General features: G+C 42.3%; 2 protein-coding genes across 8 annotated transcripts; both read left to right on the top strand.

Moving 5' to 3' along the window:
• Positions 1-21,256: 21,256 nt before the first annotated feature.
• On the top strand, positions 21,257-85,289 carry SLC22A16 (solute carrier family 22 member 16). 7 transcript variants are annotated; one of them, XM_088795513.1, is made up of 10 exons: positions 21,260-22,232; positions 31,394-31,514; positions 39,783-39,848; positions 59,967-60,446; positions 66,336-66,453; positions 70,832-71,363; positions 74,524-74,651; positions 77,017-77,126; positions 78,239-78,338; positions 84,910-85,289. In XM_088795513.1, the coding sequence occupies exons 3-10, from the start codon at positions 39,823-39,825 to the stop codon at positions 85,036-85,038; spliced, it is 1,623 nt and encodes a 540-aa protein (XP_088651639.1). In that variant the 5' UTR covers positions 21,260-22,232; positions 31,394-31,514; positions 39,783-39,822; the 3' UTR covers positions 85,039-85,289. The 7 variants fall into 7 exon arrangements, with proteins under 7 accessions (XP_074189544.2, XP_088651639.1, XP_019590615.3 ...); XM_019735056.3 differs by lacking the exon at positions 31,394-31,514 and having other exon boundaries at positions 39,783-39,892; XM_088795512.1 differs by lacking the exon at positions 31,394-31,514.
• A 4,984-nt stretch (positions 85,290-90,273) lies between these two features.
• Positions 90,274-117,255, top strand: DDO (D-aspartate oxidase). Its single transcript, XM_019734929.3, has 5 exons — positions 90,274-90,431; positions 92,238-92,413; positions 96,279-96,387; positions 99,604-99,780; positions 115,378-117,255. The coding sequence occupies exons 2-5, from the start codon at positions 92,242-92,244 to the stop codon at positions 115,943-115,945; spliced, it is 1,026 nt and encodes a 341-aa protein (XP_019590488.3). The 5' UTR covers positions 90,274-90,431; positions 92,238-92,241; the 3' UTR covers positions 115,946-117,255.
• The last annotated feature ends 18,674 nt before the right edge of the window (positions 117,256-135,929 follow it).

The following is a 135,929-nucleotide window of genomic DNA, read 5'->3' on the forward strand; positions in this document are numbered from 1 at the left end:
CTTTAAAGGCCCTGAGAGCCTGAGGTGAACCCCAAATGCCAGTTTATTGGTTCACTGCCGTGGTTCTCAAGAGGGTTCTGCAGACCAGTCAAAGGAAGCAGCGTGTCAGGCTGGGAGTGGAGGGGAATCTGGGGATCTGCTTCATCCTCAGGGGTCTCCACTTTTCCCATTTACCAGGTGAGTTCCTATCAAACTTCTGTTTGAATAAAGGGTTCCTCAGGTTTAAGAAGGAAATGTTTTGTAGGTTTCGACTGTTTTGTTCAGATTTACAATTTCTGAGAGAGGATGTGTTGACTTCCTCACTCCATCCTGCCACAAGTGAATGTACCATTTGGTTCTTTTTTATAGTTTCTACCTCTCTATTGAGACTTCATATATTGAGTCATTGTTATTATACTTTCCATTAATTCTTTCAACATATTTATAACAGCTGCTTTGAAGTCTCCTGAATCTAACTGCTGAGCGCATGAAGTCAATGAGCTCTGCTGTCACTCAAATCTGAACCTCACACCTGAGGGTTCCATCAGCACGTTCACTCCCTGGGGTCAAAACTTCATGAAAAATCATGTCATTGCAAGTACTTTTAAAATTCACCATTAGAAATCCCTGCCCAAGGATAGAAACCTCTCAGGTTACAGACTGGCTCATCAGCTCCCACTCACCTCTGGGGTTGCATCAGCTAAGGAGACGGCTCTAGGGTGAAAAAGAAGTATGAACCATGGTTGCGTAGCCCGGCTCGGTGGTCAGGGCCTTCTGGAAGGATTGCAATGACAGGTATCACCAAGGAGGAGAGAAAGTGTCCAGCAGCTGGCACACCCTTCGCTTGCAAGTGACCCGTGAGAGAGGGCATAGTGAGCAGACACAGAACCCAGGAAACTGGAAGACCAGAAGATTCTCTAGCTTTAAGATCAAGAAGCTAATGACTATGATCCTTTTCTACCCAACACTTCTGACACCAAACGTGTGAGTTTTCCAGACAACGCAATTCTCCAATTCTCTGTAGACACCAACCAGGTGTCTTACAATTTAATTCAATTCTGACACTAATCACCTGGAGTTAGACCCAGTGTAAGGGCTCAGTCCCATGAGACTGCCTCCACTTCAGAGTCAGTTATATGTCCAGGTCTCTTATATTTCTGACTGACTGACTATTAATCAGGGATTCCCATGACCCCCTCAGGTTTGATAATTTGCTAGAACAGCTCACAGAGCTCAAGAAAAACAGTTTACGTACAGGGTGGCCAGTTGGCTCAGTTGGTTACAGCTCAGTGCTCATAACACCAACGATGCCGGTTCCGTTATCACATGGGCCAGTGAGCTGCGCCCTCCACAACTACTGAAACCAACTAGATTGAAAACAACAACTCCACAACTACAACAACTGAGCTGCATATGAGGTGTGATTAAAAAACAAACAGTGAATATTTAAATTTAAAAAATTTATTACAATAAAAGATACATTGCCATTAATCCCCCTAAAAATACTCCCCCTCACTGCAAACACACTTATCCCATCATTCTTACCACTTTCTGAAGCAGTTCTGAAAGTCCTCTTTCGTGAGTGTCTTTAGTTGTGCTGTTGTGGCTGCCTTGGTGTCCTGAATCATTCTGACTTTGGGGAAGAGCCGGGAGTCACACGGTGCCAGATCCGGTGCATAAGGTGGATGAGGACACACCTTAATGTTTTTATTTGACAGAAATTGCTGTACCAGAAGCGATGTGTGACACGGAGCCTTTCTGTTGTGATCAACAAATATGGTGAATGCTACTGTCAAGTTCCATTCAATGGAAATGCAGAGATCTTCAATACAGAAAATGGCGCATCAAACTTTAGTAACAGTGTGTGACAAGTTTCAACTTGTTTGGTGCAGTCAGGTGTGAGCTACAAATAAGAGAAGGTGTGTTTTAAAGTGTGCCATAAATCATCCTCCATCATGACAATGCTCCGTGTCACACATCACTCTGGTACAGCAATTTCTGTCAAAAACATTAGTGTGTCCTCATCCACCTTATTCACTGGATCTGGCACTGTGCAACTTCTGGCTCTTCTCCGAAGTCACAATGATTCAGGACATCGAGGCAGCCACAACAGCACAACTAAAGACACTCACAAAACAGGACTTCCAGAATTGCTTCAGAAAGTGGCAAGAACAGAGGGATAAATGTGTTTGCAGTGAGGGGGAGTATTTTGAGGGGGATTAATGGCAACGTTTCTTACTGTAATAATTTTTTTTTATTTAAACATTCATTGCATTATTTGATCACACCTCGTATGATGGGGGTTGGGGGACACAGGGCTTCCATGCCCTTTCTGAGCACATCACCCTTCCAGCACTTTGATGTTTTTCCCATCCTAGACTCTCTCCAAACCCTGTCATTCAGTTTTTATGGAGGCTCCATTACATAGGCATGACTAATTAAATCATCAGCTGTTGGGGATTAACTCTATCTCCAGCCCCTCTCTACTTCTAGAGGTTGGGGGAATGGGCTGAAATCATGTCTTGACCTTTCTGGAACCTAGCCATCTAGGGGACCCTCTTACACTCCGGAGACTCCAAGGGCCTTAGAAGCTCTTGTGTCAGGAACTGGGGACCAAGACCGAATATAACAAAAGATGCTCCTAGTACCCCTATCATGCAGAAATTTACAAGAGTTTTAGGAGCTTTTGCCAGGAACTGGAAAGGAATACCAAATATGTATTTTTAAAAATTATATCACAATATTATACTGATACATTCATCTTGCAGCCGGATGCCCTGGGAGACTGTCTGGGTTGGAAACACTCCACTCCCCGCCAAGTTCCAGTCCCCTGACTGTGCTCACGTCTGCCTTGTCTCTCTCTGCCTTCGCTTCTCCTTTCATGGCTGACCCACTCCTGGTGACATCGGACAGCTTTATTTAGACATTGAATATATTCCATCTGGTGACAGCAGAAGCTTTTGGGTCTGGTAGCTACTTGTGAATATGTCCTCCTTGATCCATTAGCAGTTTAACCACATAGAGTAATATTATTTCTCACATTTCCAGTCCCCAAAGGAGCTCACTTGAGCCTCCAGGGACATGACAACCTTTCCTGCTGCATGGTGAGCCCTGGGGAGCGTGACAGAGCTTTGGGTGAGGCGGATCTGGGTCCCAGCAGCTCCGAGCCAGCTGTGTGTGTGCTTTTGGGTGAGCTATTTCTCTCTCAAAGCCTAGTGTACTAAACTGTGAAACGTGGGCCTTAATCCTTACTTTATAGAGCTCATACAATGACAAAGGTACAGATAGCATCTGGCTAAGGTGTTACTGAGAAACATTATTGTCTTTTCTTGTCTCTTCATGGCGGTGGCCGTATTTCCCATGTAACTCATCTAATGTCTAGATCAGTGCCTGGTTCCCAGTTGCTGCTCAGCAAATATTTGGTAGAGGGCTGCTGCTCTATTCTGCATTTTGTTGTCGGTGGTGGTGGTGGTGGTGATTTTCACACCAAGCTCAGTGCAGTCTTAGCGTTCTGAGGAGGTGCCCAAGGGTCCAGGTGGGTCAGGACAGATAAGTGTTGATAAGGGTAGAAAGTAAAGGAGAGAGCAGTTGGGCTCCAGTAGGAAGGCATCCCGTGATTGGAAGTTTAAAAATAACTGCCTTATACTTTGAATAGCTTAGAAGAGGAATTTAATTTTATGGATGGCACAAATGTCTATATCTTCATTCTCCCAAATATTAGCCACTAACATTAAATAAAAATTCAATTCAGTTCCTCAGTTTCACTAAACATATTTCAAGTACTCAACAGCTACATGTAACCTACTAGTGGCTACCACTCTGGACAATATAGATATGAACATTTCTATCATTGCAGAAAATTCTGTGAGATTGCACTGGCCTATATTTTATATTACTTAAATCATAGGACTTAATTGATAGTGGCTGTGTACTCTGTGTTGTAATATGTTTCTAGGCTTAAAGGATAAGTTGAGTTGCCCATCGATGTAAGTTTGGGTCCTGCTATTAAATTGCCATGTAGTCTGTTGGACTGGCTTCAGGTTCCCTCATCTGAACCTCAGAGGTCTGGGCCACATTAGAGGTTTCCATCTGTTTTATCACCAAGGGTCCCTTTCATTGTTCCTTTGTTCCCTTGGACCCACACCCATGTTTAAAATAAACTGTTTTATTAGGTAATAATTGGCTTACCCTCCCACTTTTGTGAACCAGTGCTATTTATAACTACCAACAAAAACCTCTGATCAGCATAAGATTACCAGAATTCTTATTTTGAGTCAAAATAATTCCAGCCCCAAACTTAGAAATGAGACATTGTGGTTCACTTAGCCTTGTCTCCGGTAATTGTACAATTTTCATGTGATGCTTTAGAAATATTAAAAATAACATATTAATTGCCCCTCCCTATCTCTGTTATTACTTTCTCTCACCCTTAGGGTTAAAGGGCCCAACTCAGGAGTCTCCTGATTATATGATCATTTTAGATTTCTTTGATTTTTTAGAGGAACTCCAGATCGGAGTAGGTGATAATCCCAAAAGTTCAATTTGGGAATTTAGAAAACCATCCAAAGGAAGCCGCATGATCAAATGCATGAATCAAACTGAAAATCTGGAAGAGATTTTTCAGGGTAGAAAACATGATGTGTAGTGTGACTGCATTTTACAAGTATATATTGGGTAAGACTTCTGGGTTTGGCAGAGTGAAGAGGTTAGCAAATTCTCACCACCCAAAATAAAATATAAAACTGGGAAATCATGTAAAAAACAACAGCTTTATGGCTTTGGAAATCAACCAAAGGGAAACAACAAATTGAGAAGCATTTAGTCACAAAAAGCTGCTAAAATATTATATAAAGATGATGAGAGTCTGTGGCCTTCACGTCTGGAGCTTCTCCCTCCCCTGTGCCCCCAGCACATTTAGCCTGGCAGTTTTACCAGAGTAATACTCGCTTTGAAAACCAGTAGCTTCACTGTCAGAGGGGGTGGATTTGATTTGGACTGGAAGGTGAAAACCCACACCCAGCAGTGTTGTCAGTAAAAGCAGCAAACTCAGTAGAAATTGAAAAGGAAAACTCACAGCTCTGCTTGCCTGAGATTGCAGTCCTGGTTGGAGTGAGCAGCTGACCAGTCAGAAGTTTAATGGGGAAATCCTGGAAATGACAGAGCTATAGAAAGCCTGCATAAGCTCTCCACACATCCTGATTGACAGGAGACTATGCACGTGTATGGGGAGAGCCAAGAAAGCCTAGAAGGAAGTAAAAGTGAGGCAGACTTGAAAACTGACTGAACTTTGAATGCATTCTTCAACCCACGCACAGATCCATCAGCAGAAGATGGATCCCATAAGCTTAAGGTGTTTGAGCACAGCCTCTGCCCAATCACTGACTAAACACTGGGACAACCGTTAAGGGGGCAGGCTAAAAATTAAACATTAGAATTAAAAACAAACAAAACTAAGCAGAGGCCTTAGTGGTCACACACTGCGGGAGACACAGATTCTGCAGATTAAGTCCAGGCAAGTGAAGAACAACCAATAATAACCACCTCAGGAAAAGACATCAGAGGCCAGAGTTGCTCCAGTATATTATCTAAAATGTTAAGTTTCCAATAAAAATTATGAGACATGCAAAGAATGTAAAATCTAAATCATACTTCAAAAAAAAGTGTGACCCACACTCAAGGAAAGAAGCAAACAATGGAAACTGATTCTGAGTGGGCCCAGAAATTAGATTTATCAGACCAATGTTTTAAAGCAGGAATTATAAATATGTTCAAAGAACTAAAGGGAATCATGCTTAAGAATTAAAGGACAACATAATGACAATGATTTGACAAAGAATCTCAACGAAGAAATAGACATTATTAAAAAAAAACAATGAAAATTTTGAGTTGCAATATATAATAATGGAAATTTTTAAATCTAGAGGAGGTCACGGAAGAATCAGTGAATTTGAATACAGATCATTAGAAATTATTCAGTCTGAAAAACAGAGGAAAAAGAGTAAAGAAAAATAAACAGAGCCTGAGAGCCTGCTCGGATAACATCAAGCCTACCAACATACATGTAATCAGAGTCCCAGAGGCTAAAAGAGAAAGTAGCAGAAAAATACTTAATGACATAATGGCTGAAAATTTCTCAAATTTGATGAAAACATTGATCTACAGACCCAGAAGCTCGACAAACCACAAGTAGAATAAATAAAAAGAGATCCACACCTTAGACCCAAGACAGTCAAATTATTAGAAGCCAAAGACAAGAGAAAAATCTTGAAATCATTGAGAGAAAATGAGTCATTGCGTTACAAGGGAAAATATGATTAATGGTCAACTTGTCAGAAACCATGGATGCCAAAAGACAATAGAATGCTATATTCTAATTGTTGAACGAAAAAAGAAAAACTCAACCAAGAATTCTATATCAATTTAATAATTAAAGTGAAATAAAGATATTCCCAGATAATCATTGAAAGAATTTGTTGCTAGCTGACCAGCTTTATAAAAAATACTAAAAGAAGGTCTTCAGGCTGAAAGGAAGTGACACCAGATGGTGACTTGAATCCAAAGGAGAAATGAGGAACACAGGGAATGGTAAATATGTGGGTAAATATAAAGGATTTGTAAATAAATTTCTTCTTTTATTTTTTTTAAACAGACATAATATTCTGCAAAGCTATAATTATAACACTATTTTTAAGGTTGTAACACATATATGTATAATATATAAACAATAGTAGCATAAGGAAGGGGTGGAATGGGATTACATTGGAACAAAGTTGCTATATTTTACCAGAATTAAGTCAGTATTAACTTGAACTAGATTGTTACCAGGTGAAATGTATATTTTAATCCTGACAGCAATCATTAATAAAATACATTTTAAAAATCATCAATAAAGATGTTACATTTAAAATATTTGTTTATAACAAAAGAAGACAGTAAAAGAGCAACACAAGAACAAAAATAAAATCTGCAACATATAGGAATTAAACAGCAAAACGGTAGACAATCCAATCCTATCAATAACATTAGATTCAAATTATATAAATTATGTTACTAATCATCCATGGAAAAGGTATAAATTCTCACACTGGATATAAAACAAGATCCAATAATATGTTGCCCATAAAAGACACTTTAGATTCAAAGGTGAAAATAGGTGAACTGTAAAAGAATGGGAAAATATTTACCATGTGAACAGTAACCATGAAAAAGCTGTAATGGCTGTGTTAATATCAGACAAATAGACTTTAAAACAAGAAATATACTGGAGAAAAAATGAGATATTTCTTAATGATAAAAATGTCAATAAATCAGGAAGATATAATAATTATAAGTGTATACACACCTAACAACCGAACCCCCAAAAAACATGAAGCAAAAATTGGCAGAATTGCAAGAAGAAATTGACAAATCCACAACTATAGTTGGAGATTCCAATACCCAACCTTTGATAATTGATAGACTAACTGGACAGAAAATGAAGGGTAGAGAAGACTTAAATATTCCAACAGTAGCAGAATACACATTCTTTTTAAGTGCACATGAAACATTCTCCAGGATAGATCATGTGCTAGGTCATAAAACAAATCTAAATAAATTTAAAATGATTGAAGTTATTCAAAATATGTTCACCGACCACAATGGAGTTAAAATAGAGATCATCAACAGAAAGAAACTTGAGAAAATCTCCAAATATTTGGAAGTTAAACAATGTACTTCTAAATAACCCATTGACCAAAGAAGAAATAAAAAAGGAAATTTAAAAACATTATGAATCTAAAACAGTATATCAATTATGAGATGCAGCTAAAACAGTGGTTGGGGGGAATTCATAACATTGAATACCTATATTAAAAAAGAAAAAACTATTACAAGTCAATTACCTCAACAGTCACCTTAAGAAATTAGAAAAAGAAAAACAATAAAAACTTAAGTAAGCAGAAGATAGGAAATAATGAAAATCAGCATAGAAATCAATAAAATAAAAAGCAAAAACACAGTACAAAAATCAATTCAATTAAACCAAAAATATATACTTTGACAGACTTTTTAAAAAGATAAACCCTTGTGAAACATACAGGGAATATAATCAATAATGTTGCAAAAACTATGTATGGTGTCAGATGGGCACTAGACTTACTGGGGAGAATCACTTCATACATTATATAAATGCCTAACCACTGCCCTGTACACCTGAAAATTATATAAAATAATATTAAATGCCAACTATAATTAATACACAGGGTGCTAAAAAAATGTATACATAGTTTAAGAAAGGAAAAAACTGTATTAAGATTGTAATACTCAAAATATTCTGATAACAAAAGACAGATGCAAGTCAGTGTATACATTTTTTTGGCACCATATATATATATATAGTCATGGAATGTAAAGTAAAGCATAGGGAATATAGTCAATGGTATTATAGACAATACTTATGTATGGTGTCAGATGGGTAATAGACTTGTTGGGGGTTATCACTTTGTGAAGTGTGTAAATGTCTAGTCATTATGTTGTTTTGTACACCTGAAAGTAAAACAAAAACAAAAATATCCTGAAGAAATTAAAAAAAAAAAAAGATAAATCTTTAGCTAGACTGAACACAAAAAGAAAGAGAAAAGATACAAATTATCAAAATCAACAGTGAAAGAGAGCACAGCACTACCAATCTGATAGACATTAAAAGGATATTGTGGGAATATCATAAAAGACACAAATGACCAAAACTGACTCAAAAAGAAATAGAAATTCTATATAAATCAATGCCAAGTAAAGTAATGGAACTTGCAGTTAAAAACTTTCAATAACATAAACTGTATGACTAAATGGTTTTTCATTGGTAAGTTCTACTAACATTTAATGAAAAAATAATACCAATTCTACACATTCTTTTCCAGAATGCAGAAGAGGAGGAAACATGTGAGCCAGTGGTTCTCTTGAATTTCACAGACTACTTAAACAAGCTGTTCTGGTTATCTGTTTCTGTGTAACAAATCACCCCCAAACTTAATAGTTTAAAGCAACAAAAGTCATTTATTTTCCCGACAGATCTGCAGTTTGGGCTGGGCTTGGTGGGATTCATCTTTGCTCCATGTGTTATCAGTGTGGCAGCTCACCTGGGGCACTGGGACCCACTTCTAAAAGGGCTCACCCAGTGACTGGCAAGTTGGTGCCGGCTGTCAGTTAGGAGCTCATCCAGTGCTGCTGGCCTGGGGGCACTTACTTCCTCTCTATACAGCCCTCATGGCTGATTGGGCTTCCTAACAGCATGGCAATTGGGTTCCAAGACACCTAGGAGGAAGATGCGAGACTTCCTATGACCGCCTTTCAGAAGTTTTAGACTGTCATGTCCACCACATTTTATTAGTCAAGTAAGTCACGAAGGCCAGCCCAGATTCAAGAGGAGTCAAATTAGATGTAACTCTCAATGGGAGACGTGCCAAAGGATTTGTGTCCGTCTTTAATCTACTACACATACAAACAAACTCACAAACAAACAAAATGGAGGACTAACAGTGTTGCTTTATTTTATACTGATAAATAGGACTGTGAAAAAGTCCCAAAATATTATCATCTATTACATTATCCCATCTGTTTCTTTAAAGTAAGTACCTTTTTTTTTTTTTTTACCAAAAATGTAGAAAGAGCATAGTCCCAGAACACATGGCAGTTCTTTAAATGGAACAAATTTAGCTTAATGAAAAACTCACTGTGCTGTACTTGTCTTTCTCATTTCAGCCCAGGTAGAAAACTAGGTCATGGAAAGGGCATCCAGAAGGGCTTCAGAAAAGCGCCAGGCGTAAGGCAGTTTGTGGTTCAGAGCAGAAGTTCACGCCGCCCCCTCAGCCTGGTTTGCAGCTAGACTACCCACGAACTCCATGTCCTGCTGGCTCTAGAGACTCACTGCCCTACTCAATTCCCAGTCCCCAGGGAACTGCCCGTGGGCTCAGAGGCAGAGGATCTGCCTGATGCTGACTGGGGTTTCCCTTGGGGTGGCCATGATGGGGCTTCTTTTTCTGGCAGTATCAGGCTCTCAGGCCCCAGCTCGGACTTCTTCCAACGTGGCTTTTGCTCTGTGGGCTGCACTATTTTGACTCTGCAGGTCCGGACAAGGCAGTAAAACAACTGGCCAGAGGCCATGGGAAGCCCGCCCGAGACCACTGCTACCACCCCATGTGAGCATATCAGAATCCCTGGGGGAGGATTTTCAGGGCCAGCCCCCACCTTCCTTGAAATTCTGGCACCTCTTAGGTAGGTACTGTGGATCCTCCAGGTCCCCTGATGGAAATGCTTTGCTAGATCAACAAGGGACCTTTTCTTGGTCCTCTGAGACCAAGGATAAGGAGACCTCTAAGCCAAGCCAATGCTGTGTTTGCAAGCCTTGCCCACCACAACCAGGGAAGGGCACAGGACCTGGCATCAGTGAGACAGTTCTTAAAAGAATGACCGAGGTTGACCTGTAGAAGAGAATTACCTGCTCACCATCACTTCCTCAGGTGGTTGAGGACTGATTTCTCAAGTGTCTCTGACCTACACAGAGAAGCATGTCAGGGGTGGGAGCAGGAAGAGTCCACGCCAGGGAGACTCATACCTTCTGTGACCTCCTTTCTTCAAGGCCTCAGTACCTCAGAGAGGCGGAGTCCTCCACTTTCACTTCACAAAAGTCAAAGGGGGACATTTCTGAAATGCTTGATGCAGAGGGAGGAGCCAGAGTGTACTGTTCACCCTACTCCTTTTAGGTAAATAGTTACCTCCTAGAGAAGTGACCTCAAAATGGACTTCGTTAATTGAAGGTATTATTGGAATAAAAGGGCAAACTAGAACCCAGAGTCACCGTCTGTTCATATATCTTGGAAAGATGACTTGTTTTTAATGACAGGTGAGGTGATGAGGTGAGAGCACATCCCTTCAGGCGATACCTCTGATATGGGTCATGAGGGAGTGGGGTTGGGGGCACCCTCCCTGTCTACTGATGTATCTATGAAGCAGGTCAGCCAGTACAAACTGGCACTGAGCCCTCTGTTTGCAATTAGCACAAAGAGCCAATTCACCAGCCCACAAAGCTCATCCTCCATAATAGTCCTAATTAGAAACACTACACATAAGGAGGGGAAACAATTTACACAGTCTCCAGCATGAGCTCATGGCAATAGAGTTGTTTGTTTTTCAACCCTCAGGCTATAGACACACACGTCTCTAACAATAATGCATATGTATTTCAAAGACTGATATTTTCAGACACTCTAGAAAAACGTGGTGGCAGCAATATGTTGTGGCAAAACAGCCTGGGGGGGGCAGGGGGGGGAGTCTCTCCCCGCCTTGCATTTTATTTACTTCCTCCGCTGTCCCCTTGGTGAATTGTTAGGGTTTTGTTAGTAGCTTAATATTTCAAAAAACAATTTGCAACCTGCTTGTCTTTTCTCCTCTCACCTAACCTTGAAATGCACACATCTTTCCATCTGCTTTTTGTCCTTTTCCACTGGACAGCCCCTGAGGATGTTCATTGCCCTTGCTTCACGGAGCAGAAATCAGCACGCGTTTCTGTTTACAGCGATGCCGCCTGGAGAACAGTCAAGTCAGCGTCTTTCGCACGTTAACCTTGATGGTACTTCACCGTTGCTAGGGGAGCCGGAGAGAAAAGACAAAGAGCATAAACCACCGCAGCTACTGATATTTTGCCATCAACACTCCTCTCTCTCTCTCTCCTCATTTGGCCCAGGGTGTGTGTGTTTGTCTGTTTGTTTGTTTTTCCTCTCTACAGTCGCTCAGTTTGTTGCAGTGGAGGGGAATTCTCCGTCCAGGCTGTGGAAGATTCATGGCGATGTCATCTGACTGTCATTTTCAGTACCTTCCTCTCCCTACGCCTCTCCTTTCTTCTGCCTGCTGCTCCCATCCCTGCCCACTCACAGTAGCTGGTGGACAAGTAGATGGTCTGTGTGTCCATGTTGCCTGGGTTTGAATCTTGGCTGTAGTTGTGTGATCTTGGGTTGCTTCCTTAACCTCTCTGAGCCTGTTTCCTTCTCTGTAAGATGGGGGACATGCCGGTCCATCCTCGTGGCATTGTTTTCAGCATTAAATGAGATATCACATGTGAAGAGCCTAGTACAGAGTAAGCAGTTAATACACAACATATATCTTGTCATCAATATTTTCGCGGCTTTCTAGATGTTCTGGGCGACTGGTCCTCAGTGAAACTGTGATCATGGAGGATAGCAGCGTGTCCATAGTACACGTAGTAGATGTTCAATAAACTCCATACGAGTACCATTTTGAATTTGCCCCCCAAACTGTGCTGAATATAATGAATTGTTGATGGTTTAGAAAGCACCTCAGGACCTCCATGCGCTTTGGAGTTGCTGTTTTAAGGAGAACTGGTTAGCATTTTACTGCCCTCGTGAAGAGGTGAAGACTAATTAATGGACAGAATGCAATTACAGCCCAGCTGTCTCCTGCTCCCTCCTTCTGGCCCAAATTGAGGCCTTTTTCTAATGGATTGAGATGAAACTCCCTGGAGGCCCCACCTCACCCTATAGGGCAGATGGGGGTTATTAAGAAACACCCATTAAAGTTGCCTTCAAAAACAATGTTTGCAACAGTTCTTCAATTGGATACAAAGTATGTTTTGCCACGAGGCTCTTCCTGATGACCCAATTTCATTTTCCCACTCTTGTTATCTATGTGAAAATTCTCCACTTTGCTTAGTTCAGCTCTCTCTGAAAATGTACACGTTCATAAAAGAAGTTAAAATAATTACCACTGTATGTTCAGAGGGGTGTTATTTTGACTGCTTTCTTGACATGAAATTTCTTTCTATGTTTCCCAGGTGGACTCAGCCCTGGCCTCGCCACCTCCTCTGCTTTGGGAGCCTGGCTCAGCTTTGGCCACCGATGAACTAACTGCAGAGGTGCAGCAAAGAGGTTCAGCGGGGCGCCTGAGTGACTCAGACCATTGCCCGAGCTCTGAACCGAGCAGCAATCGCAAGTAGCTCCAAACACGAACACTGCACTCACAGCACAAAGACAAGTTCCGTTCCTTTGTGCTGCCCAGAGCCGTTGCCAGCTCTTAGGTCACGTTGCCCGGAACTGTGTGATCCTGCCATGAAAGGCTCTATTGTGATGACCAGTCAACAAGGCAAAGCAAAGGTTCCCTGTGCATCAGAACCTGGGTTTTACGTGCTGAGAAGTGTGTGCTTAGCATTGTGTTAAAGTAAATGGGGCGGTGGCAGTTCCTTTATAAGGACCTCAAACAAAGAAAAATAGATACTTATCTGCTCAGTGATCCAAATTAGAGGCTTTTTAAATGACCTGAGAAATGGGCTTATTGCTTTCATTGTTTCCTTCCTTCTTCCTCCTCCTTCTCTTTGACACTTGTCCTCCTCTCCAAAAACTTCCTCTCATAGTCACCCCAGGTTTCTTTTGGGAAGTCTTGCCCCGCTGTGTAGATGAACAAACAAATCAGACTATTACAAGTGCTCTGAAAACTTGAATAAAAAGACTTGGAAAAGTTTCTGATATAGAATTCCGGCTGGGGATTGGAGTGGTTCTTGTGGTTATATGATGTAGTCAGCTGAATGCATATTGATGATACAGCGTCATTAAGAGCTGACTGGTTAACACTTAAGTGCATTGTCTTTCACAGGTGGGTATCTGCAAACAAAATCAAGATTTCAGTCCTGCCTCAGTGCACCAGTGAACCTGTCTGGTCCACATGTCCTTGTCTATAAAATGATGTGTTGGCTCAGATCATCTTCACACTCCCTTTGGAATCTTTGGGGGTAAGAGCTCAATTTCAGTTCTGCTATCTGTCTCTTCCTGGTTCTGAAATGCCATAATATCCTCCAATTATTCTAGGAGACTGACTTGGTAGGAGACGTGTAGAGGGAATGGAAGCCTCTATATTATCAATGCAGAAACTGAGGGAAGGGCCCAATACCATTAAAAACATAAAACATAGCAACTGTGAAATAAGGAAGATGGTGAGACACCAAAAACAACTGCCTCTGTTTTACTCTTTGACATATGAGTCTTGATTTGAAGTTCCCCAGATTCTTTCTTTTCTCCCGGGAGCTCACTTCTTTCAAAACAACTTCCATCTGAAGTCAGGAGACCTGGCCCAGTTCAGGGTCTGCCACAAACTCATCCCTCTCTCACCTCAGTTTCTTTATTGGCAAATGGGAGGTATGGACTTAGATGATTTCTGAAGCCTATCTAAGAGCTAACATTCATGATTCCAGGAATTATAGAAAATACACACTAAAACCATCGTTCTGAATCAAGTAAAAGACCAGACCAAATATTTGAACCAATGATTTTCAGACCATACTCAGTGCACGATAGTGATTCCTGAGAGAGTTGAAACATGAGGCGAGTCCTATGCTTGTCTCCAGCTTACTGCCTGGAGAGAATTTCCAGGCCAATCACTGGGAAGAGGAATATGGGTGGAGCCCAGCAGTATCCCTGAATAGAGAAGGTGGAGCTGGGATCCCAGGGAGACCAATGAAGCTAGAATTCAGAGAACAGAACACTGGAGAGAGGAGAGCAGCTCAGAGAGAAAACTCTGGAGTTCTACAAAGTGTCCCTTTTGAGTCTTCAGCTGAGAACTGATCAGCACGTGCATGTGAGGAAAGAACCACCCAACAAAGATGAGAGGGAATAATCCCTAGAGTTCACACAGGATAGGGAACAGTCTCCATTTCCACCAGCCAGAGTTGAAAACCTTACAATTCATGGAGCATTGAGTACAGTACTCAGAAGGGTTTTGTGTCAGTGATGGGGCCTAATTAGCCTTAGACTAACTAATAAAGTTTAAAAGCAAGTCTTGAAAAGATCAAACTATTTCCAAGTAACATAACTGTGTCCCAGAACAATATTCAAGAATATTTGAAAAATAAAAGAATATCCAGCATTCAACGAGGTGAAATTCAAAGAAGAGAAACATGAAGAAAATTATACCAAGGCACATCATAATCAAATTGCTCAAAATGAGTGATAAAGAGAGAATCTTAAAAGTAGTAAGAGAAAAAGAGTTATGGTGTGAAGAAAGGAACAAATATAAGGATGATAGTAGAGTTTTTATCAGAAGCAAAGCAAGTGACAAGACAGAGGAACAATAATCTTTGCAGTTCTGAAAGAAAAATATTGTCAACTTAGAATTCTATACCCAGCAAAAAGATCTTTCAAAAATCAATGCAAAAGACTTTTTCAGACATACGAAAAATGAAAGAATTTATCCCCAGTAGCCCTGTACTATGTTAAATTTTAAAGAAAGTCCTTCAGGCAGAAAGAAATGATATCAGATAAAATTCTGCCTCTGTACAAAGGAATGAAGAGCTCTGGAACTTTATTTACTTTACACATGTAACAAGCTATTTAGTATACTCCTTCTGTTGCCCTGGACTTGGCTACTAGTACCCAAGAGTAAAGACAGACAAGTTCTCAATACCTGAGCCAACATCCGTAGGAGTCAGAGAACCAAGAATTCCAAAGAGGAGAGAGATATGGCCATTATCACCAACCACCATCTTCTACCTAACAAGACCAGGAAGGAGAGAGAGAAGTCAATCTAAGAGTCATTGGAGTGTAGTAGTGGAGTTTCCTGGGTGGAAAGGAAATGGGGATAGCTGTACTTTCTCTCTAGTGTGGAGGTTATAAGAAAATCATCCACGAAGATTGAGGTGTAAATTAGTTCTCCAGTTGGACATTTGATTACAAAAAAGATTTGCCGGTTTACCAGTACATCATTAGGAGCTGAGAGAAGACTCTCGGAGAAAGAAAAGAAGGCAGAAAGAAGGGTTGCAAGAGGCAGTCTGAATGCACCCAGTTTGTCAAGGCCAGGGAATGAGTTCCCTATGGTTCAAGTGCATGTTACTTAGAAACTAGTTGGGTTTGTTCCATCCCCATCCCAAGACAGTTCTCCCCTACTCTCCAGGGAGCTTGAGCTCAAAGAGTCTGGAGAGTATACAACCAGTGATGGGAGCTGAGGGGCATGGAAGGGTTGAACCTGGATTTGTATATCCCTGCCCTGCGAGTCCTTCTAAAGAACTCACAGGTATCCCCCCAGAGGAGGCCAACATTTGGATGCCTGCCTCCCAGAGGGCATCAGCAGTCAGTGCAGGTTTTCCAGAGAAACAGCAGCCCCCACCAGGCCACAGCAATGGTCTACTGGTATAAGACCCTTTGCCCCTCTCTGTCCTACGTCTTAGCCCAACATTCTGGAGGAACCAACCCTAGAATGCAAAAGAAAAGGCAGGGGATGTCCTGGAAACAGATCTCTAATTAGTCAGGGTCCAGGTCCAAGTTGGCATTGCATGGGGCGGGAGAGGGGAAGAAGTGAGAATAGAATGGTGAACTCCCAGCACACCTGGTTCTTGGGCTGGTCCCTTTTCTTTGCAACTGTTCTTTAGTGTGTGGCTTGTTTGCCTAGAAGGAAAACAGGAGCGAGTGACCTGGTCCAGCTTTGAGTAAAGGCCTTCAGTGCCTTGTGTCTCTTTTCAGCCCAGGGGTGGTTTCTGGGTCCAAGCTCAGCATCCTACCTGGCTCTCCTGAGAAAAGCCCCTGGCAACAAGTCAGCAGCAGCTGAGTTTCACCCCGGTTGAAGGCTTTACACTTGATCATTTCCTTTTAGCGCTACAACTTATACATGTTCTTAGTAGAATAAATTAGAACAAATAGGTAAGCGAATGGGTAAATAAATACCTCCCATAATCTCACGACCAAAGAGCCACTGTTAATAACACTTTTGTGTATTTCCTCTCAGACTGGGTGAGCGTATGAAATATTACACATACACAACGAATTAATACTGTGCACAGATATTATGGGACATTTATATTGGTCACAATTTTCTGTTCTCTTAAGTAAGATGCAATGATCGCCCTTGCAACATAAATCTTTGTGTATATTCTTTATAATTTCCTTTGAATAGATTTCAAAAAAGGAAGGTGTACCAGGAAGGTTGTTTTTAATGACTATCAACTGAATTTCTATGACCGAGAAGGACCTCAGAGAAGGCTAAAGAAGCTATTTCTGTCCTTTGCCTCCTTCTGCTTACCTGTTTAACCCACCCCTTCCACCATTTCCCTTTTTCTCCTCATTCCCTCTTTAATTCCTTCATCTTTTGCCCCTTCTGCCATTTTAACTCTGGACTTTTCCCTTCCTGTGCTCAAATCCCATTCTCTTCTCAACTTTCTCTCCGTTGCACAGCCTGTCTTCCTTTGTGGTGGCTCCCTGATCAGGGGCCATGTGGTAACAACATGGCTGCAGTGGCCTCAGCTTCGCACCCTCTCAGATTTGCCTACCACAGGAAAGAGGGGGTGTCTTTTCTAGTGTCTCCCACAATTCCCTAATAACTCTCCAATTGGATTGATTTAGGTCACATGCTCATCTCCGAACCTATGAGTTTGGCTAGAGAATGCGATGTTTTGGTTGGCCACATCTGGACCACTTGCTGGAGCCCCGGAGTTGGGGGTTAAGCCTCACCTCGCCCACAGGAACCAAAAGTGGGGGAGAGGAGGAACATTAAGGAAAAATCGTGCCCTTTTCTAGGCACAGTGGAATATCCTGGAAACATCTATCTCATGGAAACAGTGAAATGTTCCTGTATATAGCAGGGGAAAATATTACAAAATATATGAAGATTTTGCTTTTAAATGTAATAAGTGTCAGAGTCACACCTAAAGAGTGACTGAAAAGAATATTAAATAAAAATATGAGATAAAAATAAGTGGGCACAAATCTGAAGGGCACACATTGACTTATCTAATACTATAGTTTTTTTCTTAAAAAAAAAAAAATCCCTCACATGTCTTGAAAACACAAAAAACAATTTTAAATGAAGGACAACCTAGTCTTTTTCACCTAAATTTCCAGTGTTAAAAATAATTTCACTATTAATAAGAAATTTTTCAGTGCCAGGTCCTGAGCTAAGCTCTTTACATATTATTATGTTAAACCCTTATGACAACTCTGCAAAGTAATTTAATAATCCCATTTTACAGATGAGGAAACTGAGGCTAAGGGAGGTCAAATAACTTTCCCAGAGTGACACAATTAGTAGCTCCCACCAAGTAATGCAAGCCCAGGTTATATATACCAGAATAACTTCCTTTGCTAAGAAAAATTAAGTTCCCTAAATTTGTGTTTGGTTGAATTTCTGAGGGCTTTTAATGCTCAAAATACTTTTATACCTTCAGAAGCTGCAGCTTCAGGCTGCTTTTGAACATCTCAATGACCACAGGGATGGAAATAGTACTAAATGGAGAAGGGGTCCAAAAGAAAATTTCAGATATTGTATATACAAGAAGATATACTACTTGGGTTTTTAAAAAAATGAATTAAAGATGCCACACCTAGGTTTCACAAAAGAATCTTGCCTTTTGGTGTGGCTGAATTAGTGAGGGGTGTGTGGGGGTCTTCTTAAAAGAATTCTGATGCCATCTCCTGGTAAGGTCAAGGACTTGGAAGTGAAATGCACAAGAAAGAAGCACCCATCAGAGCACTGTACATTCTGTCCTCTTTGTGCCTATGATTATTTCTGCATGCGGAAGTTGCCTTTTAATTTTTGCATCATGTCTTTATCTCTGTTTGACTTCCTGGAACTCTCATGCACAAGATTTCAGGTTTGAAGTGATAGTTTTTGTTACCATCTGATCTGCCACCAGAGAGCCGCTTTTCTGTTACAGAAATTCAGAGCAAGAAAGTTGATGCTTCCCCTGGCAGCTGAATCACCAACAGAAGGTCTGAATTCTCAAAAGGTGATGGTTCTACTCCAAGCTGGTGAATTCCATGAGCAAACAAAGCTCTGTTTGTAACCCTGTCAGATAAGAATAATCTCGGGTGTGTTTTCTGTTTGGTGCAGGAAATAAGAGGTGGGTGATTCCACTTTGTGGAATTTGGCAATCTTCTCTTCAGTCAGTATCTCTTATTTTGTTACTCATATTTTAACAGAAAGAAAAGAGATCTTTTAGAAAACTATGAAACCCATATTTTGAAAGGGGAAAGGTAAGCAAGGAAGCGTGAGATGTGTCTAGAGGACAGACATTTCCACTTTTGGGCCAGAACAAAGTGTATGTGGTGGTCAGGAGACGCTCAGCACCACCAGTTCAGGGAAAGTGGTGAAGGTTCAGCTGAGGAATTTAGGTTTTATTCTCAAAGTAGTGGGAGATACTGAGGGTTTGTGACGAGATGGATCAGGACTGTGTTTTAGGGAGAACAATGTATTAACAATGTGTGAAATGGAATGGAAAATAGAGGGAGTAGAGGGCAACCTGAGAGAGGTCCACTGTAGTCTTCCAGGTTGAAGAAGGGAGGCAAGAGAGTGTCAGAATGGAAAAGACGGCACAGCGTGGAGCAGGGCAGTGGCGCTACTGTAGAGATAAAAGGTACAGGATCAGAAAGGATTGGAAGGCAAAGATGGTCCAAGATTTCCCCACTGGGTGAGTGGGAGGATAATGGTGCCAGGCAGAGATATGGGGAGAACATAAGGGGAATCAGGAGTTTAAAGGAAGAGACCATGAGTCCCCATTTGGACATACTGAGTTTGAGGTGTCAACGGGACATGTAGGTGGGGATCAGAAGACAACTGGAAATGTGTGCCCAGGATGCAGAAGCTTAAGCTTCTAGCTGAGCTCTTAGGCCAGGCTTTAGCTGAGACGAGTTGTCTGCATTGAGGAGTTGGTTGGAGCTGCAACATGGATGAGAATATGGGAGGTTTCCCAGGAGGCAATCAAGACCAAGGGGAATTGGGAAGCTCCTGGAAGGGTTCTAACTTAGGGAACAGGGGGAGAAGGAATTAGAGAAATAGTCTCACTGAAAGAGAACTGCGGTCTGGGAAGCTGAAAGAAGAGTTTTAAGAAGGGGGTGGTCAGCAGTGTCCAGTTTGGTAAAGGGGTGGGGGAGGTGGAGGACGGAAGCTGGTGATCTCTGAGAGAACAGGGCGGTCATGGGGGTGGAAGCCAACTTATAAAGCATTGAAAAGTAAAGGACGTAATTAATGTCACTAAATTGTACATGTAAAAATGGTTAAAATGGCAAATTTTGTCATCTTTTGCCACAAGAAAGTGAGAGAAGAATGTAAACTTTTCTCCATGCTTGGCATACATAACACATTGTCTTGAAAAATAAGTGGAGAAAAAAAGTAAGGGGTGAGTCATAAATGGAGGTAACAAATACAGATGACTCTCAGGAAATGTTTGATAGCTGAGAGGAGGAACAAAAAAGGATGAATGGCACAGCTTGAAAGGGTAACATGATATGAGTAGAATTTATTTTCCTTTCCATGAGGCAACTTGAGCATATTCTACATTGAGTGTGAGGATCCAGAGGGAGGGAGAGAATGAAGATGGGGGGGAGGGTGAGTTGAATGGTGGTGCCCAAAAAGATATGTCCAGGTCCTAACCCCAGGGAACTGTGGACATGATCTTATTTGGAAGGAGGATGTTTGCATATGTGATTAAAGGACCTTGAGATGAGATCATCTGGATTATCCCGTGGGCCCTAATTCCGATGACAAGACAGGAGAGCAGGCATGCAGAGAACAGGAGAAGGCCACGTGAAGAGACAAAGGCAGGCATGGGAGTGATGTAGCCACACAGCAAGGAATGCCTGATGTCACCAGAAGCTGGAAGGGGTCAGGAGGGATTCTTCTCTAAAACCCCTGGAGGGAGCAGGGCCCTGCCCACACCTTGATTTCAGACGTCTGCCCTCCAGAACCATGACAGGAGACATTTCCGTTGTTTTGAGCCACCATGTTTATGTTTGTTATAACAGCCTAGGAAATTATAATGGAGGTGGGGTCATGGGGAGGGGGCAGGGTATTTGGCCATAGTTTGAGGTCCTGAAACAGATCTGGGGCTGTGTCTCTGGCAACTTGGTGTTTGATGCCCAGTCCAGGGCCAGTGCAGCCAGGTACTCAGTTGTTAGTTTAGAAACTCTGGGATCAAATAAACAGAACAGGATTTGACTCACAGAAATAATTTCCCTTTATCTTCCTTTCTCTTTTCCACTCAGTTTTAGAAAATCAACAAAGATTTCAGTGTTGATGTCTTCGCTTTTCACCTCCCATCTCTGAAACTGTGCCAATGGAGCCACATGGTCCCCAGGGGCTTCTAGGGGAAATCGTCCCTGGGAACTTACACCTTGTGCTCATCCACACAAGCCAAGTGACAAAGGGCCCTGTGACCGAGCTGGGCAGCAGGTGGCAAAGGGTAGAGGCCCGGAGGTGGGTCTTTCCCTCATAACTGCTGTGCACATTAGTTACTGATTTAGACCATCCCAATCCTTCCGAAGTCCGGTGGCAGAGAGGACCGCAAGGAGGAATGGGTGCTCCACAACCAGCGAGAGACAACTCCCTTTAGTCAACTCTCCTTTGTGGTTGAGTGAGCTATATATTCGCTGCCTAGCACACTGACCCACCGGGGTGGAAAAGCATTTCCCAGGGAGAATCTAGAAGACGGGGGGAAGCTCATAAAATGCCTGAGAACAGCGGAGAGTGTGCCACGTGACGTAGCATCCACATCCCAGACTCCTGTGCACACAGTGGATGCCCAATAACCTCTTTTGCTTTTACATCTATACAAGAAACTTTACTCTTTTTAACTTAACCCGTATTGCACTCTACTTCCCACATGGAGCGTTTCATCATTGTAAAACTACCAAAGTAATTACAAAAATTTTAAAAGCATGATTTATTGAAGAGCTTCTGGCTAAGATCTTTGAATCTGTGCCCCTGAGGCTTCCAGGGCAGGACTCCAGCGGGGTGGTGTAAGACTTGCTGTCCTGACATGGGTGGCAGTTGCTAGAACAGGGACTGCTTCATTTCACTGACAGAGCGAAGCATGCTGTCAGCGGGCAGCGATTGCCGTGGGACAAGGCACAACCCAATCTGACTCAGAAACATCCTGTCCTAGCCACTGGCCACTCTCTCCCCCTTCAGTGTTCTCCAGGAGAAAGACCAGGGCAGCCCTCTTGAAGAGGAATTAAGTTGCAGTGAAGCTAAAGTCTTCTGAACATGCAGCTGCCCTAAAACTGCCCCAAATACTGTCTGCTACAAAGCAGAATTCAGTATCCAGAAGGGCGTCTTGGACGCCACCCAAGAGCTTTAGTTTTCCAGAAGCCTAAAGGATTCCCAGCATATCTGTAGGGTGAGTGTGAGAGCCGGATTCCAAAGGATTATATTGCCCGTGGATGCTTTAGCACCCCGCTTCACAAGAATGTAACAGAAATAAAAGGTTGTTCAGCGGGAGAAGATGTATCTAAGAGGTAAGCCTTTCTTAAATCCCACTAATGTACAACCTCAGTCCACAACTGGATTCAATTACTGCGTGGAAAGAAAGGCATTTTCTCCTAGAGCCGCTCTGTTTCCGTGCCTGGCTGTGAGCGGGGTCAGCCATGACAAAGACGAGCCTGTGCGTTGTTTTTGGTTGTTTTTCTTTTCAAGCTCTTCCACTGGTACTGCCAGGCCCCAAGCTGTTTGGATCTGTTCTCTGGGCTCTAGTTTACTTGTTTTGGCTTTTGGCCGCTTTGTCCAGCGTTGATGATAGAAGAGCAGGCTGGTGTCCTGCGTGACCAGCAGACCTGATGGGCTACACAGCATGACTCAGTGGCTGCCCTGCGCCTGGGTGCCCCTTAAGGGCAGGGTTTGTGAGCAAGGTCACCTCCTTCTCAGGAGGACATGTGGAGAGACTGTGGGCGACTTGGGAGGGGCCCAGCATAAAGGGGTTTGGCTGTCACTGTTCTCACGTAGTAATAATAATACCTAACATATACAGTGCTTATTCTGCGCTATGGGCTACCGTGTCCTAAGAGCTTTACGTGTATGAACTCTCTCCATCCTTCATCTAATCCTCTGAAGTGGGTGCTATCACTACCCCCAATTTACGGTGGGGAATGAGGCACAGAGAGGTGACGTAATTTTCCCAAGGTCACACAGTTAGTAAGCGGCTCAGAGCCCAGGCCCTTGGTCACTACTTTGTCAAAGAGTAGGTTGCAGCAACTTTGAAACCATGATTGGCATTTATTGAGCCACTAAACGTATTTACAGTAGCTTTCATTTATTATTTTCCTTAACATCTCTGAAAGACACACTTGTGTTGTTATAGACGACTATGTGTTTTAAACCACAAGATTGGGGAGACCCTTTTGGTTCAACCTGCCTTGGGGCAGACAAGAAAGGACTACTATGGAAAGCCGGGGGGGCTTTCATAAGAGACCCTGCGCCCCAGGAGGCCAAGAACCGACTGACGCAAGTGTCTGGTCAGCAGCTCAGGCTTCCTGCGCGAGCGTGGCTCTTTCCATAGTAATTGTTTCTTGTCACTCCAATTCCCTGTTAATAATTCTTTAACTTTCCTTGTACAAATTGCTGTGTAATTTGTGTCTCATGTTTAAACTCTAACTAATAATTCACCATGTTTTTTAGGTCATCATTCAAAATAAAAATGGAGCCTCTTTTCTATGGAAAACGTCTAAGAATCATGGAAGAAACAAAAACAAAAACATAAAAAAACTTTCACTATACATTTATTAATTGATACTAATACTTAAATAATAAATTTGCTAATAAATTAGAAAGCTCTATGTCCTCTTTCAGGCCTGAGCTCTATAGCGGCATGACTGTTATTTAGTTTGTAACTCTTGTTCATGATTGAGTGTGTGCTCGACATTTATCAGGATGACATTCATTTAAACAGTTTGATGAAGTCCCACGATCCACATGTGGCCTCTGTTCACACATCTTTCAATTATCGTCAATCAGAGCAATGTAATATTCCATTTTTTTCCCCACATGCGACAGTTTGCTTAGCTAGTTCCTAATTATTGGATACTTGGGTTGACTCCTGCTTTTCTGTATTACAAAAAGCACAGCTTAAAATATCTCTGCTCAAGTTGCATCAACCTCACCTAATTTTTCCTCTGTCTATCCCTTTCTCCCTTCTCTTAACAGCTGGGCTCACACATCTTCCCACAGGTAGAGAAGAGATTATAGGAAAAGGGATGGGAAATACAGGGGGAATGTCTGCCCAAGATGGAGGATGCAGGTTTTTCCCGAAGCGAAGGCTTCAGGGAGCAGCAGATCCTACCCAGGAACCCCCCCTGCCAGGAACAGAACCAGTTTCAGGGGCGGGGCCAAGAATTGGTTGGAGTTGGTGAACTCAGAGGTGGGAAGGAAGTCATTCCAGAGACCAAGCTGTCTTTTCTTGAGTCTCTCCTATTGTAACTTGTGACTAATCCTTAGTCACACTGAGCACATGGAAACTGCACAAAATATATCCTAGGAAAACATTTTAGTACTCAAGAATAGCCTCAAAAGCAGGCAATGCTTGAAGTAATTGAGAGTGGGAAGCACATTGTGATTACTGCTCTCTGACATTTTAAACCGCCAGTAACTCAATTGTTTCCTGAATTCCCAGAGTCAGGAACACGAAAAACCTTCTTTGTCACTCCACTAAGTGAATGTTAACATCATACTTAAAACATTTTTTTTCACAAAGACAGTGTTCCTGGTATGATGCCCAGAAAGGAGCTTAAGCATAGCACCCTTCCTACTGTTCATTTTCTGTTCATATTTAATGTTGATCTGAAGAGTCTTTTTTTGCTCTCATTCTTAAAAGTAGTTTTGTTGCACATGCAATTCTCAGTTATTTTATCACTTTGAAGATGTTATCCTGCAGTTTTCTGGTTTCTGTTGCTGTAAAAGGTGTCTGCTGACAACTTAACTGATTCTTTGTAGGTGATCTGCCTTCTTTTCTGCTTGTTCCCTGTAAGTTCTTTTTGAGTTTAGCATGTGGCCATTTTACAACAATGTGTCTGAGTGTAGATTTAAAAACCTTTATCCTGCGTGGTATATATTATGTTTCCTGTATCTGGACCTTCTCATTCATTATCTCTTTGAATATTGCCTTCTCACCCATGCTCTCTAGTCTTTTCTGGGACTCCTATGATCAGACTATTAATCCTTCCCGTTCTTTCCTCCAGGTCTTAACCCCCTTTTCAGATTTCTATCTTCCTGTCTCTCTGTGCTGTATTCTGGGTAATTTCTTCAGGCACACAAGTCAACTGATGCTCTTGTCAGCTGTGTCTTATTTACTGGCCATTGAGTTCTTATTTTCAACAATTATATTTTTCATTTATAAACATTTTACTTGGCTCTTTTTCAAATCTGCTTGGTCATATTTCATAGATTCTTGGTAGTTGCACACATGGATGATTCTATCTTGGATTTCTTTAATGATTTCATATACAATATTTAAAATTTTGCATTTGATAATGCCAGTGCCGAAGTCCTGGGAATATAAATGTATTGTTGTTTCTGCTTCCTCTTACATATGGGAGCTTAGTTTCTTGCTGCTTGGTGCTCTTTGATTCTGAACTCATTTTGCTCAATCTGTGGGAATCCTAAGGACCTAAACTGGAGCTGTTTACTCCAAAGAGGTTTGCATGTGCTTCCTCCAGGACCCCGAGGGCTGGTTTAGACCCCTTTAAAGGTCAGGGTTTACAGTGGGAGACTTAGTTTGGCTTTTGCACCTTGCAATGGACCCAAGGTTTAGTGTTTGAGTTTGTCCTGTTCTTACCACCTCCTGCTTGCATTTCAGCTCACAGCTCATTTCTTTGGGCTCTGGAGGGTTCTTTTGTTATCTGCGAGCCCAGCAGTACACATGAAAAACCATGTTGTATTCAGGATCTAACGGAATTGTGGCAGGAAGGCCTTCTGAGGATCGGCTCTGCCATAATGCTGGGAATGGATCTCATGTGTTCGTAATATTCAGGCCATATGGACACAGCAGCCAGATAGACACGAGACATAGACTGTGCTTCAAAATGTTAAAATTACAATAAAGACATAGGAAATAATTAGAGGGCATCTCAAAGCTCTCTTTCTCCCTTCATATATATGTATATATATGTACATATGCATATATGTACATGTATCTTTATGTATAATAAAAAAGCTAGAGAAGGGTGAAGAGCATACACCCGAAGTAAGTATAAGATTTCCTCTGAGGGACTGAAGCTAGTATTCAGGGTGGAGTAAACAGCATTAACAAAGGCACCAAGAGGGAATAAGTAAGGTCTTATCTTTGAGTCTCTGTTTATAAAACAGAGCTTGCCTCACTGTTATTTTATCCCTCTGACTTCATAATTATAAGACTTAGCTAGTAATTTTTCATATGAATATACCTTTGAAAGTCCCCTATAATTTCCTTATTTATAAGATGGGTGTTCATTAGAGTCTTCCTGGTCTTATCAGGGGGCTTTTATATGTGGACAATGGATAAATGGACCAGGGCACTGAGTCTCCTTAATGATTTTATAGTTAAAGGTGCTGAAATCAAACAATATCTCAAAGAGATGAATCGTGTTTTCTACTTCTGCGTGCAAAGTTAGTGTTTTTTTCCTTTCAATATCCACGCATTGAGGGGGGTTTTGAGAGGACTTGTTTCTGTTTTTTAACACTAAAATCCCCTTTGATGTATATACACCTTCTCCTTGGTATAGCAAAGTCTGTCTGGCTCAGCCTCCATCTGGGTCTGTGGCGCTGTACTGAACTTGTAGTTTTCACTAGTCTTAAAAACAAAACGATCCGAAACAGGGCCTCCTTCTGGGTTGGAAATTAGTAGTAGAAAATCTGGGCTCTGCACAAAAACCACATTTGAAAGAGTATGTCTTTTCTTTTACTGGCTTTTGCTCTAAAAAGCAAAGGCTGAAAAACAGCTGTTAGCTGTTTATACAGTATTTTTTATTTAAGTGTTAGACAATAGCTGTTTTCTTCTCCACTTAGAATGGCACATTTTTTTTCTCAGACCATTTAAATCCTCTCTCCGTGTGGCCTGAAGTACTGGTATGCACCTCCTCCCTTTCCCTGGGTTTCTGGAGGAGATTAAGGGGTTTGTTTTGTTTTCTTTCTTTCTCTTTTTCTTCAGTTTCTGTTTTTCTATCTTGAAGTCAGACTTTGGTTTCCCAGAATAGATGGCTGAGTGTGGTACCAGGTCAGAAACTCAGCAGGTCACCTTTTGGGCCAACTCAACACAGGTACTCACACAAGACACTCTAGAGGAAGTTTCTCTGGATGCAAAGTGTCCAGAGGTTTGTGGCTAGATCACATGATCAGAATTAGATATGGACTTAGTTATTGTCATCTATTCTTGAGCCCTGAACACTGATGGTTGGTTTCCTCTATTTGGAATTCAGAAGATGATTCTTGCCCATCCCTGCTTCCTTGGACATGCTCTAAGGACACCATCCTTCATCATCACCATCATCATGGTCCAGAGCAAAGCAAGATCAGCGGACTCATGCAAGACTTATAGATGAGTAAAAAACACTCTCTAACCTGCAAAAGGACCCAGCCAAAACGTTTTCTTGCACTCTCATCTCATGTGGTACCATCGCAATTCTTATTAAATAAGACAATGGTAACAACACTAAGTTGCATGTTATTTTAGGTTTTCCTGGGATTTTATTTGCCTATAACCTGCTTCCTTTTAATCAATGTAGCTTCTTTCAGGTCATCAACTTGTATTGATTTATATGTGGAGGAATAGTCTAGCTTATGACTTCTAGAAAAGGCAGTGTCTGGTACCTTGCTAAGAATAGACTGTTGCTGGGTATATCTCCCTGAGATATAAGACATTTAAATCTTGCATAATGAACACTGAGCCCCATTCATTTATACATTCACACCATGGGCCAAGCTACCCCTAATCAGTTTCTAGAACCTGGGAATTCTTACACGGTGATATCAGAGAAGCATGGCCGACGTGTCGAAATAAAGATGCATCTGGATGAAAGACAATCTTTGTACCCTCCAATGATACCTCCAATCCCCTAATCACCCCCTAGAGGTACTCCTCAATCTTATTTTTTGTCACACATGATTAAACAAATTTTGCTTTTATTTAATAAGGTACAACACATTACGATTTTTTTCCACATTATGATTTTTTTCCTTTTAGAATAATTGGCACAAATTCGATGATTAGAAAAACAGTTCCCATGTGTGTAACTCAAAATACTAAGTTTGTATATTATTTCAAAAACAGGTTTTGTAGTAAAATAATATCTCCCTTTGGGAGATCCAAGTTTTGGCATATTACAGGTTTTGAGAAGTCCTGTAGTCAAGAAACACTGTGGCACTCCTACTTTTCACTGGACATTGCACACCCGCTGGGGAAATCTGTCTTGAAGTTCGTATGTTCAGGATCCTTGCGTTCTGCTCGGCAGCCCAGGACTAGGAACCACTTGGGATCCTGGTCTCAGCCGTGCTCTCCTACTGCTGCCAGCTCTCCACGGTCTTCCCCAACTTGCTTGTATGTGGCAGGGCTTAAATCAGCAGCCAGTGCCCAATAATAGGGCCAGTCAGACTCTCACTGACTTCCTCAGAGCCTTGAACTAAGAGGGGAGAAGTGCTAATGGTTGAAAAAGAAAAAGAATTGGCCTGCATGGTTGTCCTCACCTGCCCTCTTGCCTACGGGGGGGAGGGTTGCATCTCTTTTGTGGTACATCTGCTTCCATTATGAATAACTGTGGGGTTCATCTGCCACCCCATTCTAGGAAGTGGACCAGTGTGGGTAGGCAGAACCATAAGTGGTGTGAAGAAAAGGGAGGCAGAACCATAGCTCCTCTTACAGAAACGGGTAGGCATTCCCTAAGTTTAGGGGCAAGGGCCTCTACCCTCAGCCACGTAAAGGCTGGCACAGAATGTAAAGTCTAAGTGGAAATAGGCATGACAACCACAAAGAAACACATGTGACTTTGCAAAGGGGGAAAAGCAGACAGTGACTTGGACCACTGACAGTACCACACCACAGAGGCGCCTGCTTCCTGCGTGTGGAAGCATCCATCTCAGCCAGAGATCAGAAACTTTTGTAAAATACTGTGCCAAGGTTCTGCCCACCCTCTCTGGGTGTCCAGGTGCAGGATAAGTGGCACAGAGGGACAAGAATGAGGTGGATGGAACAAGCACGTTCTGGCCAATTCTTCTTTTGAGCAGGGCTGGGTGTGACTTCTCAAAGGAAGGTGATTTCCATTTGTCAATGAAATCTGTCTGGGAATGTATCACTTTTGCCAATAATGGCATAGGTTGCATGTGGTATTGGGCAACAGATTTATTTGGTTACATTCATGCCCACATCCACTCTACTTGCATACTTTTTACAAGGAGAAAATAAAAAGCTAGAAACTGGTTGCATAACAATCATTAGTTTCACAGGTGAGTAAGTTATGCAGAACAGTGCTTTCAGCTATTTTGTTACCAAGGAGCAAGATGAGGCTGATAAAATGTTTATAGGCTAGTAAATTTTTCTACTAATTTGCAAGGCTATATAATAAAATCCATGAACTTGATGGCCTACAGGAAACATAACAAGAACTAGGAATATATAGTAATTTGGAGCAAAAGTCCTCTTACGCCCTCCAGGAAATGACTCCCAGAAAAAGAGATGAATCACAGTATTTTAAACAGAGAAGAATGATGCTAAGTTTGTACTTAACCAGTTATAGCCTGAGAAAAGATGCTTCAGAAGGAAATTTCCTGCTTTCAATTATTCTTGCTTTAAAGAATAAAATTAATTCAAGTATGTAAAACCAATGTTTAAATGAAAACAATTACTGGAGCACAGTGTGTTCTGTTGTGTAATAGTTACTTTTAGGATTGGCAACGGTTTTTCACTGTATACACAGTCACATTGTGCCCTCTTGTGGCAGAAATAGTACAAAAATGTAGAAGATGCCCTGCCGTATTTATACAGCCTTTGACCAGCTTCATTTTGGGAAAGTTTGTTCAAGGGAAAAGATGATTTGCCGAAGGTGGTTGGCAAAAAGCGTTGTTGCTGAGGCCCCTTAGCACGTGCATATCAGGGTGGGGCTATCCTTACACAAGGGGAGCAGCAGTTGAAAGGATTCTTGCCGTTTTTACAGAGGCAAAGAAAAATCCATGATAGAAAGCTGGCAATTTAATTTTCTGGTTAATGTTAAAATTTGCTCATTTTTAGCATGTCAGTTCTCCACATCTATAAATAGCAGCAATTGCTATCATTTAGTGAGCGTGTCAGGCAGTTTATACATATTATTTTATTTTATCTCAAAACTGTGAGGTTATGTAGGGGAACCACGGCTCAGAGACATTAATCAACTATTTGAGTTTGCTCAACTAGTAAATGGCAGAGCTGGGATTTGAATTAATCTTCCCCTGATTCCATAAGCCTGTGCAATTGCCATCGTGCCAAGCTTGAGTACTTAATACACGTGAGACACTGCTACTGGGCATCCTGGGGTTTCCAAAGTGCAAGATATTCTTCAGGGACTTATAGCCTAAATATAGAAATAAAAACGTACATTGATATTCCACAGTGAAAAGCTGAAAACCTTTCCTCTAATATCAGGAACAAGACAAGGATGCCCAGTCTTGCCACTTTTATTCAGCATAGTATTGGAAGTCAGGCCATTAGTCAAGAAAAAGAAATAAAAGGTATTCAAATTGGAAAGGAAGAAGTAGAACTGTCACTATTTGCCGATGACATATTATATATAGAAACCCCTAAAGACTCCACCCCAAAACTGTTAGAACTAATAAGTAAATTCACTAAAAGTTGCAGGATTGTTGATGAAAGAATGTCTAGCATGTAGAAAAGTTTTATGAAAGTTTATTTGAGCCAACAATTTGAAGACATACCTGGAAACAAGATCTCAACGGATTGAGAAAGTGGTCTGGAGAAAGGCAGTGTGGCAGCTTATGTTACACATTAGAATCAAAGGAGAAGATATAAGGTGGGTTACATGAAATCCAAGTTGGAGGACTTGTACTGTCTGATTTCAAGAATTATTATAAAGTTCCAGTAATTAAGACAGTGTGAATTGGCATAAGGTAGACATATAGAGCAACTGTACAGAAAGTTCAGAAATAGATTTACATATGTATTAAATTGTCTTTTGTCTTCTCACAAAAATCCTAAGGCAACTGTCTTTTGATACCACCATACAATTCAGCATACAAGGATGTACAACTATTAGGTATGTACAACTATTTTTTAAATGGACAAAGAAGGGTATGTATGGTTGTGTTCATTTTCCCCCTCTCGATGCAGAAAAGCTATATACTTTCTTCAGTTATTCTATGATTTTGGCCTTGAATAGGGGTAAGACCTGTGGCTTGCTTGTAACCAATAGAATATGGCAAAATGGTGGGATGTACATGGTTGTGTGTGATTACATGCTTGTATGACTAAAGATTTTATCATCCACTTTGCTGAGGTTTTCTTTCTCTCTAGTTTTGAGCAAGCAAGTGGTCATGCTGGGGAACCCCACATGGTAAGGAACTGTGTGGCATCTAGGACCCGAGGGTAGCCTCTGGTCAATAGCCAGCAAGTTATTGAGGCTGTCAGTCCTATAATTGCAAGAAACTAAATTCTGCCAATAACTTTCCCCAGTCAAGACTTCAATGAGCCCACAGCCGGGCTGACATCTTGACTGAAGCCTTGTGAGACCCTAGGCAGAAGTCAACCTACCCACACCTGGACTTCTGACCACAGAAATTGTGAGATAACAAGTGTAAGTTGTTTTCAGCCACTAAGTTGGTGAAAATATCGTTACTCAGCAGTAGATAACTAGTATAGTTACCTTTTAGAAGTTTTATAATTTTAACTCTTATGTTTGTCTTTCATCCATATCAATTTTTATAGACAGTGTGAAGTAAGTGTTGATTGTCTTTCTTTATCCTTCCTTCCTCCCTCCCTCCCTTGCTCGCTCCCTCGCTCGCTCCTTACCTCTCTCCCTCTCTCTTTCCTCTCCCCGCCCTCTCCTCTCCTTCTGTACCTCCTCCTCTTCTCCTTCCTCCTTCTCTGTCTTCTTTGCATATCGACTATCCAACTATTCCAGCACCAGTTGTTGAAAATATTATCCTTTGCCCATTAAATTGCCTTAGGATCTTTGTCAAAAGATGATTTGACTTTGTCAAAAGACAGTTGCCTTAGGATCTTTGTGAGAAGACAAAAGACAATTTAATACATATGTAAATCTGTTTCTGAACTTTCTGTTCAGTTGCTCTATATGTCTACCTTATGCGAATGCACACTGTCTTAATTACTGGAACTTTATAATAATTCTTGAAATCAGACAGTACAAGTCCTCCAACTTTGTCTTTTTTCCTTTTTGGCTATTCTAGGTGCTTTGTATTTCTATATAAATTTTAGAATGCTGGCCCGTCACAATGCAAGAGCACCCCCTTTTTTCCCTTGTTGTCTCAGGCTAAAATCACAGCCTCTGCCTTTAGCTTCCTCAGCCCTCAGTCACTTGTCCCCTGTGTCTCATAATTTCAGGGGATGCATATGGAGCTCTCTGCGAAGTTTCCTGAAAGCTCCTCTTTCTAGATTTGCAGAAGCAGCTCTGTGGGGACAGAGCCAGGAATGCAATTTCCAGGCTCTCGGCCTCACGGGGGAAGGTGCTGGCTCAGGTAGTAAATGGCTATCAACTGTGATTGGATGGCCATCAGCTGTGGCTAGTTGGCCATCAGCTATAACCAGTGAGCCATTGGCCACTAATATAACTGCTGTGGCTAGGCTAGCAGCAAAAATGGGGGCTAGCAAGAAGATGGTGGCTGAGCTAGCAACAGCGGATTGCAGTTAGCAGGGCGGATTGCAGTTAGCAAGTGGGGTTGGTTGGTTGACAGAGAAGTGGACGGAAGGTTGCAGATCGTGTGGATCCTGTTTCCTGTGTCTGCAACCCAGCTGCCAGCGAGAATATAGTGGTATGACTCCCCTGTCTATGACTCCCCATGTATGGTTCCTTTTTGGCCTCACCATATCCTGCGTTCTTACGTGGGGAGTGGGAGCTGAGACCCCACCTGACACCCAGCATGACAAACTCTCACCAAGGAAATCCTTCCACAAGCCCGCTTGAGTGGGTTCCAGGTGGAATGTCACTGGACTGTCTCGTGTCTTTAGTGTTGGTTGTATTCTTGGCCACCTGTGTTGAATGTCTTTGTCTTTGTTCATCTCATAACTTGCTTTGTGTCTAATATTTATCGTCTCTTGGCATCTCACTCAAAACTTCCATTTTGTTATACATTTAAATTTAGATAAATTAAAACATTTAAATAATTTCATCTCGCATGTTTAGTTGTTTTTAGGGGGAGGGTTATCCAGAGGATCAAGTCTGCAATAATACCAGAAAGAGATGTCTACAATTATTTTCTACCCCATAATGCTACTATTTTCTTCTGGTTACCACTATAGTATGGAATGTACAAATTGTTTCTCTGCAGTGCAATTGCACCACAGAACACAGATAGAACTTTCCTATTTGGAGGGGCAGGAGAAATAGAGCAAGACTTTGCCTTTTGAATATACTTGGAAGAAGAGAAGTGCTCAGAACCTGAAATTTTCCAAGCCCTTTTCAATTCTGAAACCAGCTCTTGTGAGCGCTACACCCACCGCCCAGCTGGGGAGTGTTATGTAACAGCATGGAAGTGGGAGCTGAGCAAACCTAATCACGTGCTGGTTCGGAGGCAGTTTCCTACACAATGACTATACGAAAAAAACAAAAAACAAAACAAAACCCCAGGTGAGCAGTTGTTAAGCACACAATTAATTATATACCCACAGAGCTGGACTGAAAGCATGTAGACAGGCAATAAGCATGGTGTGCACAGTTTCTCAGGATGAATAATATGGCTCTAAAGGAAATAAAGGATCTCCCATGCTTTTTTTTTTTTTAAAGGAAAAGGCCAATATTATGCTCAAATATCTTTACAGCTTCAGACACATTTTTATTAAAAGAAACTAATACATAAGCAATGTAGTGTATATACATTATGTACCTTGGTCTTGGCCAATACTTTTTAAAATAAGCATGTAGCACAAACCCAAGGGAAAAATTTTTGAACTAGTAACTTACTTGAGTTTAAAAAAACCTGCTAGTGGGCCTTGAACCACCACTTCTCCTCCCATTTTTGTCTAAGATCTTCCAAATAATCTAGCTTTATATTACTCAATTTTGATGTAATCTGAAGTTTAAAAAAAGCAAGAAAAGTGTGTATAGGCTGCTTTCATGAGTGTGTGCATATGTGCATACACACAGGAAAAATTTCTTCATGGAAACAACAAAAAACTTAACGATGGCTACCTCTGAGGAGTATACAAGGTCTAACCATTAAGTTCGCGAACTTATCCTAGAAAAAGTGCTACCTACCTCATTGCTGAATATCACTATGGTCACCTTCGAAGTACTCCCCTTAGGAAGCTATGCACTGACGCCAGCGCCTAGTCTACCCTTCAAAGCAATTTTGGAACTCTTTTTCTGGGATGGTCATCAGAGCTGTCATCATATTGTGTTTCCCCAAAAATAAGACCTAGGCGGACAATGAGCTCTAATGCGTCTTTTGGAGCAAAAGTTAATATAAGACCCGGTCTTATTTTACTAAAATATAAGACTGGGTATAATATAATATAATATAATATAATATAATATAATATAATATAATATATAATATAATATAAATACTGGGTCTAATTTTACTATAAGACCGGGTATAATATAACATAACATAACATAACATAACATAACATAACATAATATAATACTGGGTCTCATATTAATTTTTGTTCCAAAAGACGCATTAGAGCTGATTGTCCAGCTAGGTCTTATTTTTGGAGAAACACAGTATTACCCTTGATGTCCTGAATGTCATAAAAATATCTTCCTTTCAATATTTCCTTTATCTCAGGTAAAGAAGGAAGTCATTGGGGGCCAGATCTGGTGAGTAGGGAGGGTGTTCCAATACAGTTACTTATTTACTGGATAAAAACTCCCTCACAGACAGTGCTATGTGAACTGGGGCATTGTTGTGATGCATGAGCCATGAATTGGCGAAAAGTTCACATCATTTCTGTCTAACTTTTCCACGCAGCCTTTTCAGCACTTCCAAACAGTAAACTTGGTCAACTGTTTGTCTCGTTGGTACAAATTCATAATGAATAATCCCTCTGATATCAAAAAAGCTTAGCAACATCATTGCAACAAGTTCGCGAACTTAATTGTCTGACCTCATATGTGGGGTCACAGGAAACTCATTTTATTAACTAGCCTTTCATGCTGTTTGAACTTTTGTTTGTGTATGTATGTTACTATATACTAATATCATAATGGCCAACCATCAAGGGGCAAACTTGGCAAGAATAGCCTGGATTAAAAAGAAAAGTAGGGAAGGTAATGTGAAGCCAATGCATCCCCTCTCCCCTGCCAATGGCCATTGATCTCCCTGCTTTAAATGTTGGCTATAATTTCACAGAGTCTGGAAATTAAATATCTAAACTTTCTCCATAAAAAGTATAATGCACATTTTTTGACTACCTATTATGGCCAAGATACTGTACTGTGCAGTTTACATAGGGTCTCAGTTGAACCTTAAACAACCCTAAGAAGTAGAATTTCTGTTCTCATATGAACCACAGGACCTTGCTCAAGGTCACTTAGCTGGTTAAATGGCCACAAGGAGGCTTGAGCGTGGTGCCAAATCCTGTCCGTCCACTGTATCACACATCAGAGCACTAGGTGAAAATCACCTATCAAGGCCATGGACCTCACCCCTCCTTGGGTTATTTGTGAGAGACTAGTGGCCTTTTCAGGGCTGGTGTCAGGCACTCAACGTAAGTCTAGGTACTGCAGTTATAAGGGCATCCATTCTTATATGAAAGTTTGATGCTGCAAGGGAGACCACAGGAAACACAAAGGCTGATATTTGTGTTTATCACACGCCCGTCTTCTGCTGGACCATCCCAGCAGCTTTGTGCGTGCTGTTTGGGCTGAAGTCTGGGGCTCCCTGCTTTAGCATTCTGGTGCCCTCTCTGGACAAATTCATCTTCTGATGCTTAAACATTTTCAGAAAAACAAATGCTGAAAATAATAATTAAAATAGTAGACTTAGAAATGTAGTTATGCTAAAGGTAGCATTTCTATCAATGGAGAATAAAATGGATCAGTAAGGACATGGGGTTGGGACAATTGCCTGTCATTTGGAAGAATGTATCCTTACCTTACTCTTCACACCAATAAAAAGTCCGGATGAAGTTCTGTATGTAAAACAGACACAACCCCAACAATTAACCTTAAAGGGCTAGAAGAAAACATGCATATGTGTGTGTATGTGTGTGTGTGTGTGTGTGTCTGTGCACACACATATACATGCTCATGATAAAAGTTCTGCAGCGCCCAAGAAGTAAAAAATAATGTCCCCTTCTTCACCTACCCTCCATGTTCTATTCCCCAGGAGATACCAACTTATCAGTTTCTTGCGTATACTACTAGAGATAGTCTCTATATATTTAAGCATACATGTATTTCTTTTATTAAAAGATATTTCAATTATTCAGTTTTTCACAATATGTCTTGAACAGCTATTTAGTACATAATGTTTTACCTACTCATTATTGTATAGATGCACCATAATTTATTTCACTACCTTCTTTAATTGCTATTTTCATGTAGCAATAATGCTTTAAGATCTTCCCATTCCTCCCATAAGGATCTGCCTTATTTCCCTCTGTTGCGTTTACTCTCCTATAGGAATGTAAGACAACTTATTTGTCCATTGACAGGCTGTTTCCAATTTTTCTCTAGTACAGACAGTAAAATTTCTAGGGCATGTTGTCTTGTGAGAGTTTCTTTAGGGTAGCAGTTCTCATGTTTTCAAAGGATCACTCTGGCTGTTGTGTTGAGAATAGACCTGGGGTTAGGGAGCAAGAACAAAAGCAGGGAGACTGGTTGGGGAGAGGCATTGTCATTGTGGAGTGTTAAGTGGCTTGGACCCGATAGTGGTGGCAAGAGTGGTGGTGACAAGTGGTTGGAATGGGGTGCATTTTGCAGGTAAAGGTAACATGATTTGCTGATGCTTAGACATAACATGTGAGAGGAAAAGAAGAGTCAAAGAAGATTCCAAAGTGTGGGGCCTGAACAACGAAGAGATTGAAGGTGCTGTTCACTAAGATATAGGGCACTGCAGGTGAGCAGCTTTGGGGAGAAGATCAACATCACAAAATATGTTTGGGAAATGTTAGGGATAAGTGCTCATCAGACTTCCCAGTGGAGGTGTCAAGGAATTGGAGTTGAGGGAAAACCTCAGGGCTGGAGATCCAGATTTGGGATACATGGATATAAGGACGGCATTCATAAGGGTGATATTTAAAACTAGAAGACCTGTGTGACAGTGAGTGCGGAGTGAGAAGAGGTTCACAGACTCTTAGAGCATTCCAACATTTAGAAATTGCGAAGAGGAAATAGATCCAGTAAAGGACACTGAGAAGGGATTGCCATAGAGACAGGAGGAATCCAGGGGAGTGTGGAGGCCTGGCGTCCAGTTTGATAAATGCTGCTGACTTATAATTGACGTAGGAATTGACAATGTGGGGCTCATTGATCTGGGCAAAAGCCTGACTGGAGTGGGGTCGAGAGGGAATGGGAGGAGAAGAATTGGAGCTGGATGATAACTCTTTTCAGGAGTTTTGCTTTAAAAGGGAGCAGGAAAAAAAGGGACAGTAGCTTTAAGGGATGTGTAATCAAGTGAGGATGCTAAGATCAAGATATCATGACATTATTGTATGCAGATGAGAGATCCCAAGTAGAGAGGGGAATGTGGGGGTGGGGGTGGGGGTGGGGAGGAGAGGAGGTAACTGTATGATTGATGTCCTTGAACTGGCAGAGGAGATGGGACACAGCTCACAAGTTGCAGGGCTGGCATGAGTTAGTGGAACAAAGAGTTTGCCCTTCACAGCAGTGGGAAAGCAGAGAATGCACGTAGGCATAAAGGAGTGGCTAGATGTGATGCTGGGAGTGTGCGAAAATTCTCTACTAATTATTCGCTACACTGTTCCAGGTGCAGTAAGAGGTAAGGGTCAACTGAAACTCTGGTTGGTTGAAAGTAGTCATGCAAGGGGTGAGTGCGAAGTTTTGCTTATGATGGAGGACAGCTGGTCAACACTGTGCCATAAAAGACAAGTGAATTTGCATGTAAAGACCATCATGACTACTCGCAGGCAGGCTGGTAAGCCGTCTTAGAAAACCAAAGAAGTTTAAGGCCAGCTGAGCAAGGGGGTGGGGTGGTGTGGAGCCTTTACTGAGCAATTCAGTTACCTTTTGTGGCACTGCATTCATTCAACAGACATTGGCTGAGAGCCAGCACCATTCTAGGAAGTCGAGATGTGGTGGTGCATGAGATCCTTTATGGAGGATCTCTATGGAGATACTTCTCTGTAATAATAAGTCTCAATCTTGTAACTGAAGTAATTGGGGGAAGGGAATATTCTTGAGTATTGGTGAGAGATGGTAGAGGGGAAGGAAGTTTGTGAGAACTGATGAATGAATTTGTAGGGGGTGATGGGAGGTGTAAATTTTACAACTTGGAACAAACACAAACATTCCTCCTTCAGCTTAACTCTTTTTTACCTAAGTTATGCAGAGTTAGGTCCTACATGCTCTGTTACCAACTGACTTTGTGGTCTTCAACAAATCCCTCAATTTATGTGCGAAGTGCGGCCTGGATACGGCCTTCTCCAGAGCCCCACCACATGGCGCCATAATTCTGTCACAGAACTGATTTTTCCGTTATGAACGGTAACTGGGGAAGTTGTTTTGTCAAATTGTTGTAAAGAAGATCCATCCCAAATATGAACTGTTTTTGTAAGCCTCTGAAGTCATCCTGCCCCTTTCTTTTTGATGGTTCCAGGTAAATCCAAAAAGGCCATCGCGGAATAAACTGCAATTGGAAAAGATGCTAAAACTTAGTGTGCTTTGCTTCCTCTGCTGTTTCGCGGGCAGTAATGAAACCATAAATCCTAGCAGGATTCCATTTCAAATCATACTCTGCAATTATTGTTTTGGCTCCTTTCTTTCATTATTCCAAAGAGAACCGCACTAAGTTCACACACTTTCAACATGACCATTCATTTCCCCATGCTGCAAAAAGTTGTTTTCCCAGGCACATTCATGTTTCAAAGTTATATTACTGAACGCCTGTTGCCCGTTATGATTTCTGTTTGCTTCTTTCAAATGCCTTTTCCTTCATGGATTTGAAGTAAATGCAATTTTTAGTCAATTAAACTTCTCCCCACCTTTTTTTCATCTTTACACAGATTGACTCCTACTTTATTCCACTGGAAACAAAGCAGTATTAAGCAATGATAAATTCTAAACAACCACATCAAAGCAGCCATGCAACATTTCCCATTAAGGGCTAATTACTAAATACTTGGTAAAGACAATAATACTCTTTTTGTTTTATTGTACTGATCTTACAAATGTTTTTATGCTCTCTCATATCCTGTCTGGTTTAATTATATTTATTCCACTGTGAACACTTGAGTGATTCTAAGTTCCTTCTGTTATTGGAGGGAACTAACTGCAGTATGACCGCATGAATCATTCTGTATTTTGCAAGTTGGGATAAATTCTCAAGTGCTTTTTTTCATGAGCTGAGGTCCTATTCTGGAAGCTTATTATCAGTTTTCCATTCACCTTTTATGACTTAGTATTCTATGTTGCAAATAACTCAAAGTTGCTTAACCAACAAAGAGAAATATTGGCCTTTCTAACAGAAAAGTCCAGAGATAGTGGGCTTCAGATAAGGTTTGATCCAGCAAACAATGTCATGGAGGAGAAAAGAATTATAGAGAGTGTTAGAACATTCAGTAATAAATTTTTAGGTTAGTTTTTGAGATTTTGTGATTTTTTTTTTTTTGTATTTGTCAGCTTCTTGAAATTTGTAATACATTATGATTTTTTTCTTACTCTAAATAATGTTGTATTTATAATTTTTTTTATCCTCTAAAGTGTTTCCTGCAAATTGTATAAACTTCAAGCATCACAAAACATGGATATGTTCCTGCTGAAGAGAGGGTGAGACAGTTACTCCCAGAAGAAAATATTTTATGAAAATGAAGGTAAAGGGACATCTAATGACAAAAACAAGATATGACCACTAAAGTTTTAAACCTTTTTTGAACTTTCTTAGCTTTCAATTCTGCCTAGATGAGTCTGATAAATGTTTTTATTGGTAATGAAGCTGTTTAAAGGTGGGGACTATATGTTAAACTTCTCTGGTTGTGCCCCCAACGATCAGCAAAGTAATTTGTATGTAAAAACATATCGATTTTTCTAATGCTTCTTTCCAGTGCTGTGAGTCCAAAATGATTGTACTCTCTTTTTATATGACCGTACACAAAAGTTTCATGGAGGAGTCTACGTTCCATGGAGGAGTTAAATCATAAACTCAAGGGACCCTATATAGAAATACCATTACAACAACAGCAAAAGCACGTTTAGACAACAAAACAATGAACTAAGCCTTGGCTACTGTTCTACTTATTTCAAATAATTATCTATTGGCTATGTGTCTGGTATTTGTTGAATTAGAACTTTAACTAAAGGGACACAGAAACCAAATATATATTTCTCCTAATACCACAGTACCTTTTGTTTTTTGATCTGTACACAGACACAAACATGCTAAAAAGTGTTGCAATATTGGGGTGGGGGGAATGCTCCGAAAGCCTGAATTACCCAAGTTCACGTAACTTGCTGGGGTGGCCTCTGATTCCTTCACTTCTTTTTGAAGATTCTTTCCAATGTGTTGATGACTTTTTCATCTCTTTGAAGATATTACTGCTTTTGTGACTTCAGGAGCGTCTGGGCACTGCAGTTTTCATATTTAAAAAAGGTGAATCTTCCAGATTTTGGGGCATAGGCACTTGTGGGAGATCAACATTAATGTAGTTTTTCTCCAGTAATCAATGCAAGACATAGTATGTAGAGAGACAACCATTTACATCATGCAAATTGGGAAAGACTTGGAAACTGTCCCATCCAAAATACCTCTCTACCAGTCTGCTCAAAGACCTGAAAGAAATCCCACTACTGTGTATCTCTTAAGTGAAATGCAAATGTTTCCAGGAGAGGTACTCCCACACTCTCAGCAACCATTAGTAACTCCTGAAAAAATGAATTTATTACATTCCTACTTCCAGGTCAGTCTCCAAGAACAAGCTCCTACAGGACTGGGACTAAGGATGATGAATTTTGATAAAAAGGAAACACCTGAGGTTCCGTTTTATTATCTGTAAAATTAGTGGGCTGGACCAATGTGTCCACAGATTTCCTTCCTTCAGAGCTCTGCTCTGGCGAAAATGTTTTTCACATACCTTAGCTCACTTGGTAAACTTGGGATTGGTGGGAGAGGCAGGGGGCATTGTTTTTCTTACTTGTCAGATGAGGAAACTGAGGTTCAAAGAGTTGAGGCTCTTACCCAAGGTCACCAGCCAAGGAACCTGTTTAGCATGATCACTTAACTCCAAGTTCAGTGACCTTTCCACTACAACATACTCATTCCTTTACCTATTGAGCACTTAGTACAGGCTATAGTGCTAGGGATGCAAAATCAACAAGATGAAGCTCCAGCCCTCTGGGGGCTGGCAACAATTGAAGATGAGTACTTAGAGAGCTGCAAGGTCAGTTAGTTATTGGAGACAGAGGTGGAGGCAAGAAAACAGAGAGTTGGGAGTGGGAAACGGCAAACTTCACGGGAGAGGCACATCATTGAGGCTAAACTAGGAAGGATGAGTAGATATTTGGTTTAATGAAAGGGAAGCCAGTGTTCTCAAAAGAAAAGACTTCATCCTAAAAGCGGGACACTTCGGGTGCTGTGACAGTTATCTGCAACAGATTGGCAAAAACTTCTGGGCAGAAGGATCTTTTGGATAACATTATTTGTCTGCTTTATTAAGGTCTGCACCAGACTTTTGGGGGTCATAGGCTCCTAACTGGTGGCTACGCCACCCCCGTGTGGTCTTTATTCAAGGGGTTATGAAATAACCCCTTGTGAAAGAAGATGGAAAGTGGCAGATAAGTAACAGGCTATGCTGTAACTTCTTCAGTTGTTTTATAGTCTTACTTCCCATATTATGGAGTAGGGGACTGGAATTCCTCTTGAAGTTTTCAGAAGACTCAGTAACATACCCAAGTCACAGAGGTAAACGACAAGGCAAATTTTCATCGTTGCTTAAAACCCCATCATGGCTACTGCCTGGGCCAGTTGCTGTGAGTGAGGGCTCCATGGGACAGGGACAGGTTCCTTCCATGTGGTTTCAGTGTATCTCATTCCGGAACCTTCCTCTTAGCATCTTAACCCTATAAGAAATACACTTTTGAAGCAGGACTGGAAAATTTCTCTTTCCTTCTTTAGGCTTGCTCCTCATTTTTTGACTACTTTGGTCAGTATTGCTGTGACATGCAGCTGCTTCCGAGGGGTCAGAGGGAGACTTCGCCTCACTCACAGACTTTTCAATACACACACACACACACACACACACACTCCTACCTTGCACCTCTCTCCCAAAGTGGGAGAAATCCATCTTTTGCTACACTCTTTGCATTTCTAACACAGATCTGTTATAACACTCAAGGTTCCTAGCCAAAGTTTTTATTTATTTCATGCTCTCAAAAGAGACCTCACAGTTATTGCAAATCTTTTGTATATTCTGCAAATCCCGTTTGTTGTTTTTCTTTTATGGTAAGAGGGAAAAACATTTCATTCACTAGAATCTTAACATATTGCATTTGTTTATGAACCAATCCTTTTAAAGCTGCTCCCGGTAGAGCCCTGGGTGGGTGTGCAAGGGAAATGCACCAGAGAAAGACTGTGCCGTCTAGAATGAGAGAAACTTGCATTGTTCCCGGAAGAGAGTGGAAAGGGAGGGAGAAGATGAAAAGAGGGAGGAAAGAGGAGACCCCAGTAGCCAGGCCACCAGCCTCTGAATCACCCAGGCTTGTAAACCTCCTCACATCTACATATCCTCCCCAGGCAGCCAGTTGCCAAAGGCGGCCATTCTTCCTTCTTTGCCATTTGAATGGGAATCCCCTTCAATCTGTTTGTACTATCATCTCTTTAACCTGGAACGTGAACACTGAGCTCCAAATATATCTGTCTCCTAGCTGACCTTCCTACCACAAACTTCTCCCTGCTCCTCCACTTTCTGTCACACCTCCATTAGCAGGCCAGTGTTTCTAAAACATACTTCGTTGGCCACATATGACAAAGCCCTCTACGCTCCCCACTGCTCATAACTAAAGCTCAACAGTCTTAGCCTAGAATTCAAGGTTCCATCCATTGTGACCCTGACTTATCCTTCTGGCCTAGCTTCACAGCTTTTATTAAAGCATTTACCTTGGGCCAGGCACGCTGTTGTTAAACGCTTATAAATGTTATTTATTTATTAGAATTCCTTTCCAGGAAACATGTGTGTCCCCTACTTCCTGTCGGACTGCCCTCAATGAGAGCTGAACATGTGATGCAGGCCAGCCAATCAGAGCATTCCCAACCCTGGCCACTCACCAGCCGGTCAGAGCATTCTACTCTCCCCCCTTTACCCTGAGCTTTCTCAAATTTGACTTGTAGGTGTGGGAGAGTGTGGGTTTCTCTCTCCTTCTGGGGTTGAAATCTACACAAAGAAGCAGAGCAGGGTAGAGAGAAGAAGAGCTGGAGAATGAGAGAGAAAGGGAAACCTGATGACATTGTCCCCCCGGATCCCACCATGCATGTAGATAGCTCTACCGCTGGACTTTTCCCATAGTGAGTCAAAAGAGTCTCTTTCTTAGCTTGTTTGAGTTAGGTTTGCCGTTATTTGCAGCTGAAATGATGACTAGAGCACTTAATGTGGCTTAGCTCCTCACAACTGCCCTGGGAGGCAGAGCTGTTTCTTTCAACCATTTTGATGGGAGTGACACCAGCGAGATGGGACTTGCCTGAGGTCTCCCAGTGTTTTAGTGGCAGATAGAATTTACAACCAGGTGGTCCGACTGCAGAGTGTGCATTCTTAACAGTGGATTCCAAAGCTGTTAGGAAAATGTACCCAGTATTTTCTGTATGCCAGGCACGAATCAGAGGGCAACACACGCCTGCTCTCCTGTCATCTGCTGCTGTGCCCTACATCCTGGCCTCACACAGGCCCTGGCTAGATCACACAGGCCCCACATCTAGATCTTTACGCAGGCTATTTTCTGTACTTGTCTACATCCCCACCCCACCGCTGTCTGGCAATATTTACTTATCCTTCAAATCTTGGATCCAATGTCAAATCCCCCTGGAAGCCTTCAAGGTTACAGCCTTCCCTCCCCCCACCAAAGCAATTCTTCTTTTGAGTTTTAAGGACTTTGCAACTGGAACACTGGGCCAGTTGGGTGTCTTTGAGGGCACTAGCACAACAACTTATAGGCATGTTTTAGGGAGGTTGGGGGGATTGGTGGTTTGAAGTCACCAGATTTCCACTCCAGTCATTTCACTGATAACTCTGCCAAACACCACACATTTTTGTGACTTAATTCTGAAAGCCAGGGAGCCATGGAAAGATTTCTCTGAAGGGGTGACCTATTTACATGGGCATTTTAAAGAGGTTACTCTGGTAACGTGAGGCATGAGCAGATGAAATTGTGCAGTAGAGAGTTGAGAATAAGGGTCCAGAGCTCATGAGGGAGGGGTGGGCTGGAGGGGCCTGTAGGTGGGTGATGAGAACCGAAAGCATTGTGGTTGACTGCCCACATTCATGTAATTTTACTATTCCAGGAGACTCTTGTCAAGGAAGAGAAAAATTACAAATACTTTATTGTTCATTTCAGGAACTTCCAAGTGCATTTAAATGAACATCAAACTCTTCACCTTCAGTAGAACGCATGTTTACTCCCCAGCCTTGCTTCAAAATCCTCGCCTTTCTGTATTCTCCAATCCTAAACGCATATCAGTTTCCTTTTCCAACCCCAGTCAAGCTCTCCATGGAAAGCCCTGCCTCCAAGACCTCCTCTGCCTTTGCTCTCACCTCTCTGAGCACTACTGTTAACTAAGCTTTTTGTGGTAATAATTTTGCAATATATGCATATATTAAATCATAACTTTGAATACCTTAAACTTACACAATGTTATATGTCAATTATATCTTAGTAAAGCAGTAAAATAAAAGGTACAGGAAAAGTTTCAGCCTTGGATGATTTGTTTGTTTTATTGTTGTGGCTGTTTTATTGGGGGTGGGGGGAGGAGGGAAACGTATTCTTTTCTTTCTTTTTTTTAATTAAAGTATAGTTGGGGGACATATTCTTAAGTTGAAAAATAAACAGAAAATCAAAGTGGAAAAAAAAAAGTTTCAGGTGAGGAACTAGCACGTGTAAAGTGCAGGTACTGGGGTGTGTTTGCTGTGTTAGAAGATGAGCAAGGAGGCCAGTGAGGCCAGAGCGGAGTAGTGGTTGAGAAAGAGATAGGAGTCAGACAAGCTGCCAGAGCCATGTAAGGACTTTGGATTTTATTGTAAGACCATAGGAAGCTGCTGAGCAAGGGAGTGCCTTGATCTGAATTAAGTTTTTAAGGAGCACTTGCCTGCTGTGTGGGGCACAGGAGGAAGCAAGGAGACCCGTTAGTTAGGAGGATGTTACATAATCCAGGCAAAGGATGATGGTTGGGACAAGAAGTTTAGCAGTGGTGAGGGGGGTGGGGGATGGAGAGAAGTGTTCAGAATCAGACTCTCTTATAAAGACAGAGCAACCAGAATTTGCTGATGGAAAAGGATGTGGAGTGTGAGAACAGGAGAGGAGTGAAAGAAGACACCAAGGGTTTGGCCTAAGCATCTGAGTAAAAGTGGTGCCCTGTACTGACATGGGAAGTGCTGGAGAGGAGTGGGGTTAAAGGTAGCTGTGGTACGTTTGAAGTGGCGTTTTGACAGCTTATGGAGGCACGGAGAAGGTAGTGATATTAGCAAGTCTGGAGAGCTGGGGCGAGGTCAGCTTGGACATATAAATCTGGGAGTCATTAATGTACCCTCATGTCCCCTTACCGTCAGTTTTGTTTTCTGGGTTTCAGTTACCTGTGGTCAACCACGGTCCGAAAATATTAAATAAGCAATTCGTAAGTTTTAAAGTGCACGCAGTTCTGAGTAGCGTGATGAAATCTCATGCCATCCCACTGGGGCGTGAATCATCTCTTTGTGTGGCATATCCATGCGGTGTTTGCTATCTGCCCATTAGCCACTTAGCAGCCGTCTTGGTTATTAGATCAACTGCAGCAATACTGCAGTGCTTGCGTTCACATAGCCCCTATTTTACTTAATAGTGGTCCCAAAGCCGTTCACATAACTTTTATTACAGTATGTTGTTATAATTGTTCTATTTTATTATTAGTTATTGTTGTTAATCTCTTACTGTGCCTAATTTAGAAATTAAGCTTCACCATAGGCATGCACATAATTTTCTGAGTGATGGGTGATTGAAGAATCTTTTATTATCCTATTTGGTCTTAGTCCTAGGTTCCTGACACAAGAATCTCTAAGACTCTTGGAATTTCCGGAGTGATGAGTGACGTTTTGGTACGCTAATGGGACGACTGGTAGGTGGGGGTCCCTAGGTAGCTTCAGAATGGGTGCTGCGTTTAGAAAAAGACCAAGTGATGATTAGAGGGCTGGAAGTTTCAGCCCTACTCCCTGATCTCTGGGGATAGGAGAAGGTCTGGAGATTGAGTTAATTGTCAATGGCCAGTGATTTGACTAACCATGCCTATGTAAGAGAACCTTCATAAAAACCCCTACGCTATGAGGTTGAGCAAGCTTCTGGGTTGGTGAACATCACTGTGCTGGGAAGGAGATGTGCCTGGAGCGGGCATGGAAGGTCTGTGCTCCTCCTCCCCATACCTTGCCCTATGTACCTCTTCATCTTACTGTTCATCTATATCCTTTATAATATCCTTTATAATAAACTGGTAAATGTGAATAAAGTGTTTTCCTTAGTTCCGTGAGTTGTTCTGGTAAATTACTGAAACTGAGGAGAGGGTTGTGGGAACCCCTGATTTTAGCCGGTTGATCAGAAGTGTGGGAGGTCCGGGACTTGTGATTGGCATCTGAAGTAGGGGACAGACTGCGACTGAGCCCTTGTGGGATGCGATGCAAACTCCAGGTAGTTAGTGTCAGAACAGAATTAACTTGTAGGTCTTCTATCTGGTGTTTGGCGAGTTGGAGGATTGGTTGTTGGTGTGAGGAAAACCCCCACACATTCGGTGTCAGAAGTTTTCTGTGGGAAGAAACAGTTCATAGTACCTTCTATTCCTAGCTTGTTGAGTCTTTTTATTATGAAAGGATGTTGGGTTTTTGTCAAATGCTTTTTCTGCATCTACTGAGATGATCATATGGTCTTTTTTAGTTTGTTGATATGGTGAATTACATTGATTGATCTTCAGATGTTAAAACACTTTTGCTTTCTTGGGATAAACCTCACTTGGTCATGATGTATTGTCCTTTATTATATAAAGATGCATTCAATTTGCTAACATTTTGAGAATTTTTGCATCTATGTTCATGAAGTATATCAGTCTGTAGTTTTTTTTGTCTTTGCCTGATTTTGGTCTCCATGTAATGCTGGCTCGTAGAATGAGTTAATAGCTATTCCCTACTCTTCAATTTTCCTAAAGTATTTGCACAAAATCAGTATTATTTCTTCCTTAAATGTTTGGGCCTGGGATTTTCTTTGTGGGAAGATTTTAAACTACACTTTCAATTTCTTTAATAGATATAGAGCTATTCTGGTTATCTATTTTTTTCTTTAGTGGGTGTTCGTAGTTTGTATTTTTCAAGGAATTTGTCCATTTTATCTATGTTGTGGCATTTCTACCTGGTGTAATTAGAATAGCAGATGAAAGTTCAGTTTTCTCCCTATCTTTTCCAGGGAACTCTCCCTTTGGTGCTTTGAAGCAACACAGGGTCTTGACTGGTCCCCTGTGGCTCCCACCTTTCCTTCTAGGGTCAGCTCTTGGCAAAACTATTGCTTCTTGCTCCCCCTACTTCCTAGCATTTCCCACCTTAAGTCCCTCTAGTTAGCAGGAATCTACTTAATTAAAAAAATCCACTCCAAATTGTTTATTACTTATGGATTAATCAGTCTAGGCGTAATTTGCATTTCAAAAGAAAAGGTCTAGAGAGCATTATTCGGTGCAAAAATAAGTAAATCTTGAATGGTGTTCTTTTAGGTTCTGTGACAGTAGGTGAGGGAAGTACTTTGGGAGATGGGCTTTCCTCTCCTTTTCAAATCCTATGCAAGTACAAGTTTGTTTTCACAATTCTGCTTAACTCTCGGCCCAGGGAGTCCCCTTTGCCCTTTGGTTAATGTAAAATCTTGAACACACCTCTGCAAAATGCTGCCACTTCTCAGGGTCATCAGAATCCATTCTCTATGCTGTCTTGTAGACCCGTGTCCTGGCGGTCTAACTGTTGGACTTCTCTGAGAAAGTGAGTATTTGTGCTCAAGAGTGGAGTCCAGAAATGTACGTATAAAACCAAGTACTGCGGTAGACTAAAGCGTGACATTTCGAGAGCCATGGTTATAAGGTGTGCCATTCTGAAGATCCTAGGTTCTTGTTGCCCCTAGACCGAACCCGAGCCTCTCCGTATTCTCGCCTTGGGCTGTCGGGCGAACCTTTCCAGAGGCACCACGCGGACGGTGAGTGTCAAGGGTCAGATGGCGGGCTCGCTCACGGACCACTGTGCGCTGGGGAAGAGGCCAGAGGCTGCTCAGCCAGCGGTGGGGGGTCATGGTGGGGGTTTGGGGGGTGGGGGGAGGGGCTGAAGAACAGAGGGAGGAACAAAGTCTGGCCCCACGAGCATCCCGAGCACGTCAGAGAGGGACAACAGAAGGCCGGGTCGGCCCCCAGGGGGCGTGGGCAGGGAGGTTCCCCGAGGCTGCTGCACCCTTGGTGCTGGGCGGGGCTGGGTGCCGACAGCCCCCGGCACTGAGAGAGTTTGGCGCATCCGGCTTCCGAGCGCAGTGCACGACCGCACCATGGGGTCGGGCAATTTGGAGCTGATTTTTGACCGCGTGGGGCACTTTGGCAGGTAGGGAGTTGGAATTGGAGGTGGGGAGGAAGGACGGCCTAGGGGGGAGCGGGAGCCGCGTGGCTGGAGGCGCCGGTGGGGTCTGTTTCTTTCCGTTGCAATGGGGTTCTCGCGCTGCGCTCGCGATCTGAAAACATCTCCACCCCATGTGTCCCAGGGAAGTTGGGAGACCCGTGTCCAGACTCCTGACTCTGAGCTGGGCTAGTCCTCTCACACTCTGGCAGCGGGACCTCCCCGTAGCCTGCAGAGGGGCACTGGAGCTTGCTTCGGGAATGGTGGGTGCGGGCCCGCCTGGCGCTCTTGCTGCGGGACTGGTGGGGTCTGCAGCACGCCTTGGGTGGGAGCCGGAGTCCGGAGGCCCCGCCGGAGAGGTCAGGTCACGGGAATAGAGGAGTGCCTGTTACTGGCCGCGCGTTTCTCTAATCCGCCAAACCCCCTCCTTTTACTTCTGCAGAAGATTCCTCCCCAGCCCCGCCGCCCCCTGGGGTCTCTCTCAGCTCCTGGCAGGTGTTGCCCCAGGAACAACCGTTAGTCAGAGTTTATTGCCATGTATAGAAACCAGTATGTGCCAGGTACACTGTGCCAGGTGGTTGGTTACACACAGTGTTTCATTTGATGCCCAGTGGGGATCTTGCAAAGGGGTTTTAATCTTTATTTTGATGATTGTGAAACTGAGGCCGGTAGGGCCAAAGACCCACAATTACCTAATGGTGGGACCTAGGTTTAACCTTTGTACACTAGGCATTCTCTTTTCATTTGTTAAATTAATAACAGAATTTTAAAAATTCATTCATTCATTCATTCATTCATTCATTCATTCATTCATGGAGAAAGGCTTCTCTGTATCATCCTAGCTGTTTCGGAGAGGAAGCTGGGTGAGGGGCCATACAGCATGCTGATCAGAGGTTTGGCGCTAAGTCTGAAGCATGGCCTGCCACTTACCTCCAACTAATTCTGGGAATGCTGTGTCTCACTTTCCTATCCACAAAATGGGAGTCATAATAATACCTGCCTTACCTCCTTCTCCCAGGTCTGTAGTGCAGAAATGATGTGGTGCTGCTCTTCAAGGTGGCAAGTTGCACAGATTTTGGTTATGATTCCCAGTGTTTGCAAAAAGGAAGCTGCTGGAGCAGGTGGAGGAGGAGCAGGAGGCTCCAGCTCTCCCCTGTTTCCTCCTAATACCTGCGTGAGTGGATGCTGAGTTTTGCCTCGCTCGGTCATAAACTCTCCGTACATCTTCTCTTCTTTAATCTTCACTGCAGCCCCGTGAGACTGGTAGCATCACTCTCATTTTATACACGAGAAAATTGGGGCTTGTGCCTGAATCACAAACCTAGTAATAGCCAAGCAGAATTGGATGTCATTGGATGTCCATTGGCCTCCACGGGTCATGCTCTTTGCCATGATGCTCTCCTGAGCCCAGTTAGGTACCCACCCCGGGACTCGGCCAGGCCTTTATATATGATCTCATGTTTTCCTTCTGGAAGCAGGACGATAAAAGATCAGCTCTGGGGTTGGATGTCTGAATTCCAATCCTGGCTCTACCACGTCGTGACTATATGGTCTTGAGCATTTTAACTACCACTTCTTCATCTGTACAATGGGGGTAAGAATAGTGCTACAAGTATTTATTATAAGCAGTCCACATGCAGCCTCTCATTTCATCCTCACAGTAACCCTACGAGGATGGTATTAATACCATCCTTTCCCCATGTATTTTGCGATTAACTAAGGTTAATAGCAGTGTTTGGCTAAGGTGCTATAACAAAAATTTGAGATCCCTCAGTTGGAAGTTTGCTCCTCTCCAGTCACTGTCCAGGGCAGGTTCTGTTCCCTGGGGTCATCTGGGGATCCAAGTGGGTGAGGCAGCTCTGCCATCCACCCATGGGGCTCCCTCTCTGCCTGGGGCAGCTGCTCCCATTGTCCTCACCCACATGGTCAAATGTCGCTCACCATGGTGAAAGAAGGGGAGAATGGATTTTGTGAGACAGCTCTTAGCCAGCCCCAAGAATTATTCAGTAAGTTCTTAATAAATCATGGCTATTGTTGTCACCTGAGTCTCCATCTTGGTGGGAAGGGTTGATTGTGAAAGCAGCTAGAAGGAAGGAAAGGGGTAACAAGCCAAAGTTTGCAGCAGAAGGTTTAAAAACAGTGTGACTATAACACAGTACCCCATATTTCCTCTGGTATTTGCTCTGATTGGTCTCTTTATTGTTTAGAAAGTGAGGTTATTGTACATTATAAGTCTTTTCTTAAGGAAACCTAGTGAACATGTTAAGTAGAGATCCCTAATTGTCTCTCATTTCTCATTAGTCATTTCTAGGGTGAGAAAGCACTATCCTAATCACCTTTAAAAGAGGAAAGCAGGACACCTAAGAAGAGTTAAAAAGGAGTTCCAGGACTTGTCTTGAAACCATATTGAAGTTTCATAGACTTCACGGCTTCAGCCGCATGTGAGAGGGACCTGAGGAAACAGATTCAGGCACCTGTGTTGGGGGTTCTAAGAACATGGATCCCTTCGTTGTCCCAGCATAAGGGAAGAGATGGTTTAAAATGTCAGATTTGGACTGTAGATCTTGTGGTTGACTTATATTTATGGATATAGGTAGTGTTTTTCTTTAATTTATGAGTTTTTTTGGCTCTTCTTGTTTAACTTCACTTTATGAACATGAACATAGCCGATACTTATATGCAGCTACAATGTGCCACAGTGTTTTACAAATATTAAGTCTTTCCATTCCCGCAACAACCCATTTTTCAGGTGAGGAAACTGAGGCACAGCTAGGTTAAGGATCTTGCCCACGGTCCCAGATGGTAAATAGTAGAATCAAGATTCAAACCTTGGCAGTCTGGCTTTGGAGTCCATGCTCTTAGCCACAGTGGGGTACCACCAGTTCTTTATACAGAATGATATAAGTCTAAGACCGGAAGTAATTTCCTTTAACCCGTCACCCAGATTTCACGGGTCCATTTCCAGGGGGTCCTGGTCATTTTTCTTTTCTTTGCACCTGGGTTTTCTGCCTGTTGTGTTTGTATGATTCTTTTTCCATTTATGTGTCTCTCCAGCTGAGGGCACAGTGCTGTGTTGGATCTGTAAGTCTATTGTGCCAGAGGGGCCTTAGGTTTGGCACATGGATGATACCTGATGGACAAGAGTCTTTGTGAGGGAGAGAGTGATATGCTAGAATGCTAGACACCTAGGGAAGTAAGGTTTTGTTGTTTCAAGAAGTTATCGTTGCAAAAGCGAAAGAGAAGTTTAAATTGCAAGAATGCTCAGGATCATTCCAGAACATGGAAAAACATTTATGTGAACTAGCATGGCTTTTGGGGACTGCTAGGTGGTTTATTATTTCTGGAGTGTAGAGTGTGAGGGTGCGAGGTAAGCTTACAATCACCCCCAAGAGTATTTTTGAATGTCATACTAAGGGTATTAGGAAGATCACTATGCAGAACGGAAGGTGCATTGGAGGGGCAGGAGTTGGGGCAAGGAGACCAGAGGAAACTCAGGTGGGAGATAATGAGGGTCCGGACCAAGGCAGGAGGGGTGGGAACAGGGGGGACCGGGCCGTTTTAACAGGTGGAATACACGGGGCCTCTTGCCCTAAGGCATGAAGAAGTGGGAGGGACCATGGGAGCACCCCACACCATGCCCTGTGCCCCTATGTCTGGTGTGTGTGGTTGATGGTGCCCTAAACTCAGAAACAGTTATACTCTCAGTGGGGTAGGCTGGGGGCTCGGATATTGAGATCAGTTTGAGACTCTTGAGTGCCTTGTGGGAATTCCAGGTTGGGGCCTCCGATAGGTATCTGGGTAAATAATGTAGTGTTCAGGCAAGACACCTCCTTGTCAGTAAAGACTCGGGGCCATCGAGGCTGACACCCAGCTGGTAGACACCATGTGGACAGACTGGGCGTGCCTTGGCTCCCATTCCAGTCGTGCCTCAGGAGGGGCGTTGCTGAATACTTTTCCCTCTCCCTGAGTTTTGCAGATACAAAACTTTAAAATTGATATCTTACGTATATTCAGAAAAGTACGCACCATCATCTACAACCTGATGAATCATCATAAAGTGAGCACAGCCGTGTTGCCACCCAGGTCACCCCTTCTCATGCCCTCTCCCAAGCACCCTCCCTACTCTCCTCACACCTAACACCGTAGGTTCGTTTTGCCTCATTCTAAACTTTCTATAAATGGAGTAAAAAACACACATACTCTCCCTCTGGCTTCTTTTGTTCAACATTGTGTTTGTAAGACTCACCCATATTGTATGTCACAGTCGTTTGCTGATTTTCTTTGCTATATAGTAGTCATGATGTGAATATTCCACAGTTTATTCATTTGCTGTCAACAGACATTTAGATTGTCTTCAAGTTGGGCTTATTATGAATAGGCTCTCGTGTATGTCTTTTGGGGTGCTCGTGCGGACATTTGGTTGGTTGTATACCTAGGAGAGGAATTGCTCTGTCACTGAGTGTGCATGTGGTCAGCTGCCAAACAGTTTTGCCACGTGGTTGTAACACATTACACCCTCACAAGCTGTTTGTGAGAGTTCCAGTTGCTCCATAACGGTTGTTAAATGTTTTAATTATCAAACCTTGTATCGGTACCAGAGAATTTGTTTTCCCGGGGCAGTTTCTCATCCATGTCAGAATCTCATAGGAAGCTCATGTGGTGTCCCGAATGCCACCTCACATCTCCTGACCCAGAATCACTAGGAGTGGGGCAGAGAAGACAAATCCTAGCTTCAGAGGCCGGCCAGGATGGATGCTCTGCTGGGAAGTGTGTGTGTGAGCAGAGACCGTGACAAGAGAATTCAAGAATAGCTCTAGCGCTGACTGTGGGATTCAGGCTGGTGGGGAAGTTGGCAGTCAGCTAGAGAAGCTGGTGGGATCCAAAGACTGGACACCTGGAAGCTCCTCAAAATGGGGCCAGTGGGAGGGATGGGGGAAACTGGGAGGACGGGAGGTCATGGTCAGCGAGCAGAATGTGAGCTTTTCAGTGGTGGGGCCACTCCAGGTGCTGAGGCCACTTAGGTACCAGACCAAGATTCCTTCAGGGGCAGGCAGGTGAACTTCAGCCATACAAAACCTGTCTGCCCACACAGTGTGAGGGATGTAAATGATAAACGTCTAAGTTTTGCTCAAAAAAAAAACACCAAAAAAAACACACCTGTCTGCCGTTTGCAGGGGCTGTGTCGCAGTTTTCTGAGTTGAAATTTAGGGGGGTGGGAGGGAGTAAAAGAATTCTCAATAGGTGCATTATATGTGATTTATGCTACATTCTCAGTCATGTTCATAAGGAGTGGTATTATTATGGGATGCCTCTTAGGCCCCAAACAGGATTTGGTTTCAAGAGAACCTGATGCCCAAGTCCATTGCCATGGGGCCTGGCAGTGAGAGGCTGACCTACCACAGGCTCCACTGTAATGAGCTGGAGAGGGTGGTTCTCAATCTGTACTAGATCCCCGGAGCTTGCCGTTAGTGAAGAACTCCACACTGCCCTTTCCCTCTGGCATTTCTAGGCACTATTTATATCTTTACCATAACGTATGTAACCAGTCTCCTGCTGAGGAACACTTAAGTTTCTAATATTTTGCAGTTATATACACGATATTGAATACTACATTTATAAATTAACTTTGGGAGAGTTGATATCTTTATGATGTTGAATTCTGGTTACTTTTAGGGAGGTAGAGTTTTATTACTTTCAAGGGCAGATGGTAACACCTATTAGTGTATTATCTGATAGCAAAGTAGAGACACTTAGGTGCTTGGTATAAAAAAGAGAATTAGTAAATACGAACTGTTTTCTTAAGTAAGATTAGCTTTCCATTTTACGTACATGAGTGATTTGCTAAGCAAAGATGTTTTGATCACTGAATCTCAGGTAGCCCACAAAGTTTGAAGTATGTTGAAATGATTAGATGAGATAATGAACGTGAAAGTGCTTAAACTGTAAAGCGTGGTCCAACGTAAGGCATTAGCGGAATATGTTCAGTGACCAAGACCATGCTGAATAACATGTTACATACAGCACTGCGACAGGTGTACCCTGGGCGGGGGAAGTGGGGAGATGAGGACCTCTGCTGTGTTAAGAACAGGCCGGTCTAAAGTCTGCTTGATAGAGCAGAACCACTCGGATAAAATTCTCTAACAGAGCCCTTCTAGCTAGTGATTATTCCTGCAGGCTGGGAAATGCGTCCTGGGAAAATGGCAGGGAAGGAAGAAATACCTCCTGAATGCAGGAGCCTGTTACCTGAGGGCAAGTGCTCTGCCATCCATGCCAGGTGCGCACAGGTAGCATAGTGTGTGCAGGCCGAGGGCAGAACCTGCCCCTGAGGCTCTGTGGTGATGTCCAGCAGTCAGTGCATGGGGTGAGGGCTGGTTACCTGCGGAAGAGAGGGCTCAAGCCCACTCTTTGAAACCATGGTCTTAGCCTTTTGGGGTCTGTGGAGCCAGAGCAAGTCAGGCTTGTGTTCTCAGACTGCTGTTCTGCCCAGCTCCTCTGTATGGAATAGCCGGAGGCTGGTTTCTGACCGCTTTTCTTCTGGCAGAGGTACCTTTTCTGGAAAAACAGAGCTGGCTCCCATTCGCCCCGAGGGTACAAGTTTTGGGGCTTCACGCTCTTTAGGCTGCTCTTCCCTAAGAGACCATGAGAATAGCAATTTGTGTGTCCTGTTCTCCCTCTCCTGCACGGCTAGAAAAAAAGACACTTTTTGTTTTGTTTTTCTTCTCTGAACTGGCTGCTGGGGCCAGCACCACCAGCCTGTGGGGTCCTGACAGCCCCAGCACTTTAAGTGGCTTCCATTTTACTCACTGTTTATCTCCATGAGGTTCTACGAGAAGTGAGGGATGCTGGCGGCGTGCCAGCTTGTCAGTCAGCCCTGAGGACTTGGGGAGGTCGCCCATGGGATGCATCGCAGCACCACTTCTGTGACTGCCTAGCATTGTCACTTGTGATAGTCTCCAAAGTAGGGTGTGTTCACCTACTAGTGTAGTGGGCAGAGGTGATGCTTTGGACTTCCATAAAAACACCCATTTTACATATGCATGTATGTATATAAGTAAATGTATATGTATGAATTTGTATTTCAACATAATGTATTCAGTATTATATGAATATATGCATGTATATATGCTCCTTTTATATGTCTACACACACACACACACACACACACACACACACACTTTTTTTTTTTTACCGATGTCAAAATGTTTTTGGATACACTGGCTTCTTGAACATCTCTTTTTCCTAGAGGTACGAGTCCGCATTAACTTTAACGCTGTTCATTTTCAGCCCAATTTCATGACATTCTACGTGCACTGCACCATCCACCAGGCTGCGTGCTACAGGAGATACTAAAGTGACTGAACCACAGTTGTTACCCTTATGGGACTTTATTCAACCTTTTATGGGACTTTTTTTGTTGGTTTGATACAGAAATATAATAGAAAACATTCACCCTGTATCCTTTAAAAAATCAACATAAATAACAGCAGTACTTCAGTTGCATATTGTGGTCAGAGGAGAGAAAGTGATAGGGAGAGAATGAGTGAAAGTGGAGAAGGGGGAAGTAAATAGAAAAGGGAGACCTGAGAGAAGCAGGCAGTGAGGGGCTCTGGGGGCATTTAGTGCGGAGGGAAAAAGGAAGAAGTGGAGAGAAGGGAAGGAATAGGCTAGACCAGCAGTTCTCAAATGTGATCGGCAGATCTCTGGGTCTGCAAGGCCAAGACTATTTTCAGAGTAATACTAACACGTTAGTTGCCTTCTTTATTCTCATTATCTCATGAAAGTACAATGGAGTTTTCCAGAGACTATGTGAGGTGTGATAACAATCATCAGATTGAAGGCAGGCGCAGATATGACAAACTACCTGTCTTCTATTAATCCAAGTTTTCTTTTCCTCATCCACAAATTTATTAAGAAAGGTTTGTCTAAGGATTAACAACACTTTCATGAACTCCTAGCTTAGTACATTTATTATGTTTTTTGTTTTTTTTTTAAGATTTAACTTTTTTTTTTTAATTAAGATTTTATTGGGGAAGGGGAACAGGACTTTATTGGGGAACAGTGTGTACTCCCAGGACTTTTTTCCAAGTCAAGTTGTTGTCCTTTCAGTCAAGTTGTTGTCCTTTCAGTCGTAGTTGTGGAGGGCGCAGCTCAGCTCCAGGTCCAGTTGCCCTTGCTAGTTGCAGGGGGCACAGCCCACCATTCCTTGCAGGAGTCGAAACCAGCAACCTTGTGGTTGAGAGGACGGACTCCAACCAACTGAGCCATCTGGGAGCTCAGCGGCAGCTCAGCTCAAGGTGCCGTGTTCAATCTTAGTTACAGGGGGCGGAGCCCACCATCCCTTGTGGGATTCGAGGAATTGAACTGGCAACCTTGTGGTTGAGAGCCCACTGGCCCATGTGGGAATTGAACCAGCAGCCTTCGGAGTTAAGAGCATGGAGCTCTAACCGCCTGAGCCACCGGGCCGGCCCTATTATGTTTTTAAGGGGACATAGTTTATTTGGCAGAATACGTTTCTCAAACACAGGAAATCACTTGTCAGTTGTAGTTATTATCTGTGAAATGTGAGCCAGCATTTGTCCATCGAACATCTTATGGAACCGATATGAATCCATATAAATTCCTGGACTACTAGATTTCTGAAATATTAGTGACAATGTATTAATCCAAATTTTGAATGTGCTACTCTTCTCACTAATTTTGTTTTGAAAACTGTAGCTATATGTTATTGTTATGTTTAAATGGATTAAATTGATGGATATAACCCACATAAAGAAAAGCCCCTTGGGGTCCTCAAAATTTTTAATAATGTAAAGGCTCCTGAGACCAAAAAGTTTGAGAACTGCTGTGCTAAGGGATGGTCAGAAGCACCTTCCAGTGAGAGGGAGCAGGTGGCTGGGCAGGTCTGAAAATAAGAAGGAAGACAAAATCACACATGTCAATAGTGTAATTTTGCCTCAGTGTGATCTGACAGGACTTATTTCCTACTTCTGTGATAATGGTTGTATAGTAATGTTCTTCACTGTCTGAATTGATTCTGTTTTAAATCGAAATCATGAAATCAACTGCCCACAGGGGCTGTTCTGACTCTTAATTCCAGGGGTTTGAAATTTGTGGGGCAGTCCAAATTTTATGTATTTTACCCTGTTGTCCCATCTGCACAGTTGTCCTTGTGAGACAATTTTTATTTCAGAGAATGTGTCACTGTTGGCTTGAGTCTGTAATTTTGGAGACCCTACATTTATTTTTAAACTTTTGAACAATCTTTTAAGTTTTGAATCATTTTAGGTTTACGGAAAAATTGCATAGATAGTAGAAAATTCCTATATGCATCTCACCCAGTTTCCCCGTTGTTAACATCTGACATGACCATGACATATTTGTCAAAACCAAGAAACTGATATTAGTATATTACTATTAACTAAACTCTAGACTTTCATACAGATTTCACTAGTTTTTCCGCGAAGGTCCTCTTCCTTTTCTCGGATCCAATCCTGGGGATCACATTGCATTTCATTGTCTTGTCTCCCAGTGTGCTCTGGTCTGTAACACTTTCTCAGTCCTTCCTTGTTTTTTCTTTTTTTTTTTTAATGACCTTGGCAGTCTTCAGGAGTATTGGCCAGGCAGCCTGTAGAATGTCCCCCAATCTGGGATTATTTGTTGTTTTTCTCATGGTTAGACCAAGGTTTTGGTTTGGGGAACAAAGACCCTAGAGGTGAAGTGCCTGCTCTTCATATCATATGAGGGGTACACGATATCCACACAACATTTGCAACATTTGGTTAAGATGGTGTTTGCTAGATTGCCCACTGTAAAGTTACTGTTATTTTCCTTTTCCTACTATATTCTTGGGAAACAAGCCACTAAGTCTAGCCCACCTTCAAGGCGTAAAGAGTGGGAATTAAGCTCCATCTCCTGTAGAGGGGGAATAGTTACAGATATTAGTTGGAACTTTACTGTAAGAAAGATTTGTCTCTCCCTCCTTTTTATTTATTTGTTCAATCATTTATTTACATTAGTGTGGTGTATTTGTCAGGATTCTCCAGAGAAACAGAAGCAATAGGATATATAAATATATGTATATATTTTTATAGCTATAGATGTGCATGTGTATATAGATATAGATAAGAGGAAATTTATTATAGGAATTGATTCACATGACTATGGAATCTCACCATGTGCCATCCGCAAGCTGGAGACCCAGGAAAGCCAGTGGTGTAATTTAGTCTGGGTCCAGAGGCCTGAGAATCAAAGGGCTGATGGTGTAAGTCCCAGGCTGAAAGTTCAAGAACAAGGAGCACCAATGTCCAACGACAGGAGAAGATGGATGTCACAGCCCAAGCAGAGAGAGTGAATTTGTCCTTCCTCCACCTTTTTGCTCTATTCAGGCCCTCAACAATTGCATGATGCCCAACCTCACGGGTGTGGGCAATCTTCTTTACTCAGTCTACTGGTTCAAATGCTAATCTCCAGAAACACCCTCACAGACACACCCAGAAAGAATGCTTTACCAGCTATCTTGACATCTGTTAGCGCAGTCAAATTGACACATAAACTTAACCATCACAACGTGGACTCATATTTGTTTTATACTTTGGGGTATACTATGCTGTTTATTTTGTTGCTCAAATTATTTCAGTGTAGCCACCTGGAGCTCTTTCAGATCGGCTCCTGTGTGCCTTTAACATGCCTCCATCTATTTATATTTTGAGCACTTCCTTACTTTCTGAAATTACAAGATGCTCCAGGCATACTTTGTATATTCCCCCTCCTGGTCTTAGAATCAGCCATTTTTTTCTGGTTCCTTTTAATGAGGCGTAGTATTTAGAAATCAAGATCAGGGCACTGGGTGTGCTTGTTGCTATTGGGATGTTATTGCTTCTAAGCCCTCTCAAAAGATAGAGTTATGTAATGTATATTATATATGTTATATAGTGTATGTTATATAATATATATGTATATATACTAAACTGTGCACCCAAACATTTATTTCTGTATTTACCATCTGTATGTATATATAAAGCTAAACATGATAGAGACCCTTCATAGTGCTTATGTATAGGCCAGATATAACAACTTGCTTTTCTTCTCTTTCCAGATACCAGATATTTATCTATTTTACATGTGCCTTCCAGAACATATCTTGTGGTATCCACTACTTGGCTTCTGTGTTTATGACCATGTTCCCCAAGCATACCTGCAGGCCCCCAGGCAACGTGAGTCGGATTCTTTTCCACAATACCTCGTTGTGGAGGTTGGACGACATCTGGACCCTGTTTCCCACTGGCCGTGAGGATTACGTTGTAGTGCAGCTAGAGGACGGTGAGGTCTGGGAGCTCACAAGATGTTACAGGTTCCGGAGGGATAACAACTCGAGTTTGAACTATGATTATGATGGCCATAAGAGTGGCTTTTCTTGCTTGGATGGCTTCATCTATGACAAGAGCAAATGGGATAACACCGTGGTGACTCAGTGGGACTTGGTCTGTAACCGAGAATGGTTTGCAAAGCTGATCCAGCCCACGTTTATGTTTGGAGTACTGCTGGGAGCGCTGGTTTTTGGCTACCTTTCTGACAGGTAAAATGAAATATTTAGGATGGTTGCATCAGTGTAGGGTTCATTTTTCTATCTGGTTTTCTTAGGGGACAGGGAATTAGGTTCAAAACTGTAGTCATTTTCATGACTAAATACCTACCTCTTTGCTGATCTGTTAAATAACAGACACAAAATAACATAGTGGTAAGAGGATGGGTTCTGAAGACAGTCGGCCTGTGTTTAAATCCTGGTTCTACTATTAGCTATGGACCCTGGGCAAATTGCCTAACCTGTGTTTTGGAATCTTGTTTGTAAGCTGGAGATTACAACAATAGCACTCACCTCAAAGGGTTATTGTGAAATTAATACAGAAAACACACCTTGGACATATAACTACTCAACAGATACTGGTTATTACTTTGAATATATGTGTGTGTGTCTATATATATATATATTTTGTTTGTTTGTTTGTTTGTTTTGTTTTGTTTTTTTATTTTTTTTGTTAAGTAGGCTTGCTTTTAAGAGGTATAGCCCGGCAGCAATAAGCAGCAGAAGCAGACTTCTGCACAAAGACTTAAATACTGAAATTACCAGGCACAGATAATAAAGTAACTGCCATGCTTCCCTTGAAATAAGACCTAGCCAGACAATCAGCTTTAATGAGTCTTTTGGAGCAAAAATTAATATAAGACCCAGTATTGTATTTTATATTATATTATATTATATTATATTATATTATATTATATTATATTATATTATATTAATTATATTATATTATATCGATCCAATCTTATGTTACAGTAAAATAAGACCGGGTCTTATATTAATTTTTGCTCCAAAAGACGCATTAGAGCTGATTGTCCGGCGAGGTCTTATTTTCGGGGAAACAGGGTATGTTTGCTATTCTTAAAGAAATGCAAGACAAGTTTTAAAGCATTGATAAAAGTCTGGAAATTGTATTTTAAAAGGACATAAGATTGAAGAGTAACTACCTAGAACATCTAGAAATTAAAAAAAAAAGTGACTAACAAACTTCCTGGGTACTTTTAACAGCATATTATATATAGTTAAAGAAAGAATTAGTGAAATGGGTGATAGCTCAGAAAAAAATAATAAAACTCAGAGAGACAAAGAGTTGGAAAATATGACAGACTGAAATTCATGGAGGCAGAGGGATAACGTCTGGAACATATTTAATATTAGAAACTAATCAATGGAAGTTACCATGTTAACAGATTAGAGGACAAAATTCATATTGCCAATGCAATAAATATAGGAAAAGCATTTGATAAATTTCAAAATCCATTTATGATAAAAACTAAAAATAGGAGAATGTCCTTAACCTGATACTGGGTATCTATACAAAGATCTACCATGAACATCTTAATTGTGAGAAGGAAAAACTTTTCCTTTGAGATCAGGAACAGAGAAGGATGTGTGAAATCCCACTTCCACTTAGTATTGTACTGGAGATTCTAGCCTGTACTATAAAGCAAAACAGAGACGGGGAAGGAGAGGAAGGGAGAAAGCCATGGGGGGGGGGGGGAGGGAGGGAGGGAGGGAGGGAGAGAATATTTGCTTTACATAAAACTAAAAATCAGGATCCAGAATAGTGAAAGGATGTTTATATCCATAGGAAACAGACAGACAAAAGGAGAAAAAGATTTGAAGTCACTTCATAAAAGAGAAAATCCAAGTGGTTAATAAAAAGATGAAAAGGGTGTCAGTGATATATAATCGTACCATTTATGTTTGACAAGTTGTCAAAAGTAAAAAAGTCTTGTGATACCAAGTGTTGGTGAGGATGTGGAGTGTTAGGACCTCTCACCCTGCTGGTGTGAATGCAAACTGAGAATACAAAAATCAGGAACACTTTGAAGAGAGGTTTAGCTTATACAGAGACGTTGGTGATGTGGACAGCCCACAGGTTCTAGGGCACGTACCCTGCAGGCGCTCTTGCACGTGTCCACACGGATACAAGCATGAGAATGCCCCTAACAGCTGGGCACCGCAAACAACCCAAACGTCCTTCAACCACATCATAGACACATGTATTACAGTATATTCTTGCAGAGGGCTATGTGGCCATGAAATGAATGAACCACAGCAATACAATACAATAGAAATGAATCTCCAGAAATAATGTTGAGTGAAAGAAGCAAGTCATAAAATAATACCTATGGTACTGTTCTATTATAGAATGTTGAAAAACTAGCAAGAGTAACCTATATTGTTTAGGGTTACTGATAAAAGTGGTGAAATGGAATGAAAAGCAAGGAATTGATTATTGCCAAAATTAGGGTAATGGCCCCTCCTAGAAGGGGGCAAGTGGTTTGCAATCACAAAGGGAGGTTTGAGAAGCTGCTAGGAGGCTGGCAATGATCTCTTTCTTACTTGGGGTTGTGATTTCATAGGTGTTTGAGTCTTTCTTATTCCCTAAATTGTACGTATACATTTTTATGTATTCTTACATATGTATGACATATTATAATAAAAAAGCAAAGAAATAAAATCTGATCCCATCCTTATGGAGCTAACAGTGGAGACAGACTCTGAAACAGATAATTTCAATGAGATGTGGTAAATGTTTTTAAACTAATAACACCTCACATGTATAGATAATTTACTATGCACTCAGAACTATTCCACATGTCTTGTGTATTATCTCATTTAATTATTTAAAGAAGTCTGTGAGTTCGGCACTATTGGTCCTATTTTAATGGTGAGGGAAAGGAAACACAGAGAGTTCATTTGGAAAGTAATTGGTGGAGCTAGGATTTGAACCCAGGTCTCTATACCTAGCTATAACATCACACTGTCTCTTAATTTCTGCCATGAGACCCCAGAGGATCGTCACAAAAGGCTTCACATTTGACTTGGGTTTAAAAGCTCAGTGAAGAAGCCTTTACAAGGGGAAGGGACAACTTTGTGTCATGAGAGAGCCTGGCACGTTCGGGAATGGTGGGAACGTCAGTGTGGTAGACGTGTAGGATGGATAAAGGAAACAACAAGAGATTAAACCATGATTCGGATTGTTTTATTTTCAGAAAGTGTGTGGGGTGTCCTGGTGTGACGTTAGGGGGACTGGTTGGGAGACTGTTGGGATGAATGATGTAAGAAACGGTGAAGCCTTGAATATAAGCAGAAGTGGAGGGGGAAAGAAGGAGATGGATACATTTTGGGGAGGCATTTTTAAACTGACATAATTCGGTGACTAATATGCAGGAGGGAGAGGAGTTGGGGGAAGAAGGCATTTAGGTTTAGGACCCTGGAGGGCAGTTGATGCAACCAATTCAGGAAACACTAGGGAGAGAGCCACTTTAGAAGAGAGGAAAACACGTCTGGATGTTTTCCAGTGAACATGTGCTGTCCCTGGATTAAGAAAAAAACGGAAAATCAAAATTAATGCCAACAGCAGCAATAACAGAAGATTGCAGCTCTGCAAGACATTCAAACGGGGACGAGCAACTAGAGCCAGAAGGCATGTGGGCACTTAATAGCACATATTTAGGAGTCAGAGCTGGGGAAGGAGATGACATCACAAGGGCAGCGAGTAGGCAGTAGAGGACGTTAGGAAATGCCAGCACTGAGGCAGGTGGGCCATCAGGGAGGTACGGGCCAAACCTGGAGAGAGAGGTTCTGCAAGCCGAGGGAGAGCAGAGCCCCTAGGGAGAGCAGGCAGCTAGGTGTCCCTAGAGAAGACAGGCGCAAAAGGACCGAGAGAGGCAACTTGGAGGTCCCTAGTGACTGCAAAGCGACCTCAGAAAAGTCTGTTGCAACCTGGTGGTCATTGGCGGAGGAACTGTAGGAGTTGAGAAAGTACATATCCCTTCTGATAAGTCTGTCAGTGGAGGAAATGCAAGATACAAGGTGGCTAAAGGAGTGATGGGGTCCCGAGAAGTTTCTTGTCTTTGGTTGGAAGAGACAAACTGAAAGGAAGGAGTCAGGGGAGAGGGAAAGGTAGAGGAAAAAGAAGTAATTGGTGGAATAACGTCTCAGAGGAGGGAGGAAGAGGCATGGTCCACTGCAAAGTTTGCAACATGGAGTTTGGAGAGAAAAAGTTGTGTGTCTTCAGAGAAGTGGAGGGAAGAGGAGGCTGAATGCAAAAGCAGGTTGTGTTGCCAAGTGGGCAGGACAGGAAGCTGTGGGGGTCCGTCTTTGATGGTCTCTGTTCCCTGCAGGAGATGGCTCTCATCTGCTGCGAGTGAACACACTGTGGGTGGTAGAGGACATTGATGAGGGATGGGTAAGAAAATAGTTTTAAATGGCATTCAAGGCTCAAATGAGATTGGGGACCATTCATGTGTAGGACCAACAATCCCCACTAGTGTGTGTGAGAGCAGAGAAGGCTGAGGGCGTGAAGATGACAGTTTCCTATTTGCTTGCGTATCCTGTGCTGTGCCGGGCAAGCCTGTTGTTTGGAATCTCAGGACTATATTCTTTTGCCTTAAAACTATCTGTCAGAGACAAATCACAGGGAGAAAATATTTGCAAGTCACACATCTATTAAGGGTCTAGTATCCAGACTCTATAAAGATCTCTTACAACTCAACAATAAAAAGACAACCCAATTTAAAAATGGGCAAAAGATTTAGACAGGTATTTTTCTAAAGAATATATACAAATGTTCAATAAGCACATATAAAAATGCTCAGCATCATTGATCATTAGAGAAATGTAAATCAAGACCACAGTGAGATACCGCTGCACACTCACTAGGATGGCTATAATAAAAATCACAGACAATAACAAGTGCTGTGGAGGATGTGGAGAAATTCGTACCCTCATACCCTGCTGTTGGGATTGTAAAAATGGGGCAGCCACCTTGGAAAACAGTTTTTCAGTTCCTCGAAAAGTTAAAACATAGAGTTACATGGCCCAGCAATTTCACTTCTCGGTGTATACCCAAGAGAACTGAAACATAAGTTCACACAAAATCTTGCTCAGGAACGTTCATGGCAGCATTATTCATAATCAAAAAGTGGAAACAATCCAAATGTCCATCAACGGACGAATAGATAAACAAAGTGTGGTATATTCATACAATGGAATGTAAGTCAGTCATAAAAAGGAATGAAGTACTGACACATGCTACAACAGGGATGAGCCTTGAAAACATTATGCTATGTGAAAGAAGCCAGGCACAAAAGGTCATATATTATGTGACTCCATTTATATAAAATGTCCTGAAGAGGCAACTCTATAGAGACAGAGTGTAGATTAGTGGCTGTCAAGGGCTGGAGGGAGCAGAGAATGAGGAATCATGACTCCGGGATGCAGAGTGTTTCTTTTTGGGGTGATGAAAATGTCCTGGAATTAAATGGTGATGAAAGTTGCACAACTCTGTGACTACACTAAAAGTCACTGAATTGTATACTTTAAAAAGTTGAATTTTATGCCATGTGAATTATATCTCAGTTTTTAGGAATACAATGTAATTGTTTTTTAGACAAAGAAATACCATTTCCAGTAAAAAAAAATATAGGGCAAGTATGCTACTTATTCTAGGAGCAGAATGTAGCAACACCTCTGTTTTTAGAGGGGCTTTGCAAGAGCGCCTCTCCGGTGGTGGGCAGAGCCAGCCCTGTAGGGAAGATGATCCAACAGGTCAGAGAGTGGAAGACCTGGGAAGGAAAGGACAAATTCTCTGTCCTCTTTCCCAAAACCCCAGGATAGGAGGTCTTCTGGGGATCACCCAGAGTGATCATATATGTATGTCAGCAGCTAAGGTAGAAGCCTCTTCACTGAAAGATTGGCGTCTTGAAGAAATCATGTGCTTACTTGTGATTTGCCCCAAATGAATGAATCACCGCAATCAAATACATAAGCTATTAAAGATGTAGGTAACACTCATGTTTCATGAATTGGGGTGGATGTTTAAACCGTTACAACTATACCTTGCTTCTTCCACTGTTAATTCTTCTTTTTCAGGGTAGGAAGACGACCGGTCTTGTGGTCCACAAGCATCGGGATGCACGTGTTTGGCATAGCAGTGGCGTTCACGTTGGATTACTACAGCTTCATGCTCGCACGCTTTCTTCTTGCTGTTGTGAGTTGCGGTTTTTGGTCTCCTTTTTTTTTTTCTTACCTCTTTAATTCTACAGCAGTATTTTCACATTAAACCTTAACTCCCTTAGATTTGCTCATTTAGAATCTAGGGAGAGAGATGAAGGATTAACCTTTGTTCACTCCCCTGCAGAAGTTTTTCTGCAGAATATTAATACCCTCTGTTTAGAATGGAACTGATTAAAATGAAAAATTGGTGCTTACTTGGCAGAAACTTTTTGTTTGACTCTGCCTCGCGCAGGATCCACATGGCACAGTTATTTTATTTCTGAGCAATTAATCATATTGGTCTAGTTAGGCCCTGTACTTGTCTATGAGCCAAACAGATGGTTAAGGTGCATTGTTCAGAGAGTCATTTGTATAATGTGCAGTAAGAATGAAAACAAGAAGGCAATAGGCCTTCTGTTATAAGGAACAGGGGAGTGTAGTGGAAAGGGCATGAGTTTGAATACAGCTTTGTCATGTATTGGCTTCTTAGCTGTGTGACCTTGGGAAAAACATGTCATCCTCTTTGAGCCTTAGTTTCTAAACTGTAAACTGTAGAAAATAATACCTGCATCGTGGGGTTGTTACCAGGATTCAGGGAAATTCAAGTAAACATCTGCAGTACAGCAGCGGGCACGTAGTTAGGCACTTCGTACAATGGTGACTGTTCCTGGAAATGGACCTGGGAGTGAGGATGTTGCCTCCACACTTGGTGAGGCTGTCACACAGGTTCCAAACTACCAAACAGCAGCAGCAGCGATTCCGTGTGAAGGGCATTGATCAAGAATAATGGAGTAAAGTTTTTATCTGCGGGAAGAGCTTGTGAGCTTGCTGAGCATAGAGAAGGGCAGGCATTCCCTCTCCCCAGGATGGGTGATCGAAGGGTCGAGAGAGGAGCCAAAGACTATAATCTCAGAGGAGAGGTCACTGTACTTCCTCAGAGAGCAAGGTGGTTTTGTTTTGGAGTTTTCTCTGACGCTGGAAACAGCTCCTAGGAAGCCACACAGATGACCAAGGATAAAAAAGAAAAAAAAATCAGGAGAATTGAAGATGTTGCCCCTTAAAAAAAAGAAAGTAAACATATGTATATATTTATTTAGGAATGTAAGGCCTTTTTAATACAAAAGATAGTAGCCAGCAGTTTTATCTTCGCTGAGGACAGAATAAGAGGAAATGGCTCTGTAACTGCACAGTGAGATTTGCAAAGAGACCTTCTGGTGGGAATGATAGCTCGACAGAGGCACAGGTGTCAAGAGGGTGTGGATGTCTGCTTTTGGAAGACTTCAGAGGACAATTCTGAAAATACCTGTTTCAGTCCTGCAAAATACCATGCGTTGGTTTCCAGAGTCAAGAAAATGAGGCAGCCACCCGTAGAATACAAAATGTGGCCTTAATTTTCTGTGGCTCTTTCCTTTGATTTTCATGGGAAGTGTACTTGTGGTAGAATTCTGCGTAGAGAAGATGCAAGCAGATTTATGTACACGGCATATTTATTGATCTCCCTACAGAATGAAATGCTAAGTAAACCAGACCAGGCTGTTTCAATAACCCTACCGTGCAGTGGGGACAAGATTTTGATGGGCTGTCTTAAGAAGAAATACATACAATGTTGACAATGGAAGCACAACAGTGGCTGAGTTTCCCTGGTGGTGTGTGTGGGTGGGGAGTCTGGAGCATTAGGGGCTTTTTAGTCCGCAGGGATGGGTGACAGAAGAACAAAGGGAGCAGCAAATGAGAAGGCCCTGAGATGAGAAGGAATCAAAGGTCCAGGGGTCTGGAGCATGGAGAGGAGGTGAAATACATTGAGGGCGCTGAACATGGGAGGGATGATTGGGCAGATAGAGTTTGCTTGATGTCCTAAAGGCAATGGAAACGCACTGAAGGGGTTCGGGCAACGTGAAGTAGTCATTCTGGCTGCTGTGTGGGGATGGGGTCAGGGTAGATGACAGGAACCGAGTGTTATCAGTGGTGACAGTAGTGAAGGGATCAAAGAGTCTTTTGGAATTATTTAGGTAGTTGTATGGATTGTCTGAACCCAGTGACAGACGTAACCAGTAGGAAGTGGGGGTGGACTCAGAAGGAATTAGCATTGAAAAAACCGTGTTGGGGACTGGTAAAAGTGTTACAGCTCAGCTTAACGGAGAATTTGTAGTATGTGAAGGCTATCATAGTCTTTCTTTGTTTGCCATAACTGCAAACATTCACCAAACTAGATTCTTGGATATAGGAGTTCTCATTATCAAGATTCATTATCTAAGTCTTACAATTACAAGACTTCAGGGAAATAAAAGCTATTGTCGCAAACATATTAAACTCACTATTAATAAGTAGTTCCTATCAAGCACCTCCTTGCTTACTGCAAATATCAGTCCTCTCATCACAAGAACTTGCTTGTGGGCCAGTGTCTTTGTGACTCTCTGATGCAAGGCGAAATCGCAGGTCTTACAAGAGATGCTTGATTACGAAACGTCTTTGAAAGCAGTGAGGGAAAACTGCCTGAATCCCGCCTAAATCCCTTGACCAGTTGTGATCTGGCGGAAATACACCGTTTAAATTTTGCAGAAACTTACATTCTCAATGATAATGGCATGATGAGCCTTCAAAAGGGTATAATTCAAATATCAAAAGATTAAGGCCTTTGGGGAAATCAGTGGTACTCTAGAATAATTTTGCAAAAATTAACTTTATGATTTGTGTTATAAAAGTCAAGTGTGAAATAATTTTACAGGGAAAATTCTAATCCTTTCAGCCTCACCTGCCCATAAAAATGTTCTTCATTTGATTCATTCTTTGTTTATTCCAAGAATGAACACATATTGCTATTATAATATTAATTTTGTTCAATTAAAGATAGGCCTATTTTCAAAATAGAGGTTCCCTCCCCCCATTGTTTTTTATTGTGGTAAAATACACACAACGTAAAATTTACCATCTTAACTCTTTTGAACTATAGAGTTCAGTGATGTTAGGTACATTCATATTGTTGTGCAACCATCACCATCATTCATTTCCAGAACTCTCTCATCTTGTAAAACTGAAACTCTGTACCCATTAAACAATAACTCCCCATTCTCTCGCTAGCAACCACCATTCTACTTTCTGTCTCTACGAATTTGACTTCTCTAGGTACCTCATATAAATGCAATCATACAATATTTGTCTTTTTGCGATTGGCTTATTTCACTTAGCATAATGTTCTCAAGGTTCATGCGTGTAGCATATGTCAGAATATCCTTCCTCCTTCCTTTTTAAGGCTGAATAATATTTAAGGCTGAATAATATTGTATGTCCGTACCACATTTTGCTTATCTAGTCATCCGCCAATGGGTGCTTGGGTTGTTTCCACGTTTTAGCTGCTGTGAACAACCTTGCTGTTATGAACACGGATGTACAAATATTTCTTTGAGACCTTGCTTTCTATTCTTTTGGGTATATACCCAACGTGGGATTGCTGGATCATATGCTAATTCTATTTTTAATGTTTTGAGGAATTCTTATATTGTTTTCCTTAGTGGCTGCACCGTTTTGCATTCCCATGAACAATGCTCAAGGGTTCCAATTTCTCCACATCTGTGCCAACACTTATTTTCTGTCTTTTTGATAGTAGCCATCCTAATGGCTCTGAGATGGTATCACATTGTGATTTTGATTTGCATTTCTCTAATGATCAGTGATGTCAAGCATCTTCTCGTGCTTATTGGCCATTCGTGCATCTTTGGAGAAATCCAAATTCTTTGCTCATTTTTGAATTGGATTGTTTGTTGAGTTTTAAGAGCTCTCTATATATTCTGGATAACAATCTCTTATCAGATACGTGACTTGCAAATGTCTCATTCCGTTGATTGCCTTTTCACTCGTGATAGTGAGTGAGTGTCCTTTGATGCACAGAAGTTTTAAATTTTTGTGAAGTCCAATTTGTCTATTTTTTCTTTGTTGACTGTCAAAATAAAGCTTTCGTCAAATATTTCTTCTTCCCACTAGTTACCATAATTTTTTGTCCCTGTTTAAAATTTAGGATTTAATAATAAGGACCTCCTGCATACAGATAGCTTGATATGCACAGAAAGAACTGAGAAATAAGTTCACACTGTCAGGGAATATTTAAATGAAACAAAAGGCAGTGTTTAACATTTATTCATATATAACCTCTCAAGTTTTGCCACTGGGGGTGAAGAAGATGCGGGGAGATGAAAGGACCTATTTAAAGAAGAAGGATGGATTGGATTAAATGCGCTTTTATAAATGTGATCTGGGTTTCAGAAAACAATGCTTTGTCATTTTCTTTCTTGCCTATGTGTGATTTATGGAGATCAGACCTCTCAGTAGTTATAAACGTGGCCTTAAATCTGGACTACCCTCCCCTCTTTATTTTTCAGGTTGCAAGTGGCTATCTTGTGGTGGTGTTTGTCTATGTGACAGAATTTATCGGCATGAAGGCTCGGACGTGGGCATCCATCCAAATACATTCGTTTTTTGCAATTGGAACAATGGTGGTGGCTTTGACAGGCTATCTGTTCAGGACTTGGTGGATCTATCAGATAATTCTCTCCACAGTGACTCTCCCCTTTGTCTTGTGCTGTTGGATGATACCGGAAACACCTTTTTGGCTTCTCTCAGAAGGAAGATACAGAGAAGCACAAATCGTAGTTGATAAGATGGCCAAGTGGAATAGGACTAGCACCTGTAAGCTGTCAGAACTTTTATCACTGGATCTGTATGGTGCTGTTGGTGATAAGCCTTCTGAAGTTAAGAAGTACAGCCTCTTAGATCTGTTTTATGACTGGAATATTGGAACAAGGACACTTATTGTTTGGCTGGTTTGGTTCACGGGGTGTTTGGGATTCTATTGCTTCTCTTTGAATTCTGTTAATTTAGGAGGCAATGAATATTTAAACCTCTTTCTCATGGGTAAGTAGTTCAATTATATTTTAGCGTAACAATGAAGTGACATTTCTGCCTTGTTTTTCTTTTCTTTTCTTTTTTTTTCCTACCAGGAACAATACTAGTGTCATTAGACTGTAACACGTGCATATATTTTCTTTTAAAAAATGTGAACAGTCAAAAAATAATTTAGTTTCTCCTTCCTTTTCTGCCTCTTCTCTTCACTTGTTTCCTTCCTTTAAGCCCATCACCATCTCAGAACCCTCTTTCGGGGGTAACTTCTGTAACGTTTGGCTTTGTGCCCTTTCAGATCTCTTTCTATGCCTTTCCATATATATGTGCAGATAAACATTTTCTATTTTAACATAAATGAGATCATTTATTACATATTGCTCTTTGCAAGCTGTTTTCCTTTTAAAATGTAATATGTCTTGGAGAGCTTCTGGTTACTTTCTTTCTTTAATGGTGCTTACTTTAGAAATTTTAGTCAGTAAAATAATTTAAACACATTTGGCTATAATTTATGTAGTCATGCCTCTTTCATTTTAGTGGCAGGTTAAAACTGGCTTCAGATATTGTTGTGATAGCTTGAGGTGTGACTCCTAAAGTAAACCAAATTTATATCAAACATGAAAGAAATAGTAGAAATCTGCATTTGTTCATCTAGTCTTAACTCCTGGTTATTTCCATGTAGCTACCTGTGATATTATCCTCAGAAAAACCTTGCTTTAACATTTTTATACATAGATAACATCCCTTCTTGTTAAAGTGCTCTGATGACACATCTATTTTTGTTTGTTATAATTCAGCAGGAATTACGAGAGAAGTGATTTTTAAGAAGAAAAACTTTACTCTCTTTTTGGGCAAACCAATAAGTTTGTAGAAAGAGCCTATCGTGACTTCAGATCCATTCTATATGTCAATTTGAGAAATGATGCAGTATTCTTAGAACAGCGCAGCAAATGGCAGGAGAGTAAAGTGGGGGATGGGGTGTGGCCCGGAGAAGCTTCAGGAAAGCTGGAGTTTTAGATCTTTGTGATATGGTTTCTTAACTTTGATGGAGATATAAATTCTCAAGAAACTGGTCAATTTCATAATTATAAAAGTGTTTCCGAGACAAGTATGCATCGTTTTATATTCTCTACTGTCTTGGATTTTTCATGTCATTACCGTTTCCTGTAGTCCACTTGCTGAAAGGTATTTCTGGTCAATACTTGTACGCTGTGAAATTTTTGAACAAGTTTTCATCTCCTGAGATGGTTTAAAGCTGGTGGGACATTCAGCTCTGGTTTTGTGTCACTTGTAGGTGATAAATGCTTCAGTAGCTTCAAGACATACCTTTGGGGTAATGTGAAGATAGGAGTGGAAGGGGGTCTGAGTGATTAGAGAGATGATATATTATAAAGTGAAGAAAGTAATGGCCTAGTGTCCTAATCCCCAAAGGGTTGGGCCTCATGGCTTGCCCTATTTCTATCCCAGACGTGGTCATGCCAAAAATTAGATGTAATGTCATTATCCTGAAGCAACTCAAGAAAAATCAGTGTAGTCTGCTTTCACTGTCTTCCAGATGTTCCACAGTTGCTGCCCAGCTTTGGTTGGTGGCTTTATACACAGTCCTGTGCAGGGGAGAGCGCTGAGCCAGATGTGGAGGGAGGCAGTTGGGGAAGGAGGCTGCAGGGCAGGGGCCGTGGCTCACCAGGTCCACGCTTCCAGTTCCTGAGTTGTCACGTGCTCATTTGGCTCAAATCATTTACTCTCAGTTGTCAAGTGCGGATAATAATCCAGGCCTACTTCCATGAGGCTCTTTTGAAGATCACTGTCTTATTTTCTTATTTGATCTTGAAAAGTGCTTGACAAACTCTAAAATAATAATAATAATAATAATAATAATAATAATAATAATAAGAGTAGTAACAGATATACCTACTGACCTGGCCTGGAAGCATGGATTTTACAGCAGGGTCTGTGAAAGGGAGGTATTTCCTCCAGAGCAGTTTATTTCTTACATTAACGAAAGAGAGAGAGAATGAGAGAGAGAGAGAGAGAGAGAGAGAGAGAGAGAGAGAGAGAGAGAGAAACCATATCTCAAATGGGGCTCAGAATATTATTATTATTATTATTTGCCTTTGCCTGAGCCAGTTTTTTTTTCTGAGCAGCTGCAGCTGAGTTTAATTTCTGATGTACTGAAAAGAATGTTCATTCAGAAAATATATATCCATCCCCTATGATATGTTCCAGAAGCTCTGGGAGACATATAGACCCAGACCTGCCTCTCCTGGTGTTTGTAACCTTCCATAGATGAATGGACAAATGCATGTCACTCCTAAAAGGCAGTGATGGGTCGTGTCCTGAGATTAGATAAACCACAGAAGGAGGAAAGAACAGAGCGTTGAATTACATGAACAATCTTGGCTGGTAAATGTGTCTGTTTCCCAAAGGAGATTGTGGGGTTTGTTCAGTTTTGCTGAGAGATCTTGCTTGCTCCCTGTGTGGTATTAGATGATAGATATATAAAGCTTTTTGTTCTGGAGAAGATTCAAACTTTGGTTCTTGAAAGAAAGGATTTTCATATCACTCAGGGATTCAGCTCTTTAGTTTTTGTTGTGGGGGGGGTGTGTAAAAAGAGGTCCAGAACAAAGCAGGGTCAGACCCTGTTCTGTAGGTGATTCACATTAGATTTTAAAATATTTACTTGTAGGTTTAAAAATCCATCTAACAGTTACCATTAGTTTATGTACTTAGCTGATGCTGAATTTCTTACTTTGGTTTCTAAGTTTGAAGTAACTGATAACAAAAATTTTCCCCTCTGTCAAGCATAAGAAACCAAAGATCAGATATTATCAATGTTGTCTATTAATTTGCTTATTTATTCATTCAATGGGCCTATCCTCCAGGCACCATGCTGTGTCCTGAGGAGCTTATAGCTTAGTAGGGGTTACAATTTCTAGGACAGGTGGTAAGTACTGGGCCGATTATGTGAGCATTAGTGGTTTCCTAGGAAACCTCCTCCAGGGAGCTTAGAAGTGGTAAGTCTTGTTGCCTCTCCTGCAGTTGTTGGATAGTTGTTAGAGGACCCTGAAAGCACGGATGTGGCTGATCATTCCTTTTGGGGGATGGGTTAGAAGGCGAGGTCCCCTTGTACAGCTGGACACCATGGCTTACAGAAGTCCCTTTCGCTCAACGACAGGAGCAGTGGAAATTCCTGCCTACATCTTCATATGCGTGGGGATGGACGTTTTGGGGCGAAGAAATGTTCTGATGTTCTCTCTTATCTCAGGTGCACTTTTCTGTGGTGTGATTATGGTGATCCCCAAGGTGAGTTATTTTGTTTTATTTAGGGAACGGTTAGTTATACTATGACAGTTTGATGGGAGAATTTTTAGCTTATTACAGTAAGTACAAAGATCAATTCAGACAGATGGACAGAGTATATACCTAACATTTAAAAATATGTTTTCTTTTTTTTGTTTATGTTTTCTTTTTTTTTTAAAAAAAACATTCTTTCTCGGTTATATAAGCACTACATGTGCATGGTAGAAAATTTAACGAAAACAATATTAAAAAATAATGCCCATAATCCCACTTCCCAGAGATGGCGAGTGTTGTATTTTGTAAACTCAATAATCTTGAGTGAGGAAAGTAGATCCTGCCTTCCAAACATTCATTCATTCATTTACTCATTCAACAAAAATCTATCTAGCATCTATTATGTGCCAGGTGCTGTTTTAGGTGTTGAAGACACACAGCGAATCAAGTTCCTGTTGATATAATGAAGAAAAAACAGAATGCGGACTAGAGAATGACTGAGTATGTGGGGGCACACATGTATCCTTCTTCATTTTATCTAGGGTGATCAACGATGGTGTGCCTCTCAGAGAACGCAACGTTTGATCAGAAACCTGAAGGAGGGAGGGAGCCATGGAAACCTCTGAGGGATATAATGAACTCATATTCAAGATTGTTCCCATTTAGATAGCCTTGTTTTTCACTGTGGTAGATTAGTAGTTGTCAATTTCTAGTATGCATAAATCCCCTGAGAAGCTTGTTTTAAACAATGCAGTTTCTTAGTGAGAAACACTGCCATAAACTACTGAAATGATTTCCATATTCCTATATTTTGGCAAACCCCATCCCCTAGAATACTTCTTGCATCCAGAAATGCTGCTCCTCTCCACCCGCCCCCACCAAAATGTTGTTATTACTTGTATTTTCATTCTTTATTTGGAAAATATGGTCACAATAACAATACTTGAAAATATTTTATATAATTTTCTCCAGCAATTATATAATTATCAAGCAATAGTATCTCAGCATTTAGAGCAAGGTATTTTAACTTTTACATAACGTTTAACATTTAAGCGAACTGGTGACTTCCTTTTATCGTGACACTTCACTTAATTATCAGGGTTGGTGAATCAAATGTTTTATGTAACTGAAATTTCCAGGTGATTGATATACAACTGAGAAGAATGCAGTACAACTACTCAGGAGGAGGTCTGTGCCAATTTGAGGGAGCTTCATCCATACCTGTTTTTGTTTGTGTTCTGAAGTAGTTTGCAGCGATATTAGTTGAGTTGATGGCAGCTGCCTTTGAGCTGGTGAAGATTGAGGGGAACCCCAGAAACTCCGAGTCATATAGTGGTTAAGCCACAGCCATAATGTGGAAGACGATCGTGGCAGAAGGGGATTTCGAGAAACAGAGCACTAACCCCTAACCACAAATTTCTCCCCCCAACGGTAGTGCCAACACAATACAAAAAATTTTTAAATCCTATTAATTCATTCAACAAATATTGTCTGCAGTAGTAAGTAAGGTGACAAGCTGACACTGGCTTCTCTAATAGAGGCACCCCCACATTTCAGTGACTTCACATAACAGATGTTTATTTCTTGCTCACAGAAAGTCCGATGTGGGTGTACCTGGTTGGTCACAGTGGGAGTGGTGAGGGAATGTTTGGCTCCATGAAGTCTATTCAGGGACTCGGGTTGATAGAGGCGCTGCCATCCTCAACACATGAACTCCAAGGTTGCCTGGGTCTCAACATCCAGCTGGCAGATGAGGGGGAGAGAAGAGATGGAATATGGGAGGTCCTTGTGAGCCAGTGCTGGAAGTGGGACACAACAGGGAAAGCAGAAACTAAGTTGGAAGCGTGGAGAGGTTTTGCTGTTGAAGAATGCATCAGCCAAAGGTGGGGGTGGGGGAGTCTGTACGCATAGTTCAGTTATTACTTTCAAATTATTTTCTGAAGATAATTTAGAAGCCATGGGATTACTGCTGCAAAAGACACAATTTATTTTTATGGCTCTTTGATTTATTCTGCTGGGTCAGTTCCAGAAGGAGCGGGTCAATTATTGGTGGAACCAGCATGTCTGGGGGTATCTCATTCCAAAGTAATCTTCCCAAGAGGTATTCTTTTCTTATTTGGTAATTTGAAATCTCCAAGGCGGGGGAAGGCACAATAAAACTTTCCTTTAAATTTCATGAAGATGGAAAGCTTTTGCATACCATGAGTAGAGTTTACAAAATAAATTCAAAAAGAAAAATAAAACTCTTCATTGTCCTGAAAAGTACTGGAGAATTAGAAAGTTTTAAGTAATCATCTTAAAGATTTCATTTAAAGATTTATCTTTAAAAAATATTACTTATGATGGTCTATTTTGCTAATTTTTTTTTTTGCAGGGTTACTATATTTGGAGTGTGGTGGCAACTATGGCTGGAAAATTTGCCATAGGGTCAGCATTTGGCCTCATTTACCTTTACACAGCAGAACTGTATCCAACCATGATAAGGTAAGAGTTACTTATTTTTCTGTTGTTTTCCCATTGTCTTTCACTTACGTGTCATTTCATTATATTTGACCTTTGAGTATACAGGCTTTATTTTCATAGACGTTACTGGAGCTCTGAGATGTGGGAAAGTTACATGATGATGCTAATTCTGAATCTCAGGCTTCGTCTATGCCTCATTAGCAAGGATATTAGAGAAACTGTTTTGAAATTCTCTCTATTATCCTAAAACCATTTTAAATCTTGACTATAACTGACCTACACTGACTTAATTTTCTCAGGACGTATCTTTTAATGTTCGGGTGTCAGTTGTATTAGTTTACTGGGGCTGCCATAACAAAACACCAAACTGGGTGGCTCAAACAACAGAAATTTATTTTCTCACAGTTTTGGAGGCTAGAAGTCCAAGATCAAGGTGTTTGGCATGTTTGTTTTCTCCTGGGGCCTCATCACTGCTTGGCTTATGAAAAGATATTTATTCACATTAAAAGCACACTCTTTTCTTCCTGCTAGACATTCTATAAGGTTTCTTTAAATAACTTTGAAAGAAAAGCATTGAGCTATTGCTTGATTTATAAAAATAAGATAGAATGTTTCATAGATATAAATCATTTGTCTCCAAAATTTCCATTTCCTACCTCAAACAAATTCCTGCTCTAGAAAATTGATGGTACCCTCAATATTAGACTGAATGAATATACATGAGGGTCTCATCTGCATACCAGATGTAGAATGGTTTACCCTTTTTTTTTGTCCTGAATTATCTGTATGCTTGTATATACCCCTGTTTTACAGAATGTATATCTAAATCACGAGTGATTCCTGAAAAATTAGAGTAAAATTAGTTCCAAGTATGTTAAGCCAAGCTTAGGTTTTATTGTTTATTTTCGTCTGGGAGGGTGGACAGGGGCTACAGGAAGTTGTTCCATCACTTTCTGCGTCATCTATGTTCTCTTCCGTTCTTGCTGCTGTCTTTTTTTTTTTTTTTTAAATTAGTTTCAGGTGTACAAAACAATATAATAGACATTTACACCCCTCACAAAGTGATCACCTCCTCCCCCAATCTGTTACCCCTGTGACATCATATACTGTCTTAATACTCCTCATGTTTTCAGGACGCAGGCCGTGGGAAGTGGCAGCGTGGTGTGCCGTGTGGGAAGCATCATAGCCCCGTTCTGCGTTTACCTCTCCAGCGTTTGGCTCTTCATGCCCCAGGTGTTTAATCAGTTTATAGAACCTTACTGAGACAGCAGAAAGGCTGATCAACTAATTGCCTTCTATGTTTTTATTTATTGGAAGTGAATTTATAATTCAATGATGATGAGGGTTTGTAGAAATCTTATTAACAGCTCACCAGTCGGCAAGTAGGGTGGTGGCTGCTGTTTTCTTGTTGGTCGATTGCCTTCCAACCACTGGTGCGCTGTACATTACACCTATGCCTGCCAGAGACCGGGCTCTCCTCACCCATATCATGAAGCTGGGTCCACACAGGGAGAGCGGTGTTCTCTGTAGTCTTTCAGTGCCTCTGCCTCCAGCACCTGGCCCAGCACAGCCTATGCCCCTCCCCCTGGATCCGCAGGCTGCCTCTCACCCCCTCACCCTTTTCCTCCACCTTCCCGTAGTATGCCTGCTGGTCAAGGAGGATTCTAGAGGCTGCCTATTTCCTTGAAGGATTCTGTGGTGCCTGACAGAGAGGTTGGGGACCTGTGGTTTTCAGACATAAAAAAATCTCTTCCTGCTGGCTCTGGTAGTGTGGGCTGTTTGCCTGGTTATGAAGAGTGAGAGCAGTTACTGTTCAGTTTGCAGATTTCCTCCTGTGGGGGCTGAGAGGCTGGGAAATCACACTGTTACACTTGGGTTTAGCAAGACCCTGTGGTCAGGAGGTAGATGAGAGACAAGGAGAGGTGGGGCAGGAGGGATTGGGGAGCATGGAGGGTGTGGGGTTGGGGGTGGCCTCAGGGGCTGCAGTGGCTTAGGGGAGAGCCCTGGGTCTGCTGGCCCTCTTCCTCCCCCTCCAAGCCACCTCTCCTAAACTTCCTTGCCATAGCTTTCTCTAGGCTGTTCCCTCTTGGTCTCCTTCAGTGCTCCTCTTTCTTTTTCTGATCACCCCTTAAATCGACTCATTCTCTAAGAGCCATCCTGGCTATCTTTTCCATTCCCTGCATAGGCAACCTCTCCTAAGTTCTGACTTCTCTTCCAAGTTGCAAACTCGTGTTTCCACCAGCCTCATGGATTATTCTCCCTGAATGTCTTATAGCAAATCCACTGTTTCCCAAACCAAACTGGTTGTTACCTTAAATTTCCTCCTCCTCCGTCTCCCCCTTTGGGTTAGGACTCAGTGCCTCCAGCATGACACTTCAGCATCAGCTTTTTATTTGCCCTGTTCTTCTTCCCCCCTTCTCCTCCCAATGCAGGACACTACATCCTCACCTTCTCTCTCAAAACCACCCCAGGTTGCCTGCTTCCGGTTCAGTTCCTCATCAGCTTCCGCCTTCTACGTCTGTTTCCTGAACCCCACCCCCATCCCATCAGAAGAGTTTGCTGAACCACAGCTCTGCTCCAACTGCCCTCTCACCTTCAGAATAAAATGCAAACGCTGCCTGATTCAAGTCAAGGCTTTTCCAGAACGAACCCCTGCTCACCTTCCCTAGTTTTTTTTTTTTTTTTTTCACACACCTTCCCCTCTTCTCCACACTCACTCTGTTCTCACTCACCCCGACCCACTCTCCTCCTGTGCCTCGCCTAAATGTCCCCTTTGTAGAGAGTGCTTCTCTCCCATCTCCTAACTCAGGACACTGTGGAGGAGGAGGAAGACGCTTCTGGGATGCAAGCCACACGGAGTTGTGGGTGATCAAGAGTGTGACATTTTTGCTTTATAATTATTTCTTTAACTGTGCATTTGTTTTATGCCTTTTTTATACTTAAATCATATTTTATGATAGACAGATAGATACATAGACAGACATAGACTGTTTTTTTTTTTTTCTTTTTGAGAGGTAAATCCAAGAACTGTTAGGACTCAAACATCTCAGAAGCTTGAGCTCCATCTGGGACAGAGCCTTGACAGGCTCCCAGTGCTAGAAGATGGCTTAAGGCAGTGATTTCTTCCCAGTACTCCCGTGAAGCCCAGGGCTGTTGACAAAACGTGGTCCCTCGTATGGGGTCTTCCCAGGCTTCGTGGAGACCAGCTGCCTCTCCAGGATCTTTCTGGATGAGGCTGTCTGGGTGCTTTAGTGGCTGTGACTCCACAGCTGGGGAAAGAAGACCCCAGCAGGGACCACCTGCCTCATTCCCAGTTTGTCCTCCTGCATTGCCTCTGCCGGACAACTGGTGGGAGGCCAATCACTGGAAGAGTTTAGATGAGGCCCCCCCATGTATCTTTCAAGATGCAGAGCAAACCCCACTTCTCCAAGAAGACCACTCAGATCCAAGGACTCTGTCTTTCCCATGCCGGTGCAGTACTTTGTGGTTGCCCCTTTCACAGACCAGTCACAGCCTGGCTTTATTATATGCACATACGTTTTTGTCCCCCGAGTTTCAACTGTTGAACTTTTGCAGGAGAGGACATTTTGTATCCCCACCACTGGGTCCAGCAAAGCATTTCTTTATGTGCTACTTATGTTATAATTTGCTTAATGTTTTAAATCAAATAGACTGCCTTTTAAAATTTAGCTTTGCCCTAAACAGTAATAACAGTGAAACCATGGGTGTTATACTAGTTATATCTTTTTGTGAAATACACTAACAGAATCTTACAGGTAATAAAACCAAGTGTCTGATACTACCGAAAATCACCTTACACCACACATAGGTGGTGTGTAACCACTGGCTTGGCGTGGCATCTGTCTTACATCCCAGAACACTCTCAGCGAGGTTTGCTTGACTGGGGAATTGGGAGGCCAGCCTCCTTCGTGCACTGACCCTGAGACTGAGAAATGACATGGGCTGTCTGGCCTGCCCAGGGAGGTGTTTTTGGAAAGTCCACCATCCATTTCAGGGTATGGACTTTTCTAGAAGCCTCTCCTTTGTGCTAGCACTTGATGTTCCTCATTAAATAAATAAAAGATAAAACTAGGAAAGGTGCGTTTCTTTTTAAACAATAAGCTGAAACACACAGAAGAAGATAGATACATCTATAAAAGCACACTGCTATAAATTTACGAAAACCACATAAAAGACTTTTTTTTTAAAGGACATCTGTGGGTCAGTTAAGGACTGTGGAGTTCAAAAGGATTTTTCATTTTATTTAACAGGTACTTAAATTGTGCTTGCTATGTGACAAGCTCTGTTTTAAGCGCTTTACAAAAATTAGTCTTCATAGACTGCAGATACTGTTTATTGCTACCCCTATTTTACAGATATGGAGATGTTACAGAAAGTCATTCTTAGCTCAAGGTCACACACCTTCAAGGTGACAGAGCTTGGATTCAGACCCCGGTGCCATGCCTTTTACACAGCACAAACAGTACAAAAGCAAGTGCAGAGAAACAAGCGCCCCCTCCACCCTGACCCTGACCGCCTCAGGCCCCCTTCCCCTAGACAACCTGTGTCAGCAGGGTCTTGTGTATATCTGCAGAAATATTCTGTGAATGTACTTCCTTTGGAGGCAACAGATGTTGCTTGTTGTTTTTAATGAGTAAAAAAAATAGATTATTCAATTTTTCATTAAGCTTATTTATGGAGGTCAAACTGCCTAGCAAGGCAGTGCTTTTATTTTGAGGACAGGAAACGCTGATCTCGATGATAAGTTTATATTTTCTCTTTTGAAAAGATGCACATGAAAATCGCTCGTTCTGATGCTTTTATTATCAACCATTATTTTCCAGTAAGCTACATAAAAGTGGACACCTAATTCGTATCATTTTTGTATTTGCGCATTTGGCAGACGTTCAGTGAGTGTTGATTTTGAGTTAACCCCTCTGCTAGGTGCTAAGGAGCAGAGAGAGGAAAGAAACCGGCTCCATCCTGCGAGACGTCCAGTGTGGTGGGGGAAGGCAGAAGAGCAAACCATGACAAGTCCCAGAGATGAGGGCTAGAGTGGGAAATGCTGCGGTTACGTGGTTATAGGAGAGGCCAACCAAGCTAGGTTAGGGCCAGAGGGGAGGCTTCCTGGAGGAGGGGTCCTTTCATCTGTACCTGGAGGGGCCAGTAAGATTCAGCCTGGTGGAGAAGAGAGATGGGAATTCCAGGCAGAGGGAACAGAAAGGCAAAGACTTAGCGGGGAAAGGAACATGGCCAGTTTGGGTTTGGGAGCAAGCATTATTGCTAACACCAGGAGATAAGTCTGGAAAGGTGGGCAGGGGTCTCAGAGGAGGTCAGCCAGGAAGAGCATGTAGACTAATGGCGGGTTTGAGAGGACAGGATGGAAAAGGTGTATCCACAGGAGCTGGTGACCAGTTGGATATGGTGGAGCATATGGATATGGATATGGGGGGAATGCAAGGATGGTTCTTGGGGCTGGAGGGAACCCAGGAGGAGGAACAGGGTTGAGGTGGGGAAGGACAGTACGTGATGAGTGCGAGGTGCCTGTAGGATGGGCACCAGGGGATACGTCCAGGAGGCAGACACCTTTGTAGTCTGGAGCTGAGGGGACAGCCCCACTGGAGGTACAGATTTGGGAGTCAGCTTATACGGAGGTGAGGTGAGGAAAGAATGAGGGAAACTGATGGCAGAAGGGTCCAGGGTGGAGACAGGCGCTGCAGCCTGTAGGACGGGGAGGTTCCCAGGATCCCAAAGGAGGAGAGGAGGTGAGGAAGGCAGGAGAGGACAGTGGCTAAGAAAGAGCAGGACAGCGACACATCCACGGGAGTTGGCAGCCAGGAGTCTGTGGCCTGCGGAGAGCAGCTTCTGTGGGTGCTGGGAGAGGGCCAGGCTGCAGAGGGCAGGATGGAAGGAAAGCTGAGAGAGAGAAGCAGTGACGGCTGTGGAGAGGGTGGGCTAGAGGCTGGAGGGGGTGTGGGTTGAGGCAGCGGCCTCTTTTGCTTGTTTTAAAGGATAGCATTTATTGACCTTACCAGGGGCCAGGCACTACTAAGTGCCTTACATGTGTTATTTAATTTAATCCTTTCAACCATGTTTGGGGGCAGGTACTATTATTATTTCCATTTTACAGACAAGGAAACTGAGGAGCAGAAAAGTTAAGTGACTTGCCCAAGGCCACCCAGGTAGCAAGTTACCGGGCAGAGTGGTTTTGGAGATTATAAGAGGCTCAAGAACTTCTATTTTTACTGAGGGAAACTATCCAGTGGAAAGGAAAAGTTCAAGAATATGTGAGAGGGAGGGAGGGAGGCTGATGGAAGGAGAACCTGAGGAGGAGGAGATGAGAGGCGGTGGGATATGGAGAGGACCACAGGCTCCTGCTGGCCCGGGGGAGGGAGAGGTGGGGAGGGGCATTGCTGGGATGTTTGTGGGGTGGAGGGAGCTGGCCAGGGTGGCAGGAGACCAGGTCTTCTGCTTGAAGTGAGAGGAGAATGGAGGGTTATAGGTTTGTTTATTTCCTAAAGCTAAAAGGATCTCCAATTTGATCCTATTTCTCGTTTAGGCGTATTCACTGTTTGCCCAGACCCTGACGCAGGGGTCTTTTGGGATTTGTACATCAGTGGCGATTCCTGCTATGTCCCGAGACACCAGAAAATGTCTTTAAACATCCTTTGGAATGTCACTTTAAATTCTACTACTAGTTTTGGGCTTACTCATGATTTTTCTAAGAATTAGGTTCCCAGCGTTATGCAAAACAAAAATAAAATGCTGACTTCCCAGCTCACATCTGTTACAGATGTGGCCTCACGCCACGTCACAATTGCACTGTGTTTCATGTTTTAATTCTCACAGGCTGTCAAAGCATCAGGTATGTACATCTATCAGAAAAACCATGTCTTAAGTTATTTTTATGGGCTCTTCCCAGGCAGTGTTTTCTGCTAGAGGAATTTAAATTATCTAAGGACGAACACATTTTTAAGGACTGTACAGAGATTTAATTCTAAATTCCACCCAAGATCTTCATAACGATCAATAGAGAATAGATATGTAGACTTTAATTTTTAATGTGATTTTAATTTTTAAAGGCAAACACCTTGGTGCTCATCTAAAAGATTGCCTTTTATGTGTCAAAATCTAGAACGTAAAGAAATACACTGCTTTTTGTAGTAAATCAGATGGACCACCCCCTCCACAAAGAAACTAATAGCAATTAGTTTCCATTGCACTTGTTTTGTTTCCCTTAAATTCTGTAAGTTTTGGTTCAGCGAAACATTGATTCATGCACGCAGGTAGGCATTCATGCACTCCCCATCATTTACTGGATGCTGACAGCGGTGCTGGTTTTGGGGGCAGGGACAGGGTGGCCCATCAAGTCCCAACCCAACGCTCAGTTGTCGGGTTTCTCCACAAGACGCTGGAGTCTGGGAAGATGGGGCAGAGACTTTTTTCTCTGTGTAGTTCCTAGGACAGTACATTCAAGAGTGATACTACAGGCAGTACCCGGGATTTATGGAGTGGGGGCGCCACAGCGGTAAGTGAATGAATGAATGAATGAATGAATGAATGAATGAATGAATGAATGCTCTGAATGAGCCTAGCTGATGAGTTAAAGAACTCCCAGCCCAGCCTAAGTAACCCAAGGTCTCACCATGGAGTAAAAATGACAACTGTCATGTCCAATTCAATTCTGTTACTGCCTTCTGAAAAAAGTTCAGGATTATTATTCTCTGAAGGATACATTTCTTCCTTTTTTTTTTTTCTTCCTTCATGTGTCACTTATTATTATTAATTTTTAAATTCCTTCTAGTTGCTTACTGGGACTTTGGCTTTCGTGAGTGGATTGCTAACACTCAAGCTTCCAGAGACCCTTGGGAAGCCTCTGACAACTACTTGGGAGGAAGCCATCAAGCTGGATGAGGAAAAAGATAGCAGTTAAGGCAAATTGTTTCCCACAGCCAATAATGCGGACGTTGGAACGAATGGAAGTGATTAATTCAGGGGATTCTGGTCTTAGTGTGCCATGTGTGCTGTCTGGCACCTGAAATATTGTTCAATGCCTTTGTATTAGAGAAATGTTATTCTCATCTTCCACATGTCCTTTATTATGTCTTTTCAAAACAAACTTTGTAAGGAAGTTTTAAAACAATTGTTTTGTAAAAGAAATAAAAACCAAGGTGAGAATGCTGATTTTTTTTTTAAGACTGCTTTCCTATTGCCGCAAAATATCGTTTTCCGTGTTTGTTCTTCTGTGTCATTGTTTCTCAACCTTCCCCCCCTCTACCTGAGAGAAGACCACATACTCCAGGCTTCCTCCCCTCCCCCTTGGAACCTGGACTGTCAACTGGAAAGAGGGGCCCTGTGAGAGTGTTTCTTTTGACAAAGGCCCTTGAAGATTCTGTTGCTGATATTCCTTCCCCTCTTTTGAGAACCATAGCTCCAAATTCAAGACTTTTTTAGTAAAAATGTTTGTCTTCATAATGAAGCCACAAAAACTATAGCTATAAAAAAAGATATCTTGCTTTCCAGCACTCTGAGTGAAGAGGGCTTGAATGTGTAGGCGCGTGTCTGTATGTTTGGTCCAGTTAAGGGACATATATCTGCAAGGGGCCAGGAGTGCGTTTTCTAGTCTGACATTTTTACTTTTCCTAAATTTACCAAATTCTCTCCATAAGTCTCCTTCAAAGCACAGAGAAGCTGTGGCACTTTAGAGCATTGCAAACTTGTAAAGTTTGCGGATCACCCAGGAAATTGATTTTAAGTATTATGAGGATCTTTTGCCAATGCAAAAAGAAATTTAAACATTCTTGCCTTTTAAAGAAAATAATTTACAGGAAGATTTCACTCTTCTTTTTTTAAGTCCTAAATTTTGTTTCCTCAATTTCACTTAAAACCATAATTTGCAAAAATAGTTGAATATTCTGAACATTTCAACTGCAAAATTACAGTATAAATCTTCTCTGTTAGAGGAGTGCATTTCAGATAAATTTCCCATAGGTTTTTCTTTACTATAGTTTCATCAAAAGTTACTTACTTTTTCTTTGCCTTTGAAATTTAGCTGTTGGGTATGTCTTATGTCTAATATATCAGAATTGATGAAATGTTAATGTTATCTGCAGAGGTAAGTAAAATAAGGATTAAGACAATTACATACATGCTGTTATTTAAAATAATTGCTAAGGGAAAAAAAGAGGAATTTGACCTGAATTATTTAGACTTTTTATATTAATTAAGTTCTCTGGATAGTTGCTCAGTTCTTCACTTGGTCTTTCCACTAATAAAATAAAATGTAAAACCAAAAACCTTTTTCCTTTTGTAAAACAAAACGAAACAAATAGGATATGAGAAGAGGAAGATATTTGTTTATCCTTCCTCTCATCTCTGATTTTGTCTTTTTCTTTTTTTCTTCATTCTTAGCCTGTTTTCCTACTGTCATTTAGATTTCCCCTCTTAGTTAATATTTGATGTTTTTGACTTTTAAAACTGTATAATCTTCACACCCCACGAAAGCTGAATTTGTACCTCTCTTTCCCTGAATCTCTGTTAAGACGTATGTTCTTAGGGAAGTTCATATTAAAAATATACTTTGCAGGGCCTGCCTGGTGGCTCAGACGGTTAGAGCTCCATGCTCCTAACTCCAAAGGCTGCCGGTTCGATTCCCACATGGGTCAGTGGGCTCTCAACCATAAGGTTGCCAGTTCAATTCCTCGAGTCCCTCAAGGGATGGTGGGCTCTGCCCCCTGCAACTAAGATTGAACACGGCACCTTGAGCTGAGCTGCCGCTGAGCTCCCAGATGGCTCAGTTGGTTGGAGTGTGTCCTTTCAACCACAAGGTTGCCAGTTTGACTCCCGCAAGGGATGGTGGGCTGTGCCCCCTGCAACTAGAAAACGGCAACTGGACCTGGAGCTGAGCTGCGCCCTCCACAACTAAGACTGAAATGACAACAACTTGAAGCTGAACGGCACCCTCCACAACTAAGATTGAAAGTTCAACAACTTGACTTGGAAAAAAGGCCTGGAAGTACATACTTCCCCAATAAAGTCCTGTTCCCCTTCGCCAATAAAATCTTAAAAAAAAAAAAAAAAAAAAAAAATATATATATATATATATATATATATATATATATATATATATATATATATACTTTGCAAAAGAACAAGACAAACAACTGAAAGAACAAAAATTCATAGACACAGACAATAGTTTAGGGGTTACCAGAGGGTAAGAGGAGAGGGGAGGGCTCTAGAAGAGGGTAAATGGGGTATAATATATGGTGATGGAAAGAGAACTGACTCTGGGTGGTGAACACACAATGTGATATATAGATGATGTAATACAGAATTGTACACCTGAAATCTGTGTAACTTTACTAACAATTGTCACCCCAATAAACTTTAATTTAATTTAGAAAGTTCTCATCACAGGAAAAAAGTATTCTGTAATTATGTATAGTGACAGACATTAGCTAGACTTACGATCATTCTACAATATATACAAATATCAAATCATTACGTTGTACACCTGAAACTAATATAATGTTGTACATCGATTATACTTCAATACAAAAATTAAAAAGAAAAAAATATATATGCTTTGAATGTATTCAATCGAATGATCAGTTCTGAGGGGCTTACCTGTCCCCTTGATCTCACCGCTATCAAATATTTGCTGAAAACATACCAAATACAAAGGGTTCATTCTGTAAAACGGCATATGCAAAGGGGTACTTAAATTCTGGTAGGTGGTGAAGAGGACCATTTTCTCGGTTATGATTGTGAAGCTGACTACAGAAGCCAAAGTCTCTGGTAACCGCCTCCAACAGTGTTTGGGAGTTGTGGATAGTCATGTCTTATCCGAATTTACCAGAAGTCAGTAATAGCTGTTTGTTTTATCTCTAAAGTCCACGTGGTACCAGTATTTACTGACAACTGATAGTTCCCTAAGTAAATTCATTTTCCTTGTTCCGTGTCTCTCGGGTCTTACCTACCGTGTCAGAGACCCAGCTTGAGATATTCAGAGGAGAGATGTTCCCATAAGTCTTGAAAGTCCTTTTTTTACAAGGAGGAAAGGGTTCAGTTACAGAATCTGCCCCACTTCTGTGTCCCGACAGGGCTCACCCATGTATCAGAGATATGAGTGCCCGGAACGCCTTCTCTGTTTCCCTGCGCCAACCTGGAGCTACTCACTGCTGACTGCCTGTCCCCGAGAGCCTGGCTTCTTCAGTAACCTGAAGAATTCAAGTTCCATTGGCTTGAGGCTCCTTATTTACTAGCAGACTAACACACCGGCAAGGTTAACACATCCCGAGCCATTGCCAGCCATGCAGAGCAGAGCAGGAGGGGCTGGGTGGGCAGGGAGCCCCTACCATGCACAGGTGAGGCTGTGGGCACCTCCAGAGCCCAAGGCAAACGTTTCTGAATAATTGTTGGGGAGGAGTATGAAGCTGAGCGCACCTCCAGTCTCAGGGAGACCACTTCAACTCTTTGGACCTCAGCCACTCGTGTAAAATGATAACATAAGGCCCCCTAGATGGTCCTTGGGGCTCCTTTTAACTCTCACCCTCAATGACACCTGAATCCATTTTCCTCCTCATTCAAGTCATACCACTGCAGTTCTTTGCAGCAGAAAATAACACCTATTAGCTGTATACACACACAACTTTCTTGGTTTCATTTCTAAATGTTTTCCTTCTCATCTTCCTTTCAGAGTCAAGGGCACGGAGAAGAAGGAGCCCTCTCAAATGTCTTCCAGGGCTCTCATTACTTTTCAAATACAGTCCTCCATCCTAGCCAGATTTCTGGCACTTTTCACACTCTGCTCTGACACATACCTCTTCATGTCACCACCCATCATTTCCTCAGCTCTCTTTGAACTTCCTGCCTCTGCAGCTTTGCTCACACCATTCTCCCTCCCAGTATTTCCTCCCCTGCTCTTCATTGTCCTTCCAATCTCACTGATTCTTTGGAGCCTTCCTCATTTCCCAGCCTCTCCTCTATTGGCCACTTGGGTCCACCATGCTCCCTCTCTCCTGAGCCCTCTCAGCACCTATGGTTAGAGCTACCTTATTAGAGGACTGTCTTATTCTGCCTTGTTTCCTTTCTCAAGGGAAATAACATCATTTTAGAAATTCTTAAATCTCCTGTAGTCCTTGCAACATGCCCGGGACAGAGTGACTGCTCTGCAAGTGTTTGTTGATTGACTTTATAGTAGGTGCTCAATAAAATATAGATCCCACCTTACGAAGAATTTTACATATCTTAACTCAGCACATGTTCACAACAACTTGTATGAGAAATCTTAGTTTAATCACAATTTTCAAATGGGGAAACTGAAACTTAGAAGTTAGGTGATTTGCTCAAAGTAAAACAGACAGATCTCGTGGCACAAAAGTGTGTACTTTGGTGGAGACCTTCAGCCTTGAAGACTGACATTCAGACTGGGCTTTGCCACTTAAGAAACCTTGGGCCAGTTCTCACTGTCCTGGAGCCTCTATTTACTCATCTATAGAATGGTGATACGAATAGTACCTACTTCATTTAGTGGTTGTGCTATAGTGTGTCATGCATGTGTCTAGTATATGGTTAAGGCGAACTAAATACATATTAGTTACAATGTTATCATCATTATTTTGTGACATCAAATGGCTTCCCTATGAACAAATTTGTGGACTGTAACGTGTCGGCCACACGGTGAACACTCAGCAACTATTTGAATATGTGGGTTAAAGAATCACTTGGTTTTTATCCTAGATTATTTCCTAACTATTTTTTCCAACTGCAAGCAGGTCACCATCTTAGTGATCAACAACATTATTCTGCCCTCCCCACCCCCCACGCCCCCTCCCACCAGCTGACCCAGCAGAGCCAGGCACCAATGGGAGATGGCAGATAATTCTGGGCAGCCAAATGAGGAAACCAGGGTTGGCTTCTGCTCAGAACTTGCTGGGAGTTGGACAGGTTCACCCGTTATTTACCATGCCTACAAAGCAGCTGGAAAAATCCCAGGCTGGTGGCGAGATGGAGGGTTTGCAAACTAGAAAGCGAAGAGCTGCTAAGAGTGGACCCGCTCCCAGGGCTTGGCAGAGCCCCAGCCCCACGGAGCTTACAAGAGGAGGTCAATGTCTCCTTTCTCCAGGAGAATAGTGACAGAGACTCAGGCGTACGGGCCAATGGAGAGTAAGGTTAGAGGCAACGTCCTTAACAACTTCCCCAATGGGAAGCAGTTTTGCTTTCCCTCTGTCTCTCTGGGCACTGGATCAACCACTCACTGGGAAAACAAGTGTTGGTGCCAGAGCCTTCTTTGGGTTCCAGGCTGCGTTTTTCAGAGACCAGGTACTTGAATCCTCTTGCTTGCGGCTCAGGGGTCATTCTACCCATATTTTGGGAGTTTAGGGGAGTGTCTTAATGGGATCTGGTGACAGTGATTCACAGGTCCCTGGGGCGGGACGTACCCACCTTGCTGGCTCACGTTTCTTCACCCGGCAGCTGGTTATTCTCAGCCATGGATTACTTTCCCTCTCAATTTATTAGAGCTATTTTGAGAAAGTTGCTGGGCAGGGAGGCTGGTGTGAAAGAGGAAAGTCAGTAAGGGAGTAGGTGGCTACTTTCTACCCCCAGGGGACACGTGCAAGGCTGTGCTCCTCAAGCTTGTCCCCTGCCTCTTGCCTTGGACCCTTCCCTTCTCTTCCCTCTGCTCTGGCAATCCTGTTCCTTTTTAGCTGCTGGGGAGCAATCAGATTAACTAATGGCTGAGGAAATGCATGTACTACTTAAGAAGTAGAAATAAAACACAGTAAACCTCATTGGAGGACTAAAACATCACAGTGCCAGAGACCTTCAGAGCTGGAAGAGACTGCTGACAGCCGAGCCGTACCAGGTCTGCCCAGCACACAACAGAGGAAACTGCCCACTTCCCCTGAGGAACATGCAGGTGGCCATGATTTGTATCACATGACCTGGCTATTGCTGATGCCACGGGCAGATTTACATGTTGGTGCAGCCCTGATAAGCTGGCCTGGTGCTAGAACTTCGTCTGATAGGGATGGCAATGCTCAACTGGACTAACTGCATTTTCTCTCTCTGGAGTTTCAACCTGAGACCTACAGACAGAGTTAGACAGAGAGTGGGAACAGAATTGGAAAGACAAGCAAGGAAGCCATGGTGGTCAGAGAAGCTGACTGTAGCTGGGCTCAGGGGTAAGGGGATAGGAGAGTGTGGAGCCCTTATTAACCCTCTAGTTCCCACACTGGGTGCCAGTCTCAGGCTGCCCAGCCCAGGTTCTTGGACGTCTGCCTCTTGCATTTCATACAAATTCTCCGAAAGAGCCGCTTTTATGAGACAACCTCGGTGGGTCTCTCTTATTTACCACCCATAGGCGCTAATGAAGAATTCATCTGGCCTGGTTTACAGATGAGGGAATCGAGGCTAGGAGACCCCAGGTTGCTCCCCAGGGTACAGAATCAGCACCTGGGTCCACCAAGGAATCCTGTTCCTTACCTGAAAAGCTTGCTCTCAGAGAGTGGGGGTTTCAGGCATAGGATAGGGGTGAGCGTGAGAATGTGGGGGTGGGGAAAGCAGTGACAGAGGCGGGGAAGGCGGTGGGCAGAGTTGGTCCCCAGTTAGACAAGGAGCAGGAGAGGAGATGGCAAGGTCAGTCGTTCAAACTTTCTGTCACGTTGTTATAATTACAAACCAGTTTGTAGACAGTAAGACTGAATTCTAAATTGCCCATGCATCCTGCCCTCTCAGTGACTGTTCCTCAGGAGGTTTTTGCTCCTTGCGTCTACCTTGCTCATCTCACCGACCTTCCCTAGGTTGTGCCCACAGAGAAAGTGGTTTAGGAAAAGGGGCAGAATGAGTAGAAATCTCCCCCTACCTGCAAACCTGCTTACCTGTCATGTGTTCTAGAGGCAGCTCCAGGCTGGTTTTGCCTTGATGTCTAGATCTCCATGGAGACTTTGCTGCCTGTACCCTGACACTTAATGGAAAGAGAGCTTACAGAGACCTCTCTTTATTCTAAGAGAAACGCTGACAGGAAAGGTGTTAGCTTGAGTGGCTGCTGACCGCAGGGCCAGACTTTGCACTGGATAGAATAATCCCTAAAACAAGGCTGACAGCTCGACTCTTCTCTCCTCACAGACCCATGAACACGGTCCGGGTTGCCGTGGTGGGGGCAGGCATGATGGGGCTCTCCACTGCTCTGTGCATTTCCAAGCTGGTCCCACAATGCTCCATCACCGTCATTTCAGACAAGTTCACTCCTGATACCACGAGTGATGTGGCAGCTGGAATCCTTATTCCCCATGCTAACCCAGGTGAGAGGGATTTTTGCTCCTCTGTCAGACATGCTAGATATTAGGGGAAATGATGTTAGTGGAATTCTGTTGACAAAGACAGCTGGATGTGTGCGTAAGTGTATCGTACACTTTCCACATCTTGGTTTATCTGTCAGGAAAGGCTCAGTTATGCTGTAAGACAAGAATAACCTCCAACCGTAGCAGCTTAAAAGCAAAGGTTTATTTCTTGCTCACCGTATATGTTGATTGATCATTAGGGTTTGCTCCTCACCCAGGGACCTAAGCTGATGAAGCAGCTGCTGTTTTGAATGTCCTTAGCACCTGTGCCTGGGGGGAAAGAGCTGGGGGTGGGGTGGGGTGTATCCCCTCTGCAATTAAAAGATCTGGCCTAGTAGTGACTTTTATCACTTGTGATGACAGCTCATTGGCCAGCAGTCCCAATGCGCCCATCCCTCAGAAAGAGGCGAGGAAGTGCAATTCTGTAAGGGTCCCAGAAGGTGGAGGTGAGCCAGACGTAATTGGTGAACAGCACAAATGACTGCCGCAACTGGTAACTGGAAGTCTTTCTGTTTTCACCAGTAATGACAGTCAAGTCAGAAATTACTTGTACGTAATGGGACTAAAATTATCCTCACTTCTAAGCCAGTATAAAACAATCAATCAATTTGTATTCAGGCCTACAGATGCATTGATTTTTTAAAAACATGTCCATGCATCCTTTCCATTCTGTATTTTCCACCTGAAATTGGAGAACGGAAATAGCATTAAATAGAAACCAAAATCACTTTGCAGCTAATGAGGCCTATGTTCACTATTTTCACCTTCCTTTTTTCCCTTTAAGTTTAGTTTTAATTTTCAGTCAAAGTTATACATGCATGCACCTAGTTTAAACAGTCAAAAGGTTTATTACAAAGAGCAGCAATCTGGACTATGAACATTGCCCTGGGCATTTAATCTGGAAACTCATGTTCTTTAGTTCAGGAAACAGTCTTAAATTACTGTTATTGACTCCTCCCTCCTGATCTCTCTCTCTCTCTCTCTCTCTCTCTCTCTCTCTCTCTCTCTCTCTCTCTCTCTCTTTCTGGAATTGCTGTTATGCCGGGCCTCCTGGACTGGACCTCCAATTCTTTTAGCTTCCCCACTCCCTCCTATTTCTATTTCTTTCTCTTTCTGTTTTACTTTCGGGGAGATTTTATAAATTTTGTCTTTTACCTTACTGGTGACATTTTGTTTTGACTCTAGCATTTTTAATATTGCAAAGCTCTTGCTTGAATCTCTAAATTTTCCTTTGCGAGAACACCCTATTGGTGTTCTAAGGCTGCAATGTCTTTTCTTATCTTTCTGAAGATACTAATTATAACTTCAAAAGTGTCTTCTCCTTGCATAGTTTTTGTTGTCTCCAAGTTGTGTAGTTTTGTTGGATGTTCTCATTTTTCATGTTGCAGGTTTTCCTGGGCCATATGGTCAGTTTTACCTGTCTGCCAACAGTTAAGAGCAGGCTGCTAAATAGCTGATAGCAATTTCTGAGCGCCTGCACAGGGCGTGTTGCCTTGAGTCTCACTGGAGTGAGATGTCAGGGCTGTTTAGTTGGAGAACCTCTGATGTCATTATGTATAAGTCCTTTCTTTCAGGGCAAGTCATGCTCGCCAGAGAAGAGGCTTCCAGTCTCCTGGCTGGGAAGGGTGAAGGCCTGCCTGGCGTCATTCTTGAAGGCAGGGGGAGAAGAGGGCTGGAGTCTAAGCATCTGGTTTGCATGTGTTTCCTTAACCCTCCCCTTCTCACTATGGCATCCCTGCCTTTGCCTGTACATGGTGTTTCCCAGTCCAGACACCCTCCTGTTTCACCGAACAGAGAATAAACCCATCTTTTGCCAGAATGAGGAGGGAAGTACCTTGGCGTTGCAGGTCCAGGAACGTGGCTTAGTCAGAACCCATAATGCTAGTGTACCTCCCGGGAGCTCCCTGGCAACAAGCACAGGAGGCTGGTGTGTTTGCACAGTGCTGATTTTCCCTGGGTGCCTTTCTTGTGTCCATCTTTTAGGAGCCCCCTTGCTTGCCCCAGGCCCAGGTGAGTGGCCAGAATTAGCCTGATAGTCATGGAACCATCTTCAAAGGAGGTTCATCTGAGAGTTCATCCAGGCCAGTGAGGCCCAAGCTCATACTCTGGTCAGGTGGCTGGGGCCTGGGTCAGGCTCTTTCTCTCTGGTGCTGCTAGATAAAGACTCTGGTCTGCTCTCTGGGCTTCTTTCAGACCAGCCCCAGTGATAACCGTCTTCAGTGCTCAGGAAGGTCAAGGACCATACTGATCTTATACGGCTGTTGTGAGGATGAAATGAGTTGGCATGTGTAAGGCAGTCAGCACCGTGCCTGGGTCACAGAAAGCGCTATGTTACCATCTGCTATTGTAATTACCGTCACTCGGGCTACAATTTTCTTTTACCAGCACTTGGACATGAGTTATGTCACCAGGCTGGCTCTACCCACTATTGAACTGGAATGGTCTGTCCTTTTGGGATGACTTCTTCAGTGTGTGACTCTCCATCACTATTTTGTTTTTAAGGTTTGGGGAGGGAACAGGGGGATGCATTTCAACACAGCCCCGTACACTGGTCTAGATGATTGGCGTACAATCCATAGAGGTCTAACTTAGTTTTCTTTGCAGCTTTCTTTCTTTTTTATTTCTATACCAGTGGCCCCAGTCTGCAATTTTGGAATACAGTGTTGAGTTCACACGGGCACATGTTTAAAGATGGCAGTACAGATCCACTCCTACAGAGATATTTGTGGCCTTTTTAAGTTTTAAACACTGCTACTGAAATGCCCTCATTGACCTGGGGGCTTTGTTTGGGGAGCAGGATGACTCTAGGGGCCTGTTCACCTCTATTTTGAACTCCAGGGAGTCTCTCCAAGCAGAGCTGTCGCAGCACCTTCTCTGCCTCAGTTCCCTCGTTTCCTCTGTGGCCGCAAATTACTGTTCCCCAGCCCCTGGCCTGACTCTGGACTCTCCCTCATGACCCTTCCACAGGGATCAGACGACCAAATACTTCACTCACAGTTGGATTCATCTGTGCCTACGTTGGACACTCTTTTTGGGGGGCTTAAGCTCTGACTCTTATTTCCTCCCTGACAGATCTGGTACCCTTCTAGAAGCTGTGTCTGGGTCCAATATCTTGAGCTCTGGCAGGGATGCCTGGGAAATAGAGAGTACTGGTCCACAGGACTCTGACAGAGAGGTGATACCTGGTGTGGTCCTTGTACGTCTCTGCTGACCCTGGAAATGCTCTTCTATGCTGGTCCATGAGTACATGGAATAGAGTGGGGTGGAGGTAATGGCTGGGGCTGCAAGGAGCCGAGCTAACCTCGGCAATGGAGGCCTTGTTTCCTTGTGTCAGGACGGGGAGTTCCACTCCATGTTCTTCCTAATGACGTGCAGTCTGTTCTCTGCGCCCCACAGGTCTCCCCTTGTCACCCACCATGTTTTCAGCCCCCAGGAAAGAGTCCCTGAGTTCTTTCTCCTATTGTTTCTACTGAATGGCCAGCTGGATGCCTCAGCCATAAACTAACTTCTGCTCAGGTTGGTTACAGACCCTTCACAGATCCCTGGAATCTACCTGGTGCACCAAACCACCTGCCATGGGGCTCACATATCAGATTTTGCCCTGATTTGTTGGTTTCCCCTCTGTTGATGAATGGCTGCTGCCCGGGTGTGTCAACATTCAAAACTTTGGTTGCTGATGTATTGTCGGCCACAGGGTGGTCCATGATCTAAACGTTCCTTCTTGCTTCTTTATTTTTCGCCAGTTTTTAGGAAGGAGCTTGTCCAGAGCACAGCCATCACCATCATTTTCCTTTCTGTTCCCCTTTGCTTTTCTCCATGGCTGCAGATACACCCATTCACAAGCAGAAGCAGTGGTTTAGAGAGACGTTTGACCACCTATTTGCAATCGCCAATTCTGCAGAAGCTGGAGAGACGTGTGTTCACCTGGTATCTGGGTAAGAGAGGAAATCTGAAGTTATTTTAGAATTTAGAATGATCCGAACAGACTGTAGAATTCTACACAAACTATTATTATTTACTATGACCAGAGCTATGACCTAGAGGTGAGAGAATTTAGAAGAACATTTTAGGCTCTACTGCAAAGAACTCAAGAAAGACAAGCTATAGTATTATATTTTTTTTTACCAATAAACAACCATTCCAGTTTCTCATCACAAGTACTATTTTGAGTTTCCTCAGGGGTTATGTAGTGATTTGCAAATATGGCTAAAAAAATATGTCAGGTAAGCAAGAGCTTGGGTTATGTGGGGATGATATGGACGATGGGAAGCAAACAGGTGTGACGTTGGAATGGGTGCAGGTATCCAAAATATAGGGACATCTTATATATGTCATGTCCTCGGAGAATTAGATGTTCCAAACCAGTAAATTTTATAGATCACTGAAGTTACCTTTTTAAGTGCCACTTGGGAAAAAATTATTTCTGAAATGGTTAGCACACTTCTATTTGATTCTGATTTCTGATTTCAGGAGCATGTGTAATTAAACAAAATAATTTAAAAATAAATCCTATGTAGCATTTCTCACACAAACTAGCATTTAAATTATGACAATATCTTTCTATATCTTCTTAAACAGAGATCACTAGCCAGTCTCACCTTTACTTTCTGCCTTTTACTTTCCGACATAGCCTGTATGTCGTCTGTGTTATCCTGTGTGAGAACAGTCATGCCTACAGCCTTTTGAAGAGCAGAAAGATGTGTGCCTTTTGTTAAATTCTCAAATCCATTGCATCTTTTGTCTGTTTCTAAAAAAAACAAAGCCAATTGTCCTCTCTCCTCTTTTGAGATCAACAGTCTGTTGACATTTTCTGCTGGTGAACATACCTGCGTCAGGCAGGCTTCTATCCTTTTCCTCTTTTTGCCCTCCCTCACCATCACAAACACACAATGACGGTGACATCATTAATTTCCCAAAGTCCCTGTCCAAAGTAGCAACTTTCACTTCTCTACCTTCTGAAGGTGGATTGATGTTACAACTCTCTCCCAAGTCAGCTGATGAGTCACAGAGAAAAACGGTTTTCACTGATATAGGGCCACACTTTTTTTTTGTCCAAACCCAACATGACCCAGTTTAATTCACAAACCTTGGTTCTAAGTAAGTTTTGGAAACAGCTATGTCCAAAATTCGTATATACTTTCAAGAGTAAAACTTGGCCACCGTTGAGGGTATTATAAAAAATGTACTTTAAGCTATATTCTAAGAGAGAGTTATTTATTTCCTCAGATGAATGACTTTTATCCCACTGGCTTCCAAAAAGGATTTGGACCAGCCAAGCAAAGACAAGGGCCAATGTTGTGTGCATATAGCCTTACTCATCTATCTATTCCCTCAAAACAATTTTTCAACATTCACCAGTATCAAGTACTGTCCTAGGTATTAGGGATATATAAATGAGCAATTTGGTACATACCGCTTGGCATATAGTAGATGCTCACTAAATATGTGTTGAGTGAATTTTCAAGAAAGACACACACGGTTCTGCCCTCACGTAGCTTATGGTCTGTAGGGAATATCCTAAATCTAATGCATTAAAAGTGAGACTTGAGTTACCAAGGGAAGACTACAAGGTGCTAAGGAAGCGTGTATCTGGAGAATAAACTAGCTCTGGGAAGTTGTGAGAAGCCACCAGGAAAAAAAGTCATGTTTCAGCAGAAACCATCTAGATGAGTGTAGGTTAGTCTGGTGATGTTGTAGAGGTGAAGGGGGCAGAGGCAGGGTCCGGAACAGAGGAGGAAGCATTCCAGATAGAGGGACCAGCACATGCATAGACCTGAGTCTAGGGTGACTATGGTGTGTTGAAAAATTCTAGGGTTATGGGAAGCCCCTGAGGGATTTTGCACAGTGAAGTACCTGATCATATTTACATTTTAAAAATATACTGTCTGTAGTGTAGAAGACAGATTTGTAGAAAGAGAGAGGGTGGTGAGATAAATTAGGTGTTGATACCATGGATAGAGTGTAGATGGATTTGAGACGTGTTTAAGAGGAGACGTGATGGGCCTGATAGTTGATGACATGTAAGAGAGGAGAGAGAGTCCAGAATGGTTCTTGGGTTTCTGGAGTTGGCAGCTGGGTGAATGGGGGACCGTTTTTTTAATTGGAAAAGCCTGGGGGAAGGGGTATTGGAAGCATGCGGGGTGGCTAATGTAGGAGACAGGGAGCTAGCCATCCAGTGGGGAGCAGGCAACACGGGTCTGCATCTGGTTTTGGAGCTCAGGAGAGAGGAGCAGGCTGGAGATGTAGGCTTCTGAGTGGCCTATATGTGATGGTGAAGATATGGAAGAGGGCAATCTAGCCCAGGGAGAGTGTGAAGAGTGAGGCAGCAAGAGGGCCCAGAATGAAGTCCTGCAGCAGACAACATTTGTACCTTCCGTGGGGACCACTTTACATGAATTACTCAGAGATACACGTTCTGGCACATTAATGACCATCTCATTAGCAGCCGTGTGCAGCTCTCGAATGATTTTCCTTGCTATTTTAGAGCAGCCGTGATTTACAACATGTACGCCTTTTGATAAAAACATCCCAACACTTCTAAATCCAGATGCCTAGCAGCTATTGGTAGCACTATTACAGGCTTCTTGTTAACGACCAATGTCATTCCATTCTCATCCACCCCCAACTGTGACTTAATTACAGGGCTCTTTCTCACAATTCAGCTTCTCCTATCAAGTACTAAACGTGATGACCTACAACTTAACTTACAAGTTGCACCCCTGCCTCCTTCACTCCCACCGTTACTATTCCAATTTAGATATTTTGTTCAGAATTGAGGCTGGCCTTTAAACTTTTGATGGTTTGCTTATAATTTATGTAAAGCATTCTGCAAAATAGAAAAATCTTCCCTCAAATATGCATGGTCATAAGTAAATAAAGAGAATCTAGGCAAGAGTTTTTTAGATAAAGAGACTTAAATTGAATCTTTAAAAGACACACTATCTTTTAAATGTCTTATTCCCCAATCATGAACATTTTAAATTTAGCTACTGAGTTATCTGAACCCAAGAGAATGGATGAATAGATCCTTTTCTCTGTATGTGTACAGAAAATGTGATTTTTCAATGCTTTAGAGAATGTCACTTGGGGTTCACTAGAAATGTGTTATTTCACAAAATTTCAGGAATTTTTTTCCACTTAATATGTTTGAGTTGGCAGATATTTGAGAGCATTCCTTCTGAGGAAGTGCCATTCTGGGCTGACGTGGTTCTGGGATTTCGAAAGATGACCGAGGCTGAACTGAAGAAATTCCCTCAACATGTGTTTGGTCAAGCTTTTACGACCCTGAAATGTGAAGGTGCTGCCTACCTCCCATGGTTGGAGAAAAGGTTGGTTGAAATGGCTCTTTGATGTTTCCTTCATCTCTCATAGCCATCAATGACTTCATAGCTATTCATAAAATGTATTCTGGAAATTCTCCGTGGCCCCTCAAAGCTCTTGCATTGAGTCTTGTAGCCCACAAATGGTAAAGACTTTGTAAAACACCGTGAAGATAGTGATTGTGTCACAGGAGGGAGTCAGTCACCATGCTGGCAGTAACACGTCCAGCTCCCACCTCCAGTGCACACCTTGACACACGATCTGGTCCCCCACCCCACCCTGCAGTGAAACCCACTTATTGAAACAGTATCTTCGTTTCCTCACCTGTAAAATGGAGAAGTTTGGGAAATACACTTCCAGCTATAAAATTAGATGGTTTACTCTAGTTCTTTAGATGAGAGAATCTTATGCTTATTATAAATTAGCTTTGAATTTTTTTCTCATTAGTGAAAAGAAAGGAACTTCATTATTTTCTTTTGTTATAAATAAGAACTCTAAAATATGAGGACTTATCTAAATTATGCAATTGCTTTCTCACCCAGGTTAGCCCAAAATACCTTGAACTTGCATTTTGGCTTGGTTTTCAGGACTTCTGTTTCCAATCCATTAGGAAACACATCAAAAGCATCTTTATTTGAGACACATCAATAAATGTCTCTATAGTTTAGTCTAGAAATTGCAAGAATGCTGGGGGTTGTGATACATTGTCCCTTTCAATATTCAAATCTGCCTATTTGGTAGTTGAATAGGAACAGTGTGAATTATTGTGTAAATATTAGAAAAGTGACTTGAGGTAAGCAGTGACAACAGTGGCCCGGTCTCAGATGTAAGATATAGAATAACTGACTCAGATAATTCATTAATCCCACAATTCTTTGTTGAACACCTACATATACCTGGTACTGTATTAGAAGGCTGGTCAAAAAGAAGGATAAAAATATGATCATTTTTATTAAGGAATTTATAGTATATTGGGGTGATAGTGTGTATGTGTGTATATATGTGTGTGGTTATATTTATATATTAATTAACAATTGCAGTAACACATATGGTAAGGGTTAAGGACAGATTTATGAGCATTGAATGGGAGCCTAAGTCCATTAGATACATTTCATGAGCATCATGACATATTTTTATAGCTTTGTAAGTGTTCTTCTCGCTTTTACCTCTCAGCAATTTATATGAGTTCTTTTACTTTTGTAAGTTCCAGTTTCATAAAACGCACACGTTTGTGCCTTGTTCACTGGCCCATAAACCCTTGTTTGTAGACTAAATTGGTACCTGAATACACCGGTTGATAAATTAACATTTTGAGCCATCACGTGGTGCAGTTGCCCACCAGCCAACATCTGAGTTTTAGCACCACCTTTCCTGAGCGCCAATCTTGTGTAGTGTTGCGTTTTGGTCGTTGTAGTATAACAATGACTAGAAAAACTTGGAAGTGCTAATGCGAGGGATGCAAAGTAGAAGCATCATATCTTTATCTTGACTAAATGCAGATAGCGGAAATTATTAAGCATGCCCAAAGTGGCAGAACTTGACTGTCAATGTGGTACATAATTTTTTTAATGGTAAAATAACAAAAATGGAAGACCATGTACAAAGCGTTAGGAATAAAAGGTGAGGTGTCATTAGAGAATTTTATAATTTGGGGTATTTTTAGTGCTCTTGGGCTGAAGTTTCATTATTACCTCCAAAGCTATCGTTTGGCTTCCTCATGTTGGATTTCGTCTCAATGTCCTAGAAGGTCTGTAGAAAACCTGGCTGGAGCCCCGTGGTCTCTGGCAGATTGGGACGAGGTGGGTGAGGGGAAACCTCACAGAATGTTTGTTCCCATCACAGAGACTGTCAAGGGCTGGCGAGAGGCTTCTATGAGTGGGGTCAGCCAGGAGGTGATCAGAGACGGTCACGGAAGCAGAGCCGAGGGAAGTGGACGAACTCTTGTAAACACTTTATCCACATTCCTTATATTTTGCTTTATCGGCTTCTCTCTCTTTATACATATTTTTTTTCACCCGGAAGCATTTAAGGTTAAGTTGCAGACATGATGTCCCATTATTCCTAAATATCGCCATGTGTATTTTCTAGGAACAAGGATTTTCTCTTATATAAACACAGTACTATGATTTAAAAAAACATCAACACAAAACCCAGGTATTTATAATGCGACAATACTATTATCTATGGACCTTACTCATATTTTGCCAATTGTCCCATAAGGAACTTTATACAATAAATATATATATTTCTGCTCCATGATCCAATCCATGAAAACACATCACACATTGCATTTAGTTGTCATGTCTCTGTAGGCTCTGGCCTATCTTTGTCTTTTATGAACTTTACAACTCTGAATAGTACAGACCAGTTGTTCTGTAGAATGTCCCTCAGTGGGATTTCTCTGATGTTTTGTCACGATTAGATTGAAATTATTGCATTTTTGATTGGACACCATAGAGGTAGGTGTTGAATCCTTGTTGCATCGTATTAGGAGGCGCATGGTATCAATTTGTCCTCTTCTAGGGACTTCACCTTTGATCACCTGGTCTGCCACCTATCTCCACTGTGAAGTTGCTGCTTTTCCTCTTTGTAAGTGATTTGTCAGGATATATTAATACCTTGAGGCTATGTAAATATCCTGTTTTTTTCACACATTTACCGACTAGTTTTAGCACCTATTGATAATTATTGCCTGAATCATTGCTATTTTTGCCAAGTGATAATTTTCTAATTTCTCCTACATTAATTTGCTTTCTACTATAAGGAAGAGTCTTTTCTTTTCTTGTATTTATTTATTCAAGTATTTATTTGTATCAGTGTGGACTCATGGGTTTCTATTTTATTCAATATACTTCAGTCTTTTACTCTCTTTATTTACTTTGATGCTCAAATTATCCAAGATTTGGCCAGTGGGAACCCCTTCAAGACATGTCTGCATCTTTTCTGTCTTTCTTTCCCCCCCCCCCCCCAGTACTGTCTTACTTTTGGGAACAAGATTCCATATACCTCAGTTTGGGAAGAAAAACATTTTCTTTTTATAAATATTTTCCTTCATCGTTTCTTTAATGGAAATCTGCAGCAATGCCATTATTTAAAATTATGGACTCAGTGCAGAAATAAACTGCCTTTACTCTTTCTTCCTTCCCTTTCCCTCTGTCCCCTGAAGTTTCCCTCTATCTCACTTTAGGGTAGAGCGAGAGGACACACCCAACACCAGACCCTCCTCTACCTTGTCTGGCCTGGAACAAGAATGAAAACAGTAGCCCACATGCAGATGTATAAATATTTAAAAGTTCTTGGTCAAGCTGACAAACCTTTTAATATGATGTAATTTATCCTTTCACCTTAGCAACTATGCCTTATGACCACCCGAAGGCCAAGTTTACATTTAGAATTCTTGGATTCCCAGGAGGGCTGCACCTTAACATGGCAGCCTTATGTGCTAGGAGGCACCCGAGCCCGTATACCCAAGCTCCATCCATACCCTCCCCCAGAAAATAGCTCTCCCTTGGCCACCCTTTAGGCTCAGGGGCACACAGAGTGGCATGGTCTGCCCCTCAGAAGACAATGCAGGCCCTGGAAGTGGGGTGGGAATATGGGGATCCTGGGAATCCCCATGGGGATCCAGCTCATGGACTGGAAGTGAAGGGAAAGGTCTCTGAATTAGCGCATCTCTCGGGCCCACATACTTCTCACTCACAGCTGGAGAAGGGCCAGAACGGGGTCCTCTAGGTGGCCCAGTGGAAGGAAGGTACAGCTCAAATTAGTCAGGGTAAGTTCTGAGTCCTAGGGATAGTAATCAGGGGGTGAGAGTGTGAAGAGTTTCTCCCAATCTTTCACCAAATCATTGGCTATTAAGTTGAGACAGAAAACTTACACAGAATTCTCCCTGGGAGAGAGGGCACATTGCTCTCAGTTTGTTTTAAGGGATGAACAGTAGATAAATCCTTGGAAGATGGGAGTTTTGTTGGGGCAGAGAGGGAGCATGAAGGCCCAGGACCCCTGAAGAGGTGGCAGAAGGGGTGTGTCATGTGGGAGAAGGCAGAGGCAGGGAAGTCAGCGTGAGTCACCCCCACTGTATGTGTCCCTTCTCTTGAGGAGTCCTTGGAAGTCTTCCAGTTTGCCTGGGGCTGCCCTGGGCAGTGACAAGCTTCCCGTGGGTGGAGGTGGGTGGGGTTGTCTCCACACTGGACTGTGAGCGAGGGCCAGTCCCCAGCATGGCCACAGTTCCAGCTGTTCTCCCTCTCTGGCTGAGAATGAATGTTTAGGCTCTGGGCCACTCTCAATCATCTTCATACGGAAACAATTACAGCTGACCCATGAACAACACAGGTTTGAAGAGTGTGGGGCCACTTATATGCAGATTTATTTTTCAGTAAATATACGCGTATGGTTGGTTCTGTATCCTCAGGTTTCGCATCTGTGGATTCAGCCAACCCAGATGCGGAGGGCTGACTGTATGCAGTGTTCTACGACATTTTATATAAGGGACTTGGAGCACCTGTGGATTTTGGTATCTGCTGGGGGTCCTGGAACCAATTCCCCACGTATACCAAGGGGCTGTATTTAAGTTTTAGGGAAGTCAACAGTTATGTGGGGATTTACGACTGTGTAGGACTCGACGCCCTGAATCCCCACCTTGTCAGGATGATTTGTTCTGCCTGCTTCTAAAGTATCACCTTCTAGAAAACAGGCACCTTATTCCCATAATAGCCTTATTTTCAGGCCTAATCTCTAACTTGGGATAAAGGTCTGGGAAAGATCCTGCTACCCTCTTATTAGTTGGAAACCTGTTGTCAGCATTTTACTTTACTTGAAATAACTCCGAGTGAGTGGTTATGCCAGTGGGAGCCACCTTCTGACTGCCACACCATTAGGCATGATGACCAGCGAGCTGGGGTTTGTGCCTGGAAGCACACTGCTTCCTGTCTGTTTTCAGGTGACAGAGTGAGGGAGAAGAGACCTGAGGGGGGCTGTTCTTGACTCCATAGAGTCCTGGGGGGGCCTTTTCAGTCCATTTGTTTGATGTACATGTCCACCATGACAGTGGGTGGGGACACGAGTGCCTCAGATAGACAGTACACCCCTGACAGTCTGCTGAAGGGAAGCCACCCCACCCCTTTCCAGCACCTCCTAGGATCCCTGATATCTCATGCTTCCTCCTGCAGCTCAATGTGGGGCCTGCACAAATAGCGCGCAGAGGCCTCCACTCTGTGGTATTAGCTGTCCGCCTTCCCTCAGTGCCTGGCATCTGGCCAGGAGAGAGAGGGTCACACGTCCTCTTTCCTCTTGAGGGAGGCTCCGTAGGGCAAGGACTCCTATAAGACCAAGGCAAGCGTTTCAGGGCAAGGATTTCAGGCCAGAAGGGAGGCAGGGCCACCTCGTGGTGGGGTGTGGGAAGGCCCCGAAACTCACTCTGTGGGCTGCCACCCACTCTCCTGCACCGGAAGCTACACGGGCACTGCTTGTTCCTCACACCCAGGGTCTGTTTTGTTGCCGCCTACACCCCTTCTACCCAATGTGAATGCCAGCATCTAGTCCACCCTTCAAAGCAATTTTGGAACTCTTTCTGGAATGGCCATCAGAGATGTTGTTATATTACCCTTGATGTCCTGAATGTCATCAAAATGTCTTCCTTTCAATATTTCCTTTATCTTTGGATAAAGAAAAAAGTCATTGGGGGCCAGATCAGGTGAGTAGAGAGAGTGTTCCAACAGTTATTTGTTTACTGGCTAAACCCCCCTCACAGACAGTGCCATGTGAACTGGTGCATTGTCGTGATGCAAGAGCCATGAATCGTTGGTGAAAATTTCGGGTCATTTTGTCTAACTTTTTCACTCAGCCTTTTCAGCACTTCCAAATAGTAAACTTGGTTAATTGTTTGTCCAGTTGGTACAAATTCATAATGAATAATTCCTCTGATATAAAAAAAAAAGGTTAGCAGCATTGTTGCAACAAGTTCGCAAATTTAATTGTCGGGCCTCATAAAATGCAAGAAATTCCATGTATCATTCACCCAGATTCCTCAAATCTCTTTTATTAAAGATTATTATTAAAAATATAGCTAACATACAATATTATATTAATGTCAGGTGTACACCATAGTTATTCAATATTTATAAACCTAAAGAAATGATCACCACGATAATTCCAGCAACCATTTGACACCGTACCACACTATCGCAATATTATTGACTATTACCTATGCTGTACATTACATCCCCATGACTTATTTGTTTTATACCTGGAAATTTGGACCTCTTATTCCCATTCCCCTTTCCCCCTTTTAAAATTTTTCAATTACAATTGACATTCAATATTAGTTTATATTAATTTCAAGTGTACAGCATAGTGGTTAGACATTTATAAAATTTAAGAAGTGATCCCCCTGACTAGTCTAGTACCCACCTAGCACTATACATAGTTATTACCATATCATTGACTATATTCCCTATGCTTTACTTTATATCCTTATGACTTTAGTAACTACTAATTTGTACTTCTTAATCCCCTCACCTTTTTCACCCTGTCCCTCAACCCCCTCCCATCTATCACCCCAACAAGTGTAGTACCCCTTGACACCATACATAGTTATTACAATATTGTTGTCTATATTCCTTATGCTATACTCTACAACCCTATAACTATTTTTTAACAACCAATTTGTTGTTAAATTTAGTGCAAAAGTAGTTGCGGTTTTTGCAATTATTTTTAACTTTTTCAACTGCAATTACTTTTGCACCAACCTAATACTTCTTAATCCCTTCCCCTTTTCACCCACAGCTCCAACTCCCCTCCCATCTAGCAACCTTCAAAATGTTTTCTATATCTATGAGTTTGTTTCTGTTCTTTTTTGTGTATTCTGTTCTTTAGATTCGACATACAAGCGAAATCACATTGCAGCTGTCTTTCTGTCTGCCACTCCACTCAGCACAGTACCTTCCAGGTCCATTCATGCTGTCATAGATGGCAAGAACCCATACCCTTCCCTGGCCGAGCAATTTTCCATTGTATATATGTATGACCTCCTCTTCCATTGACGGACACCCAGGCTGCCTCCACATCTTGGCCATTGTAAAATGCTGAAATGAACATATGGATGCATAGGTCCTCTCGAAGTAGCATTTTGGGTTTCCTTAGATAAATACCCACAAGTGAGGTTACTGGGTCCATCTTTGTCTCTTGTTATAGTCTTTGTTTTAAAGTGTATTTTGTCTAGTATAAGTATTGTTACCCAATCTTTTTGTTTGTCTGTTTTTAAATTTTCATTTTCATGAAATAACTTTTTCCATTCCTTTACTTTCCATCTGTGTGTGTCTTTCAATCTGCAGTGAGTCTCTTGATTGCTATTGGTATGCCAGTAGGTGGGATTGACCCTCAGGCTGATGGGCTGTCCACAGCTTACAGGCTGCTGTGGGGGAGCTTACTCCACTTAATGGGATTTGCCCCACCAGGCTCTGGTGCCTGTTGAGACTGCCCTTTGTGTGTGCTGCTTGCAGTGCTAATTGGGTGCCGCTGAGTTGTGGTCTGAAGCCAATCTCCAAGTGTGGTGGTTCTGGTGCCTATTGGGAGGGCTCTGGTGCAGGCCCAGGTCATCCACTGTCTGAGACTGGCTGGGAACTACCTGGTAAGAGCTATAAAGCTATCCGCAGTTATTTGCTGCCTGTGCTAAGATTGGAAGCACGGAGGATACCTCGCAAACCAAGGTCAGTTACCATGAGTATCAGGCCTGGGGTAGCTCCACCTGGAGGCCAGCTACCACCTACTGGCTACCTAAAGTTTCAGCCCCTGATAAAGGCTCGTGCTGTATTCAAGTTGGGTGAGGCAGGGTCTCAGGGAGTTACTAGAGTGGAAAGAGTTTTGGTTACCAGGTTAATGTAGACTCTAGTTTGGTGCCAGTGCTGAGCCTGGAGAGATTCAGCAAGTCTCAGAGCACACTGAGGTCAGTTGCCGCTCACCTGGCGCCCGTTGACTCCGATAGTTTTCCAATAAAGAGTGCAATGTGGGCGGGGTTGGCTGCATGAGAAAGTGTATCCAGCATTGGGGGAGTTGGATAAGGCAGGTTCCCAGTGAGTCAGGAGGATGGAGCTGCAGAGCTCACCAGGCCAATCAGATTCAGATTTCGCCTGTGGGGAAGGGCTCAACACAGCAAAGATGGCACCTGCCTGCCAGCTGCATGAGAGAAGGAACCCACACAGGGAAAATGGTGACTGTCCTCCAGCCCTGCCCTGTAGCCACACACCTCAGTCTGGCCCCCACACGCCTCTGAGGCCCCCTGAGCCACCATCCCTCTGCTGGAGCCCAAGGTGAGTGCCTGCGAGTGAGAGAGTCTGTGCGCAGGCTGTTTAAGAGGACATCTGGGTTTCCTGCAGCCTTCCATCCCTCCCAGATGGTCTGAATCCCCAGTTTTTCACAGCCAGATATTGTGGGGGCTCCTCTTTCTGTCACCAGTACTCTGGGCTGGGGAGGCCGGTGTGGGGCTGGGGCCTCTTGCTGCTCTGGGGGGAACCAATGCGGCTGAGATATCCCTTCGCAGTTCTCAACTGCTGCACGGAGGTTTGGGGTTCACCAGTTTCATGTCTCCACCCCTCCCACCAGTCTTGACGTGGCTTCTTCTTTATATTATAAAACTTCAGCTGGTTCTCAAGGTTGATTGTTCTAAAATTTAGTTGTAATTTTAATGTGTTTACGAAAGGAAGCAGGCAGAGTGTTTATCTACTCCGCCATCTTGGACCTCTCTCCCCAAATCTTAAACTTACCATATTTGCATTATCCTTTTCCCTCTAAATATACCTTTTTTTCTGAACCATTTAACTGCAGATATGATGCCACTCTACCCCAAATACTGAATATGTATTTCTTAAACCCAACACATTCCCTTATATAATCAAGGTCAAGTAATCAGGATGAGGGCATTAAATGAACATAGGTACACTTCTGAAATCTACAGACCTTATTCAGATTTTGCCAATTTTCCTGATAACATGCTTTACAACAAAAGAAAATCCAGGATCAAGAGTTGCAATACACATATGTATAATATATAATATGTACTGTGTTTTCCTGTGTATAATGTGAACTTTTTTTGTCCAAATTTGTGAGGGAAAAATAAGGATGTGTATTACACGTGGGTAGTACTAGTCCTGTTTCCCTGAAAATCTGGTCCAAAAACATGGGTGCGCATTACACACGGCAAAAATATGATATATTCATTAGGAGCAAGTTACTAGATTTTGCCCATATTCAGAGGGGAATTAGGCTTCAGTGTTGAAGGTCAAAGATTTTGTGGATATATTTTTAAAACACCACCATTCAACCTCTGAGTACAAATCGTTTACATTCCTATCACATGCAAAATGTGTATTTATATGTTTAAAATTTTAACTGCCATAAGCTATTTTAGGTAAAGTCACATTAAGTGTCACTATGAAGACACTTTTTTTCTGTGAATCTACATGTGTAGTGCTATTTGCCAACTGAGATTTTAAATTAGTTTTCTTTTTTTTCAGACAAATAGACTGAAAATAGTTATTTTCTGATCACTGTTAATAAGGTATCATGCTTCAGGCTTGAAGCAAGGACTAAGTTATTTAATTGGCTACATTTAATAATACATTGATACATAATACCTCAAAGAGCCACCTTTCCTCTCTAGGTCCTTGACCACCATCCTCCCCCAGCTGTCCTTCCATCTTTCCACATCTTTAGCAATGGCTTTCTAGCTCTTCATTGTTTATCTCCTCTCCAAGCTGTCCTTACATAGTGACTCAAAACTCAGGGCTGTTTCCCTCATTCCAACAAACTTGAAGCTATACATCCTGTGTCAGCACTCACAGGTTCTTTCTGGGCGGGGTTCTATGCAGAGGAAATGTCCTCTGACACCTGGGCTCCTCCACAGCCCTACTCAACCCAAGACTCACCAGTTCTCTTAGAATCGGTCCTCCAGGCTCTGGCCCTCGCCCTCTAATGGAGGAAGTTTTAACCAGTGTGAGGAGCCAGCTGGGGAACAGACACAGCGCCATCCCCTCCTCCCTCCACCCTCCTTGGCCTAGACACAGATTTTCCAAAAGCAATCTGGTCTGCAGAGAAACATCTGGGCCTTCACAGAGATAATCACATCCCTTCTCACCACAAAGCCCTCTTGAATCCTTAGAAGAGAGTTTATGTTATATCTGCCTAACTTAGAGAACTATTTGGATGATCTTCCCAGAATAAAGGTACAAGCTGTTAAAAGGTTAATAAAGGAGGGCTAAAATGTCTACTTTTGGCAAGACAGAAAGTGCTTAGAAATTTTACATGACAAAAAAGAATTGTTTTCTCTGTTTCTACTCATTAGGTTCCCAAAAGGGTTATGGTCTAAGTTTCAGCCAGCAAATTCCAGGTGTACGTAGGTTCCAGGGTGATATTTTGGTTCTGCTGCACCCCCCCATTCTATCCCTGCTGGGCTGCACCCCTTTCCTGCCCTGACCTCTCACTCCAAGGTCTGTGCCTCTTTCCTGCAGCCCCCGCTGCCCAGTGAGGCTGTCATGAGGCCCCATCCTCTGTACCAGAGCTCACCAGGGCCCTGCCTTACCCCTGCACTTCTTCCACCGCAGGTCTCCATGTCAGAATCCCCACCTCCCCATTTAACGCTGCCCTGGAGTCCTCTCTTAAAGCTTGGGCAGGGGATGGGAGGTGGGGTGCAGGAATTTCCTCTAGTTCCAAGAGAAGGCAGGGGAAGAGGGGACTCCCCTTTGCTCCTGGGAGGTGGTGTGTGTGTAAAGAAGTGCTTAATGGAACTCCTGGTGAGTTAAAGGAAGGGCCCTGAAAAAAACCATCCCCCATGTTTATGGGTCAGGCTGATGTGGTCCAGCAGAGAGTTGGCTTTTAGGCTTGGTGAAAATGGACACTCTTGGGTTTTAGGATAATGACCAGAGGACATTGGGCTGGGGTTATGAGCACAGCTTCTTGAGTCCTCCCGTCCCCCATTTCCTCATGGGTAGTTGGGGCATGGTATTCTCCCTGTCCAGGATGAGGTCTTGCTCAGTTGCAGGAATTCCTAAGGGCGAAGTCACTAAGCTTCTCATACCCCTGACCATGTCACTCAAAACCTCCAGAATAACTACTTTGTATGGTCATAAAAGCAGCCTTGTAGGTTGTTGCCTGGTCATCTAATTGAACATCCAGCTTCTAGGTACAGTTTCCTCCAACACTTTGGTGCCATCCTGATGCATGGCCCATGGGATACACAATAATGACTGGGCATCACCTTGTGGTCACATTACAATAGCACGTGGATGACTGGTCCCAGGGCACATTCAGTAAGTTTCCTCCTGGAGTATGAGGCGTGGGAAAGACCCAGCACAGCAGTCCTGGTGGGGCCGTCCAACAACCCATCTACTATGATAATCTAAGAAGTTTCCAGGTAAAGCGTGGACTTTCATCAGTAGCTCAACCAGCAGGGTACCCTTAAAATGGAAAAGGACATTTGCGTTTATTGAATTCTTACATAATCATCATAAAAACGCTGGGCGCTCAGCATTCTTATCCTTAGGTTATAGTTGAGGAAACAAGTTTAGTGAGTTTAAGAAATTTGCTCCAATTCCAAGGCTGGTAAATTCCCTTATTTTTCTGAATTAGGAGAAGAATTCTAAGTTCTAATTAGGATGGTAGGAACACAGAACATAATGTTTAAATATTAACACATGGAATCCACAATGTATTATAAAAGCAAAACCAAGATAATGTTCAAATAATGGCCAATTTCAAACGTTTTTTAAAAATTCAAATGTCAGTCTTAGAGGTCATAAAATAAATTGAATGTAAGTGATGTATGGCTTACAATGGCTTTCTAGCTCTTGTGGTGGGCATACTCACATATATGGGACAGCGGGTCTTGCAGTTTACAGTCGCATAACAAACCCCTAACCCCTTTTTTTTTCTTATGAAAAACCTCATTGAGCAACTGTACAATGTGTGATGCCCTATAGCAGACTTTTTGTCGATGTTTCATTTCATTTTCACAGTGAGCCTCTAACGTCAATATTTTTATGTCCAAATTATGGACGGAGGATTAGTTTAGAGGAGCTGAGTACATTGACCAAGGTGACATGACTGGTAAAGGGCAGAGCCCACCTCAACTCTTTTTGAAAGTTTTTATTCCCATTCGCAACTTGACAAATGAATGCACTGCAATATGTTGGTCACTACTGCCACAAAATTCCAATTTACTCTTCTTTCTATGAGTGTCCAAACAAGCAAACAACACACACTTTACACAGTTATTTCTCTTCTACTAACTTCTATGAACTATTTTACTTCGAAAACAAATAAGGCAGGAACTCCAGCCTCATTCGTTATCGTTGAATGACTTTTAGCTGCATCAAAAGTAGTCCACTGGCTTTATCGGTTCTCCGTGTGGGTGTTGGCTAGATTCTTTTCTTTGGTTTCCTTGTTTCAGGTAAACCACATACTGTCTTTTGTGATTTTTCAGAATAACAAGCAACGTTAGATAGAGTAAAGGCATCTGCGCTCAGAACTTCTGCTATTTGGAGCACTGCTGCTGGAAGCACCAGCTAGTGTTTAATAGTACGTGCACTACCTACTTGTGTGAACTTAGAGCGAAAGGTAGGCTTTGGGCTTTTGAAGCCTAGCATTGGCACAGGACAGGCTCCCAGCAAATGTGTGTTGAATAACAAATGCATCTAGTCCAGAGGTATCAAACTGTTCTTGTTTTGTGGAGATACTTCAGAGGCAGAGTGCTGGGGTTGGTGGGGGTGCAGAGACTAAGAAGATGGAGACCTGCTCAGCTCCCCTCACCAGCTTACCCGTCAGCCAGATGAGGGAGAAGTTGGAAAGCCACTGATACAATCCAATGCTGTCATTTTACAGACTAGGAAATTGGGCTGTGGGGCCAGGGTCTGTGATGCCGTAGAGGAGCAAAGGATCGCTTCCATTCTCATCAGCTTGCAGCATTTGCTAGAAATGGGAACCAGAAGACAGCTGACTTCCCCCTGATCCTCATGCAATTTTCAACTAAACTCTAACCAGGAAGCAGGAGGGGAAAATTTGAATCACTTTGAAGAATTCCTCCTTGCTAAGTTAAAATCAACATCAAACCATGCCGTCACTTATTCTCAGACACGTCTTATTTATGCTCTGGAAGTTTCTGCCTTTTCTTATGCTTTCTTTCAGCATTAAACCTCTCTTTATTTTTCCTTAAAGGCAGATGGTGCTCAGAACTGCTGGCATGACTGCTTCCTCTCTCTCTCTCTCTTGGGCAGATAGTGTATAAGCACATTTCTGGTATCAGCCCTTCTCATATTCTCCTTGGAACAGGCTTGAATTGCAGCAGTTAGAGAGGATGCTCGTGTGGTGCCATTCTGTGTTTGTCAGGGTTCTCCAGAGAAACAAAACCAATAGGATGTATATATATCAATATCTCTGTATCTCTATCTATCTCTATGTATATCTATATATAGAGTATATACTATATATAGACATATATGAGTCGATATGGTATATAATAAACATACTACATATTATATTTATTATATATGAATATGGATGTAATAAATATGATATATGCTGATATATACACTAATATGTATATTTTAAAATAAGGAATTCACATGATTATGGGTGCTAACAAGTCCCAAGATCTGCAGGGTGAATTAGCAAGGTGGAGACCCAGCAGAGCCAATGGCAGGCTCGTGACCCAGGAAGAACCAGTGTTTCAGTTTGAGTCTAAAGGCAGGAAAAAGTCAGTGTCCTAGTTCAAAGGCAGTCTAGCAGCAGGAGAGTCAATCTTTTTGCTCTATTCAGGCCTTCAGCTATTGGATGCGGCCCACCCACATTTGGGAGAGCGATCTGCTTTACTCAGTCTACCAATTTAAATGCTAATCTCATCCAAACACCCTCACAGAAATAGAATAATATTTGGCCCAAATATCTGGGCACCATGTGGTCCAGTCCAGTCAACACATAAAATTAGCCATCGCACATCCAAACCAGTATTTCATGTTGTCTTCAGTATTGGCTAGGGTTTCCAGGCGGGAATTCCCACCTGTTCTCAGGAATTTTTTCGCTTTCCTGTTCCTGAATCCCAAGAAAAGTTGGTCGGGAAATCGGCTCCTTGAACCCAGGTGGTTGGTAGTATCGGCCGTCACTTGTGGAAACAATTCATTGTGGAGAACACAAAACAGTTTTTATCTTGGGATTTGGGAATGGGAAAGTGAAAAAAATTCCTGAGAATGGGTGGGAATTCCCGCCTGGAAATCCTAGTATTAGCCAACACAATGTCAAGTGCACTAGGTATTGGGCAATGAGCTGGGTCATAGCGGTAGTAAGAAGGATAAGACATAATCTCCCTTGAGAAATTTATGATTTCTTGATATTAGTCCCCTAGAATGTATTGTGCTTCATATCTTTTGAAGTACTATCATGCCCATTATTTTTTTGGAACTTCACAGCCATCCTCTGAGGCAGGCAAGGGAGGTGTCCTCCTCGTGACACTGACGGGGAAACAGGGTCAGAGAAGTGAGGTGAGTTGGCCAATACCTCAAAGCTAACATGAGGCAGAACTGGGACTTCGACCCGTGCTTTCTGATTCTACATTACCTCTCATTTAGGACTGACTTCATTCTGCCAAGTATTTACACTCCCATCTCCCAGATCCTCTGTCAGCCCTAGACGAAGGGCGCCGTGCTTCACACATTTTTGGTCTCTCTTAGCAGTGCCTTGCACCCAGCCATTCGACCTGCACCTGCTGAACAGAGCCGCTGATAGTCTCGTTCTCATAGCACATCTCCTATATTCTCCAAATGACCTATGAGTAAGATTATAGGGCCTGGGAGTAATTGTTTAATGGGTACAGAGGTTCAGTTTTGCCAGATGTAAAAAGTCTGGAGATGGATGGTGGTGTTGCCTGCACAGCAATATGAATGAATTAAATGTAACGGCATTGAACTGCATGCTTTAAAACGGTACATTTTATGTTATGTGTATTTTACTACAATTAGAAAGAAAGATTACAGGACCTGGATAAGCCATCTCTTTTCATTATTGATATACTTTGTCCAAAAAATCCTTACCAATCACAACTGTCATTTAGTCCATCAGCTGCAAATATTTTGTGTCACTCTCATGCTAACTTCCCGTGATAGACAGAAGGGGGAGAAGCACATGACCCCTGTCCCAACCATCTAGTTGGGAGACCAGACTAATACAAAGGAACATACTAGAGCTAACAAAATGAGGCAAAATTCCAAGGCAGTACATTTATGTGTTAAACAAATGGTGTAAACAAGAAGTGCTTGGAAATTTAAAATACCAGATTAACTTGGTGTTTATTTGGCATCTAAATGACATAGGAACTCTACTAATCATAAAAAGGACAAGGTATATAATTTCCCTTGTTCTGAATTTTTGAAATAGGTTTTTATTTAGGTTCAACTTTAGGAGTCCCCAGTTTCCAAGGATGTGAAGCAGTTGATGGCTAGAATTGGACATGCTTAGGTCCTGGAAGCTCTTAAAGTGTTTGTTTTCATGTTCCTGTCCATCACTTCTTATAAGGGGTTGAACAGGAAGTGGCTAAGGCTCAACTCCCGGTCTCTCATTCTCCTCAGAGTGAAAGAAAGTGGGGGCGTATTACTCACCCGGCGAATAGAAGACCTGTGGGAGCTTCACTCATCGTTCGACATCGTGGTCAACTGTTCAGGCCTTGGAAGCAGGCAACTTGTGGGAGACTTGAAGATTTTCCCCGTGAGGGGCCAACTGCTCAAAGTCCAGGCTCCCTGGGTGAAGCATTTTATCCGAGACGGGAGTGGACTGACATATGTTTACCCTGGTGTATCCAATGTAACCCTGGGTGGAAGTAGGCAAAAAGGAGACTGGAATCTGGTCCCAGATGCAGAAATTAGCAGAGATATTCTTTCCCGATGCTGTGCTCTAGAGCCTTCCCTCTATGGAGCTTGCGACATAAAGGAGATAGTGGGCTTGAGGCCCGTTAGGGCAGGCATTCGGCTGCAAAAGGAGATCCTAGCCCAGGATGGCCGGAGACTGACTGTGGTCCACCACTACGGCCACGGGAGTGGGGGCTTCTCTATGCACTGGGGTACTGCTCTTGAGGCCGCCAGGCTGTTGAGCGAGTGTGTCCAAGACCTGAGGACCCCCATTCCCACGTCAAAGCTATAAGTGACATGACATGACATGACATGACATGACATGACATGACAGCAAATGGCCCTGGAGACTATTGATCGAACTATGATTTCTTTTCAAAATTAGAAATGATCCAAAATGTATTAGTAGATTTAGAACTAGTACTAATCTAATCTAGTACTAACCGGATACTAGGCTTAAGTCTGGTACTAATGACATGGGGCACAAAGCTCTATTGTTGTTAAAAATAAAGATCTCGTTAAGAGAAAAGATTTCTTTTAGATCTGGTATCCAAGGATCTATGCTAATTTACATGGATACTGAAAGCTGTAGGGATTTTGACATTTTGGGCTCATAAATCCACAGGAGGAGGTAATGTACGGAAATCACTGAACTCACTGTCAGTGGCAGAGCTGCCCATGATTCTCGAAGGTTGTGGTCAAGTGAACATCATAATACCTCTGAATAAAATTACGCAGTGATCACACAACACAGGCTTATTCCGTTTAATGGATGATAAAGCATGATTCCTGCTAGGAGAATTCCTGGTAGAAGACTGGGATGAACTTGCCCATTGGATGTGGTATCAACTCAATAGCTGTCTGGAGTCAATCCCCCAAGGGTTGTTCTTTCCATTGCCACAGGTGATTGAGCGCTGGCTTGTGGTACGGCTGACCTTGCCTAAGCGTTTTTGAAGACTGAATAGCGTGTGCAGCCAAAAAGCTAATTTGCTAATTAAGATGGAACAGTCATTCTGAATGAAATACAACCAGAGTTTTATGCAAGTTGTAAAAAAGTACCGGGGAGAAGGGGAATGTGTCTCCTGGTAAAATGAGTTTGGGAATTGCTGAGTTAACTAAATCTAACCTGGTTTCTTGACTTGGGCCTACTCAGAGCTTTGATCCATTCACGTGTCCTGTAAATCCTCTGGAGGGTTTTAGCTTGAGTGCATGGTAAAGGAGGTGCTATTCATTGAGAGGAGGAAGCTCGGGAGAAATAGAAGTCATTTTAATTTTAATTTTTGAGGGAGATGGCTTATGTTTAGTGTTAAGTTCTATTTTGGGTATCCTGGGGGAGATGTGGGATTGGCAATGAGAATGTGGGAAAGAGAAAGCCCCCAGCACAACTTTATTTTTACTGTTTCATTCATTTTGAGCTTTTGAATATGATTTTGTTTGAAGAGAAAATTCTGCTGGGAGGGTGGGGAGAGAGAGAGAGAACATTCAAGTGTGGGTTCTTCTCTATAGATTTCCACCAGGGGGTGGTATTGTATCGAATTCAGATAAATTGGTGAGTTCGAAAATTTAGAAATGACTAGAAATAAAAACTGGATACCAAGTGTACTGAGTGAGTATAAGATTCTTTTCAGGTTTTGGAGTTTATATGCCCCAAATGCCTATTGTTCTGAATTCTGTTTTAAGTACATGAGAAATGCACAAACGTACAAGATAGACTGAAAACACACACACACACACACACACACACACACACACATACACACACACACACACACACACACACACTCATCACACGAGTCTGTAAGAAATAATATGTTATAATAAAATAGCATTTTAAAGAGGGAAGTACATTTCTTAATGGTAAAAAATAAAACTGAAGAACGCTGCTCAGAGTAGGTAGGGTTTTAGTCGTTTTTATGGTGGTTTGAAGTGTACTCCTTTGTTGCCCTGGTTTCGATCCTGCAGCATTTTCGTACCATGTTGGCAGGCTCATACTCTATGACCATTGTCTGTTTCCTACTCTAGTTTACTTTCACTCTGCATTTTATATTTCCAGAGCCCAATATTACAAGACAGATTGGAGGCTTCTTGGAAAAGTGGTCATGGCTGCATGCCCTATTTCACTTTCACTAATTGCTAAGTATTTGTTCCCAAAGTCCCTGAAAGGTTTTGGTCAGTATCTGCCAACCCGGGCTGCACATTAGAATTACCTGAGAAATTTTGAAATACTGATGTCCAGCCTGCTGTATTCAATTAGAATCTTTAGGGGTGGGTAGGGCCCTCACATTAGTATTTGTTCAAAATTGCCCACAGGCTTCTAACTGACCGCCCTCTCTCCTCACAGGGCTCCATTATGACCTACCTAGCCTTCCCTTCCCTCCTCACCATCTTAGGGGATCATCTTGGGGATGTACTCACATAAGCAGGTGTGTCTGTAGGCACTTCTGGTCAAGGGGAGCAATAGGAATTAGCTGTCTCCCAAAGGGGCTCTCTAGAAATGCTGAGAATCACCTTGCTGGCTGTAGGTCAGCTGCCTGAAGACAGTGGCCAGACGACATATAAAAATAGAACTCTGACCCAAAGGCTGCAGCAACTTGCTTAGGAAACCAACCCATTTTTATAATAACCAGCCCCGGGAGCCAGCTTTCTATGGGTCATATTTGCAGGAAGCCAGGTTGCTATCTCTAGTAACAATCCAGAAAGCTAAACCATCATTTCTGAAACAATTGGTCCCAAATGGCCAGGACTTGATTAATAACTGACAGCTCCCCTAATTTTTGTCCCATTTCTAACTTAGGACCAACCAGAGAAAGCTAAATATGCCCTGCTAACCAATTACACAGGATGTGGACACCCAACTTCTAGTCAGCCTGCCTACAGCTTTCCCAGGTGGACAGAGTCCTGCACGTACACCTGAAGCCTTCCCTTTTCTCACTCTAAAGCTTCCCACTCCTCTGCCTGTGTTGGAGTGACAGTGGCTGAATCCCTTGCTATAGCAAGCCCTGAATAAACAGCCATTGTGTTTCTTATTTGACTGGTCTTTTTTCTTTTAATTTCCACAAAGATTTCCTGTCAATATAAATTGAGGTCTTTGGTGATCTGTACTAAGGCCTGAGAACTGACTACTTTGCTGTTTGTTTTCCCCCGTTTTCTATTACAGACCATTTACAAGTTTTTTTCTGAACATGGAGAACAACGGATTTCTTTTGAAATCCCTGTGTTTGATACCATGTCTACTGTTTATGGCTGAGCTCAGACCTGCTGCACCCATGACCCAGAGCAATGCAGCAGCTTTGAGGGCACGGTGTTGCAGGCCTGTTGCTTCTTCAGCAGACAGAGGTTATGTACATACTTTTAAGATTTATTCGCTTAGAAAGAAAACAAAAGAACTTAAACAGAAAAGGCCATAGCCCAGGAGGACACGATTAGATAGAAGCTAGGCTATTTTTTAAAATAATATATATTCTTCCTTTTATTGAATAGATGTATTCAAACAAATTGATATTTGAACCAATTTTTCTCAACCCATTGAAAGCTTTTAGAGAAAAGGAGAGAAATGATGGTGGGACCTGTGTCCTCTGGGAGTTGTAGTTCTGGGAAACCTGTTTCAGGACTTTCAAAACATGTCATCTATTTGAAATGAATGTAGCACTTCATTTTTTCTTCATAGCATAGTATTTTTTTCTTGATTCCTCTCATTTTTCTTCTTGGGGGTGTGAACGATGTAGACACCTTCAAAACCTGTTTCCTCTGGGTATCATTCACTCAGGAGAAACCGACGGAGATGTTCACGTGGTGCTTCTTGAAAAATCTTAGCAGTTTGCCACAGGCGCGGGGGCTTTATTATCCTAAGTGACTTTGCTGCCTATAAATCACAGCCCTCAGCAGCCAAAGGAAATGAGTTAACCAGATCCCTGAAAAAATATAACCAAAAGTTTCTTCAATTATTAGCAGACCAATTGACTTCCATCTGCTCCGGGCACCTGCCCACCTGGTCTGCAGCCACATTATCTGCAATTCCTCTCCCAGAGTCTGTTTCCCATGAATTGTGATTTTTACACTGGTGCATGTTCTGTGATACCAGCCCACCCCCCCAAATTTCCATGCATTCTGGTATTTCTCCTCCATACAAACCCAAGTGGTCTGGCAGTGGGACTCAGCAAGTGTGCTGAATACTTCAAATGGTTTGCCGACTCTGCCGAGGTGTCCTTTCCTGGGAACTCTGTTCAGACCGGGAGTTTCACTATCTGGTCAGTATTCCTTGTGCCCTGCCTGTCTGTCACAGCTTATTGGATCAGACAAAACTATCAGTTAGGTTTAGGTTCAGTTGCAAGTAACAGAAACAGCCCCCAAATAGTTGCTTAAAAAATGGGCCTGTATTTCTCTCACATAAAAGAAGCCTGGATGTAGGTAGTCCAGGGATGATGTGGGGACTTCATCAGTGACCCAGGCTCTTCCTGCTCACATTCTGCTCTCTCAGAGGTGGTGGCTCTCATGCTCCTGGCTCCAAGGTGGCAGTCAGAGCTCCAGCCATCACATCATTACATCCACCCCCAAGGAAACTTCCCAGAAGACTCACACAGCACGTTTGCTTTTATCTCATTGCATAGCATTTAGATTCAGGCTTACACGGACACTCAAGGGAAGCTGGGAATGTAGTCTTTTGGCTTGGTGATGTGGGGGCTCAGGGCAGGCTGCCCCAAGATATTCCATAATGGCATATTGATTGTTTTGAACTAAAATCATCTGAGAAGGAGCAAAAGCAGGAAGAGCTCTCTGACTTTCCTTTGTCCCCCTAAAAGCAGGAAATACATCTCCATGATAGGTCCCCTCCCCGCTCCTAAAGGACTGAGGGACAACCTTATCACAAGAGTTATAAAATCCAGAGTCGAAAAAGCCTATATAAACAAACCTTGTAATGCCTTTACTAATTTACTATCCAAGCCCAGACTTTGTTTAGATTCCTCACCAAGGAGTACCCAAACCTGTTTAGATACCTTTCTAACGAGCACTAACTTTCTTTGTGCTGTCAATTTCTCACAAATGTATTGTTTGTCTGAAAAGTATAAAAAGGTACCAAGTTCGATCTCTTTTTTTGAGCCTTGTTTTATGATCTGAGCATGATATTGTGGTTCTCCCGTGTGCACGTATTCAAGTTTTTCTATCCTGCTAATCTAGTCTCCTGTCAATTTTATTATTTTATGACTAGTTCAACCAGAAGAACTAAAAAAGGGTAGAGTGGGGGAATTGTCTCCCACTCCCCAAGAGTGACAATATAAAGGTCAAAGTTTTAGCAGGCTCTGCTAAACGTATCAAATTCTAAATTGGGTTAAGCCAGTCGGATTCTTAAGCATTTGTCGTAAGGGATTCTAAGACTGTCTCCTAGTGATGGCAGGCTCTGGAGACATGAACACTTGGGCCACCGGTCTACGTTGTTCAGATTTATACAGAGGAAGCCAGGCAAGAGAGAGGAGGCAGAGAAAAGCAGAGAATCCCAGTCTCACCACCCCCTGAGATTCTGATTTATTAGGCCTGGAATCTGTACATTTGTAAAAGCTCCCCAGGTGATTCGAATGTACAAAATCTAGATCAGTGTGTCTCAATCTTGGATGCACATTAAAATGACCAAGGTAAGAGTAGGGGGAGCTTTTTAAAAATATTGATGCCTGCTATCCCCACCCAAGAGATTCTAACTGACGGTCTGGGATGGGCCCACTTATCAGATTTTTGTTTTGTTTTGTTTTAGTTCTCCAGGTGATTCCCATGCACAGCCAGGGTTGACGACCTCTGGTCCAGATAGTCAAACTTTGTTCAAGAAAGTTAACTCACATTTGAGTGGGTGGGAAAGTAAGGCAAACCATGGAGGACCAGACATATTGAAAGGCCTGTCGTTGGGCTAGGTGAACAGCAGCCGCACACAGGGGTCAGTGTGGGAAGGGCCGAGCTGAGATGAGGCGTCAAGCTTACCAGAGGGCTGTCTGACCAGAGCAGTGTCCTGACCCAAAGCAGTTTGCTGACCTTTGGTCTGTGAATAGCTGAAATCTGTTTTCCCATCACAGGGGTCCACTTGTTTTTTGTAAGCTGACTTAAACAAAGGTTTTTGGTTGAAAGGAGACAATATACTTAAATGGGCTCAAGAAGAAAGGAAAATTATGATAAAATATTTCCCAGTGGAATTCAGGGGCAGTAAATTAACTATAAACCTTACTCCTATCACATGTTTTTGCCACATAAATTGGCCATAACTCAGTTCTATTAATTAAAGAATGGAATCTGTGTTACTAAGGACACCGTTGGTTACAACAAGGTCTTGACTGGGAACTAATGACATATTCAAGAGCTAGCTCTGATTTAAGAAAAAATTGTTGCCTGAGCAACACGATAGCTTTATTTGGGTAGCTTTGACTTTGTTTATCCTAACAATGGGTGATAATGATACAGGAGATAAGGATATAAGGATATATAAAATGTCCCCTGTTGGTGATAGAAAAAGAAAGAACAAGATTTTACAGTCAAAGCTAGAAGTCATTAAATGTTGAATTTGTTCTGTGATGTTTAGATTATAGCTATAAAAGTATCCTTATTATTGAAATTACTATAGGAAAAATAACTTTTTTGGGGGGTGGATTGGAAATTCTCCAGCTTCCATCACCTTTCTTTCCTTCATGTAATAATTTTTATTTTTAAAAAAAGTTTTTTAAATTAATTTTTACAAAAATAGTTTTAAAAAAAGTGAGGTTTCTGAAGAATGTAGAATTGACTGTCCAGTCAGACCTCATAAGTGGAACTGGATCAGGGCCTGAGGAATCCACACCATTGGCTCTTAGGCCCATAAATTATGCCGCCAGCCTTACCCTTACTGTCTTATCTCAGGGGTATTTAAACTCCCCAGCTTTATGTCACAATTTAGTTTGCAGGGATCTTGATTGCATTTCCCTTCCAGAAGGTATCACGCAGTTCCACTACATTGATGGCACTATGTTGATTAGACCTGGTGATCAAGAAATAGCAAGAACTCTAGATTTATTGGTAAAACATTTGCATGTCAGAGGGTGGGATAAATCTGGCAAAAATCCAGAGGGCTTCTATCTTAGGGAAATTGCTAGGCATCCCGTAGTGCAGAGCATGTTGAGCTATCCCTGCTAGCTGAAGGATAAGTGTTGCATCTGGCTCCTCTTATGACCAAAAAAGAGGCACAATACTTGGTGGATCTCTTTGGGTTTTGGAAGCAACGTAGTCCTCGTTTGGGTGCGTTACTCTGGCCCGTTTACTGAGTGATTCAAAAAGCTGCTGGTTATGAGTGGGTCCCAGAACAAGAGAAGGTTCTGCAACAGGTCCAGGCTGCTGTGCAAGCCGCTCTACCACTTGGGCCACATGATCCAGGGGATCCATTGGTACTTGAAGTGGCAGTCACAGATGGGGTGCTGTCTGCAGCCTCTGGCAGGCCCCTATTGGTGAATCATAGTGCAGGCCCTTAGGATTTTGGAATAAAGCCCTGGCATCCTCTGGCGTCTTGTGAAAAACAGTGCATGGCCTACTACTGGGCCTTAGTAAAGACTGAAGGCTTAATCATGGGCCAACTTACCATGCAACCTGAGCTGCTCTACAAGAACTGAGTGTTGTCTGAGCCACCAAGCCACCAAGTGGCGCGTGCACAGCAGCACTCCATCAGCAGAGGGAACTGGGATATAGGTGATTGGGTCCAAGCGGGTCCTGAAGGTACAAGCAAGTTACACGACGTGGCCCAAATGTCTATGGTTCCCACTCCCACTACACAGCCTTTTCTCTCCCTCGGCCTGCTCCTCCGGCCTCCTGGGATGTTCCCTATGATCAGTGGAAGAGGAGACGTGGGCCTACTTTGCAGATGGTTTTGCATGATATGTAGGCACCACCCAAAAGTGAACAGGTGCGGCCCTACAGCCCCTTCCTGGGACATCCCTGCAGGACAGGGGTGAAGGGAAATCCTGCCAGCGGGCAGAACTTCAAGCAATGTACCCGGTTGTTCTTTTGCCTTGGAAGAAGAATGGCCAGATGGGTGACTAAATACTGGTTCATGGGCTATGGCTAATGGTTTGGCTGGAAGGCCAGGGACTTGGAAGGAACATGACTGGGAAATTGGTGACAAAACAATCTTGGGAAGAGGAATATGGATAGAACTCTCTAAATGGACAAAAAAATGTGAAGATATTGTTGTCCCATGTGAATATTCACCACAGGGTGACTTCAGCAGTGGAGGATTCTACTAATCTAGTGGATGTGTTCTGTGGATACCAGTCAGCCTCCTTCCCTAGCCACCCCTGTCATCACCTAATGGGCTCATGAACAAAGTGGCCATGGTGGCAAGGATAGAGGTTATGCATCGGCTCAGCAACATGGACTTCCACTCACCAAGGCTGACCTTGCTTGGACACTGCTGAGAGCCCAATCCGCCAGCCGCAGAGACCAACACTGAGTCCCCGATACGGCACCACTCCCGGGGGTGATCCGCCAGCCCACCGGTGGCAGGATGATTACATTGAACCACTTTTATGATGGAAGAGGCACATTTTGGTCTTACTGGAATAGACACTTATTCTGGATATGGATTTACCTTTCCTGCACATAATGTTTCTGCCAAAACTACCATTTGTGGACTTACAGAGTGCTTTATACACTGTCATAGTATTCCGTACAGCATGGCTTCTGATCAAAGAACTCACTTCACAACAAAAGAAGTACGGCAATGGGCCCATGCTCACAGGGCTCACTGTTTTTACCATGTTGTCCTCCCTCCTGAAGCAGTTGGTTGGCTAGGATGGTGGAGTAGCCTTTTAAAGACTCAGTTATACCTTGTAATACCTTGCAGAGCTGGGACAAGGTTCTCTAGAAGTCTCTCTATGCTCTGAGTCAGCATCCATGATATGGCCCTGTTTCTCCAAAAGTCAGGATTCACGGGTCCAGGAAGCAAGGGGTGGAAATGGAAGTGGCACCATTCACATTTGCACCTCATGACCCATTAGCAAAATTTTGAGTCCTGTTCCAACAACCTTATTCTTTGCTGGCTTAGAGGTCTTATTTCCAGAAGGAGGAATGCCTCCATTAGGAGACACAACAATGCATCCTTTGAACTGGAAGTAAAGACTGTCACCTGGCCACTTCGGGCTTCTGTTGCCTCTGAATCAACAGGGAATGAAGGGTTCGGGTGTCGGCTGGGGTGATTGATCCTGACTACCAAAGGGAAATTGGACTACTACTCCACGACAGGAGGTAAGAAAGAGTATGTCTGAAATACAGGAGATCTCTTAGGATGTCTCTTACCATTACTGTGTTTTCCCGAAAATAAGACCTAGCTGGAACATCAGCTCTAATGCATCTTTTGGAGCAAAAATTAATATAAGACCCGGTCTTATATTATGTTAGATAAGACTGGGTCTTATATTATAGTAAAATAAGACCAGGTCTTATATTAATTTTTGCTCCGAAGGATGCATTAGAGCTGATGGTCCGGCTAGGTCTTATTTTGGGGGAAACACGGTACAATGCCCTGTGATTAAGGTCCATGAAAAACTACAACAACCCAATCCAGACAAGACTACGAATGACCCAGACCCTTCAGGAATGAAGATTTTGGTCTCTCCACCAGGTATGGACCGGAACCAGCTGAGGTTCTTGCTGAAGGCAAGGGGAATACAGAATGAGTAGTGGAAGGAGGTAGAATATGATGCATATATACTGTGCTTGTGCTGCTATTTGCAGCACAGTAATTAATGTTTATGGTTATGACTTTGGGTCATTGAGAAAAAATAAATTGCATTTAGTCTTCTTTTCTTTTTTTAACAGAGGCTGGGAAAAATGCAAAGCACTTGAAAAAATGTTTCACACAAAATAGTTAAAACAAATATGTTCTGCTGTTTCAAGATTGGTCTTCAGTTTTATCAGAACTTCACACATTAGAACTACAATGTAGTGGATTCTGTGACTTGCTCAACACTTATTCTTCCTTATAATGCATCTTTCTGTACTGCAGCATCTTAAAAGAAAAAACTGCATTTCCTAGACTCTCTGACAGCTAGGGTTCCATATGTGATTTAGGTTTCTTTGGACTGATGCATTTGCATGAAACTTGGATTTGGAACTGAGTGTGGAAAGAGGCAGGGCCAGAAACATCCATTCCTGCCGGAGCAGATGGAAAATCAGCCACTTCCTGATTCTTCAGCATCCCATAGCCATGGCAGCTGCTTTCCCAACAATGGTAGAGGGAGTTGGGAGATGTTCTCAGGCAGCACCTATTCCTCTACTTCTCCATTATTTAGGAAGCCACTTAATACTTGGAAATAAGTACTGTTCTGCGTCCATTAACTCAGGTGTAGCACCTGCTGTCTGCAACTGAATGCTGCTTTCCCACCATGCCAGGTGCCTGAGAAGCCATCACCACCAGCTCCACCACTCAGTTTCCAGTGCTTGGTACCATGCAGTCCTGTAATCACGGTTAGGTAGCCTGTACATAGACTAGGTAGCACCCAAACTGAGTGACTTCAGGGGATGCCCTGTGTTCCCTGAGTTTGTTATCCTCAGTTCACCTGGAATTCCACTCTTAGAATTTTATTAATTTAAGGCCTTTTTTTCCTCTCCTCCAAAGTGTTCCTATGTGCATTACACCTCTGTTGGACCATGTCTTATTACATATATATATATATATATATATATATATATATATATATATGTAATATAGTGATTACATATATATATATAGTGATTACATTATAGTGATTACATATATATAGTGATTACATATAGATATAGTGATTACATATATATATAGTGATTACATATATATAGTGATTACATATATATAGTGATTACATATATAGTGATTACATATATATAGTGATTACATATATATAGTGATTACATATGTATAGTGATTACATATATATAGTGATTACATATATAGTGATTACATATATATATAGTGATTACATATATATGTGTGTGTGTATATATATATATATACACACACACACATATATATATATATAAAATGATTTTAACAATGATTGAATTTCCCCTCTCCTCTGCTCACTGGGGATAGGCTGTGGGGGAGAATATATATGAAAGGTGGGGAGAGAAAGTATATCCGAGTCCGAAGGAGAGGCATGTGAAATAAAAATATTTAGGAAGGCACAGCTTCTTAAGCAGATACTAGTGACCTACAACTTATAGTGAATGTGTTGCAGGTCTCACTTCAAAGTTGATTTTGACAAGGTCGGGTTAGGGGTGGGCAGAGCAGTGTAGTGAGAAATGGAACTCTGTGGGAAATCCACATGTTTTGTGTCTCTGCTGGAGTTCAAACTGTTTGTTGCTGAGGGTTTGGTGGGCAGAGCATAGCGGTATTATGATACGTTTTGCTGAGAGTGGGCTATGCTTTTACTTGTTAGGACTTCAGTGCAAGAATAGAACGTGCTAACGTGTAGAGATGTGTAAACAGTAGCAATGCATTTGCTGCTTCTTGTATTTGGAAAGAGACAAAGGAAAATGTGTTCTGAGAATAGAAAGGGAGGTGGTTATGGGAATATTTCCACTCGTTGACAAGGCAGGGCTGCTGAAGTTTCTCTTCTGACTAATCCAGGAAGGGTTTGGAGCGGGGTGCAGTTCTTTTTTTCTTTTTGTCATTCATTTATGAAATACTTTTGGGCTTGAAGTGAAATGATTTTAAAGAGCTATCTAGAGACGATGGAACTGACTGCTTGGTCAGCAGAATCCTGGGCTTTTAATGGGGACAAGGCTATGAGATGGGATCATTATGACTATTTTAAAGTTCCAAAGAACAAGTTTATCCACAAAGCATTTCTCCAGTCTTTCCTAGGAGAATTAGAAACACTTTCACAACTGTCTAATTTTAATCTTTCCAATATCCATGTGAGGTAGGTAAGAAGAAATATTCTTACACTTTTTTTTTTTTTTAACAGATCATAACATTTCATGTCAAGTAGTTTCCAAAAAAGCCATGTGGGACGAAAGTGTGAAGGCAGTCGGAACAATCTATCTTCTGAGAGCAAAGCTGTTATTCCTATTGCTGGAGCATTTTGTTTACTGTGTGCTTTCTTCTTTCTCACTTGGTCTTACAGCTATCGATGGCCTTCAGCGTAGTAACGCAGGCCTTAGCATTGACCCATAATGATTCAAAGGGTGTTAATTATAAAGGCTCTCCTATGGATCAGAGAGAGGCTGTGCATACAATATGCTTTTTTGCTTCGCACTTAGAGAGGTTTCAGAGTTGAAGAAATTTTCTCTGCTCCATGAAGCTGTTGAACCTTAGAAGCTGCCTTTTGTTCAGCAACTCAAAAAGCCTTTTCTGGAGCAGGCACTGCCAATGAGAGAATTTTTTATTTTATTTTTTTTAGAAAAAGACGTTGCTCATCATTATCTTCCTACCTTCTATTGTCTGAGGAGATAAATAATTCTATTGATCTGCCCAACTAAGTTTTACCTCTGTCAGTAACACAGACTTAATTTCTAACAATGGCAGATGAATAATAGATGAACAGCCAATTTATCCTGGGAGGTTAAAGCCTGAAAAATAATGGAACTTCTCCCCTTTGTTTAACATGGGATTGGAAACAGGTTACATGCAAGTAGCTGCATTTTATTGAAACGTGGTGGTCAACAAGATAAAAAGCTTTGTGTTAAAGAGTGGTTCTCTGTTTTAAAGAACTCTGATTGTGACAGGTTTAGTTTTGATTTTCACTTCTTATCCATGAAACTTTAAGGTATCTCCTTTTCATATTTAATTTCATTGTTTACAAAAGCTTTGGGCTAAAGGAACCTTTTGAAGTCAGTACCCTTTTCCTTTTAAACCAGATTTAGTCCAAAGGAAGGATTTGATTGGTTGTACATAGTGCCCAATTTCACCATTTTCCTCTTATGCTGAAATTGAATGCTGGAATATGATTGTGTGGCTTGCAAACTGTTTTCATTATTGTCCACCGAACTTAGGAAGGCTCTAAACTAATATGCTATACAAAATCAAGATTCCCTTAAGATTTCATCGGTGTAGTTTTTAAAGGTTTCATGATACTTTGGATATATCATAGCAGTGCTATGAGGCTATTCTCAGTGCATTCCCTGAGAGTATTTATTCTGAAACAAATATGGTATACCATTTTCTAATTTTGTGTGAAGAAAATGCATAGATGGGCAATGACCGCCTTATTTTGTTAGATTTCTGTGTTCAAACCTGTAAAATTCCATACATTTCTGGGAGAATGTTCTACAGTAAAGGAAGAGATCCAGTTCAGTCTTGGGTGGTAAGGAGAAGTTGAGAAAGGCCTGGAAAAGGGTATGCTTTTTGCATTCAGGATTTTACATTCAGAAGACGTAGAATCAAGCTTTTTCAATGTCAACATAGCTGATTTTTGTGTTTTACCATATGGTACTGTTTTTACTTTGAAGTATATAAGGTGGGGGTTTGGGAGTGCCATAGTCTGCATTCTTCAGGTCTGTAAAGGTCTTAATCAGACAGAACCTAGAATTTATAGCAGTGTTTTCTGCTCAGAAACGATCAATGGCTCCCCGTTGCCCATTAAATAAAATCCACACTGCTCACCCTGCTCTTTTCAAACCTGCCTAGGACCTTCTCATCTGGAGGACAGGAGATAGTGTTCTTTCAGTCAGGGGAATAGCATGAGCAAAGGTCCAGAGGCAGGAGAGCACAGAGGGTGTCTGGGGTACAGCGATGGGGATGCCTGGCTGGAATGTAGGGTTCCTGAAGGTTGGGCCCATCTATACCAAGTCCAGCATCTCATGGTTCTTGAAATCCTTGGCTGCACACATCTTACTGAGCTCCATGACCTGCCAGAAACTAGTTACCGCAGGGAGGCAAAAATAAATAATCCATCGTTTGTGTCCGCATCCTTGCATGTGCTGTGGGACCTGGGCTGGTCAACAACCACTGCAGAGGCCGTTAAGTATTATGATACCTGATGGGCCTAAGTTATGGCAATAATGGAAATTTGTTTCCTGATTTTTTACATACAATTTCCCCACATTAAAGGCTGAATTAAAAAGCCACAAAGACCTTTAAAAAAGAACTGCGGCTATTAAAAACCTATTCCAGTGATCTCATACTTTGCGGTGGAAGCAGCTAATGGCAGCTAAACACCCACAATATTAGCAAGACACCAAAACGCGTCTGTCTCCACTCTTCTCTGTCATCCAGCCTAGAGCAGCTTTTCTCCTGGCTGTCCTTTGTGACGGGGAACTATTTCTCCTGCTTTCTCTCCTAGCAACAGAAACATTCTTTCAAGACAGCACTTGTCTCTCTCTCTGAGCAACCCTCTAAGTCAGAGGAAGGTTGGGGGTAGGGGGGATGGAGAATAGCAGTAGCTCCAGGCCTTTGCCCCGCTCTGGGAGGGTGCTGCTCTCTGGAAAGTCTCATCAGTCTTCTGTACTCGGAACATTCCTGAAGGAAGTGTTGGGGGCAGTGTGTGCTCTGCCATGGGGTTTGTATCTAACACCGATGGTGCAAATTCATAGTCAAGTGATCAGGGCTGTGGCTATTCTAAGGGGCGAGTGAAAAGGAACCAGAGGTGATGGAGCTGGCACAGTGTGAAGGGCCTGCTGTAAAGAGAAAGTGTCAAAGTGAGCCCAGCAAACAGGATGAGAAAGGTAAAGAGGAGGAAGGTGGTGTGGTTACATGCCTCCCACCCCCCAACTCATAGGAATCAGAACTATAGGGAAGAAAGACATGGTTGAGAATATGTACTGCAGGCCAAAGGGAGAAGGAAAAGACCTGCTGGTTAGTTGGATTGATGTGCTTTCCCCCAAATAATGGAAACCTTAATAAGATGCACCCTGGCATGTGATTGATTCTGAAGGAAAAATGCCATGGGCTTGGCAGTAACACCAAAGGCTGGAATGCCAAACACATTTCCTTTCTTACATCAGTCAAGTGAAGACCCAGTAAGCCCAAGTCCAAGCCCCAAACAAACAATTCAACCTGAAGGTAAGAGGAATATAAAACTAGTACAAAACTAAAACAAATGTCCTTTCTTACAGGAAACAACAATAATAACACGTTACCCATGACAGCACTTATTATGGGCCAGAAAGAACTACACTAAGAACCACACTAAGTTCTTAAAAAACGTTAAATCATTTAATAATCATCACAACAACCCTATTAGACAGTCACTATTATTATCTCTATTTTACAGATGAGGAAACTGAGGCGCAGAGAGGTAAGGGAACTTGAGCAAAGCTACACTGCTAGTGAGTAGTTTAAGAGAAGCCAAGCTTAGACTCAGGGCTTCTGCTGTATCTTATCTTTTGGCTTTGTTTCCTTAATCTGCCTTCCTGAGTCCATGTTTCCTTCACTCTCAGGGGTCCTTTAGTGAGCTGAAGGGCATTGTGTCCCAGCAACGGTGTTACAGAGTTCCAGGTGCTAATGCTTGACTGACAGTAAACAAGGAACAGCTCTGGCCATGTAATACGCCTGTGTGTAACCTCCACTCCTTCCCCTTTTATTCCAGAGCTCTGGGAAGTTCCCAGAGTAAATGAGGAAGGAAAGAAGGACAGAAAGGAGAGAGTGAGGAAGGAAAGAAAGATGAAGAGAGGGAGGCAGGGAGCGAGGGAGGAAGAAAGGAAGGAAGGAAGGAAGGAAGGAAGGAAGGAAGGAAGGAAGGAAGGAAGGAAGCTCTCTTCTTCGTATTCCCTTCCCCTTCTGGTCAGGTGTCATGGGGGAAGAAGAGAATGGGTGCCAAGGGGGCTTCTGAACTTTTGAATATGAGACCCTCTTGCGAATGGCTAAAACTTTGTTAGTAACTGTATTTATAGGATTGAGGGAGAACATCTGCACCCACGGATACGTGGATACCTTGTGATAACTGCTTCCTACAGTCCATTCCCCACCCCCGACTTCACTGTGGCTGGGGAACCTCTATGCCAAGCCTTAAAAAAGTTGGATCATGGATCACCTGAAATTTATTAAAATAAAGATTTTGGGGACAAACCTCTGACTTAATGCCTGGAGGTGGGACTTCTGGACCTACGTTTACACAACTGCCCAGGTGGATTCTCTTGCACACTTAAGCTTGAGAGCCCCTGCGTTATGATCTGAAAATAATGTAGCTTTTACGCTTTCCCTAGGGCTAGAGCAGTGATGTGATGAGAAAGTAAAATGGCTTTTGACCTCAGGATTTTTAATATATTCACAAGCTAAGCTGAAATGACAGCACCCTGAGATTTTGGCCGTCGGGCACGCTGTGCTTCACTTTATCCTGTCAGTTCCCCGGTGATCTTTTCTGACCTTAAAAGGTTTTTAAGCCCTTGACTTTGGGAAAATCTCAACGAGGAATGTTTTTGACTTCAAAGTGATCTGTAGCTGGGAGATTATTTCTGGCAATGTGTCATAATGGTAAGATGAGCTGAGGCTGAGCGAGGGGAAGTACTCCAGAGGTGGTTCTACGAGATGGGCAATGTTTTGATCATTCTTAACCTAAACTGCTTGATTGTCATAAAATCCAGAAATTTCTCACCATGGGAGTTAATGTCTGAACATAAATATATCTAACAATGCCTCAGATGTGTTTTCAGAATCCAGGAAAGAGTATGCGTGTGTGTGTGTGTGTGTGTGTGTGTGTGTGTGTGAGATGTGTCTTTTATGAATTCCTGTCCAGGTTTAGGATTTACCTAAGAGGAATTGGCCACCATGGGTTTCACCCTGTCTTTGTACTGCTGTCTCCTTACCCACGTTTTCCACCTTAGTTCTTTTTTCCCAGTGGCTTATGTGAAGCCTTCCCTGATTCTTCCCCGGTTCCGTGAGGGGAAAAAAGGTACCAGGTGGGAGATATTACATGTGAGCCATCTCCTATGGGTCTCAGTGTGATTTTTGGTTAGGATGGATGAACAAGAGGATATACTGGAAGATGTGCTATCTCGGGTCTGATTTCAGCCCAGTTGGGTGGGATGTCTATTGTATGTCAATAGTTCCAGAGACATGATTGGGGCCCATTCCATGCAAAGCATTGCAGTGGGTCAGAGGTGAGTAAGACCCCACCCTTTGTTTGAGAAACAGCCTGTGTCGAGGAAGGAGAAAGCAAGTCCACAAATGCTAGAGGGAGATAAACACCAAGAATGGGAGAACACGGTATTAGGGGATTCAAAAGAGGCAGAAAAGTCTCAAGCTCTCTTTCCCAAGCAAGCCAGGGCATTAAGCCATTGCCCAGGCATTTTCCATAAGACCAGCCCAGAGGCAGCTTTATTAGGTTGTGGACTAGGCAGTGGTGTGATTTTAGGCAGGGCTCCCAGCCGCAAATAGCAGTTCCAGTGTCTGTCATTCTAATACAACTTTGTTCTTCTAGTTCATGAAAGCTTTAATCTTGGTAAGTTCTTCCTTTAACATGGATACTTCTGATGGAGACATAAGTTGAGCTAGTACCGTAATATTCAGCTACATCTTTAGGGTGGAGAGGAGAACTAATTGACAGTTGAGTGAACATAAATCCCATATGGGATGTGGCTTGGGATGGACATTTGAGGTGAGTTCAAATGTGGGTTCAAGTGTAGTGATAGAAGAAGTAGGAGGGAACGAAAAATAAACTGCCTAATTCATCTGTTTGTCAGAGGCTGGCTCAAGCTATCTTTTGAGGTTTCCCACTACTAATAAAGGAATACTTGATGGGCTTTAAATGGAATCAATATAGCTTTTTGGTGGACTGAAAAATTAATAACAGTGCTTCACAGTGAAAGACCTACAATTTTGCTTTAACTTAGCAATTCTACTTTTAGAAATTTAACGCGATGAAATAATTACAAATGCACACAGATTTGATTCATTCTTCACTCTTTAATTCAACAATTATTTATTGAGTACGTACTGCATGCCAGATACTGTCCTAGGAACTGGAATTACAGCAATCCTCGAAGAAAAGTCCTTGATCTCATAGAATTTATGTTCTAGATGGAAGTGACAGATAATAAACAAGAAATTGTGTTACCAAATCTCAAGGGCAGTTTTCAGCCCACATTTTATTAGACCTCTCAGTCTCGTCCTTCTAGAGATACTTTTCTTCACCTGGTCTAGGACACCCCATTTTCTTACTTTACTGCCTATCTATCTCAGCACTCTTTGTTGGGTCCTCTGCATCTTCCTGAGTTTAAATTGGTGGACCCAGAGCTAAGTCTTCAAATGTTTTTCCCTCCCTCACTCAACATCAATATGCTGATGATCCAAATTTATACTTCCAGGCCTCACTGCTCCCCTGAATCCCGGTCTTTTAAATTCAACTGCTTACTTGACATCTCCACTGGGATGGGAAGCCAAACTAAAAATGGCCACCAAAATCAAACTCTTGATTTTCCACCCCAACTACTCTTTCCCTTCTCAGTTAATGACAGCTTCATTCTTCCTGTTACTTAGGAAAAACCCTGGAATTATCTTTGACTTCTTTCTGTCTCTCACAGTCTACATTTGAATCCGTCAGGTTTAATTACAGAGATGCCCATCATAGATAGCATTGTTTATAAAATGAAAACTCTAAAATGATCTAATTGTTCAACAATGGAAGACTGGTTAAGTCATACATCAAAAATAATGTTGTAGCAGGCACATGAAAAGATGTTCAACATCACTAATTATCAAGGAAACGCAAATCAAAACCATAATGATATATCACCTCACACCTGTTAGAAAGGCTATCATCAAAAAGACAAGAAATAACAAGTGTTGGAGAGGATGCAGAGAAAAGACAACCCTTGTACACTGTTGGTGGGAATGTAAATTGGTGCAGCCTCTATGGAAAACAGTATGGAGATTCCTAAAAAAATTAAGAACAGAACTACCACATGATCCAGTAATTCCACTTCTGGGTATTTATTCAAAGAATATGAAAACACTAATTTGAAAAGATATATACACCCACATGTTCATTGCAGTATTAGTTACAGTAGCCAAGATACGGAAACAACCTAAGTGTCCATTAATGAACGGATAAAGAAGATATGGTATATATATGTACAGTGGAATACTACTTAACCATAAAAAAGATGAAATCTTGCTATTTGCGACAACATGGATCTAGAGGGTATTATGCTAAGTGAAATAAGTCAGATAGAAAAATACAAATACCATAAGATTTCACATAGAGGGGAGCAGGGTGGATGGAGGGAGGGCAAAATTGGTAAAGAAGGTCAATTGTATTGTAACACATGGAAACTAGACTTTTGGTGGTAAGCATGATGTAGCATACACTGATGTCAAGTTATAAGGTTATACTCCTGAAATTTATGTTATAAATCAATGATACCTCAATAAAATAATAATGTTGTAGTTTAAAAATTTCAAATATACTCAATAATAGAGAGCTGTGAACCCAGTCACCAAGCTATAACAATTATAAACTCAGCCGTTCTTTCTTTATCCATATCCGCAGTTATCTTCCACTTCCCCCACTGGGTTGTTTATAAGCAAATTCCAGATATCATATTATTTAATACATAAATTATATAATATGTTACAAATGCAGATTATAAAGAAATATATATATATGTATATATACATGATCTCATTTTTATAAACAGTATATATGCACAGAAAAAAGTCTGAGGAGGTAGCTATTTCTGAATTGTGCTTTATGAATGACTGTTGATGTCTTTTTTTGCTCATGTATATTTTCCACAATGAACATGTATTACATGGAGAAAACAAGATGGAGGTGTGTGGTGGAGGAAAATGCTGATGCCAGACGTTCTAGTTCTATTCCTTTCTAAATTTGATTACGTCAATTCAGGCTAGGTACTTCACATTGTGAAACAGAAATAGCTACCTCAGGAGGTGAGGATTCTTGACTGTCAGACTGTTTTCTCTCTGGACAATCTGTAATTAAAAGTTGCCACATTAAAATCTATGGTGACGGCAGGGTTTCTCATCTTCAGCTCTATTGACATTTTGGGCTGGAGAATTCTTTGTGGAAAGCTTTCTTTTGCATTGGAGGATGTTTTGAAGCATCCCTGTTTTCTACCCATTAGATGCCAGTAGCATCCTCCCCACACTATCTCCTATTGTAATAATCAAAAATGTCTCCAGAAATTTGCCAAATGTCCCCTGACAGGCAAAATTACCTCTGCTTGAGAACTACTGTATTATAGCATGTATGCAAATTGAAATACATGGTTTCCAGGAGATTAGCACTGAAAATGTTCTGTTTCACTCATTTTGCTAGTTGAAACCTCAAGGAGGATGTAATTTGTGATCTGATGAAAGTTGCTTTTGTGGTGTACTGACCTGCACGTTTAATTAACCG

This window comes from Rhinolophus sinicus, chromosome 2 (genome assembly GCF_057876585.1).
Source record: "Rhinolophus sinicus isolate RSI-liver-muscle chromosome 2, RSI-T2T, whole genome shotgun sequence".
NCBI classification, from domain to species: Eukaryota; Metazoa; Chordata; class Mammalia; order Chiroptera; family Rhinolophidae; genus Rhinolophus; species Rhinolophus sinicus.

Bases quoted from the DNA above. Each gene is read 5' to 3' on its own strand.
- SLC22A16 (XM_074333436.2), top strand. From the start codon at position 48,201: ATGCTGTCTTGTAGACCCGTGTCCTGGCGGTCTAACTGTTGGACTTCT. The intron at 48,257-59,966 runs GTGAGTATTTGT...TTCTCTTTCCAG, and splicing joins TGTTGGACTTCTCTGAGAAA to ATACCAGATATTTATCTATT. The intron at 74,652-77,016 runs GTGAGTTATTTT...TTTTTTTTGCAG, and splicing joins TGATTATGGTGATCCCCAAG to GGTTACTATATTTGGAGTGT.
- DDO (XM_019734929.3), top strand. From the start codon at position 92,242: ATGAACACGGTCCGGGTTGCCGTGGTGGGGGCAGGCATGATGGGGCTC. The intron at 96,388-99,603 runs GTAAGAGAGGAA...AATATGTTTGAG, and splicing joins TGTGTTCACCTGGTATCTGG to TTGGCAGATATTTGAGAGCA. The intron at 99,781-115,377 runs GTTGGTTGAAAT...CATTCTCCTCAG, and splicing joins CTCCCATGGTTGGAGAAAAG to AGTGAAAGAAAGTGGGGGCG.